We start from the raw sequence: 144,179 nt of genomic DNA, 5'->3' as shown, positions 1-144,179 counted from the left end.
GGGCTGGAGAGGTGGCTCAGAGCTTAACAGCACTGGCTGCTCTTACAGAGGACCTGCATTCAATTCTCAGCATCCACATGGCGGCTCACAGCTATCTGTAACTCCTGTTCCAGGGGACCTGCCACCTTCACCCAGACATACTTGCAGGCAAAGCACCAATGCATATAACTTAAAAATAAATTTAAAAAAAAGAAAGAAAGAAATAGAAGGTAAAGAGTGACCTCTGGCCTTCGCATATGTATATCCTGCAGCCCACAAACACACATGCTATATATGCATAGCACACAAACACAGATATGTAATTTAAATTTTTAATTATTTATTTGCGAAAGGGGGAGGAGCAAAGTACTGTCTTGCCAGCCCATTACTTAAATTCTATCATAATTTCTTCCTCTTCGTCTCATCTCTGTCTCCTTCTCCTTCCTTTTCTTCTTCATCTTCCTTCTTTCTTCTTCTCTCTCTCTCTTTTTTTTTTTTTTGTGTATGTGTGTGTGTTTGTTTCTTTGAGACAGGTCTCTCTACATAGCCCTGGCTGTCCTGGAACTCACTATGTAGACTAGGCTGGCCTAAAACCGAGTCCTGCGATTAAAGGTGTGCGCTACCACACCTGGATAATTTTACCATAATTTCTTAATTCTCCTGAGATATTTTAGAAAGTATGCCTCTGTCTTATGTCATTTCTTACCAAAAAGAAAATATTATCTTTGTTTATTGAAATCTTTCAAGTTAACGCACAATAGTAACTTACTTTTGCTCCTAAACTCTAGTCTATGTTGACATTAAAAACATTTATCTTAAACAAATGCTGTTATATTTAAGGTCACTGTATTGGAACATGTCTTGAGTATTCGTATGTATGCTAAATTCAGATTTGTGCACAGGAAATGCAAAGAGATAATGGCTTATTTTCAAAGGTTTTTGTTTTTCTTTTCAATGCCTAAGTGTTTTAACAACTTGCTATTATATATTTCAGGCGAGTTTTGTAGCATCTGGAAACCGGACAGATATTTCCTTAGATGATCCCAACTTCTGGCAAAAATGGGCTAAAAAAGCAGAAATAGATATAGAAGCTATCAGTGGCAGGGTAAGTATTTAGGAAAGTGCCATCAGACTGGTTACTGTTTGTAGTAGATGTACATATGAAAGTTAATATTTCTGTTGTATAGAAATTCATCAAGATCTTAAAAGATTATGAACAAAATACATCTGAAACATTATTCAAAGACAAATCATTTTTTAAAGAAAGAAAAAGAAAAAACTTGGGAAAAGGAAAATGGACAATTCTTCTTTACAAAAATTCCAATTAATATATGTAGAAGAAATGAGGGAAATGTGAAATCACCCCTAATCCACTATGATACTATTATAGCGGGTAAAACCTTTAATTTTAAAATAGTGGGTTAAGAAAAAATGGGCTAGAGAGATGACTGAGCTGGAAAGATGGCTCAGGTCTTCCAAAGGTCCTGAGTTCATTCCCAGCAACCACATGGTGGCTCACAACCATCTACAATGGGATTAGATTCCTTTTTCTGGCATGCAGGAGCACATGCAGAAAGAGCACTTATGTACATAAAATACATAAATAAATCTTTAAAAACAAACAGCATATATATATAAACTCTTTGAAATATGTTAATTAGGCAAGCAAAACTATTAGCTTTATACCAGAGAAACTTACCAAAGATTGTGTTTGTAACCAGAGATACCAACATCATGCATGTATTCTTTAAATACAGTGTACTGTGTACAAAATAAAATACACCAGGACTTTTATTTTCTAATCCTGGCTTCCTCTGCTACTATGTATCCTTTTCTGCTCCAAGGCTTTCCTAAGTATCTGATGTTATTTTCCACCCCTTATTTCCTTTCTTGTCTACCTTGCAAATTTCCAGTTCTTTAAAAATTCTGTATACCTTAACTCCCAGCCAGCTTTTTTGTACTCTTCTTGTATTTTAAAACACTACATCCTGAGTACTATTTATTTGTAACACATTTATCTGACTGCCAAATTTTTGGATTCCTTTTAAGCAGAAACTACATTAATGATCTTTGTATCAGTAGTACCTATATTAGAGAAGTAGACACATGAGTTGCATTGAATGAGTTAAACTGAATTAGTCATGTGGGATTGAGACACTGTCTTGCCTTTATATAATTATTCTGTACAGAACTAAACATGTTTCTAGTTCTGTAAAGTATTCACAACATTTGACCAGTATTTCAATTCCTGTCATTTGATTTTCCTTTTATCTTTAAGATAAACTAAGGTCAAAAAGAGTTACTTCAGCATTATTTATTCTAAAGTTGAAAGCAATCCAAATTAAATTATTAATCAATTTTAGGTAAACAAATGGTGAAGTTGTAATTGAGCCTAAAATACATTATGGTTATTGTAGAAACACAGTAATTTTTTTACTGATCACAGAAAATACCGATTTTTTTTAGTCTATGAATATAATGCCATAAAATTATATATGTATCATAACAGTTTTAAAAGAAAATATCTTCAGTTGACTTGATAGTGTAGTAGATCTGTTACTTTTTTTCTACTACTATTTGTGTTTCTATAATTTAAAAGGTGAAAATAAGAAGTTTTATTGCATCTAAAATTGTTAAAGTACCTTCCTTAAATTTACCATTAAATTTTACAGAACAGTTTAGTTATCGACACCCCAAGAATTAGGAAGCAAACCAGACCCTTTAGTGCCACAAAAGATGAATTGGCTGAATTATCTGAAGCCGAAAGTGAAGGAGAGGAAAAACCTAAGCTCCGGAGACCCTGTGACCGGTCCAGTGGCTACGGAAGAACTGAATGCTTTAGAGTTGAGAAAAACCTGCTGGTTTATGGGTAAAAAACGTTATGTTTAGCGTTTGTCATAAGCAATTATATATAAACTTAAATACATACTATTTTCAATCTTACTAAAATCAATAACATCTTTTTTATCCTAAATGTCTGTGTTTAGCATGTATTATCTTTCTGTATACACAGTTTTTGAGTGACTCACTAATGTCAAGCTCCTTGTTCTGAAATATGCACATTCAGTAATTTGAAGCAGATATTGTCACTATCTGTCACTGAGTAAGATATACTAGAAGTTACTGTTCTATGTCTCTGCACTATACACAAGAGAAAGCTTTAGTAAAACTTTATAATGACAAAATTTTTCTTTTTCCTGGCTTTTGTTCATGAGTTGTGGTTTTTGCTCAGACTTAAGTCAGTATTACTGTGACTGTCCTTTTTTAACCAGGTGGGGCCGATGGAGAGAGATTCTGTCACATGGGCGTTTCAAACGGCAGCTGAATGAACACGATGTAGAAATCATTTGCCGAGCTCTTTTGGCCTATTGCCTTGTTCATTATCGAGGTGATGAGAAAATTAAAGGCTTTATATGGGATCTCATCACTCCCACTGAAGATGGCCAGACACGTGAGCTACAAAATCATTTAGGTAAGTATATTTCTTTCCTTTAAAAAAATCTTATTGCATGAATAATACTTAATGTGCTTTTGTGTAAAATTTTAAAGTAATACAGATTATATTAAAGAAGTTAACCTTTATACTAAAAAAATCTAGCTTCAAAAAAATGCCAGTATTATGGATTTGGGTTTTTTTCATATTACTGTTAAATTTGTATCACTTTACAAACTGTTGACCTCACAGTATGTCACAATATGCCCATGTGGTTGTGTCTCATTTCCCAGCTTTTTCTTAGTATTCCATGGTATGGGTGTTTGATTATTTGACTTGCTTCTCTTTTAATGATGGGCATTCTAGTTCCAATTTGACACAGTTGATATTCAGTGTCAGTAAGGAGCTCTGTACACTCCTTCTCATGCACATGGGTAAATCTGCCTCTATTGAAGGGTATTTGCATCTTTAGGACCTTAAATATGGTCTTGGGGTAGATCATATCATATCTTGTAAGCACAGAATTGAAAGCCTCAGACTTATGGAATCATAGTCTACTTTTTAACAGATACTCCAGTAGTTAGTATGTCTGTTGAAGTATGTGACACTTCAGTAGTTTGCTGTCCAGAGTGACAGGTTTGCAGTATTATCATTGGTGTGTGCAAGAATTTCTTTCCCCAGCTTTACTAATAAAATGCTCATTTCAGTATAAAATAAATTTTGACCATAAAACAATTGCATTTTCTACAAAAATGAAAAATTACTGTGCTTTTAAAGTTATGTTATAGTTTTGTTCTTCTGAATCACAAAATATTTATAGACTGCTTATACAGTGTACACATGGTATAAAAAAGAAATAGAGAAGATCGCTGAGCTCCACCTTACATTCTAGCTAGGTAGACAGACATAGAATATAGATAAATTAATTAAACAGCTACATGTTGTAATAAACACTGTGAGGTAATGCTGTAACCATTATACACTTCCAAGATAGCACAGCAGCAAGCATTTGTTTTGGATGAGGTGGTCAGTAATGGAGACAAATTAATTAATTTGAAGAACTAGCCTTTTGGTAAAGGTGAAAGATTCACACAAATATGATTATGTTCTTCCCTAAAACCACACATAAAGGAGGAAATGTAAAGCATTAAACTTGCTCAACTCCATAGAACAAAATACTTGACTTTTTCAACAAATTGATTGTAGGCCTGGGAATGATTCTGAGAGAATGGTTCTCAACTGGAGATGATCCTGTGTCCCAACTGCCGCCCCTCTCCCCCCATAACATATCTCAACTTTGAGCACGTTCCTGGTATCTAATGGGTAGATTCTAGATAAGCACAGACAGTCCCTCCCAGTGAAGAACTATCCATCCTCAGATTTTAGTAGAGCTTAGTCGGTGTGTGTGTGTGTGTGTGTGTGTGTGTGTGTGTGTGTGTGTGTGTGTAGGCGTGGTGGTGCATGCCTTTAATCCCAGTACTCTGGGAGGCAGAGGAAGGCTGATTTCTCTGAGTTTGAGGCAAGCTTGGTCTACAAAGCAAGTTCTAGGACATTCAGAGCTGTTACACAGAGAACCCCTGTCTTGAAAAAACAAAAACAAAAATTTAGTAGAGCTGAGAAAAAAACCCACTGTAACTTAAAAGAGATGTGTCTTAACAAACTGTTGCATTTTGGGACCTTAATTTATATCATGACTGAGACAAACAATCTAGGGCAAATTTACTTTCTTTACTAGATGACTGTACATTAGACTACTCAGTATTATGAAACTTCATTATTCCATGTCTTAGACATTTACTAGCACCTTACATTTAGCTAAAGGTAACTAACAAATTCATGAATTAAATGATAGCTATCTTAGATTTATGTCCACACAGTATGAGGAGTTGGAGAAAAGATTGTAGATTAAACAAATTGGTCATGCATTAATGGTTATTGAAATGGATAATAATAGAAGATGGGATCCATCATACTGTTCCGTCTACTTTTGTATATGCTTATAGTCCACACTTAAAAAATAGGCATAAACCCTCAAAAATAGGAAGAATGAGGGGAAAAATAGCAATAAAATTTTGGAACTTGGAAGCAAATAGATTGGTGCTGACAATTTTATTAACCTTGAAGGAGTTAAATCTTGGCTTACCAGTTGAAAACAAATAACTCTGATGCTCTTCATATTTCCTAAAAATTTCAGTAATTTGTGATTGCAGGAACCTCTAAAAGTGGACATGAAAAGATAAGGGCTGTAGTTAAAGCTACTTGAATGAGGTTATATCCCTAATACTCTGAGCCCTTACAGCTGGATTCTAACCGGATTATGCTTTTCTCTGGAGAGAGTAAAAGATCACCAAGTATGAGGTGGGATGGTCATCAGTGTGTGCACTGGCTAGGGCAATCCTCAGGGAAGAAAACTAAAGAGCAAGTGCAAAACTAAACAGAACGAACAGCTGCAAAAACTCCCAGCAAATTAACCTCCTTTGATCACAAGCTCTGGCCATTCTGTCATGATAAAGTGCATAATTTTGAATGCTAAAAAGTAATTTTTAAAAAATGAAAAAGGAAAAACTTTATTCTGATTTACTGGTTCTATTTACCAATGAGGTAAAAATCAGATAATGTAGTCAAAATTGCATCATTAGTAATTGCCAAGAATTAAGAGTAAAACTAGTCAAACATCCTGGAGATTAATAAATATGAGCTCTCTGTTCACTGTCAATTACTACGCCATGGTTAAAGATGCTGAACTAAAGCCTCATAAGTTAGCATGAATACATCCTACAGATTCTATGAGTAATAGGTAAGTTGCAGAACATAAGATCTAGAAACAAATACCAACTATTTCATAAGCATATGTAGTGGTAATAAACAACGACTAAGCATTGATTCATGTGTTGCTGGTTTCTGGGATAGATGAGTAGCTTAGACAGGAGAAGACTGTAGAGAGTTCAGCTGTCGTTGATTTCCTGTCCTGGAAAACTGAGCAGATGTGGCACATGTGATCAACCTGAACAGTGATGCTGTTTTATTCTTTAAAGAAATTAATAGTAAAACTCTCAAGAGCATAAAAATGATGTTAGCTGTCTCAAGGCTAGACCACCCTATATTGTTAATAAAGCAAATTCTGAAGAGCAAAAGGACATACATTTCTGATAACTAGTGAATCAGCAGTAAAAGGGGCGACTGGGTTACAGAGCCAAAGGAAACCACAATGAGCATTGTAATTTGAAGTAAAGTATTGTCTCACTGGTGACATTTGACTTAATTTTTATAAAACCGTCTTGAATTGTGTCTGACTTGTGATTGTGTCAGTTCTACTGCCATTAATGTGCTAAAGACCTCTGTGTAACCTTCAGAGGCCCCACAAAGTCTCCAGTAATTTCTTGCATTGGAAAAAAATCTTTCAAATCATAGCTTTTTATACAAGTTATCTCTGATTTCATGTGTACTTTTCGTCTTAACAGGCCTCTCAGCTCCTGTGCCTAGGGGCCGAAAGGGGAAGAAAGTAAAGACTCAGACAAGCTCCTTTGATATACAGAAAGCAGAGTGGCTTCGGAAATACAATCCTGAGCAGCTCCTTCAAGACGAAGGCTACAAGAAACATGTGAAGCACCATTGCAACAAGTAGGTAGTGGGTGTTCTAGAAACAGCTCTTGTAACATTCACTCTCCTGAATGCATTGATCTTAAAACCTAGTGATAGTATGCTCTAAGATTTTAACTTCAGATACTGTCTTCATTTTACGTATTTTTATCATTAAATAAACTTACTCTCCAGATAAACTCCTCTCTTCCCAGGTACTAAATAGTGACCATTGTGAAGATTTTGCAGTACCCTTTGTGTGTCATCAGTAATGAGGGTCATTTGATCATATATAATCATTACTCTGTTATTGAAAGACTCTATATAAACAAGGGTATACACATGCCTGTACTCTAGTGCTTGGAAGGCAATGCAGGTGACTTCATCTGTAAGTCCAAGGCAAGCATGTTCTACTCAGCGAGTTCCAGACCAGCCAAAGCTACATACAAATTCTCTCAAACAAACAACAATACAAAACAAAAAATTAATAAAGTCTATAGATATCCCCCCATTTTTTCCTTAGTGATTAATATCTTTGTCCCCTTTGGTTTATTTTATTTTTTTAGAGTTTTGCTTCGTGTAAGGATGCTGTACTATCTAAAGCAAGAAGTCATTGGAAATGAGTGTCAAAAAGTATTTGATGGAGTTGATGCAAGGTAACAAAAATATTTGTTGACTTTTCAGTAACAGTAGAGCAAAAACCATCCAGTGACAGAAAATTGCATAGTAGGTGACTCTTTGATTCATGGAGGGAAATCCCCAGCCATAGAGAATTGACCCTGGCCTTCCTTCTGTTACTCTATCCTTGACTGTTACAAAATGCAGCAGCAGGAGTGGGAGTAGTAATTTGAAGAATTGCATGTAGCCAAGGTGCCATTCAGGTAGACATGCATGAAATAAGTGATTAATTCATTTCTTCAGAAATAGGTGTGGGTTATTTTGTTTTGTTTGTGTTGTTGGGATCAACAAACCTAGGGTGCTTGTGCATGCTAGCACCCTAGGTTTGTTGCTTTACCACCCATCTATACCTCTGTGAGTACAGGACCAATTTTGAGTACACTCAGGCAATGTGAAACAGTGAAGATAAAAAGACAAAATTAATATTCATCCTTAAGCGGTTTATGGTATCGGTGAACAGAAGTGAGACTATGCTTTGCTGCATGGATAAGATGCCAGTAGGGATTTTCCATTTCTAGTTTCATCTTGCCTCTTGACTACATGTGTTTCTGTTTCTCCTCTCTTCTCCACAGCATCTGTTTTAAACTTAGACTTCTACATACCTTAACCACCCTTATTCTCAGGAACTAAATGTAAGCAAGCCATCAAGTAGAAGTAACCTCAGCTTTATGCCAACACAGAAAACTTAACTTTCCTAAACTCACTCTTGGCTTGTTTCTTCTTTTTTTTTTTTTTTTTTTTTTTTTTTTTTTTTTGATTTATTTATTATGTATACAGCATGTATGACCAGAAGAGGGCACCAGACCTATCACAGATGGTTGTGAGCCACCATGTGGTTGCTGGGAATTGAACTCAGGACCTCTGGAAGAGCAGTCAGTGCTCTTAACCTCTGAGCCATCTCTCCAGCCCCGGCTTGTTTCTTCTAATACAGCAGCCATATGAGACCCTGACAACACCCGGGCTCCTGGGCTCAGTTATCTTTCTCTCTGTCACATGTCCACTTGCAGCCTTGTGTAGATGTAACCAACGGTCTTATAAAATAAGAAACACAGAGCCAATTCAGAGAAGAAAGCCAAGAGGTCAGAGCTAAGAGCCTCACCCTTCCTGATTCAGGGATCCTCTCCAGCCAAGAGAGCTCTCCGAAAAGGACCTACTTCCTGTGTGTCTGTCTTTAAAGTCTTCCTGTTCTGCCTTCTCATTGGTTGTAAACCCAAACATGTGACTGCCTCGTCACTGCCTGAATGTACCGCCCTCCAGGTCCTTAAAGGCGTGCACCACCGCCGCCACGCACTTGCTATGACTCTAATAGCTCTGACCCCCAGACAACTTTATTTATTAACATACAATTAAAATCACATTTCAGTATAAGTAAAATACCACCACAGCCTTGCTCCTGCTATCCCACTCAGTGTGACTTTGACCATTGCTCCTTCCTTTCCAACTCACTGACACTTGGGTACTTGTCATTATAATACGAACCTCATCACAGCATCTTCTTAACCACTCCTTCACTACATATTACCTTGTCATGCCCCTCCCCTTTCCCCCTCATTATTCAGTTTTATTCTTCAGGACTTTAAATTCCTTAATCCCGTTGCTTGCCTGTCCCTCTGTATCATATACCCATTGTAACTTCAGTTTAACCTACTTCTTGTCTTCTTCTAAGCAACTAAACATGGCTAGAAAAAATAAAAACCATGTAATGGGGGAATGGATTGACTTCACATCCATGAGTATTCAACATCAAATGAAATAAGTATAGACTATTTAACCACTTTGGCTAGTAAATTCCTTTTTTAAGAGGATTGTTTGTCCCTGTTCCCCAAACCACCCTTCCAACTCACCAACAATGTCTAATAATAACCTTGTGACATATTTCATAGAAAAACAATCAGGCAAGAGCCACTTGCATCCATGTCTACCTATTTGCCCCCTCAGGCAGCAGTAGAAATGCCTCTCCTTTGCCAGTTCATTGCCTTGCCTCACATCTCTTCTGTTCATTTAAGAATCTTACTACTATAAAATCTTCCTCTCCTGAGCCATTTCCTTCCTCTTTCCCCATCCTCCCTTCTCCCTCCTCACACACATGCCCGTATTACTTACTCACTGACTTTTGATGAAAAGGGAAATCCTTTCCATACTATGCATCTCACTGCCCCACTTTAATGTTCCCCTCTCAACAGACGCCTGTGTTTTCTCTTTCTACTTCTTTCTTTGCACTTTTTCATCAGCCTACTCTAAGGAATCTTTCCATGATTGCACAAAAATGTTTCTTAACATAGCCAGTGACCACAGCCATCAATTCTTTTTTTTATTTGCTTCTTAAATATTAGCTTCTATAGGTATCCATGCTGCTTCCTATATCCACCAATTGTTTCCTTCCATTCTCATATGTAAAACTATTCCATCATAGTGAATGTACCACATACTGCTCTGGTAGGATTCTTCAGTCTTCTTCCCCTATTTTCATGAAGGAGAACCCATTGGCTCCATGAAAAATGTGCCAAATGTGAGTACCTTCATTCTCCTCTACTAAATTTCTATTCTAGCCTCAGTTCTCTTTTTAAACTTTTGCTGAGACTTAATAATATTCTTGCCTCCATAAAACTCTGTACACTCTGTCCTTCAAAAAGCAGTTAGAGGGTTGTGGATTTAGCTCAGTGGTAGAGGCCCTGGGTTCAGGGGGAGAGAGAGAGAGAGAGAGAGAGAGAGAGAGAGAGAGAGAGAGAGAGAGAGAGAGAGAGAGAGAGAAGCAGTTAGAATGATTTTTCTCAAAGCCGTGGCACATCTTTTCAAAATGTCCTCTTAAAACGGAACCCACGCCAGGTGGTGGCGGCGGCGGCGGCGGCGGCGGCGGCGGCGGCGGCGGCGGCGCACGCCTTTAATCCCAGCACTCGGGAGGCAGAGGCAGGTGGATCTTTCTGAGTTCGAGGCCAGCCTGGTCTACAGAGCGAGATCCAGGAAAAGGCGCAAAGCTACACAGAGAAACCCTGTCTCGAAAAACCAAAAAAAAAAAAAAAAAGGAATCCACATTCTAGATAACCTAAAATAACCCCTACATAATTCTTGGACTTCCTTCGCTCTGTCCCTTACCTACAGTGTTCTAGCCACTCTGTTGTTTCTGTTCATCCAACAAGTCAAGCTCATGCTGTATTGTTCTGCTCCAAATATATTTTCTCCAGATCACCCAAAGAACTGTCTGTTCAAGTGGCTGGAGAGTTTGCTCAGCAGTTAGGTGCACTGTCTGTTCTTCCAGAAGACCTAAGGTTAGATTCTAGCACTTGCAGAGCTGCTCACAAAACTCTGTAACTCCAGTTCCAAAGGATCTGACACCTTTTCCTGGCTACCAAGAATACACAAGTGGTACATAGACATATATGCAGGGAAAGCACCCATACACATAAAATTAAAATTGAAAGAAGAAAACTATCCATTCATATAATTGAGATTTCAGCTCAACTGTTAAACACTCTCAAGTAGGCCTTCCTGTCCGTACCATCTAAAGTAGCCCTCCAGTCATTCACCACTGCTTTAATTCCTCTTGATTCCTTTACTATTCAAAACTTTTTCTTCCATTGCAGTTTACGTTGCTGTCTTATTGATCATTGCATTCTCGTCCATTATCATCTGTGGCTGGTGTTATAGTTTGCTGTAGACCGCTTGCCTAACACATGAGGCCCTAGGTTCAATTCCCAGCACTTCCCTTCCCAAATGGAACTGGGAATCTTAAAACACTGAGTACTCAATAAACATTTATTAACTAATTGCCTGTCTTTCCTTGGCCTGTGACTGAACACTTTCGTTTTCTTAGCCACTGTTCTGTTGATTATTCCTTTACTTTCCCATTTAAAAATAAATCTACTTCTCTTTGGATTTTATCAAGTTTACGTCTCTCTCATCTTAAATATAAATTTGTACACCAAATGCATCACTTTTTTTTTTATTATGTATACAGCATGTATGACTGCAGGCCAGAAGAGGGCACCAGATCTCGTTACAGATGGTTGTGAGTCACCATGTGGTTGCTGGGAATTGAACTCAGGACCTCTGGAAGAGCAGTCACTGCTCTTAACCGCTGAGCCATCTCTCCAGCCCCAAATGCATCACTTTTGAACCCAGTATCTCTTCTACTATATTAGTGCTCTCTTCGATTTCATAGACTTTTATTTTTTTCTAGACAGAATTTCTCTGTATAGCCTTGGCTTTCCTGGAACTCACTCTGTAGACCAGGGTGGCCTCGAACTCACTGAGATCCATCTGCCTCTGCCTTCCAAGTGTGGGGATTAAAGATGTGCACCACCACCACCCAGCTTAGACTAACTTCTTTAAAAAAGTGTATTCATCATGTCAGGGAGGAAAGGGCAGCAGGAACTTGAAGGAGCTGACCATGTTACATTCTCAGCCAGGAAACAAAGTGTTGAACCCCCATGTTCAACTCACCTTCTTTTGTACAATTTGGGGTCCAAGCACAGAGAATGGTGTCACTAACTGTGATTAGGCCTTCCCCAACCAAAATAATCCCCCATAGGGTCCTCTCTGGGTCATTCCAGAGCACATCAGCTTGATATGTGAGATTAACTATCACACATTATTTACCAGTTAGCTTTAATTATTTGGGGGTTTCATCTTAGTGGCTTAAGTCTTTATTTCTATGCTAATGTGTTCAGATCTGTATCTCATGCTTTACTTCAAAACTTACTCTTGCTTAGAACATTCTCTTTCTCTCATTTTTCCATTTGGCCCCTCCTTTTCATTAGTTGAAGTGGACTGTTTGTCTTCCTATCTCTCCAAGTCTTGTTGAGGCACATACTCTACTAGTAACATATGCCATTAATCATAAGCTAATGCAGGTACCTCTTTACAAAGATGTTCTAATTCATTTCAGTTATTGGTACTAAATGTATTTTGAATGAAGGATTTAATCTGAGGAAGTTTAAGAAGGCCTTATGAAGGAAACATCACATGATTTTTAAAGACAGAAATCAATCACTTGGGAGGCTGAAGCAAGTTTCAGGTCAGCCTGATCTACATAGTGAAATCTAGTCAGCCTGGCCTACATAGCAAGGTATTGCCTTTAAAAACAAAACAAAGCAGAAGAACAAAGGGTCACCAAAAACAACAACAATGCGAGCCAGTCTTCTATCCCTTTTGCTATCAGTTTACAAACACTTCATGACCATGTGGCCCTCAAATTTGAACCATGGTTTCACAAGCAGGACCATTTGTCAAGCTGATTCTACCACAATGATCTGGACTTTTGAGCGCCACCTGGTGGGGTACCGGGGAGACTCGGCTGCAGTTTTCCCTTCTGGGATCCAGAGGGTCGTTGAGTCAGAAACACCATCAAAAATAAAGATTTCCATTAGCTATGTTCTTTGTCTCTTTCTCAGTTTTTGACAAATAGCAGTAAAAGCGTTGTCTCTCTTTTTCCTTATTCAGCTAAAACATTTTCAGTTTTGGCTTATTTCATAGCAAAGATATAATAAAGTATTTGCTAAAAGTGCTGACAGATTACAGAGGTCATTCATTTCACCCACGTTATCACCGTGGACTAGACTTGTGAAAACAAGTGAGAACAACAGAAGTGAGCTGCTCATCCTTTATTACTAAGCACTTGGAAAACTTTATTCACTGTCCATGTCTTCTCTTTCAAGACTATGGCTAGTCGTATATGAAGGGTTGTTTGCCTTGTCCAGGAGCACATGGACCATTTATCAGCTTGTTTTTATATGATAGCCAAATTAAAAAAGAACTTTTGTCATAGAATTTAATTGTCAGAAAGCTTAGCATGTTAAACCTAAAGGGTCTTTGTTAGTTAACTTAGGAGATTATAGTGATAAGACAAGAGATGGCATTACTTTGTATTATATTATTTCTCTGAATTCTTAAAAATTGATAGTTTCATGAAATCAAATAGCAGAATTCTCAGTCTATTTTATTTTCTGCAGCATACTCCATTCAGTTTCTCCCCTTTGACTTTTGAATATCAAGGCACACATGCGCATGCACGCATACATACACAGGCACAAGCATGCAGACAACACACACACATACACACACACACACACACACACACACACACACACATATACACATATACATATACACATTCCCACACAGGCATGAACACACGCACAGCACACAGACACACACACACACACACACACACACACACACACACACACACACACTCACACACTGATGCATGCTAATAACCAAACATCAGGAATGCATCTTTCAGCCTACACTGACAAAGAAATGAACATACCTACAGGTGGCATCACTTTGGGGTGTGACCTGTGTTATTTGGAGAAAGTTTCAGGGAGAATAGTCTTACATGGTAGAGGAGGTATCCTTGAGCTCTCACCAGCCCTTTCTTACTCATGAAAACAGCCAACTTGCCAAAGCATTATGGGTTTTTATCAGAGTTTGAAATAATCTGACATTGTCATTTTATATCAGAATACTGCTTATATAAACACAAAAGTAGTGCTTTGTATGGTTTAATTAAATTATGAATCGAAAACCTAACCTTTAAAGTGTAACCTCAGGGGCTGGAAAGATGGCTCAGAGGTTAAAAGCACTGGCTGCTCTTCCCAAGGTCCTGAGTTCAATTCCCAGCAACCACGTGGTGGCTCATGACCATCTGTAATGGGATCTGATGCCCTCTTCTGTCATGCAGGCATACATGCAGAAAGAACACTGTGTACATGATAAATAAAGTGTAATCTCCTCAACAAAACTGATTTTAAAAAAAAGACATAACCTTTTTTTGAAACACAAAGCACTTCCTTTGCCCTTTTAGAACCCAGTTTTCTCATATACAAAATATTTCAACCAGATGTTTTTTTTGGTTTTTCGAGACAGGGTTTCTCTATGTAGCTTTGCGCCTTTCCTGGGACTCACTTGGTAGCCCAGGCTGGCCTTGAACTCACAGAGATCCGCCTGGCTCTGCCTCCCGAGTGCTGGGATTAAAGGCGTGCGCCACCACCGCCCGGCCGTATTTTTTACCCAGCTGTTTAATATTCCAGTGAAGCACTTCGTGTGTGTATGGGTGAGGAGACTGTGCCTAAGACCAGGCAGGAACTGCTGTTAAAGTGTATTTGTTTAGTGGAGCATAATGTTAGCTGCTGTTGCATCATTTATACCCTTTGCCTCCTTTATATATATTTATAAAATTCATAATCTTGTGCTGTTTTTAAGTGACATTGATGTTTGGGTACCAGAACCAGACCACTCAGAGGTTCCTGCTGTGTGGTGGGACTTTGACGCTGACAAGTCACTTCTTATTGGGGTTTTTAAGCACGGTAAGTAAAGAGTGAGCGGGGAGAGAGAGCTCTTATGGACAATGGAATCCCACTGTTGCTCAGTTTATTTGTTTCCACATACAGTTTTACTCTAGTAGCACACGCATACATATAATCATTAAAACCATAGATTGTCAAACCAAGTTTGCATTCACGTCATTTCCTCAGGAGGAGGTACCATGTGACTTGCCCTCTGCGCTATTAGTTACACAATCTCCTCCCTTCGGGAGAGTTACATGAGCTATGTGTATGATCTGCTTATTCTACTTTTTTTTTTATATGTGGTTTTTGTTTGTTAAGATGTTTTTAATTTATACGTATGAGTGTTTTGTCTCCATCTATGTATGTGCTCTGTGTGCATGCCAGGTACCTTCAGATGCCAGAAGATGGCACTGGATCACCTGGAACCAGAGCTAATGATGCTTATGAGCCACCATGTGGATGGGTGCTGGGAACCAAACCTGGGTCTTCAAGAATAACAGTGCTTTTAATTGTTAAACCATCTCTCCAGCTCTGTTTTTACTATTGTCGTTGGTTTGGTTTTTAAGATTTTACGTGTGTGTGTGTGTGTGTGTGTGTGTGTGTGTGTGTGTGTGTGCATGTAATATCCAAGTAGTCCAAAAAAGAATGTTGGATCCCCTGGAGCTGAAGTTAAAGGCTGTTATCAGCCTAATATGGGTGTTGGGAACTGAACTTGGATTCTCTCAAACAGGAACACTTTTAACCATTGGGCCATCCCTCTGTAACAGATACTTTAACATTTTTATAAGTATTATTAAACTATGTAATATTTCAAAACAGCATATTTAACCCTTATTACTTAAATAAAATGTTCCTTTAACCCCCAAATATCATTCACTCTACATATAAGGAATCCTTATATTTACACAACTTCTTTCTGTCCTCTGTACCTTTGTAATTGGTGGTGCTTCCAGGTTATGAAAAATATAACACCATCCGAGCAGACCCAGCATTGTGCTTCTTGGAAAGAGTAGGAAAGCCTGATGACAAAGCTGTTGCTGCTGAACAGAGAGCAAATGATTACATGGATGGGTATGTACATTTTAGACTCAAATTCTCCCTGTATGTTTTGTTTCCATTCTTAGTGATGTTTATCATTTTTCTTTAGATTTATTTATTATTTTATGTGTTTGTTTGCATGTATGTATGCATAACGTTATGATTCATAACCATAGCAAAATTAGTTATGAAGTAGCAGTGAAAATAATTTTATGGTTGGGGATCACCACAACATGAGGAACTGTATTAAAAAATGTTGCAGCATTAGGAAGTTTGAGAACACTGTTTTAGAACAGTCAGTTGACTGCTTATTTCAGAGTAGAAAATTGGTTTCTATGACCACACTGCCCTGAGTGTGCGTGATTTCCTGGTGGGGATGAGGAAGCATCTACTTCCTCAAAAGTCAGAAGAAGACTTTGGATCTCCTGAGACTGAATCAACAGTTGAGAACCACTGTTGTGAATGACAGGAATTGAACCTGGGTCCTCTGCTGGAGCAACAAGTGCTCTAAACCACTGAACTAACTTTCCAACCCAAGGTTTCTCTTTGTGTGTGTGTGTGTGTGCGTGTGTGTGTTGTGTTTGTAAGATCATGACCATGTGTGTAGAGGACATGGGTCAACTTCAGGTGTTATTTTTCAGGATGTGCTTACATTGTTATTTGAGAGAGATCTCTCATTAGGGCCTCACTGGTTAGACTAAGCTGGTAAGCGAGCAGGCCCCATCCCCCGATCTGTGCCTCCCTATCATTGGCTTCACAGGTGTGTACCACCACACCTGGCTTTTTCTAGGATGCTCGGGATCAATTTGACCTTTAAGATAAACCAAGAAATCATCAGTCCATTACAATAATTATAACACTTGTTATTCTAACAGGGATGTGGAAGACCCAGAGTACAAACCTGCCCCAGCCATCTTTAAAGATGATATAGAGGTATGTTTTGGATCACGTTTAAAAAACCTCAATATTATGTGTTCCTTGTAAATAAGTGATCAACTTAAGTTGATATACATCACAAATAATCATTTAAGATTGCCTGACATCCCCTTCTAGCCAAGATGAAGGCTGGCTTGGACATGTATATATAATGCAGTTTGCCGATATTTTACACTTCTCAGAACTAAGAAGTACAGCATCTTGGGAAAAACCCGAAAACTGAGTAAAAGTCGATACTAAGGTAAATAGCAAGAGATAGAAATTATCCCTCCATGAAAAGGACTACAGTACAGGATACAGCCTACTGGGATCCTAGTTAGTGGCAATAATTACTGCTAACAGTGGGATTTCAGTAATGAGAGATTGGCTTCTAAAGAGGGAAATGAAGATGTGAGCAGCAGATCAGAGGAGGATGTAGGGCCAGTAAGATGGCTCAGCATGTGGTACTTACTGCCAGCTTGACTGACTGAGACCTCAATGGTGGTCAGAGAGAACACCTCCCTCAAATTTCCCTGTGGCCTACACATGTACACCATAGTTGGCATGCACCCATGCGTGCACACACTAATAAATAAAATAATACATAAGTAAATGTAAAAAAATTAAGAGAGAGGGAATCTGCCATTCATAGTACTCAGAGCCCCCAAGGAAGATTCCCATCTCAGTGTGGACTAAAATCCAGACTATACATGGCCATTGCTCATTAGATGGCCAATGAGTTACTATATGCTATATGAAAGCATACAGTATAAAGAAAGCATAGACATATGCTTTCTTCAGATGCCAAGGATACTTTTCCCAAGAAAAGTCTTACTATAGACATTCTTCAAGAAAGCCTTTCTAGGAGGAAGTTGATAGGAAATGCAGCTTATATAGCAGAAGCTGGGCTCTGGAAGAGCCTGTGGTGGAGCTGTGCAGTAGAGGATTTCCCCAGTAGGAGGAAGTAAAAGGTCTGCCTTTTTTCCTGCAGTATCTGTCTAGTTCATTCTACTGACAGACATTAACATCATATTGACCATCAGAGGAAAAACAAAAGCTGAGAGACAGGATAGCATGCTAGTACCTTCCATCTGCCTAGCAGACATTCTAAATGGAACAAATGGCTATCATACAGAAGGAGCACTGTGTAAAGCGGATGTCAATTGAAAAGACATGAATCCTTGGGATTAGTAAAGTGAAATCTATATCCTGATGAAGCTGTAGACACTTCAAGGTAAAGTCAAGGTAAAGGCAACCAGAGCAGAAAAGGCTTGCCTGCAGTGAGGAGTTGCCATGCTTCTTACTGCATGCAGCCTGTTCCACACAGTGGAAATGAGTGATTTTTGGAATCAACTGCAGAAGCCCCAATCCAAGACAGAGCTGGGATACTCAGTTGAAATGAAAAGTTGAATCTACATACAAATAGTCCAAGTCCAAGCTAAAGAAGAGATTTGCAGTTTGGCAACTAGGACAGTGAATATGTGTATCTTTGAGATGATGCGCAGAATGTGAAAAGCAGCTCACCAGTAAACCTCAGGCAGCTCAGGACCAAAGGAGGTCAGAGGAGGAGAAACTCATTCTGAAGGATTCATAGAAAAGGAAGTCATTTTAGTAAGTAGTGACTGATTTTAAAGTGTCAGAGGAAACAGAGGAATGTAATTGTGAGAACTAAGCCAAGAAGCCAAGTTGTATTTTGTTTTTGCTAAGTGGATTGTTACCAATTCTTTTGTGGGCTGAGGGTATAGTATTAGCTCAGTAAGTTCTGGGTTAAATCATAGCTCAGGTTGTAAAAACAAAAAACAATGTGTTGAAAGCGAGGTCTCTATTATAAAAAAGTTTGCCTCTTTTTTTTCATCTTGATTCAGTTACTTTGTGACAAAGTCTGTCTTTTTTAAAGGATGACGTTTCCTCACCTGGAGATCTCGTCATAGCAGATGGAGGTAGGTTGCACTTTTTCACTTAGTAGTATAATTTCACATCCTCATGAACTATGAGATCAACAAATCACAGTTTTGAATTTCTAATTTGTGTGAGTAATATTGAATACTGTTGTGCTTGTTATAGAAACTGTTAGTTGACTGGGAATTTAATAGTACTGTTAGTTTTTGCAAATCCTTAGCTCTGAATCCTTAGACGAGACACTTTGACTGTGGCATGGTTATTAAACTTATATGTGAGATTAAATCTTTAAATATTAATACAATAATAATGTATTTAATTTATTAGTTTCATGTGTACATTAGGGAAAAGCCTTATTATTCAGTGTCTACAAAGCTAGCTGAGCAAGGTTTGCTTTCACTGTTATTTTGTTTTGTTTTTGGTGTTTCACTAGGTTTTTGGGTTTGGTTTTTTGGGGGTGGTATTTATTTGAGTTCTTAGAGAGGATCTCATGTAGCCAAGACTGGCCTTGAACTCCTCATCTTCCAGGTAGGATTATAGGTGTGTGACACCAGGCCCAACATTCCTTTTACCAGTTTCTAATACTAAAACCAGAAACACATTGTTGCTGAAGTCCACTCATCCCCATCTGGTACCCAGAGGAACAGTGTGCCTTCCCCTCTGAATAGTACAGCTAGGCTGGGGAAGCTGTCCAGTGTGCATTAGCATAGCTTATGGTACATATAGTTACAGTACTACACCTTAGAAATAGATTGTGCACTTTGTTTTGTTTTTGTTAGTGCTAGGGATCAAATCCCGAGCCTTACACTAGGGATGCTCTAAGTGATCTACCACTGAGCTACATGATCAGCTCTAAGTCTTGAATGAATTAAAATTTAAAAACTGTATCTTGTCATGGTGATTTTTTTTTTAATTGTTTTGTTTGGGACATTGCCGGGGTTGGTTAGGGGATAGACAAGATCGCTTATAGCCCAGACTGACTTTGAGCTTACTATGTAACTAAAGATGATTCTGAGTATCTAATCTTCCCAGGTGCTGGGATTGCATATACATTTCATCATTCCTAGTTTCATACAGTGCTGGGGATAGAACCCAGAGCATTATGCATTTTAGGCTGTAGTAGTACTATTTCACCAGGACCGCCAGCCCACGAATAATGATTCAGAGACTTAATAATTATGAAAGCTTGGCCTTAGCTTAGGCTTGTTCCTAACAGTTCTTAAAACTTAATAACTCATACTTTTTCATCTACGTTCTCCCACGTGGCTCATTACCTCATCTCCGTACTGCCCATCCTGCTTCTGCATCTGACTGGCGACTGGGCCTTTGTTCTTCCCAGGGTTTTCTCTCTGCCTGGAAGTCCCACCTATACTCTCCTGCTTAGCTATTGGCTGTTAGCTTTTTATTACACCAATCAGAGCAATCCATCTTCACATGGTGTACAAATATCCCACAGCACTAGGCAAGCAATCTTCCAGCTGAGCTACATTCTAAGTCTTCATAATGAATTTTTAAAATGTATATTTGAATACAGTGTTTTTCTACCTAATGACTTTAAAACTGCTTTGATTGTAAATTGATATAAATTCAATAAAAAAAAGTTCATATTCACTTGGCTTACAATGTTCAGCATCCCATTGATTTCTGTTTGGCTTTTTTTCTTTTCTTTTTTAAATTTATTTATTTTTATTTTATGTTCATTGGTGTTTTGCCTGCCTGTGTGTCTGTGTGAGGGTGTCGGAACCCCTGGACTGGAGTTACAGACAGTCTTTTGCTGCCATGTGGGTGCTGGAAATTGAACCCAGGTCCTCTGGAAGAACAGCAAGTGTTCTTAACCACTGAGCCATCTTTCCAGCCTCCATTGTTTGTTTATTTGGTTTTGGGAGTTTTTTGAGATAGGGTTTCTCTGTGTTGAGTTTCTCTGGCTTTCCTGGAACTCACTTTATAGACCAGGCTGGCCTCTAACTCACAGAGATCCCCCTGCCTCTGCCTCCCAAATGCTGGGATTAAAGGCATGCGCCACCACTGTCCCACTATTTGGCTTTTAATTTATTTAAGTCATTGAATATTTGCAAGACAGTATGACTTTTAGACCTGGAATTCCGAGAGTTGTATTTTCTGTGCAGAAAAAATTCAAACAGGTAACATCATGGCTCCACTTCTGTCATATTCTTCTTTCTTTGAGCAATTCTTAAAGTTTATTGTAATGCTTTGTTGTTGTTGGTTTTTTTGGTTTGTTTGTTTGTTTTGTTTTGTTTTTCGAGACAGGGTTTCTCTGTATAGTTTTGCTGCCTGTTCTGGATCTCACTCTGTAGACCAGGCTGGCCTTGAACTCACAGAGATCCACCTGCCTCTGCCTCCCAAGTGCTGGGATTAAAGGCGTGCACCACCACCACCCAGCTGTAATGTTTTTTAAAAGTATAAACTTTTTTTTCTTTTGATTCAGGGTCACACTTTGTGACCCTGGATGTCCTGAAACTCACTCTGTAGACCAGGCTGGCCTCAAATTCAGGGATCTGACTGTCTGCCTCCTGAGTGCTGGGATTAAAGGTGCCCAGCAACTCTTTTTTTTTTAATGATGTAAGATTTGGTTGGTTTACTTCACATAATCAGATTAAAGAAAAAATTATAAGTATAAAGTTTTCAACTTTTGTGAGTTTCATCCAATATCTGCGTAGGTTTTATTGTTATTGATACTAGTTTCTTTAACTATAGATGGTCAGTTGATGGAAGGGGATAAAGTGTATTGGCCAACTCCGTCAGCTCTGACTACACGGTTGAGACGGCTCATCACTGCATACCAGCGAACTAATAAAAACAGACACATCCAGCAAATACAGCCAAGTTTCTCAGTGCCTGCCAGTGTAATGCAGCCTGTTTATGAAGAAGCCACTCTTAACCCTAAGATGGCCGCCAAGATAGAAAGACAGCAGAGGTAAGACAAGAACACTAAGTTTTAATATACAGTGTCTGTAAGTTTGTTCATTCTGAAGATTATGAAGTTGTTGGATTATCATTCTAATTTTCCAAAGCAAAAGACTTACATACGTATATGTATATACTCATACATTTGTAGTCTTTTCATTTTTACTAACATTGAAAAATTTAAGAAATGAAGGCATAGATAAAATTTATTCTTAGAATTTTAAATTATCAATAGATCCAAAGATTAAATTATATTAAGTAGAGCTTTGTCTATTTTATTTTACATTAAAACATTTATAAAATTTAAGAGTGGGAGCTGGAGAATTGGCTCAGAGTTTAAGAGCACTGGCTGATCTTCCAGAGATCCTGAGTTCAATTCCTAGCAACTACATGGTGGCTCACAACCATCTGTAATGAGATTTGGTGCCCTCTACATGCCGGAACACTGTATAAATAATAAATAAATAAATCTTTTTTTTTAAATTTAAAAATGGATAGAAAGCAAATCTACCTCTACTTTATAAAAGGGTAAAGTGTTGGAACTATTGTTGTTGAGGAGAAAACATTGTAAGAAATGTTAAGACAGGGAGCTTGCTGTGGTGGCACAGGCCTTTAATTCCAGCACTCTGGAGGCCGAGGCAAGTGGATCTCTGTGAATTGGAGTGAGTTCCAGGATATCTAGGGCTATGTAGAGAGACCCTGTCTCCAAACAAAACAGAACAAGACAGGGAAGAGTCTCAACCACAAGTTCTAACTTCTTTTCTTAAAATATGTTTTCAAGATTTATTATTCATTTATTTTTATCTGTATGAGTAGTTTGCCTACATGTACATATGTGTATGTGCCTGGTGCCTAAGGAGGTCGGTCAGAAGGAAGACTTGGATGCCCTGGATCTAGGATTACAAATGGTTGTGAGCTTTCATATGGATGTAGGGAGCCATTCTCCAAACTGCTGAGCCATCACTCCAGCCCCATGAAATTTGGAAAATAAATAAATAAATATTTGTGTGCGTGTGTGTGCTCATGTGGAGACTGGGGTCAACCTAGGCTCCTGTTCCTCAGGACACTGTCTACCTTGTTTTGAGTCTAGCTCTAGCCAGGAAGCCCCAGACATCCACACATCCCTGTCTTTCTTTCTTTTTTTGTTTTTCTTGTTTTTGTTATTTTAATTATGTATATGTATGTGGGGTTGGGTATATGTACATGAATGCAAGTGCCCACAGAGGACAGAGGTGTCAGATTCCACTGGAGCTGGGGTTACAAGCTGTGTAAGTCACCTGATGTGGGTGCTGGGAATCGAACTCAGGTCCTCAGGAAGTGCAGTAATGTGCTCTTAACCACTGAGCCATCTCCATTCCTGTCTTTCTAATGCCAGTATTACGAGCCTGCACCACTTCACCAGGGTTTTTTTAACATGGGTTCTGGGGATCAAACTCAGGCCCTGTGCTTGTAAGCTAAGCACTTTATTTGCTGATCTATCTCATGAGCCCCAAAAGCTTTAACACCTTAAATACGATAAAAATAAATGGAAAAGAACAGAGTCTATCAGTAACCGGGGCTCTTTGTTAAATCTGGGTCTTGAATTTTCTGTTAAGGTCTGTTATTTTGTTGAATTTGCAGCACATTCATCTGAAAGTTTCGGTGATGTGGAACCCAGTATGTTAGCTATCCATGTTAAAATGACAGAATCCTGCGACTTCTGTCAGCATCTCCTTGTAGCCAGCAGGTGTTGCACAGCAATCAGCTCTACAGTGTCTGTAAACAGGGTCCGGTTTTAGTATTTTTTTACTCTTACAATTCTGATTAGGTAGTTCTTCTCCTTCGTGAGCTGTTGCTTGGACTCTAAAATTGGTGGGGAATCAAAAGTAGCCTTGCTTGTGTGGCTGGCAGCTAGTGTCAGCTTAGAGTTCACATTCTAAGGAGGGCTCTTCCAAGTGGCTAAGGCTGATGTTGCGCATTATTATTATTGTTGTTGTTTTCTTCTTCATCATCATCTTCTGTAATTTTTAAATGATTTAAAAAATAATAGAAGTTCATTATAGATGTTTTTTTTAAAAAAAATACAGAAAATTGGGCTGGAGAGATTGCTCAGTGGTTAAGAGCTTTGTGAGCCATGAGTTGTCTGTCACTCCAGCTCCAAGTGTTCTGATATGCTCTAACCTCCTCCTCCTTCAAGCACACACACACACACATACACACACACACACACACACACACACACACACACACACGTACAAATAAGTAATAGTTTAAAATTTTTTAAATGGTTATAAAATACAGAAAACTAAAGAAACACAAATACATAATTATTGTTTGCATTTGGTCTTGTTACTTCTCTTAGCCTGCTTTCATGAAATCAAATGCACCTCCACTAGGGAACGTATGATCTTTTGTTTCACCGTGAATGTGCAATTACACTTGAGTCAAGCTTTCTTACTCCAAAGAGAATGAAACACTTGTGTTTGAGGAAGGTGAAGTTGTGGTGTAGAAAGAACATGTGTCTTAGAAATGATCAAAGTTGAGTTCTCATTGTATTTCAAATTTTCTGTCTTCTTTACTCAAAACTACTCCCCAGGAAGTCTCCAAGTTATAAAAGCATTTATCAAAATGTTCAATTTTGGCCTGGTGTGGTGACACTCTCCTTTAATCCCTGCACTTGGGAGGCAGAGTAGGTGGATCTCGGTGAGTCTGAGGCCAGCCTGGTCTATACAATGAGTTCCAGGTTAGCCAGGAGAACATAGAGAGACCTCATAAAAAATGTTGGTTTTTGTGCACATGTGTGTGTGTGTGTGTGTGTGTGTGTGTGTGTGTGTGTGTGTGTGTGTGTGTGTGTATGTGTGTGTGTGTGTGTGTGTGTGTGTATAGAGGCCAGAGGTTCCTGTTGGTTGTCTTCCTCAGTCCTTCTGGCCTTATATATTTCTCACTTGAACCCAGAGCTTGCCTTTTGGCTAGTATAGGTAACTAGTTTGCTCCAGGTGTTCTGATCTCCGCTTCCTGAGCATTGTAATTATAGTGGACTATATAGCAAGCACTTTACACACTGAAAGTTTCAGTAGCTGTTTAACTGCCTGTTGCACAGAAATTCTATAATTTACAGAACCACTCCTCTATCAGCAGCTACTAAGTTGATTTCTTTTTTACTGTTGTGTACAGCACCTCAGTGAAAGTCATATACATATTTTTAATTATATCTTAATAGCTAAACAATGATTATAGTTTATAAATAAGACTCATCTTTGAAAAATGTGTAATAAGCTCTGTCTGTTGGCAAGGTATATAATAAACTGTTGATTGACTTAGGTATTGAGGTTGCAGATTTCTTAGTCTATTCTCATCAGTTACAAAATGTCATTCTCCCACTTTCCTGTGCTCAAAACTGTCACAGAATCAGCCTAAACTAGACTTAAGGGAAGAGAAGCAGATTCCATCTTTATGGATAAAGAATTATAGTCACTGTTAATGTACTCTGTCCCCTCCCTGTAGTCTATTAGATGTGTATTAATTTTCCTAAAACAATAGGATTTTTTTTATGACTCTTGATGTCTTTTATTTTGCATAGGTATAAAATGTTATGTCGTGAAGTCTAAGTTCAAAGGTCCCTACAGTTAGGGTTTTCTTGTTTTTAAGGAGTTATTATTATTTTTTAAAGATTTTCTTGTCATTAATTTTGTGGGTGTGTAAATATGAATGCCTTAAGAAGCGAGAGGTGTTGATCCCCTTGGAGCTAGAGTAAAGACATGAGCCAGCTAATGTGGGTTCTGGGAGTCAAACTTGAGTCCTCTGGAAATGTAGTGTGTGCTCTTAACAACTATGCCATCTGTATAGCCCCTGTTACTATTTTTTTTTATGTGTATGGGTGTTTTACCTGCATGTATTTCTGTGCACCATGTGAACGCAGTGCACATTTAGGCCCGAAGAGGGCATCAAATCCTCTGGAATTGGAGTTACAGATGGTTGTGCATCAAGTATATGATGTGAATGGAAGCTGTGTTCTCCGTGAAAGCAGTTGGTGCTTTTAACAGTTGAGCCATCTCTCCAGCCCCTCTTCTTTTATGTTTTACTTTGCATTTCTAACTTTACTACAATTTCCTCAGCTGAGAATACCCTAATTAGTTTTAGTCCCCCAATTTATGTTGTCTCTTACCTGAAATATCCTTTTTCTCGTCCACTAGTCTATAACACAGCTCGTCTCTTGGAGATAAGCACATGGCCCATGTGGTTTGGTTTTCAGGTTAGATCATAGCATTTTCTCCTTTTCCTATGCCCATAGAGCACTTACTGTGCCATTACCAGGATAGTACACAAGATATTGTTGTGACATATATTTTTCTAGATCTTGTTCTATGTTGCAGTGTTTGTGATGATAATCACTGTCATTTTTTATTGCTTATTTATGTCCCGAATAATGTTTTAACACACCCTTCATTTTCCAGTATATTCTTTGTACCCAAGTCTATAATTCATGACTTAATTAGTTTCTCAGGCTGTATTTTGCGTCATAGTTAACATTAAGCTTTTTTTTTTTTAATGTGTATGAGTGCTTTGCTTTCATATATGTATGTTCACCATGTGTGTGTCTGGTGTCTACAGAGGTCAGAAGGGAGCATCAGATCCCTTGGGACTGAAATTACAGATGATTGTACCATGTAGATGCTGGGAACTAAACCCAGGAACTCTGAAAGAGCAACAAGTACTCTTTAACTGTTGAGTCATCTATCCAGCTCCCCACATTAATCTTCTTAATGGAACTTTTTACATGGGTTCTGCAAACTGAACTCAGGTTGATGGACTATGATCATTAATGTATGACTGTGATAAAAATGAGCCATTAACATTTTACAATGAATTAAGCTTTTCCAGTGTTTTTCTTGTACACAATGATTCAGTGAGCAAAGCAAGGAAATTAGTGTGTAAATGGATACTATAGTATGGAGATCTGTGACTGCAATGAAAACATACCCTCTCTCAGTATCAGAAGCACTTTTATAATTAGACCTCATCTCTTTTTTGCTCTATTCTCGATATAAGTTGTATCGTTGTCAATTTGGAATACTTATCAGCCCCCCCCACCCCGCCCCGAAGTGCAGAATGCTCCTTTTGCTTACACTGTGCCTCCCTCCACCCAAACTGTAGCCTTGTCTCATCTTACTCTCCAGTGTGCCACTCGCCCGTGATGCGTTTATGGTTCTTTTTACATTATTTTGTGTGTGTGTGTGTGTGGGGGGGTGGTGGTGGTGATGGTGGTAGTGGTCTGATGTGTATGTTTGTGTGTATGCATAACTCATGTGTAGGCATCAGAGAACAGTTTGCAAGAGTCTCTTCTCACGTTCTACCTTCTGTGTCCTAGGGATCAAACTCAGGTCAGCATACTTAGCAGCAAGCACTGTTTTGTCCACTGAGCCATCTTGCTGGCACATTGATGCTTTTCTTGATCATCACTCAAGTCTCAATGGATACTTCTATCTTCTCTGCCCTTCTGAAATTCTTTCTTTATAACTCATGCAATAATAAATAGTATTTCATATTGCAGATGTGTCTAAAAATACTTTGTCATTTTATTTAAGAACAGGGTCATATAATTTGTCTTCCATGTATGCTTTCTCATTTGGTAAATATGTAAAAGCAATGTCTGAAGGAGCAGAGCAGTATATATCAATTGAGTTATGAATGGATAAGTCAACTAGAATTTTAAAATTATTTTCAAGGCTAAAATCTGGATTTAACCCTGTAAAGTATTAGGTACTACAGATGTTTTAAGTCTGTGTTACAGTCGTTATTTTCACCATTAATAAATATTTTAGTGATGTGTGTATATTTTTTTCCTTAATCTGGTTCAATATAGATGGACAAGGAGAGAAGAAGCTGACTTTTATAGAGTTGTGTCTACATTTGGAGTAGTTTTTGACCCTGACAGAGGCCAATTTGATTGGACAAAATTCAGAGCTATGGCTAGGCTCCACAAGAAAACTGATAACAGTTTGGAGAAGTATTTGTATGCGTTCATGTCCATGTGTCGGAGGGTGTGTCGTCTTCCTTCCAAAGAAGGTATGTATGGGTTTTCCCTGTATAATCAAAGAAACAAAATTATCAATATTTAGAAATTTCTAAGTTTTTAGAACTGTAAATTATGCTGAAAGACCCTTGTTCCCTGAACCTGTTACTATAATGAGATAAAGAGACTAAAGATACACAACAAATTTTAAGAAAAACCTTGTTTAATCCTAGCACTAGATAGGCAGAGGCAGGTGGATCTTTGAGTTCAAGGCCAACATGGCCTACACAGTAAGTTCCAGGCCAGCCAGGGCTATATAGAAAGGTCCTGTCTCAAACAAAAACAAAAATAAATGAATAACTTGTGCTATGTCAGGAAAACACTGTTTCCTTGTAGTCATCCACTACCTCTAGCTCTTACCGTCTTTCCAGTCCCTCTCAGTTGTAATAGCACATATAAGACCTAGGCAATCTCAAGGCCAAACTCCAACATGGAGAGGGGAAATGGGCAGGATGTCCCATCGCTAGCTAAGGAGCTTTGGACAATTTAGAGTTTTCTTTAAGGATGTAGCCCCTGATAGGTCTTCCATGTGCCAGTGACTGGGCACACATCTAAGCATAAGGGCAGTACAAACTGTATTTGATGGGCTTTAGATAAAATAGGACACAAAATTGAATGGGTATGGAAGCAAGTGTAGATTTGGGAGAATTTTGAGTGAATATGATCATGACACATTGTATGATATTCTCAAAATGAATAAAAATGGGAAAATAACCTATGTTTAACAATAGCTTTATGATAAAGAGAAGGGGAAAGTTAAAGGATTTTGTAAACAGAAATAACATATTTTGAGTCCCTCATAAAAACTGTGAAAGGGATTATATACTAAATAATTTGCAGAGAATGAGGTCCCTGTTTTTAAAACACGTTAAAGAATTTTGGTAGGATCGTCAGAAAAGATGACAAGTGAGCTAAGTGACTGCAGATAAGATACTATTCTGGGATGATGTCTTCTGGGAAGCCCAGAGAAAGCACCTGTTGCCATTGTGTGAGCACTTCCTTTCAGCAGGAACTGCTGTATGCAGGCCTCCTGTGCTTTCGTTTGTTTGTTGTGTTCATAGGAGCCCAATATGTGTGGGAGTTGCTTTTCTCCTTCCACCAAGTGTGTTCGTTGGGATTAAGCTTGTGTTATCAGGCTTGTTAACAAGCACTCTTACCACTGAGCTATGTTGACAGCCCCTCACTTACTGTCGTCATCACTCTGTGTGTGTGTGTGTGTGTGTGTGTGTGTGTGTGTTGTTTTATTTTGAGACAGGCTCTCACTGTGTAACCTTGGATGGCCTGGAACTTACTTTATAGAGCTTGAACTCCTGGAGACCCATCTGCCTCTGCCTCCCCGGCGCAGGGATTGAAGGCATGTATCCACCCTACCCCGCTGGCCATTCTTTTTGTTTTTTTAGACAGGGTTTCTCTCTGTAACAGTCTTGACTGTCCTGGAACTTGCTCTGTAGACCAGGCTGGCCTCGAACTCACAGAGATCAGCCTGCCTCTGCCTCCCAAGTGTTGGGATTAAAGGCATGTGTCACCACCGCCTGGCTCAACCCTCCATTCTTTAGTGATTATGATTGCTAACTGCTAAATCCAATAGTCATTTATTTATTTCACAGTAAAAGCATAAGTAGCTTACTAAAACTCCTGAAATTCCACGTGGGTTTCTGTTTTTACTTTTATTTCCTAACAGATTTATTGTCAATTTGGCAAAAAATATAGCAAATCTCTTGATTATCCAGTGTCAGGAAATCCAGGGTAGTTTCGGTCTTCTTTACTTCTATGGCTAACACAGTGTTAGTACTAAATAAATAGTTATTATTCTGTGTTCTTCAGGAAATAATGACAAGGAAAACAAATTGCACATATTGAGCACCGATACAGCTTAGCCTCCTAGATATGCTAGCTGAGTCCTTGGATACAGACTAATTGAATTTTACCAGGTTTTTTTTTTTTTTAAACACATGTACATTTTAGGGGTTTGATGGTCGTTTTCAGACAGGGTCGCACTATGTAACAGCCTGGCTGGCCTTGAACCGACTTGCAGTCCAGACTTTTCTTGACTCAGTCCTCTTACCTCTTCTCCCAGGGCCAGGATTATAGACATCACTACCACACTTGTCCTCTACAGATGTCCGTTTGTTTTCTAGGACACCTATGTGGTACTTGAGTGTTCCGGTTGTTCCTCATCATAATATAGACCTTAATATCTTTGAAAGTATCATCTGTCATTTTGAGTTTTCATATGATTGGATTGAGTGTGTTCATTTTGGCAAGAGTACCACAAAACAATGTTGTGTCACTCTTTTTTTACTTTTTTTGAATCAAAATCTCAGTATATAGACCATGCCAGCCTCCATCTCACAGAGATCCTCCTGCCTCTGCCTCCCCAGTGCTGGGATTGAAGCTGTGTGTCACCACACCCACTTTGTCATGTCTTTTGTATAATGTGTTAATAGTGTTATGAGGTTTGTGCTGCCAGAACAGTACTCATTTGAATCATTTGGTCAAGGTCATTTCTGATGTATTTTTTCTACTTTATCTTTTCCCATGTAAGTAACAAATAACTTATTTCTGCTCAGACTTTCAAAAATCTATTGGGGGGCTGGAGAGATGACTCAGTGGTTGAGAGCACTAGCTGCTCTTGCAGAGGACCTGGGTTTGATGTCCAGCACCCACATGGCATCCAACAATTGTCAGTAACTCCAGTTCCAGGAAGTCTACCTCTTCAATCTCCTATGACAACAAGAACGCACATGGTTACACACATGTGCATGCAGGCAAAAAAATCCACACACATAAAATAAAAATAAATAAATCCATTGGTTTTAGTGCCTGCTATATATTCAGTCTTGTGTGCAATAGTTTTTCTGTGTAGTCCCACTGCAAGGAAGAATGCTTCTTCATCTGGACTCATGTATAGGATATAACCTATAAACTATAAACCCAACACTTTATATTATTATCATCATCATCATCATCATCATCATTATTATTATTGTTATTATAAACCCAACAATTTTGCTCAAATTTATTTACTTTTATTTATTTGTTTGTTTGTTTTTGGTTTCTCAAGACAAGGTCTCTCTGTGTAGCCCTATAGGTTGATTCCTGCATTATTGTAATAAGACATTTTTAAAAGTGATTTCCGCCGGGCGGTGGTGGCGCACGCCTTTAATCCCAGCACTCGGGAGGCAGAGCCAGGCGGATCTCTGTGAGTTCGAGGCCAGCCTGGACTACCAAGTGAGTTCCAGGAAAGGCGCAAAGCTACACAGAGAAACCCTGTCTCGAAAAACCAAAAAAAAAAAAAAAAGTGATTTCCAAGAGCCATTAACCAGATTCACAAAGACAGGACTTCATCAAAACAAATGTACTGTGAGCTAATGCTGAAGCTGAACTCCCTGTCCCTGGTACCTTGTGTGATGTTTGAATGATAGATGATGTTTCCCTCAAACATTAAAAAATCCCATTGTGGTAGCACACACAGGAGGCAGAGGCAGGTGGAGTTTGAGTTTGATTCTAGCCTAGTCTACATAGTGAATTCCAGGACAGCCAGGGATATGTAGAGAGACACTGTCTCAGAAAAACAAACAAACAAAATTTCTTTGTAACCTAAGTTATCTTACACACTATGAGATATGCCAGTTTCCATTTGTTTATTGGATATCACTGAATCGTTGAAGTTGTGTTCATAAGTAAGCTTAGAGAATTTTTTCTTTTCCTTTCTTTCTTTCATTTTTTTTTTTTTGGTAGCTTTTCAAAACAATGTTTCTCTGTGTAGCCCTGGCTGTCCTGGAACTCGCTTTGTAGAACAGGCTGGCCTTGAAGTCACAGAGACCCACCTGCCTCTGCCTCCAGGGGATTAAAGACATATGCCACCATCGCCAGGCAAGAATTTTTTAAAAGTAAATTTTTTTTATGGTACCATACTTCTGAAACAATCATATATTGGTCATTAAAATATATAGATATTTTATGTTTCATGAGTTTAGTAATTTTAGAAACAATTTACATTTTTAAAAACAATTTGCAGTCCTGGAAATTATAATGATACTGTATAGAGGTATATTTTTAAAGTTACCTTATATTAAATCTCCCATAAAGCTTTTTTAATTAATATTTTGGTCCTTGTTTCAATATAGAATTGGTGGATCCAAATATTTTTATCCAACCAATCACAGAAGAGCGTGCTTCTAGGACTTTATATCGCATTGAACTTCTCAGAAAAGTGCGGGAACAGGCACTTCGACACCCACAGTTGTTCGAACGCTTGAAGCTTTGTCGTCCAAACCCAGACTTACCTGTCTGGTGGGAGTGCGGCCCTCATGATAGGGATTTGCTTATTGGTGCTGCCAAACACGGAGTAAGCCGGACAGACTACCACATTCTGCGCGATCCTGAACTCTCCTTTATGGCAGCTCAAAGGAACTACAGTCAGAGTAAGGTGGCTCATTCAAGGACTTCTACCCCACTTTTGCAGCAATACCAAGTAGCACTTTCTGCTTCTCCTCTTACCTCTTTGCCTAGGCTGCTAGATGCTAAAGGCTCTCTTGTAGAGGATGTGAAAGTTAAAAATGAAAACCTTAAGGAAGAGCCCCAGTCTTCTGAAGAAGAGTCTATGTCTTCTGTGGAAACAAGGACACAAGTTCAGTCTGAGCCTGGAAGTCCAAAGAATGGTGTGTTACCACAGGCTACTGGAGACCAGAAGTCTGGTGGGAAAAGCGAAACAGACAGACGCATGGTTGCAGCCAGAACAGAACCCCTAACTCCAAACCCAGCTTCTAAGAAACAGAGAGTCCACAAAAGAGGATCAGAATCCAGTTCTGACTCTGACTCTGATTCTGAGCACTCATCATGTTCTTCCAGGTCCTCCTCCTCCTCCTCTTCCTCCTCTTGCTCACACTCTCGATCAGGCTGTAGTTCTTCTTCATCCTCATCTTGTTCTTCAGCATCTTCTTCCTCTTCCTCTTCCTCCTCCTCCTCTTCATCTTCATCATCATCTGAAGAAAGTGACAGTGAAGAAGAAGTCCAGAAGCGAGGTACATGCATAATTTTGTTATTTTATGACAGCTTTTCAAATGAAAATGTGTAGAGCTTGATTTAAATAACTGAAGCATGCCTAAAGTTGTAAGCTCAAATTTTTATGCTTATAAATTTTCTTAGAAAAGCATGATTAAGGAAACTAGAGTTAGTTACATAAACCCCATTCAATATTCAAGGCATTGCTAAATAGACAGGGAGTTTGACGTTTTATATAATAGCTTGCATTCTTTGTGATTGTCTTAAAATTTACTGTTTTCCCCAGAAGAAGTTTATTAATGAACACATAAAGGAGGTTTATAGCAACTACCAGCAATCTTAGATTAAATGGACAAACAAGAGTAGCATAGGCTGTCCTTGGCACCTACAGTCAGTCAGTGGAAGGATGCACTCTCAGGGGAGTAGTGCCGGCTGGTCCTTTTCTTTGGGTGTCTTTGCAGCAAGCCAACCAATCAGATACAGGGAAATGAGTCAGCATCAAGCTTTTTCAGGAACCTCTCTGGCTTAAAGAGCCTCATCTTCCACTGGAGCCAGAGTACCTTGTCACAGTTCTTTAGGCATAACTGTCAGGGTTGTCACAAGGAGCATGTTCATGTCTAAGAGTTACCTATTCAGAGAATTGTGGAGTATTTAAGAGATCACATAAACTTGTGAAAGTATGCATAAAATTATTTTATGTGGATTTTAAAAGGTGATTGTAATTGTTCTCATTAGAAGGTACCCCTCATGTGAAAGCCTTTGATGAAGAAAGTGTTGCTTCACTGAGCACTACCCAGGATGAGACCCAGGATAGTTTCCAGGCAAACAATGGAACACCAGAGTCTGCCTACCTATTACAAGGTGGATATATGCTGGCAGCCTCATATTGGCCAAAGGTAAAAAAAAAAAAAAAAAAAAATCAGTTATTTTTGACATAGGCAATTTTTAATTCTTCTGACTAGCTTTGATGGTAGGCATTCTTTTGTTTTGTCTTTTCTTTTCTTTTGTTTGTTTTTTTTTTTTCAGTCCAGGTCTGGCTATGTGGCCCTGGCTGACAAACTAGCCTCTTGCTCCCAGACATATGCCTGTGTTTGCCTCTGCTTCCCAAGTCCTGGAATTAAATGTGTGCACCACCTCATCTTGCCTAATGGCAGATACTTTTTTTTTTTTTTTACTTTTTTTTTTTTTTTGGTTTTTCGAGACAGGGTTTCTCTGTGTAGCTTTGCGCCTTTCCTGGAACTCACTTGGTAGTCCAGGCTGGCCTCGAACTCACAGAGATCCGCCTGGCTCTGCCTCCCGAGTGCTGGGATTAAAGGCGTGCGCCACCACCGCCCGGCCTGGCAGATACTTTTATATGAAAAAATTGTAATTTTTTGATGATTTTTTTGCATCAAAAGTATAAATTATTACTTCCTATTAAATGAGTTTTTTTACATGTATATACTTCTCAGTGTAACTTTAGAATGTTTAAAATAATGGGCAGTGAATGCCTTTTGTAGTTGTAACCTACCAAAAGGTTTATTTTAAAATAGGTACACTCAGTAGTAAAAGCAGCTATGACTGGATAAGTATAAATTCCTAAAGACTAGTACAGGATATCTTTAGGAATGAGGTTGGGAAGTGAGAAATGGAGGAGTGTGTTCTCTTTCTATTTTATTTATTTATTCTTTTTGTTTGTTTGTTTGTTTGTTTGTTTCGAGACAGTGTTTCTCTGTTTAGCTTTGGTGCCTGTCCTGGATCTCGCTCTTTAGATCAGGTTGGCCTCGAACCCACAAAGATCCACCTGCCTCTGCCTCCCGAGCACTGGGATTAATGGCATGTGCCACCACTGCCCGGCTCCTCTTTCTATATTTCTAAATTGCTTTTTTTCTCTTTAATAATGAACCACTGTATTACATTTGTTATTACAAAGAAAAAAGAGAGCTGTAGCTGAATAAATCTTTCCCGACTGCTGGTATCGAATAACCAGTTAGAGGCTTAATATTAATTACAGACTGTTTGGTCTATGGCTCAGGCTTCTTGTTAGCTAGCTCTTTCATCTTAAATTAACCTATTTCTATTAATCTATATATTGCTATGTGGCCATGGCATTACCAGTCTGTTGGCATGTTGCTCCTTAGGCGGCGGGCTGGTGTCTCCCCTGACTCTGCCCTCCTTCTCCCTGTCTCTCTGCTTGGATTTCCCACCTGGCTATAACCTCTCTTACCTTAGGCCAGAGCAGCTTCTTTATTAACCAATGGTAGCAACACATATTCACAGCATACAGAAAGACTATCCCACAGCAGAGGGTTACAGATGTAGCTCCACTAATGGGTTGTGTGCCTAACATGCACAGAGCCTCAGGTTTAACTGGGCACTGTGGCATACATCTATATTACATCTCTATAATTCTAGTAATTATGGGGTGGAGATAAGAGGATCAGAAGTTCAGGGTCATCTTTGGGCTATTTAGTGTGTTCAAGGCCAGACTTTGTTGTAGGAATAAAATATTATAATAATAAAAATGTCTTTGTGGAATAATGCTCTTGAGCTTCAACCAAAAGGAATTTGTACTTGAATAATTACAGAATTATAATACATATGAGAATATATATGCATACTACACACAGTGTTATACCTGGTTTAAGTCATCAAAGCTTTTAGATTATTTGATCTCCAAAGATCTGTCCTGATTACTAAAAGAATGCCTTGATGTTACCTGCTTTTCTAGGATCGGGTAATGATCAACCGCTTGGACAGTATTTGTCAAACAGTTCTGAAAGGGAAGTGGCCTTCAGCTCGAAGAAGTTATGATGCTAACACGGTGGCGTCTTTCTATACCACAAAACTGCTGGATAGCCCGGGAGCAGCTACAGAATATAGCGAGCCCAGTGTCCCTACTCCCCCAGCTGTTGCTGTCAAAGAAGAACATGAACAGTCAACACAGATGTCAAAGGTGAAGAAGCATGTACGCGAAAAGGAGTTTACAGTGACAATCAAAGACGTATGTGTATTTTTATTGCCCTAGGGCCTGGTTGCGATTGCGGTGTGCAGCATGCTTTTCCTGCAGATGGCTGCCTGCTCTCACTCTTCCTTCCTTCACATACTTGTTCCTGGTATCTGGATTGTTTCTCTTCTGATATCTAGGTTGTTCAAGCTGAATATCCCATTAAAGGGCTAATCATTAAATATGTTTCTCTCCTGACTATAGTTCTGAGCAAGATATTTCTTAAAAAATGTGGCAATTTCCATTCTGGTCTTTTTCTATAATATTTATGTGGTATATCAGTGTACTTTCTCTCTTAAACATTTAGTATGCCCCATTATTAGTAGTGATTATTTTAATATGATCTTTGAAACAGTTATTTGTTATCTAAAATATGGGTGAGATTTAGTTTGGAGGTTACACATGTAACCCTAGCTCCTTAAAGTCTGAGTTAGGAGCAAGGAGAAATTAAGGGCAACTTGAGGGCACACAATAAGGCCATATTTCATACAGAAAAAAAAATGCATACGTGTATGTGTGGTGATGTCCTCTAATAATGTCTGTGTGAAGCTGGAAATGTTATAGTTATCATGTACTTCTCACCTGAAAAACTTTGGTTTGTATTCATTATAGAAATGAGTAATGTGTTTTTCTTGTATTGATTTATAAACAGGAAAACCTCAGTAGTATATCAGGGATTTTGCCTTCACTCTTTCTAAGTAAAATATTTTTCTTGATATCCTACAGTAAGGTTTTCTTTGACATTTATCTTAATAATGGTTTTGGTTTGTTTGTTTGTTTTAATAGGAAAGTGGTTTGAAGTTGACATTTCAGAAGCAAGGGCTTGCCCAGAAAAGACCATTTGATGGTGAAGATGGTGCCCTGGGCCAGCAGCAGTACCTTACTCGACTTCGAGAGCTCCAGAGTGCTTCAGAGACGAGCCTTGTTAATTTTCCAAAATCTATGCCAGCATCAGGTAAATATGCAAATAGTAACTTTTTATTAATGAGATATTCCTTTCCATTTCCAAATCTTCTTTTATAGACTTTTGAAACAAAAATTCATTTTTCTTTCTTTAGTGTTGGGGACCTCTTTTTAACATTTATAAAGTAGTCAGTATAACATTGAATCTTATTAAGTCCTAGAACGTGCATATATGATGCATGTGTGTGTGTGTGTGTACACACTGGAGTTCAAACTTGGGCCTTCATGTATGCTTAGTCACTTTACCACTGAACTTCACCACCAGCCCAGCTGGAATTGAATATGACATTTTGAATCATAGCAGTTTGGTTTCAGAAGTTTCAGTGTTTTGATGGAGATACCATTTTTTTTTCAAGTAGATTTTAACAGATAAAAGTTAAGAGTAGCAGCTGAGCAATGGTGGCACACACCTTTAATTCCAGCACTCGGGAGGCAGAGGCAGGTGGATCTCTGTGAGTTTGAGGCCATCCTGGGCTACAGAGTGAGTTCCAGGAAAGACACAAACCTACACAGAGAAACCCTGTCTCAAAAACCATTTTGGTAAAACAGTATATTTGTGCTTCAAACAATGATTTAAGTCACATGGTAATGTTGTTGGTAGAAGACCAACATATGTCTGCATGGCAAATCATAGCATTTTGAAAACAATTAGCATCCCTAACCCTAACCCTTCTAACCTTGTGGCAACTTGAATCAGCACATTTACTGAATACATCACTTATGCCATGTGTTGCATGCTCTGTGAACAGTGAAGAATGCATTGGACAGGCTGGAGCGATGGTTCAGTAGTTAAGAGCTCTTGTTCTTGCAGAGGACCTGGCTCACAGCCATCTGTTTCTGCACCCTCTTCTGATATGCAGATAGTTCACACACATACATACAGAAGAAGCAACATACCCTAAAATAAAAATGAATAACTAAAAAGGTATTAAATGCACTCAACACTGTTTTTGTCTTGTTTAGGCTGCTTCTACCTGTGTTCTTCTTAAGTTGTCAACAATTATGAATGATGTTTAAGATCAGTTGAGTTTCAAGATTATCACCTATACTACCCCCAGAAATACTAGTTTTAATTAAAGAAAGTAAATGAGTTGAATTTTCTTTATTTCAGAAGGCCAAGGACTCTACTTTAGTAGGAACTAAGTCTGTTTGCCACATAATACTTGGAAGCCTATCAAAACTGTTAATGTGCATGAGTGTAGTGTGCGGGACTCCTACAGTTGGGGAATTGACTGCTGTTTTCAGTTGATGCTATTTCCACCTTTTAAATTGTAGACTAGTTTAGCTTCATTGGCATCAGTTTGGTCTCCTGTGGATCCGTTAACCATTTGAGATCATCTTCTAGGTGTCACACATGTCAGACTTGCACTTGAAGGGCTGAGGCTATAACTTGGTAGATAAACCGTTTGCCATATAAGCTGAAGATCAGCCTGAGGATCCTTGGCACCTCATAAAAGCTAGGCAGGTGTGGTTGCCCACCTGTAATCCCAGTGCTTGTTCGCCAGCAACAGGGGATCCTGGGAGCAAGGTGACTAGCTAGACTAGCCAAATCAGTGAGCTCTGATCCCAATGAGAGACTCGGAATCATTAAATAAAGTGGGGAGCAATTGAGGAAGACATCCAATGACAATCTCTGGCCTACACACACGCACACGCACACACACACATACACACGCACACCTGCACACATGTGCATCCAGATCTACCACGTACATACTCATGTTCCCCTCACCCCGCAAGAACATTCAAGGTGAATGTTTCTGTTTCATGAAGTGTAAGTTTCCCAAATATGCTTTACAGTGATAGTTTTGTAGTTAAGTAGCTCTTTTTTTTTTCCAATAAAACATGAGGACAAATGGAGATCAGCTGTGAGCTCTCTTGCCTGCAGTAAGTGGGTTTACTATTCCCACTCTTTTTTTTTTTTTTTTTTTTTTTTTTTTTTAGGTTTTTCGAGACAGGGTTTCTCTGTGCAGCTTTGCGCCTTTCCTGGATCTCGCTCTGTAGACCAGGCTGGCCTCGAACTCACAAAGATCCTCCTGCCTCTGCCTCCCAAGTGCTGGGATTAAAGGCGTGCGCCACCACCGCCCGGCCTACTATTCCCACTCTTAACCTGAAAGTTCCTCTATGAGATACAGTCAGTACTTAGATCATGTGAAGGTTTTAGTGGCATTGCTGCTAACAATTGTCCAGCTTTTACCCTATGAGTAATTCTTTGATGAATAATACTATACAGAGTGCATCATCGTTATATATAAAATATTATATATTATATAGCAAATATAGTTTATGTAGTTATTACTATTATGTTTCTTTTTGTATTGTATCAGTACGTTTCATATTTGCAATAAAAATATACAGCCTGAAGCGATGGTTCAGTGGTTAAGAGTGCATACAGCTCTTGCAGAGGATCTGTTTCTAGCACCCACAAATGCCTTAACTCCAGCTCCAGGGGCTTCAATGCCCACTTCTGAACTCCACAGACACCTGGACATCCATACACACAGACACGCACACACATAAAATTAGTAAAATTTTAAAGAATATAATGATAATGATATATATAATATATAATAGTAATGATCACACTAGTTTTAAAGCTATATAAAACCATGTTAAAAAACTCAATTATTATTATTAATACTATGTAGTTATTGCAGTATTTTATATAATACATTTGGATAATTGAAAATGTGAAGTCTGGATCTATCTTCCTTCCTGGACTTTTTGGAAATCAGTTAACATTAATATTTTTTGAGCCTTCTCGTTGTCTGTAAAATGAAGTGGGAGGAGAAAGAGATGTCACATTTTGTGGTAAATTGAGTAAAACAACATACAAGTGTCCAGTAAAGAGTTACTGCAAGTCAGGTAAGGTGATACATGCCCATAATCCCAGAATGTAGGTGGTAGGAGGAATGGGATTGGGAGGCTAATGTGAGCTACTGAGGGAGAGACCTAGATTACAAATCTCCAAGTTTTTAAATTGAGAAATTAACACATTATAAAACTAAGAACTTCTTAGTTTGGGGTATAAAAGAACCAATTTCATATACATTTAGAAAAGTTGCAATGTCCCATTTAAGTTTTGAGTCACAGTTTTGCATTTTTAATTTGATTAGGTACTTCCATTCAGTCAACCCTTGGTGCCAATGGAATGGTATTAGACAACCAGCCTATAGTGAAGAAAAGACGAGGAAGGAGGAAGAATGTAGAAGGTGTTGACTTCCTCTTTTTGAACAGAAATAAGCCACCTAATCATGTAAGTAAAACTATTTTAAAATCATTTATCCTTAAGTCTGAAATTCAGTTCTAATAAGTATACAATTGCTATTTCATATTTTTAATAAGATAAATAATAAGGAAATTAGTCTCCCAAACTTTGAAATTGAATCTTAATAGAATTTTTTTTTTTTTGATTTATTTATTTATTATGTATACAGCATGTATGACTGCAGGCCAGAAGAGGGCACCAGATCTCATTACAGATGGTCGTGAGCCACCATGTGGTTGCTGGGAATTGAACTCAGGACCTCTGGAAGAGCAGTCAGTGCTCTTAACCTCTGAGCCATCTCTCCAGCCCCTTAATAGAATTTAATATTGACAAAGAGCCATAAAAAAATTTAAGTTTAAAAGACTTGGCAGAATTTTAGGCTCTGCTTTCTTCTTCTTCTTCTCCTTCTTCTTCTTCTTCTTCTTCTTCTTCTTCTTCTTCTTCTTCTTCTTCTTCTTCTCCTCCTCCTCCTCCTCCTCCTCCTCCTCCTCCTCCTCCTTCTTCTCCTTCTTTTTCTCCTTCTTTTTCTTCTTCTTCTTCTTCTTCTTCTTCTTCTTCTTCTTCTTCTTCTTCTTCTTCTTCTTCTTCTTCTTCTTCAGAAAAGAATGACTCTGTTGAATCTGGGCATGGTAGAGTACTTGTGTGACCCCAGTATTCAGTGTGCAGAGGTAAGAGGATCTCTGCCAGTTTCAGGCCATCCTGGTGTATACAAGGTGAGGTCCAGGGCAGTCAGGAATGCATAAGAAGGCCTGGGGTGTGTGTGTGTGTGTGTGTGTGTGTGTGTGTGTGTGTGTGTGTGTGTGTGTATGACAATTACTCTGTTGAAAGAAAAGTAGAATAATCAATAAAGCATGGAAATAAAAATGTTACTTGATGTTTTTCTGCAGTTTACTTTAGACTTAACCACCTCACAGATTTCCACAGGGATAAATCCAGCACTCTCCTATACTCAGCCTCAGAGAATTCCTGATATAGAAAGTCCAGTTCCAGTTATTAATCTCAAAGATGGGACAAGGCTTGCAGGAGATGATGCTCCGAAGAGAAAGGACCTGGACAGATGGCTTAAGGAGCACCCAGGTTATGTGGAAGACTTGGGAGCTTTTATCCCAGTAAGTCCATTTTAAAATCCTGGTATACTCTGTCCCTTTGATTCATCAAAGCTATAATGATTAAGTACAAATTCTCATCCATTTGTGCTAAATATGTGTTCTGCCTAATAGTTAGGAAAATTACCAGAAAGAAATAATTACCATCTTTCCCAAAATATAATTCTGTGTTGCTTTCCTTTCTGCATTCAATAAATAGTTAAGTATAAGAATCATTTCAGGCCAGATATGGTGGCACACACCTGTAGTACCAGTGCTCAAAAAGAATTTTAAGTTCAAATCTGCTCTTGTTTAAAAAAAAAAAAATTCTGATGTAAAGTACTTTATCACACCCAATAAAGGCTGAAGTAGTATAAAACTTCTAACCCAATTATCAATTGTTGAAGCAGGGCTTGGTGGCATAAACCTGTAATCTCAGGATGTAGGAGTCAGAGGCAAAAGGGTCACCTGTTCAAGCACACCCTTGGTTCAGAATGAGATCAGGGCCAGCCTGGGCTACATGAGACCCTGCCTCAAAAACAAATAGATAAACAAATGGTCATAGCACAGAGGAAGTCTGAGGAGCTTCTCCTGGAATTTACTAGATGAGAAACTTATCAAATGAAATGTAGGTGATGGAAAATAACAAGCTATTTCAGAGGAAACTGTTCCATTAGCACCAGTGACCCCTCCATGTGTCAGGTGTCACGCTGGAGATTTTCTGTAGCCTTTAAGGAAGAGCTGGCATAGACTCACTGCAAGAGTCATACTTTCATATAGGACCATAATAGTGACCAACACAGTGGCCTTGAGTCATTTTCAAATATAAAATTTGGAAACAAATGTAAAACTTCATTAAAATATTTAAAGTTTAAATTTTTCAGCTGACTAACTAGAGAGTAAGAGCTTTTACCTCATGCAGAGCCCTGGGTCAGCTCACACTCACCATTCTGAATAGTGTTGAAGAGAGCCACAGTTTCAGGGTGTTTCTGCATGTGTTTTAGAGAGTGCAGCTTCATGAAGGAAGACCCAAACAGAAAAGACATCGATGCCGCAACCCAAACAAACTGGATGTCAACAGTCTCACTGGAGAGGAACGTGTGCAGCTGATTAACAGAAGGAATGCAAGAAAGGTATCTATTTCTCTTGTTACCCTTTCACACCGATTCCACATTTAAAGAAACTGATTGCATTATGCATTATTTTCTAACAGACTAGAGAATGGGTTGAACCTAGCACATTTGTGGGAAAAGACATGCATGATAATTTGATGTAGTCTAATATCAAATCCCACATTATTGATGAAGCCAGTAAGTGAAATAAGCAAGCCATTCCACAGATCTGGCCAAGCGGTGTTAATTGCTTATGGTTGTGCAGTGTGCAAGGACACTTCATCTCAGGCAGTGGTTCTTTTCAGGCCGTAATTTTATTCCCTCAGGGGACATTGGTTGCTGTCTAGACAGAGGTTTGGTATCCACACTCAGCGTGGTGGGGAAGGGTGAGAAGGGAAAGAAGGCTGCTTTCCTCTACGAGGAAGGACTGAGGTACCAACCTATAGGTCTTGGGCCAAAAGTTGAGAAACCTTACTCAAAGGTGGCACCCTTTACATTATCATGATAAATTTACTGTATTTTTATCAGTGTAATCTTATTTGTCTGATAGCTCAAGTTAATCTTGTTCTTTCAAGTAGGCGTATTATATAATTTCCTGATACATGGAAATAAACTTTCAAAATTTACTTTATAGGTGAGTGGAACTTCTATGCTTAGTTTGTGCTAACTGTTCACAAATTATTAATAGTTGAGCATTTTCTTTTTTCTTGTTCAGATATTGTTATTAATATTAACTTTGGTAAGACTACCAAATAATTATTTCTAGTGACATTTTCACATGTGTATATCATTTGTACTGTGCTGATTCACCTCTGTATTACCCTTCCTTGTTCAGTGTACCCCCAACCCCATTGGTCTACTTCCTGTCCCTAAATAGTCCCCTTCTGCTACATAAAGTGCTATCTCAAGAAAGTGGGGACGAGCCGGGTGCTGATGGTGTAAGCCTTTTAATCCCAGCGCTCGGGAGGCAGAGGCAGGTGGATTTCTGTGAGTTCAAGGCCAGCTTTGTGTATAGAGCAAGTTCCAATACAGCCAGGGCTACACAGTGAAACCCTGCTGAAAGAGAGAGAGAGAGAGAGAGAGAGAGAGAGAGAGAGAGAGAGAGAGAGAGAGAGAGAGAGAAGAAAAAAGGGGGGGCAGGCAAAACAGGCTAGGAAGATGATTCAGTTGGTTGCTGGTTAAGTATGAGGATATGAGTTCAAACATATCCCACAGCACCCACTTCAAAGTCAAGTATATCAATTTGTCCTTGTAAGCCCAGGAGGACCCCAGGGATCACTATCCAGTGTAGCTGAATTGGTAAATTCCAGGTTCACTGAGAAAACTTGTCTCAAAAAATAAGATGGAAAATAATTGAGAAAGACATTTGAGGCTGACCTCTGATCTCCACAGGCATGCATACACAAACAGAAATGTTTTTAGAATCAACTAAAGCTAACTACTATAGCAAATAACCATAGAAAAGCAAATGTCAGAATTACATAGAAGAACTTATGAAGTTAAAAATTATAACAATGCAAATAGAATGAATTGAATAGACTAGAGGAAGTAGTCAGAGAAAAGCGGAAGGAAAGAAGAATCTATTAAATAAAAGGCAAAAGAAGCAGAAAATAAGAGAAGAATGATTAGGAAGGAGAAAAAACAGTAAGATATCAAAAAAAAAGGACTACATAGTAAAGATAAGGTATTATCAACAAAACCAGAGGGAAGCTTTAACAAGAGGAATCAAAATCAATAAGCCTGCTTTTAAAAATAAAATGAGGGGCTAGAGAGATGGTTCACAACAAGGTGCATTGGCTTCTCTTGCAGAACTTGACTTCATTCCCAGCACCGACATAGTAGCTCACAACCATCTGAAACTCCAGTGCCAAGGAATCTGACCCCTGGCCTTTATGCAGGGACCAGTCACACATGCTATGCACAGATACACACAGGCAAAGCACTCATCCACATAAAATAATTATTAAAAATAAAACATCCCTAAATTGAAAATAATAGTAAAGGTGTAGGACGGGGCATGGGTGGGTGGCAGCAACCTCAGAACAGTGATTGGAGCAGCCTCTGTCCATCCTCTGGCGTCCAGGCTGGGTGGGAGCTGTGGTGAAGTTAGAGACTTTTGTTTTCCTGGGCCTTCTATGATCTTAGCTTCTCAGCGTGTCTTCGTCTAGCCCTAGTCTGTCACAAACTTCCTCATGTGCTGTGGCTGACTGTCTACAGGCTCCCCAAATCCTAATCTTGCCTAATTTTCAAGCCCCCTGAGTAGCTCAGTCCCACAATGGCATAGGGGTGTAGCCCTCTGTGATTTACAGACTCCAAAGTTAGCTTCTCTCCCATGCTTATTTGTCATGCAGGAGTCCTGCCAAATTCCCCAGCAGGGTTTAAAGATGTGGAAACTCATTCTGTGGTTAGCACTGACTGCCAGTCTTTTTTAAACTAGGACAGACTAGATTACCTTCTGGAAGAGTCTTTGGAGTCGTGTGGAATTGTTCCTCTTTTACCCTGCTTAGCTTTGCGGTTGTTCTAGGTTTCCCAGCTGTTATGTGCTCTCTTGTGTACCTTCTGATGCTCTCCTCCTTTTCTCTTGGGTATAGTCCAACCTCTGCTTCCCTGACTTTCCTCAACCTTGGCATCATACAGTGGCTGCTTATAATCCTATGAAGTTTTGGGTTTTTTTGTTTTTGTTTTTTTTTTTTTTTTTTGGTTTTTCGAGACAGGGTTTCTCTGTGTAGCTTTGCGCCTTTCCTGGAACTCGCTTTGGAGACCAGGCTGGCCTCGAACTCACAGAGATCCGCCTGGCTCTGCCTCCCGAGTGCTGGGATTAAAGGCGTGCGCCACCACCGCCCGGCCAAGTTTTGGGTTTTTTAAATATTTACTTTATTTTTATTTATATGTGCATGGTGGGATGTGACTGTACCTGCAGAGGACAAACATAGGTGTTGGATCTTCTGGAGCTGGAGTTAGAGGCAGTTGTGAGCCTCCTGATAAGGGCGCTGAGAACCAAACTCAGGTTCTTCAGCAGAGAAACAAACATGCTTAACCACTGACCCAGCCCCCAAGTTAAGGTTTTTCTAAAGCTTATTTCCGAACCAGATAAGACTTAGTAAAATTCATTTTCTAATTGGGCGGTAGTGGCACACACCTTTAATCCCAGCACTGGGGAGGCAGAAGCAGGTGGATCTCTATGAGTTTGAGGCCATCCTGGTCTACAGAAAGAGTTCCAGGACAGCCACAGTGCTCACACAGAGAAACCCTGTCTCAAGAAACTAAAAAAATAAAATCTTTTTCTACATTGATTTATCTCTTTTTCCTTATAATGTAAATGATAGGTGAGTTGTGATATCCTTTGTACATATAGCTGTAATATGCTGGGGTTTGTTATGATAACCAAGCAGTAGCATAGAGGAGAAAACATGATGTCAGAATAAGACTTTGCTCATAATCAGTTACTTCACCTTGGACATTTTGTGTTTCGGTTTCTGTTAAATGGCCTCACTGTTAAGATAACAATACATAAAAACATTTTCTCATACGAAATTTCACATTAAAACAGAGCATTTAAAAAGTAACAGTTGCTGTGATGTTATTATTTATACAAGCACTACTGATGTCCCCAGTCTGCTAGGTGCACTTCATTCACCTGTGGTGGTGCATCGGTTTACTGTATGGTGATAAAACACTGACCAAAAGCAACCTGGGAAGAAAAGGATTGATTTCCTCTTAGATTTCCAAGTAACAGTTCATTACTGAAGGAATTTGGGCAGGAACCAAAGCAGAGACCATGGAGGAACACTGCTCACTGGCTTGCTCCTCATGGTCTGCTCAGCCTGCTTTCTTATACAACCTAGGACCACCTGCCCAGGGTTGGCACTGTCCACAGTGGTCTGGGTCCTCCCACATCAATCATTAATCATGAAAATGCCCTACAGACATGCCCACTAGGCCAAGCTGATGGAGGCATTTTCTCAGTTGAGGTCACTTTTCCAGATGACCTTGGCTTGTATCTGGTTGGTATTAACCAGCATAAGCAGTATTGTAGAGTGAAAACATAGATGTCTTAGAGAAAGAATAAGGAAATGTTGCAGTACAATTTCATGTATTTTCTGCTTGCAAAAGACAAAAAGATGTGTTTTGTTACATTTATGCCAAAAATTCATATTACTGAATAAGGCATGATAGTATAAGCCTGTAATCTAGCATTTAGAAAGCTTTGGGCAGGAGAATCATGAGTTTAGGCCAACCTGAGTTACACAGAAAGTTTGAGGTTTGCGTGGTGTGATGGCTATTCTTGATTGTCAACTTGACCATATCTGGAATTAACTAAAACCCGAGCAGCTGGGTACATGTGTGAGAGATTTTTTTCTTAATTAAATCATTTGAAGTGGGAAGGCCCACTTTTTTTTTTTCATATCAATACTTTTTTTTTTTTTTAATTTTGCAATACAGTTCAGTTCTACATATCAGCCACGGATTCCCTTGTTCTCCACCCTCCCGCCCCCCTCATCTTCCCCCCAGCCCACCCCCTATTCCCACCTCCTCCAGGGCAAAGCCTCCCCCGCGGACTAAGATCAACCTGGTAGACTCAGTCCAGGCAGGTCCAGTCCCCTCCTCCCAGGCCGAGCCAAGCGACCCTGCGTAGGCCCCAGGTTTCAAACAGCCAACTCATGCAATGAGCACAGGACCCGGTCCCACTGCCTGGATGCCTCCCAAACAGATCAAGCCAATCAACTGTCTCACCCATTCAGAGGGCCTGATCCAGTTGGTGACCCCTCAGCCATTGGTTCATAGTTCATGTGTTTCCATTCGTTTGGCTATTGGTCCCTGTGCTTTATCCAACCTTGGTCTCAACAATTCTCGCTCATATAAACCCTCTTTCTCACTAATTGGACTCCCAGAGCTCCACCCGGGGCCTAGCCATGGATCTCTGCATCCAGTTAGGAAGGCCCACTTTTAATCTGGATCTTTTGAGGTGGGAAGGTTCACCTTTAATATGGACCACACCTTCTGCTGGTAGCATATATATATAAGACATGGAAGAAGGAAGCTCGCTCTCTTTGCCTGCTTGCCCTCAACTTTCACTGGTAAGTCCATTCTTTCACTGGCATTAGAGTCTACCTACTTCTGCAGGATTCCAGTGTAAATTGAAGACTAAGACATCTAGCCTCATAGACTGAGCAACTACTGGATTCTTGGACTTTCTATTGGTAGACAGCCATTGTTGGACTAGCTGGACCACAGCCACATTCTAATAAGAGTGTGTGTGTGTGTGTGTGTGTGTGTGTGTGTGTGTGTGTGTGTGTGTGTGTTTAGATTCATTCTGTCAGTTCTGTTCTTCTCCTCACCAATACACCTGGGCTACACTCTAATGAGACTCTCAATGAACAAAATTTCACATTACTGAATATTTTAATTTGCCTCAGCCAGTTTGAAGGTTTTGCTTATTTGTTTGATTTTCTTTGAGGGGGGCGTTGTTGATGATGATTTTGTCTTTTGAGACAGGGTCTCATGCTCCCTAGGTTGGCCTCAAAACTCACTATGTAATTGAAAATACCCTTGATATTATGATCATTTGCCTCCGCTTCCCAAGTCTTGAGGTGACAGGTGTGTGCCACCATACCTGGAAGCTTCTTAGCCAGTTTTAAGGAGAAGGAATGCTTTTGTTTTTTTTTTTTGTTTGTTTTTAATTTGTTAAGTTTAATACCAAATACTTGTGTGTACAAAGGTCAAAGGACAACATGCACATGTCAGTTCTTTCCTTCCTGTGTAAGTCCTTGGGATTGAACTCAGATCAGACTGGGCAGCAAGTGCCTTTTTCTGCTGGGCCATGTCACTGGCAATAAATATTCTAAATGTTCATGTTGTAAATTTTCTGGAATCCTGTTCATTCCCTTGATTTTAGGGTTCTCTCTTGTCTCTAAGATGAGGGTTAGGTTGATGAATTACTAAGAAAAAGAATCTTCCTAATAGATCCACTTAGTATTAGGGGAGGAGGTTATGTTATGCTGTGCTATTTTTGTTTTGTTTAAAACAGGGTCTCACACTGTAGCTCACTGTGTAGGCTGGACTGGCCTCAAACTCAGTGAATTCTTTCTGCATTAGCCTTCTGGAGATTGAATTACAGGTTGTAAATCCACTTTAACCTAAAACTTAATAGAGAGCAGAGTGCAACAGAAATCAGAGAGACTAAAGAATATAAGGAATTTTAGATGAGAATGCTTATAGGTATGGGTGATACACTGACAATAATAAATGAATGTACATCCTGCCAAGATATAATATATATTTATCAGTTGGGGATATAGCCAGTGATAGAATGCTTATATAGCTTTCACAGGCCCTAATTCAGTTCCCAACATGACTCAAGATAGAAAGATATAATGCATATGTTTTCAGTGGGGTGTGGAAGAAGGAACTGCTCAAACGGCTTTTAGATGGCAAAGAGACATTAAATTGGAAGGTCAGAATCATTGATCTAAATATTACTAATTTGAATCTTGAATTTATCATATACAAAAGATATTTATAATTTAATAGCATATATTTAGTTAATATACATAATGAATAAATAAAAGCATGGAATTCTGAGACCTAGGTTTGACTCCTAACTCTTCCCCCCCCACCTCCCCCCTTACCCTCCCACCTCCCCCCGAGAGCTAAGGACCGAACCCAGGACCTTGTGCTTACTAGGCAAGCACTCTACCGCTGAGCTAAATCCCCAACCGACTCCTAACCCTTGACATTATTAGATGGCTTTATAAAGTTAACTATAGCTGCTCTGATGCTCAGGTCCTTCGTTTTGAAAGTAGAAATACTATCTCAAATACTATCTCAAAAAGATGTCTGAGAACTCAAGTAAATGCAATGATCTTAGCCCAGTACTTGGCATATTATTAAGCCAGATATTGTAAAATACTTGAATCGTCTCTTTTTTTTTTTTTGGTTTTTCGAGACAGGGTTTCTCTGTGTAGCTTTGCGCCTTTCCTGGGACTCGCTTGGTAGCCCAGGCTGGCCTCGAACTCACAGAGATCCACCTGGCTCTGCCTCCCGAGTGCTGGGATTAAAGGCGTGTGCCACCACCGCCCAGCGAATGGTCTCATTTTATCTTCATCAGACACTTGGAAGGAAATATTATTGTCACCCCATTTTATAGATCACAAAAGAGTTTTACTGATTTACCTGAGTTTCCATAGCTGGGAAATCTAACTCCAAAGGGTATACTTGAAAGTAGGCTAGACTGCCTGTCTTGCCTTTTAAGTGCACCATGAATAGTAGTTCTTCATTTTCTACTCTAGTTATTCCACTTAAAACATTTAAGATTTCCATTATTTCTATTTCAGTTCATTCCTGTCGCTGTGACAGATGCTGTGACCAAAGGCAACTGAGGGAAGGAAGCATTTGATTTCCAGTTATAGGTTTATCATCAAGCGAAGTTGTGGCAGAAACTCAAGCAAGAACACAAAGGCAGGGCTGCTTGCTAGTCCACAGAGTCATCCCTGACCAAGGCACTCACCCGAGCAGCTCCGGCAGGAACCTGGAAGAATGCTTCCTGACACTTCAGTCCCTGCTTGCTAACTTACTTGAAGGCTTATGCTCAGCTAGCTTTTTATAGTTCTGGACCACCTGCCCAGGGAATGGTGCCACGGATAGTGGGCTGGATCCTCTACATTAATTAGCAATCAAGACAATCCTCCATGGACATGCTCATAAGCCAGTCTGATCTAGGCAGTTCTTCAGTAGAGATTTTCTTTGTCAGTAGTTCTAGGTTGTGTCTGCCAAGCTGACAGTTAAAGATAACCAGAGGACAAAAGCTAATGTGTTTATATAGTATTTCAGTAGTCTGTGTAGATTGGAGTTATCCTTTCTTATGTAATTATACAGATTGTTGAAGGGTGTTCAAAAATACATATTTTAAAGAAATTCTGTATCAGAAATCAAATAAATAACTTCATATTTAATAGTGTTAACCGTCTAAACTGTTAATCTCTGTCTGTTTGTTTACAGGTTGGAGGTGCATTTGCTCCCCCTTTGAAAGATTTATGTAGATTCTTGAAAGAAAATTCAGAATATGGAGTAGCTCCTGAATGGGGAGATGTTGTTAAGCAGTCTGTGAGTATCTTACAAATACACCATTTTAGAGATTAGAGCCACTTGATTATGTCTCGGGTTAAACATCCTTTTCAGGATAAGAATTTCATGAACATGTGGTAATAGCTTTCAGTTCACAGTTTTCATTTTTCAAAATGTGTAATTGATGATAGGGTAGAATGCCAAACCAGAGATCCTCCCATACACACTTTTTTTTTAATTGCAAACATTATTTGGATGATGCCACAAAGAATAATCAAGTAGGTATGCAAAGAAATGTATATAATAATATTCATCATGGACAGGATCTCTGTAGATAATCCAGACTGGCTTTGAACTACAGTTCTGCCTCAGCTTTCTGAGCACTGGGATTACAGATATGTGCAACATCCTGGGTTCATTATGGTATAACGGTAAAACAATGGATAAGCCTGGGCGATGGTGGTACATGCCTTTAATCCCAGCACTCAGGAAGCAGGGACAGATGGATCTCTGTGAATTCGAGGCCAGCCTGGTCTACAGAGTGAGTTCCAGGACAGGCTCCAAAGCTACACAGAGAAACCCTGTCTCGAAAACAAACAAACAAAATGGATAATAAACCAATGGACTATCTATATATTGGAATTCTATACAACTACTTAAAAATTGTGATTTAGAAGAATGTCTGAGCTGGGAGGTGGTGGCGCAGGCCTTTAATCCCAGTGCTCTGGAGGCAGGGGCAGATGCAGGTGGATCTCTGTGAGTTCAGGCCAGCCTGGGCTACAGAGTGAGTTCCAGGATAGCCAGGGCTATACAGAAAAAACCTGGCTCAAAAATAACTTAAAGAAAAAATGTCTTGTGCCAAGAGAGAAATATTGAAATATTAACAATATACTAAGTGTCTTAATAGTTAAGATCTTGGACTATTAAAGCCTAACTGTGTTATTTCTATAGATGTTCAAGTAGAAAAGTAAGCTATGAAACTAAATTCAGTGTAACTATGTTTTTGGTTTGGAAAGGGGTAGGGAGAGTCCTAAGTCTGAAAGCAAATGATGCATTGTACACTCTCAATGTTAGCAGCACTGTGGCTGTGTGGTGGGAGAAATATGGTTTTGTTCTCTTTGTATTTATTATTGTATGTTCTGCAGTGAGCCATAATTCTTTTAAAGATCAAACGAGGTTGACCAATTAAAACCAAACAAAAAGTAGTCCCATCAGATTTCTCCTTAAAACTGCTGCCTACATCTGCACCCCCACAGATTGGCCACTAAGCACATGGCTCAAAGTGTGCTTGGTTTAAAATACACACTTTGGGGCAACTTAGTAGCTTAGTTTAGAAATAATATAACATATCTCAATTTTTCTACATTACATAATGAAGTAAAAATATTTATGTCATGTTTTATTTCATTAGCCTACATTATGAAAATTTATTTGGCCACTAGAAAATTTAACTACCTATGTGACTTGCATTGCATTTCTGCTGGTCAGTGCTGTTGTGGAGGTTATAAAATAAAACTTGGAGAAGTTTTGTATCCTAGAAAACCGTAGGATAATTACATGAAAGCAACCCAGATGGCCACTTGTCCTGTGCTTGGTCACTGTCTTCCAGCAGGTGCCACTACTGGTCCTAGCCAGGTGTTAACCCTCATCTTTCTTCCTTCTTTTTTTTTTAAACTGCTCGTCACCAATATGTGGTTATACATCAAATATAGAACAAGCTCTTTTGAATATAATATAAATTGATGATGCCTCCTGCCTATCAAACATTTACAAGTGATAGATGTATACACAGGCATCGAAGCCCCCATAGTATCCAGACAATAATGAATAATAATGCCTTTTCCCTTGTAATCTACCTTTTGTGTCTTAGCTGTGTTTACGTTAATCCCAAAGTGACAGTCAAGATTGGTTTGAAGCTTCTTAATTTAACCTCAACCCTTTGCTTATTTCCCCTGGCCTTCCTGTATTGCTTTCCCGGATCTGAAGGAACTGAACAGGTGCTGATGTGTACCAAGAAAGGGTTATGAAAATATGCTTGATAGCATTTCTTTGATTCTTAAGTTTTCTGTCCTACAAACTTAAGCTTTACTGTATAAAGAAAAGTAAATGCCTCTTTCTAATGATTTTAAAAATGGGGCCAGGGGGTAGCTGGTTGAAGCCGCAACTTAAAGTTATGTCTTTCGCTGGGTGGTGGTGACGCACACCTTTAATCCCAGCACTCAGGAGGCCGAGCCAGGCTGATCTCTGTGAGTTTGAGGCCAGCCTGGGCTACAGAGTGAGTTCCAGGAAAGGCACAAAGCTATACAGAGAAACCCTGTCTTGAAAAACCAAAAAAAAAAAAAAAAAAAAAGTTATGTCTTTCATAATTATTTCATATCAATACAGAATAAGTTTATGAATACTACCTCTTAATAGGCTATTTGATAAGCTGGTTTTATCTTCATGTAGCTGTTATTAATGAGTATGTATTTTCTCTAGGGGTTTCTTCCAGAAAGTATGTATGACCGTATCCTCACTGGTCCTGTTGTGAGAGAGGAAGTCAGCAGGCGGGGGAGAAGGCCTAAAAGTGGAATTGCCAAGGCTCCAGCAGCAGCCCCTGCCCCGGCCAGCAGTGTGCCAGGCCATCCTTTGTCGGCCAACGGATTACCCCCGGGTGTGGACCTCACAGCTCTCCAGGCCTTACAACAAAATCTGCAGAGCCTGCAGTCGCTGCAAGTGACGGCAGGCTTAATGGGCATGCCTGCCACTCTGTCTTCTGGAGGAGAAACTAAAAACATGGCTGCTATGTTCCCCATGCTGCTGTCAGGAATGGCTGGATTACCAAATCTGCTGGGCATGGGAGGACTCCTGTCAAAGACTGCAGAATCTGGGGCCGAAGAACAAAAAGGAAATGACTCTAAGGAGCTAGAAGGAAAAAAAGAAAGGACAGAGAGCCAAAGTTCAGAGAATGGAGGAGAAAGCTGTGTGTCAGGTTCTCCTTCAACTTCCTCCACAGCTGCATTGAGTCCAGCTGCAGCTGCCAAGCCCATAGCTCTTAACCCACTATTGCTGTCTAACATACTTTACCCAGGGATGCTGCTCACTCCAGGCCTTAATCTTCATATTCCAACCTTGTCTCAGTCCAATACTTTTGATATACAGAAAAGCAAAAATAGTGACTTAGGTTCATCTAAGTCGGTAGAAATAAAGGAAGAAGACTCCAGAGTTAGAGATCAGGAAGAGAAAGGGGAAACTGAGCCCAGTCCTCTCAATGAAAACAGCACAGATGAGGGTTCAGAGAAAGCTTCTTCCGGATCTGATAGCACATCATCATCATCTGAGGATTCAGACTCAAGCAATGAAGATTGATTGGGGACTCTGCACTTCATCCTAAACTGATTTTACCTTTTCTTTAATTACTAACTGTAAATATCCCGTGTTGAGTGCATCAATAACTTACTGACAGAACATTTCAGTTGTTTGTTTAGAAGTGCAAACTGCTTTCAGAGACGTTTTGCATGTCCTGTTTCTTAAGATCCATAAGTTTCTGAACTCGGATGTACTATCAGATACATACACATATAAAGTTACAACAAAAGGCATTATAATTTTGTTGGGGCTTAATTTTATGAAAATGATGCTCAATAAGAGTTGTATATTTAATATATTTGCAGTGAACACAGAATACTTTATGCATATTACTGATTTAATTTGAATATAGTTTTACAGCCTCCTTGACACCTATAATTTACAGATGAAAACTCAGCAATAATTTGGGCAGCTAATGAATGTCTTGAAAGCTGTAGACTCTCCATCACCATCCATTGCTTTAATTACATGAAAATGCTCTAGTGTCGTGATGCACTGCTGATGTTTCCAATTCAGGTACAAGTATGTTTTAAAGAAGAAATAAGTTTCCCAGTCAGCCAATTTATCTGGCTACCTGTTACCTCAGCTGAGTTAGTTTAGGAAGTTTACATTCGTTTCTAATTCTGTACTTGTTTTCAGGGGTTTTTAAACACATCCTATATATCATGTCAATCTGGCAAGGAATATGACTTTCATTTTACTGTGCTTAACTCAGAATTCAGTAAAAATGAAGTCATAAAATAATCTTGTGTCATATGGCTTTGGCACCTTGTACACATACATTAAAACTTTTCGAAGTTTGGCCTCCTATTACAAATAATTATGTCTCAGATGAATAATGTCTTGTTTCCAGGGTTCAGAAAGGCAAACTCATGAAACACCACTGAGAACTTTCAATAGAGCGCCCTTCATGTACAAGAAAGTGTTTGTTTGCTTTATTCGTATAGGTTTCTGTTTGTGTCTTATGTCCTGGAAATATTCCAAAATAACAGGTAATAGTAGTCAAGTAATATGCAGATAGTTTGAATTAATTGAGTTTCTAGGAGTAAGAAGACAGCATGTTACCCAGAATCAGTGTTGGGCTATCAGTGTATAATAAATGCTGAACTGCCCACTTTGAAAATGCACTTTGACTAATCTCAAAAAGATGTACAGACTATCCCTATGAAGTCCAAGGCTTCTGTTCTGTTTCTTACAGTCCTTTATCGTGTTCAATTTGTCTGGTATTTGATTTGTGATACCATTTCTCCTGCTAAAGCTGCTATCATTCTGACACGGTAGAGGTCCAAGGTTCACCTTTATACAAATCAGAAACCATTAGAATGGACTTAGACATTCTAAGGAGAGATAAATATTAGCATTTTCCTGGTGTCTAAGTAAATCATGGTAAGTTTTCAAGGTGGTAAATTTCAGAGGAGTACCCCAGTTCTCTCCTATAGGAAAACTAACTTCCAGTATGTTTTAATAGAGCTGTTGTTTGTCATGGACTAAGTGATTGTACTGGGTTTCCCAAGACCTTTACCAGTAAATTATGTTTCTGTATGTAAAAATGTAACCCATTATTAGACAATGTTATATGTATTTACCAAATTATATTAAGTTCCATTGGGATTGTATTATTAATTTTGTATTTTCTCAAAATAGTCCTTTGAATTGATAGTTCTTTATGCAATGTTTTAGCAATAGTCACTGTAATGCCCATCCAGGAGCAGTGGGTAGTAATTCTTCATCATGAAAACGATATAGTGCATATTTAGTGTGTTCCCTTTGCAGTATTGCACTTTTGTTTAACTAGAACACACCCGTGAGATAGCCAAAGTTTTTCAGACAGTTACCTTGGTTTGCCAGTGGAGTGTTTCAGCACCGCCCATCTCCCCTCCTTCCGCTAGGTCTACCTGTATGATCTTTATCCCTGTCTTTCCCAATTCAAAGAAAAAAGGGGGTTAAAAAACTTAGATCTTTCATTAAAAGCTAATTTATAGCAAAATCTATGAGATAAAGTATTTTCCTAATTATGGTCTAATAAGTTTGGGTAACATCCTAGTGATTCTCTTTCTGTATGTAATAAGGCAGTTACAGTTTTCAAAGCATTAAGGCTAGTGTTAACTTTAAACATTCTCTTGGGTTTCAAGACGTTTCTTTGTAGATTAATTGGGGGAAAGTTGTCCAGGTGCCAGCTAAGACAAACATGCAGATATGGAAATGGAAAGTTAAGGGTTATAAGAAAAGAGTCGATGGAATTACATTAATACTAACGCTGCAGTTGAAAGGATATCCCAGTATGTGTTGGTAGTTACTGAAAGAATTATAGCTGGTGTTGCCTTGTATTTTAGCCCTTGTTTCAGGTTTCATGATTCAAGTCTTAGTCCAATTTTTCTTTTGGACATTTGCAATATTTACCAGTTGTGTTTTGTGTAGTCTAAATTTGCTTTCTGTAGTTGAGCAAACGTCTTAAAAAGTCATTTGTAATTTATTAAATTACTTTCTATGATGTTCTATAGAGCAAATGGAAGTTTAATTATTTTTTATTAAACATATTCTTTGACTACCCATGATGTCAGCCTCCATACATGACAGTAATTTTTCACTTGAGTTGTATATATAATTTATCTCACTCTAGTTATAAAAGAAACCATGTTATAAATCTTCAAAAATACTTTAGAAGAAATATGTACTTCAGAAGAAATGCTTTTGATTTGTATGTTTTTATTAGACCTTTGTCACCCAGGCTGGCCTCAAACTTAGGGATCAGTGATGTACACAGATTTGGAATTTTCTATATTTGTATTTATAATAGCATCTTAAATGTCATATTTTCGTTTTCAGTTCATTGTTTGTTCATTGATATTGGTGTCTGCATAAAAAGGAAATAGCTCTTTAGGAGCCTTAAGTGTTAAAGCCCTTGTCTAGAAAGCAACATCCACCCTAGGCCAAACTTGTGTTTTCTTTTCTCCCCTTGTACCCCTAAAACTTCCAAAAGAACTAGAAAGACAAACCTCACCTCTTTCTCCACCCACCCCCAGGGTTTCTCTGTGTAGCTGTCTTGGAACTCACTCTGTAAACCAGGCTGGCCTCGAACTCACAGAGATCCGCCTGCCTCTGTCTCCCGAGTGCTGGGATTAAAGGCGTGCGCCACCACCGCCCTACTAACCTCACCTCTTAAAGGAGTTCACTTTGGAAATCAGTAATTAGCCCTTGGACATAAGAATTTTTTCTGACTCCATGGCATTTTTGGCAGTGTGTTTTGGAAACATTTAACAAAGAGCTTCTCTCATTGTGGAGGGTCTTGTGCCTTCATTACCCTGAACACCTGGAGCTGTACTAACTTTGTATTGCATAGCACAGAACACATAAGCCAGCTACTTCATTTCGTTTTCACCCAGAGGAGCCGTCACTACTCCAAGGCTGCAGGCAGAGTTGTGGCTGAGATGGGTGTTTTTAAGAAAACACATATTGTGTGTCTATGTATGTGAAGTGCCGTGTTTCCGGTTTTGTGAAGAAAAGGTAATTGTGATTAGATAGTAGTCACACTGGTTTAGGATGGCCTTTTAAGGAGAGGACATAGCAGAGGCAGCCCGGGGAAGGTGGCCCCTCTAAGAGGCAGTGGTCGGGTGGTTTAGCGACTGCCAGCCAAAGAACGCCCACTGGGACCACAGCTAGGAACCAGAAGAGGTGAGGAGCAGTTAGGACACATTCCAGCACCTTGAGGCAATTTGCTTCCAGCCTCAACCTTGAAGAGTGAATTTCTCTTAAGACTTCCACTTTGTTACTAGTTAGCCTCCATGGAGCTGTGGGTTGCAGTCTGGTTATCCTTTGCTTTACATCTAGTATCCACTTACGAGTGAGTACATACCATGTTTGTCCTTCTGAGTCTGGGTTACCTCAGGATGATTTTTTCTAGTTCCCTCCATTTGCCTGCAAACCTCATGATGTCATTGTTTTTCTCTGCTGAGTAGTACTCTATTATGTATATGTACCACATTTTCTTTATCCATTCTTCAGTTGAGGGGCATCTAGGTTGTTTCCAGGTTCTGGCTATTACAAATAATGCTGCTGTGAACATAGTTGAGCATGTGTCCTTGTGGTACAATTGAGCATTCCTTGGGTATATGCCCAAGAGTGGTATAGCTGGGTCTTGAGGAAGAATGATTCCCAATTTTCTGAGAAACTGCCATACTGATTTCCAAAGTGGCTGTACAAATTTCCATTCCCACCAACAGTGTAGGAGTGTTCCCCTTGCTCCACAGGAAGGATGCATGGATTGCCCAGCGATGGAGAAATGGATGAGATCTACGTGAGCAAACTGGGGGTGAGGAGGGGGTAATGGAAGGTAAGGGAGGGGGGACGAGAGCTTAGGGGAACGGGAGGTTTGAGCTGGAACAGGAATAGAGTGGGAGGGCAAGGAAAGAGATACCATGATAAATGAAGACTCCACGGGAATAGGGAGACGCAGAGTGCTAGGGAGGTTCCCAGGAATCCACAAGGATGACTCCACCATAGACTACTGGCAATAGTGGAGAGGGTGTCTGAGCTGGCTTACTCTGGTGATCGGATGGCTGAATACCCTGCCATCATAGAACCCTCATCCAGTGACTGATGGAAGCAGATGCAGAGATCCATGGCCGGGTCATCCCAGGCGGAGCTCCAGGAGTCCAATCAATGAAAGAGAGGAGGGATTCTATGAGCAAGAGATATCAAGACCATGCTTGGAAAAAGTACACAGACAACTAGCGAGACAGTTGCTGAGCCTGAACTGTGTAGGGGGCCCCCAGGCAGTGGGATCAGGACCTGTCCCTAGTGCATGAGCCGGCATTTTGGAGCCTAGTGCCTATGGTGAGACACTTTGCACAGCCTTGGTACAGGGAGGAGGGGCTTGGACCTGCCTCAACTGAGTGTACCAGGCTCTGCTGACTCCCCATGGGAGACCTTGCCTTGGAGGAGGTGGGAATGGGGGGTGGGTTAGGGGGAAGGCCTGAGAGCAGGAAGAGGGAGGACAGGGGAATCTGTGGTATGCAAAATGAATAGAAAATCTCTTAATAAAAAAATATGAAAAAAAAAGACTTCCACTTTGTGGCATTAGAGAAAAAGCATACACTCTCATACTAAATTATAAGTACAGATCTCTGTCAGGAACCTTGCAGTGTAGAAATGAAGCCTGTGCACTCGAAATGAGCATTAGCTTTCTGTGCTTGTGTATACTCATCCCCAATACTTTGCTTAGTTTCTAGCCCTGAATGTGCTTCCTTTTTCTGTTACTTGAGGGGCTGAGGGTTGAACCCAGGGCCTTGCACATTCTAGGCAAGCACTCTGCCACTGAGCTACACTGAGCATACTTTCTGCTTCCTATATATTTAAGAAGCTTAGTTTATGTTGCCAAGTCCATAGAGAAAGTATCACTCATAATTTTTACTGTCATTAGAAATATCCATTTACCCTAGTTCCTTAACAAAATTGTAGTGTTTTTATTAACAAACTGCCTAACTCATAGGTAAAAATCAGTATTTTTATTTTCTTTAAATTGTTCTTTTCCTTGATGAAAAATACGACTGCATATTAGAAAACCTGGGGGGAGAGGCAGAGCACAAAGTAATCACCCAGAGTGCTCCCACTCGCAAAGATGCCTGGTCCTGAATGACCTTCAAATTCAGGGTGACTGCTAGCCTTCACTTTCTGTGTGGTGATTACATTTATATGGTAATTAGAGTGGGGTTGATTGATAGCTGGGTGTGGTAGCTCGTGCCTATAATCCCAGGGCCAAAATGAGGTCCTGCCTTATTGTGGAGGGATCTGGGAAGCCTACTCCTATTTTTTCCCCAGGGTACTCTTGAGGAGGGAGGAGTGAGAAATATTTAGATACAAAGATAGAAGGGAGAGAAACAGAAACACAGGATAACCGGGCCCTTCTGTCTCTTCAAAGGGGCTTTTTATAAGAATGCCAAGGGGAAGCCTCCCTCTAGTACAGTGCAGACTCTTCCAATCACCTGGTAACCATGCACATGGTCAAGCCATCCTCTAATGCAGCCCTGCTGGGTAAAGCAAGCTCAGATCTCACTAGGAAGCCTCTGTGGAGAAGAGAAGGCAGGTAAACTGTACAAACTGTTTTGCAACCTGCTTATTTCTGCCCTTTAAAGACAAGGTCTCATGTAGCTTTCTACGTGGGTGCTAGACATTCGAACTCAAGTCCTCACGCTTTCATGACAAGCACGTAACTGACTGAGCCATCACAGTGTTTTGGGCCTTTTTTTGAATAGGGCATCTGGTACATACTGGTCTGGAACTCAGCTGCCTCAGCTTCCACAGAGTTTTTGGTTTACTTGATGCAGGGCCTCGTGCCTTTGCTCACTCTTGAATTGATCACAATTAGTTCACACATTATGAATCATTTAAGACATATATGTATTATAACTCACTACTAACAACAACACTGCAAAACTAAAAAAGTACCTGAACCCGAATGAATCCAGCACAATAAAAGGAGAAGAAACGGACAACGCTTTAAGAAAAGGTGGAGGGCTTTTTTGTTTTGTTTTGATTTTTTGTTTTTGTTTTCGAGACAGAATTTCTCTGTGCAGTCCTGGCTGTCCTGGAACTCACTCTGTAGACCAGGCTGGCCTCAGACTCACAGAGATCCACCCACCTCTACCTCCCAAGTGCTAGGATTAAAGGTGTGCATCACCACTGCCTGACCAAGGTGGAGTTTCTAATATCCCAGTGTCAATCATGAATAGAACAGGGAGGCAGAGGGTCAACAAGAAAGTACAAAGCTTGGACATTGGTCAGCGCCCTGAACACCTGAACTGGGGTAGATCCTGGGCCATCAAACAGTCTCTCAAAATTTAAGATTAAAACAGAAAAGGTGCTTTCTAACCACAATAGAAATTAGAAATCGGTTACAATGCTTTGAAATAGGCAAGTGTGTGAAAATGTTTTCCTAAATAACCAATGGGTCAAAGATGTGATCTCCAAGAAAGTTAGGAATAAATGAATGAAAATACAGCATAGCCCAAGTAAGTGGAAAAGTATAGCTTTCAACATCCATGAAGAAAAATGGGGAAGGGGAAGGGACTCCAGCCAGCCTAAGCACAGTAAACACGGCTCTGACATGGCCTTGCCCTTCTCCCCAATTCCCTCTACTTTGCTAAACCATTAAATTATATTTCTAAAGCTAGTCCCCAAGACCATTCCCTATGGCCGCTTCCTCCTCCTGAGGCTGACTACCAAGGTCCAGCTATCAATGTATTGAAATCCAGCAATCAAAAGCTCACCTAATTAACATGCCCATTAAAATTAAAAACCTCATCCTGACATGGGGTTTCCCCCTTTACCTTTATAAACCGCCATTTGCCAATCGATCACGTCTGTTTCCTCTTCATCCAGAGGCAGTCCTTTGTCCCCTCCAGGACAAATACCCCTGCCCCCTCCCTTGCCCCTTTTCTTCCCTCTCCCTTGTTCCCTTCTCCTTCTCCCTCATCCTCCATCTCCTGTGTTTGTCCCTAATCCCTGCCCTCTGTCCCTCTGGGGCAGATAAATCTCCTTTGTGCAGAGAATTGGTCTTGGAGTGTCTTGCCTGACTCCTAGATTCCCCACAGAAGATTCCCCCCTAGATTCACAAAGCCTGACAGCATGAGTCTAATCCCAGGACCCATTTGGAGAAAGAAACAAGTTATCCTCTGACCTCTCTGACTCATGCATCCATGTACATGTAAATAAATGTAATAAAATAAAAATTAAAAATAGCTGGGCAGTGGTGGCGCACGCCTTTAATCCCAGCACTCGGGAGGCAGAGGCAGGTGGATCTCTGTGAGTTCAAGGCCAGCCTGGTCTACAGAGCGAGATCCAGGAAAGGCGCAAAGCTACACAGAGAGACCCTGTCTTGAAAAACCAAAAAAAAAATTAAAAATAAAATAATGAGGCTCTCAATATACTGACCTGCTCTTGGTAGTATTTACAAAACTGACTTTAAGAAACAAACAAAAATATATATTTTTTGGCATAATTTGAGAAAAAGTTTGTCAGGCTTTTAACTGGAGAAAACAGTCTTGAAATCAAGTCATTAGAAAGTCTGTTTTTGACTAAGCAATGTCTAAATGTTATACAAAAGCTAAAAATAAAATCCAAAACTTCTTTAAGACTGGTAAAGCTTCCCTTCTTGGGTGTTCAACAACCAAAGCTTGGAGCGGTAAACCAATGAAGAGTAAGGGGCTGAATTGTCAGTGGCTAGTCTGACCTTTGCCTTCCAAGGCAGCCAGGAACTAGGAGAGATAGGACTCTCTTAGAAGAGAGTCACCAAAGAAAAATGTCCCCTGTCTCCAAGTGTCTTAGTTAGGGCTTTATTGGGGTGAAGAGACCCCATGACCACAGCAACTCTTGTAAGGAAAACATTTAATTGAAGGTGGCTCACCTTCAGTTCAGAGGTTCAATCCATTATCGTCATGATGGGGAGCATGGCAGCATGCAGGCAGATGTGGTGCTGGAGCTGAGAGTGCTACATCTTGCAGGCAACAGGAAGTCACCTGAGACACTGGGGCAGTATCCTGAGCATAGGAAACCTCAAAGCCTGCCCCCACAGTGACACACTTCCTCCAATAAGGCCATACCCACTCCAACAAAGCCACATCTCCTAATAATGTCATTCTCTTTTAGGTTATGGGAACCAGTTACATTCAAACAACCACACCAAGGGAAGCCACATGGTCAGCAAGACTCTGACTCACCTGGGTAGATGGTAGAGTAATAATGAAAAGAAAGAAGGAGCTTTAAAAAGTTCCTACCACTAACCCCATGGAATTCAAATGACTGGAGAGCAGGGGAAGGTTAACTTTTGGTCACCTACATGGTCTTAAACACCCAGTAGAAAAATACTAAAAATGAAATAACTAGGGGTTGGGGATTTAGCTCAGTGGTAGAGTGCTTGCCTAGCAAGCGCAAGGCCCTGGGTTCAGTCCTCAGCTGGGGGGGTGGGACTAGTGATACCACAAAAAGCCACCTGTGCTGGCTCCATAAGGGCATCCTTTCCCATGACCAGCTTCAGACAGTATAAAAGGGACTTGACCATGTCTTATTAAAAGTGCTTCAACAACTGTGAGACTCTGGGAAATTACTTAAGTGGGTTCACCTGTCAAAGATAAAGCAGTGTTCCAGGAAGCACCCAAGGTAAGACAAAGAGAGAGCCTTGTTGGAACAGTAACACAACCAAGCTCAGGTCGGTGAATCTATGGACCCACACGTTAACTTACGTTCACCCTTACCTGTGTCCCATCATGGAAATCCTTTCTTGAAAGCCATGAATAAGAAATCTTCAAGATGCTCTAGGGCCACATAGATGTCTCAGCAGTTAAGTGCACTTGCTGCTCTTGCGGAGGATCCAAGTTTGGTTCCCAGCACCCACATGGTGGCTTACAACTGCTTTGAATTCTGATTCTAGAGGATCCAGCACCCTCTTCTGACTTCCTTGGATACTGAATACATCATACAGTGCACATACATATGCTTAGACACATATACACATAAAATATTTTTAAATGCTCTATTCTATCATCAAAACTGATCTATCTAGCTGCCAGTAAGTAAAGATACAATTCTGTGTTTAATGTCTCCTCTATTGTGCTGGGAAAATAGTTCATGGTAAGTGTGTGTGTCATAGTCATCCTCGAGCTCAGTCTACAGTGCCTGTGCCCCACCACAATTTTAAAGAACATAATTTTCATTGTTCTACAATTCTTGAGCTCTGGAGGACCACCCCCAAGACATCACAAGGCAACTGAGACGTACTAATTGATCATACCTAAACCCATCAGCTGTTGATTCTCCCCTGCCTCGTGGGGGCTCTCAGAAAAGCTAAAACTCCCGATCTTCTGTCCTCCACTCAACATGTTCTTGCCTTTCTGCTTTCTTCTCTAATGAGAACTTTTCACTCTGGTGGGATTTCTTATTCTGCTCCACATTTTCAGTCCCTGCCTTCTTCACTTTTTTTTTTTCTTCCAAAAATCAAGTGATGAAGGTTCACGTGGTTCTAGAATAAAGGTATTGGCCACTCACTCCTGGACCAGATCCTAAGACATCATACCCTACACGGAATTAACTTGACACAAGTTAGGGTCATCTGGGAAGACATAACCTCAATTGAAAAGATACCTCCGTCACATTAGCTTGTAGGCAAGTCCGTGAAAGCATTTTCTTGATTAGTGATTAATACAGAAAGGCCCAGCCCACTGTGGGCCCCCTGGATAGGTGGTTCTGGGTTGTGTAAGAAAGCAAATAGAACAAGCCATGAAGAGCAAGCCAATAAGCAACATTCCTCCACGTCCTCTGTTTCAGTTCCTGCCTTGGTTTCTCTTGATGATGTTCTGTGATTGGAATATACAAGCCAAATAAACTCTGTCCTTCCCAAGTTGCTTTTGGTCATGGGATCTTTGTTACAGCAATAGACAGCCAACTAGGGGGTTCAGTGGTCAAGAGCACTGGCTACTCTCCCAGAGGACCTGGGTTCAATTTTCAGACTCACAACCATCTGAGACTCCAGTTCCAGGGAATCCAATGAGCTCTTCTGGTTTCCACCAGCACCAGACATGCACACAGTGCATAGACATGCATGCAGGCAAAACACCTAAACACATAAAACAAAATTTTTTAAAAAGTAAATTAGGACTGGGCAGTGGTGGCTCATGCCTTTATTCCCAGCACTTGGGAGGCAGAGCCGGGTGGATCTCCGTGAGTTCGAGGCCAGGCTAGTCTACAGAGCGAGATCCAGGACAGGGATCAAAACTATATGGAGAAATCCTGTCTTGGAGGAAAAAAAGTAAATTAGGACAGCCTTCATACCTGCTTTTGGACTAAAGGTTGGTCACCCAATCACACATTAGGCCATGATTGTACCCCTACACTCAGTCCTCTTGCATCATAATTCAAAGAGCTCAGAGATTCCTTCATGGCCATCACAAGTTGCATGTGCCTCATTTGACTCTAGTCCCCTGCCTCATTCCCCTAAACTCAGCTTCAGAGAGCACCCTTGACTACCCATCCTTTGTGCTCACAGAGCAGAGCCTTCCTCCCACCTGTAGAGTGCTTTCCAGATCTCCCCCAACCTTGACCTGTTGGAGAAGATTATTTCAAGGTGTGTTACTTTTGTTTACGGTTGCATTTGTTTAACTCTGTGAAGCTGTGTTACTGTGCCTGTCTAAAACACCTGATGGTCTGATAAAGAGCTGGCCAATAGCTAGGCAGGAGAAAGGATAGGCGGGGCTGGCAGGCAGAGAGAGGGAGAAATCTGTAAGAAAGAGAAGGGCTCTAGGGGTCAGTCACTCAGCTATACAGCCAGCAATGGAGTAAGAGTAAGATTTACAGAGTCAGAGAATGGGAAAAGCCCAGAGGCAAAAGGTATATGGGGCTAATTTAAAGTTAAGGAAATAAGCCAAGCTAAGGCTGGGCATTCATAAGAAAGAATAACCTTCCATGTGTGATTTATTTGGGAGCTGGGTGGTGGGCCCCCAAAAAAGAGTAAACAACAACTTTGACCACAGACATCCTCTCCTTTACAGATTTACTTGAGAGTTTTGTGTAGAGAAAGCAAGAAATTTTTAAAAGTGGTGTCCTCCCAATGCATAGGTTAGCTTCTACAACTTTGAGATTTAAATTTTCTACCTTGTTTCTAAGGAAATAGAGTATTGATGAAGGAAATAGAGAGTTATCTGCTGACCTTGCCCATTTCCCAACCCCCCCCAACCCTCCCCAAACCCCCCCTTGCTAATAGTATACAGGATGCTGTACTTCTTAATAAACTTGCTTGGCATAAATTCTGAGTAAATGTAACCATGTTTGTTAGAGTGCTTTGTGACTCTTTTCATGGAGTTTTGTGTTTCATTTTGCCTGCTGTCCAGCAACCAGTCTGTGACTTGATGTATTTTGTTACATATCAGTCAGTGCTGGCTGGTTTTTGTCAACTTGACACAAATCTCAATATATCTGGGAAAAAGGGATCTCATTTGAGGAATTGCCTCCATCAGCTTGTACTGGAGGCAAGTCTTTGCGGTATTTTCTTGATTATGGACTGATGTGGGAGGACCCAGTCTACTGTGGGTGGTACCACTGCTGTGGAATATTTAAGATGTGTTATATTCATTTATGCTGTGGAACATTTGTTTAATAATGCAAAAACATGTTACATTTGTTTGATTAAATAAAATTAACCAGGGGTCAGGAGGCTGAGTCAGCAACTAGTTGACAGGAAGTGGTAGGGAGGAAGCATGTGTAGTTAGGGTTCTTAAGTAGGAGTGGAGCAGAAGGACGCCCTGTTTGGGGGGGAGATGCGAGTTTAGGAGAGATTAGCTGCTTGCTACTCAGCCTCTCTGCATGAGCAGAATTTCACCTCAACCTTTGAATCCTGAGTTCTGTAGAGGGAGAGAGATCTAAGTAAAGTTTCCTTTAGAGCCAGTGCCGGACGGAACAGAATTCCCACCTGGAGATGACCAGTGTGCCCGAACTGCTACTGGTGGCTGTGGAGTTGCACTTTCCAATTAGGACAGCAGTTGCTTAAGGGGCAGCTATTGAATTTAATGAAAAACAACATGCCACCCCTAGAAAGATGGCCCTGTGTTGTGTAAGAAAACAGAGAAAGCTGGTAAATAGCATTCCTCTGTGCTCTGTGACTTCCGCTTCAGTTCCTGCCTCCGGGTTCCTGTCCTGTGTGGGGAGCCAGACCGGCCCAAGACTTTCTCAGAAGCACTGATGAAATGGTAAAGGGAACTTTAGTTTTCTATCTTTGCTCAGGAGTGGACTTGGCAAGGCCAGTGTGAGGCTGGAGCCAGTGTCTCAAAGGAGTCAAGGCTGTGGTTTCGGGGGACCCGACTCTTCCCCCTGGGCTGTGGTTGTCAGTCCTATGGCAGCTGTGTCTGAGGTATCCTGTGTTCTTTGTCAACACTGTCTGACTTAGCTCTCTGCTGACCTTTGTAGGTGGAGTTTTCCTGTCCTGCAGCTGCTCTCAAATAATCACACTGAGGCTTGACTTAAGTATAAATGCTCAGCCAATAGCTCAGGCTTATTACTAACTAGCTCTTACATTTTATGTTAACCCGTTTCTATTCATCTACATTCGGCCGTGTGGCTCGTGGCTTTACCTGTCCTCCAGCATGTCCTGCTCCCTCCGTGGCTCACTGGCAACTGTCTTGACTCTGCCTTCCTTCTTCCCATCATTCTCAGTTTGGCTTTGCCACCTAACTTCCTGCCCAGATACCAGCCTTTTATTATTTTATTAACCAATGAGAGTAAAACATATTCACAGTGTAGCAAAGGATTATTCCACAACAGACCTTGGCCATTTTCCCCCCTGCTAATAGTATATAGAATGCTGTAGTTCTTAATAAACTTGCTTGGTGTAAGTCATCAGCTTATGCAAGACCTCCTGGTCCCAGTTAGAGCTTTTGTCTCTTTATTCCCCAGTGCTCGGTCCTCCCGCTCAACACCTCCCCATTGAGGACCCTTGTTCCTGTGGGTTCGGGTCAGTCTTGAATTCTTGCCTTGGCTTCCCTCAATGAACTGTGACTAGGGATATGTAAGTCAAATAAACTCTGTCCTGCCAAGTTGCTTTTGGTCATAGTGTTTATCACTATGAATAGAATACCACCTTTAGACAAATGTTTAGACATGTTTTTATGATAATGTTCCCCAAAATGGTTTTATTCAAAGTGGCTTGTAAGTAAACAAGAATACACACAATCTAAGTCCCAATTCATTCTAATTCATAAGATGTAAACAAGTGTAAGAAATTAGTTATTTTAAATTTATGTGTGGGAGGGTGAAGTTGGCATTATATGAAAAATTGAAAGTGCATGTTAGAAATAACAATTTAAACTTTAGTGTTCTTCAGCTATTTATTACTTTATAAAACAAAAAAAAAGATCAGGTGTGGCCTATGTCTAAGTTGTTTTTTTTTTTTTTTTTTTTTTTTTTTTTCCCGAGACAGGGTTTCTCTGTGTAGCTTTGTGCCTTTCCTGAAACTCACTCAGTAGCCCAGGCTGGCCTTGAAATCACAGAGATATGCCTGCCTCTGCCTCTTGAGTGCTGGGATTAAAGGCGTGCGCCACCACTGCCCGGCATATGTCTAAGTTTTTATGGCTTTAAAATAAAAGCCTAATATTATATCAGGAATTTTATTTTAAAAGACTAGGCAGAATTAAATTCTTTAAACATGAATTTAAGATATCTGAATAATAAAGTGAGATTATTAGAGATATGTTTAAAATAATCATAATTTTGAAATTTGAAAACTCCAAAGAATGCTGATTCATTGTCCCTGGATCTCACAGAGTAATATGCCAAGAATTTAAAAACACTGAGAAACTTGTTTGCTTTCACTATATATAAGAGTATCATTTTTGCTGAATAAGATATTGAAATTAAGAAAGACAGAAAGGAACAATTAAATGTGTGAAGGAGACATAAAAGTTTATAACTATAGAGACATCTTTTTAATTTATGTGTTTTATTGAAGAGGATCTGAGTTCAGTTCCTAGCACCCACATCCCACAACTGACAACCACCCATAACCAGCTCCAGGGGATGTGCTGCCCCCCTCTGGCCTCTGTAGGCTTACACACTCACCAGCACATACCTACAGACAGACACACACACACACACACACACAACACACACACACACACACACACACACACACACACACTTCAATTAAAATTTAATCTTTAAAAAGAAGGGAGAAGGGGTAGCTTCTGTGACTCCAGTTCCAGGGGTTCTGACGCCTCCCTCTGACCTCCCTGGGTACGTGGCACACATATGGATTACAAACATACATGTAGGCAAAACACCTATACACGTAAACTAAATTAATTGATAAGATTTTTTTTTTCCCAAAGAAGGCAGCTCACTGTCTTGATGCAATAAGTTTTCTATACCCACTCATCGTCCCTGAGACTGGCCACCGGGGGTGTAGCACCAAGTGTCCTCAGGAGGTAGACTCTAATTGTTTCTGGAGGCCTCACAAGTCACTGGGTCAGACTCTGAGTTGTTATAATCCAACTAGTAGAGAGTGGGGAATTTTGACTTTTATTTTTGTTCCTGTTATTTCTGGGCCCTTTTGTCTCCACTCCCCCGCCCTCCCTACCCCCTTACCCCCGACCCCCCCCCCCCACACACACACAACAGAGCATCCAGGTCAAATCTTTGGCAAAGGGGTTAAAACCTCCTTCCTTCTGAAAGTGCTTCAGAGCAGAGATGGGGAGGAGCTGGTTGGCATTGAGGAAGTGTCCCCAGAGCTGTGGGTTGTATTTGGAGATGTACCTGGGGAAGGCAGGGGTGATCACAGGAGGTTGACTGTTGGACTGTGACATTGCTTGCAGATTAAGAGGTCCTCGGTATGGAAGAAAGATGTCAGCATAGATAGATTGTAATGGTCATTAGCTCTGAAAATACTACCACCTGGAGCTTAATGACCTGTAATCTAGAATACATCAACAGTAGGTTAGAGTTGAGCAGGGACCAAAGAGAGAAGGCAAGAGAGAGCAAGAGGAGGGCCGTGGAGCGAAGCCAGCCCAAGCACTCCCAGAAAGTCTACCTAGGAGCTGTCCTAGTCAGAGGTCTGCGGACACAGGGAAGGGCCGTCAGAGGCAGCATGTGGGAGAGTCCTGGTCATTTAGTTAGTGGTGGCTGGAATGAGGGGTTCACAAGACTCCACCCTTTTTCTCCCTTTCGTTTTCTTCTGTGGTGTGGCCACTAGTAAGCTCCTCATGCTCCTGTAAATAGCACACACACACACACACACACACACACACACACACCCGTGAGAAGCTGTAATTAAACTCACTGGGTCGTGAAATTAACAAATAAAGGCATGGAGGTAAAAGGGGGCTAGATGGGAAATGGAAAGGGATCAACAGAAGTGCTAGACAAAGGAGTAAACGGGAGAGTGAACAAGATCAAAATATATACGTGTATGGAAGTGGCACACTCATTAAGTGTAATTAATGTATGTCAATACAAAACTGTAAGACCTAGGAATTATTTGAAAGGCTTGAGGCAGGATAGCTAATTATGACAGAGAGGGGACATGGGAAGGGGTAAGAGCCTCTTTACTGTCCTGGTCTGACTTCAGTTTATTTCAGGCTGACACTCAGATATTTAGACAAAACAAACCAGGCCACCTGAGAACGAACCGTGCTCCCCTTACAGAGAAACATCACAAATGAGAACTGATTTTGAGATTTCATTTATTCATTTATTTTTTTTAAATTGTGTGTGTGTGTGTGTGTGTGTGTGTGTGTGCGTGCGCGCGCGCGCGCGCGCGCGCGCGCGCGCGGTATGTGTACATGAGTGCAGGTGCCATAGCAGCCAGAAAAGAGTGTCAGCTCCCCTGGACCTGGAGTTCCAGGTGGTTGTGAGCCTGGCATGGATTTGAACTCAGATCCTTTGGAAGAGCAGCCAGTGCTCTTAACCACTGAGCCATCCACAAGTCTGTTGAAATGCCTAATGGATGATGTCTTAAATCCAATGTCCTTGTGACCTATGTAGAAGTAAGTATCCTTTTGGTCAGTATTGTGTGTGCATGTGTGCATGTGTTTGAGTGCATTTGTGTGCATGTTCAAGTTTGTGCACGTGTGTGTGTGTGGGTACATGTGAGAGTGGATGCACATGGTTCTGGAGGCTACAGAACAGCCCCGTGTGTTACTCCTCAGGCCTCTGTCTATTTCAGGTCATGTCTGTCTCTCATGGGCCAGCAAGCCCCACGACTCCACCTGCTTATGTCTCCCCACTGCTGAGATTAGAAGCCAACCCACCGCTCCTGGATTTTTAGTGCCCCCCCCCCCCAAAAAAAAAGTGAGTTGTAAGGGTTGAACTCAGGTGAGTGTTTTTGCCCACTGAGAACCTTCCCACCCCTTGTCAATGTGTTTTTTTCTATTAGATTCTCTTCTCCACCTGCAAGCCCATGCAGTGTGCCTTCCAAGTTTCTTTTCTAAGAGCAAAGTCTTTGGATAAGAAAAATACATATATCAGCACATCCTTCCCCTCATGTCTAAGCTCAGGGAACCGGTTGCTTTAACACCCCTAAGCACAGGGATCGCTGCTGAGCCACTCGGGTGCATTCCTCTCCTAAAGTCTTGACTTTAATCGATGACCTGGATAATTGTGTTTCCTTGTCACCTGTCCCCACATACCTTTCCTTTGTAGATGTCAAAGGATCAGTTTCCCCAGGCCCAGGTTCTGGGCGTACTCAGTCTGCACTACCACCGTGTTTAGTGTATTTCCCGTTGCCTGGCCTGACCCACACAACATTAAATGGGAAAAGCCTGGAAATTAGAGGTGTCATCAAGATGTCAATTCTGCAAGTGTGATGTCTAATATAATCTTTATTTTTGAAAACACATTCATGATTATTTGATTGAGAGTTTTTTGGTTTTTGTTTGGTTAGTGAGATCAATACCTTTGCCATAGTTAGCGTTGACACGGGAGCCTCACTTGAGGCATCCTCTCTGTTGGATTGGCCTGTGGGCCATCTCTAGGCAGGTGGGGGGTAGGGGGGTCGCGGGGCGGGGGAAGGCTGTATTAGAAAAGTAGCTGAGCAAGCAAGGGGGAGCTAGCCAGTAAGCAGCGTCCTGTGTTAGCCTCCCTCAATGATGGAATGTAAAGTCTAAGATGAAAGAAGCCCTTCCCTTCCCAAGTTGGTTTCAGTCAGTGTTCATCTCAGTAACAGAGCAACTAGAACGAGCAGCTGAACTATTATCGGAGGACCACTAGGTGAGGAGGAAGTGTTTGTGTGAAAAGCTTGGATACTAAAGCTTCTCCTGTCGATATTTTTTGGTCCTTTTCTCTTCAAAAGAGCCTTCTGAATGGTCTCACTGTTGAGAGATACTTAAAAACGGGAGGGCGCGTTCATTCGCTCCTAGATGAAGCACAGCTTGTTTTGCTTTCTTCCTCCACGCCTTTTGGTCCCCCTGAGATCCCGGCCGAGACTACATTTCCCAGAAGGCTGTGCTCAGACTTACGGGTGCCCGCATGGGGCCGAGGGGCTCTAGGGGCGGCACAGTCGTGTTGCAAGCTGCTGACGGGCGGGCGGGCGCTTCGCGGTTTGAATGGCTGCCGGCCCCGGCCTTCAGCGCGTCTGAAGAGCCGCGGCCTCGGGGTGCACCATGCCATCTGGAGGCGACCAGTCGCCACCGCCTCCTCCTCCGGCGGCAGCCAGCTCGGAGGAGGAGGAGGAGGATGGCGACGCCGCTGACGGCTCACAGCCCGCGGGGTCCCCGGGCTCTCAGATCCAGCAGCGGTTCGAGGAGCTGTGCAGTCGCCTCAACATGGACGAGGCGGCGCGCGCCGAGGCCTGGGGCAGCTACCGCAGCATGAGCGAGAGCTACACGCTGGAGGTGCGCACGCAGACCATCCGGGGCGGTCGGGGGACTCGGTGTGGCTCTGGGGTCGCTTGGTCGTGTGCACCGCACCACTGCCCCTGCCCGGGCTTTGCAGGCGTCAGAGGAGACGAGTTAAGTTTCGGGCTTGCTTACGTGTGAGAACGGCTTACGATTTGTCACCCCCTCCACCCCCACTCCCACCCCCGGCAGTTGAAAACCGGTGTAGACACACAACGCTTGTTGCAGAGCTCGGGCACTCTTTTTGGCCGTCACCCAGCTATAGGTTTGTTGTGTCCCGTTCTTGGGACGGGGCTTGAGGTTGACAAAAATGGCCATTCGGGCCAGTGCCTGTCAACTCTGCAGGCACCTCCCCTGCATGGGCCAATAGGAAGTGACACGGAAGTCCGGATTGTTTATCAGCTGCCTGTGCGTATGGCCCTTTTATTTTATATATAGCTTATGGAAGGAGCAGGGTAAAGAGGCCCACGACTTGATGGTTAAGCAAGGTGTTATTTAACCATAATACTGTGGTTGTGCCTGTGTCGTTCTGCTGAGTCGGTGTATTTTGATACATATATATTTTTTAATCAGTTCACACATCGAATTCCCCCCCCTCTCCGTTGATAACAATGAAATGCGGCGGCTTCAGACCTTAAAGATCTGAGTGACTCTGGACAAGTTTTTAAGCACTCTTTTCTTTTTCAGGGAAACGATCTTCATTGGTTAGCATGTGCCTTATATGTGGCTTGCAGAAAATCTGTTCCAACTGTAAGCAAAGGGACTGTTGAAGGAAACTATGTGTCTTTAACTAGAATCCTTCGGTGTTCGGAGCAGAGGTAACTATATTAGAGCTTGAAAAGTAGAATGTAGCTAAAATAAAAAAAACTTACAAATCAGACTGATAATGAAAATTCTCTTTGTTTACTATTTTCTGAGCATCTAATATGTAGAAAGCTGAATTCAGAAACTGAGTCAAGGTTTTCCTTTACCATTTCAGAGTCAGGATCATGTTTTACTAACTTAAATATATTTGCATTTTAATGCATTAAAGGTTATGACTCATTGTATGATGTTAATATAAATTTAAATAAAGATATTGAGGAGCTTTTGAAGATACTATGGATCAAAAAGGTAAATGAAATATCAATTATGTGGCATTATACTTAGATACATATGTATGAAACTTGTGTTTTAATGTACATTTTGTGTAGAATTGAAGCTGCACGTTCTCTGACCCTAATGAAATTCCTACATACATACTAATATATTTATTGCACCATTTAAAAACTCATGATTTTTATATGTGTATGAGTGTTTGTCTGCATGTATGTATGTGTACCACATGTGTTCCTGGTGTCTGTGGAGGCCAGAAGAAAGCACGGGATTCCCTGGAATTGGAGTTACAGGTGGTTGTGGGTAGCTGTATGGATGCTGGAACAGACCTGGGTCCTTTGCAAGAGCAACAAGTGCTCTTAACCACACACACCTCTCCAGCCCTACACTGTTTTTTGTTTTTTTAAAGAAAATTATTAGTAACCTGAATTTCTCTTGCTTGAGTGAATGCAGAAAATTATTGTATGTTCATAGGAAGGATGGTTTTAGTGATTAAATGAGTTAGTAATTAAATTAATGAATCTCAGAAACATAAATGAAAATTAAGTTGCAGAATGCTACCTGTAATATGATACATTTTACATAAAACATAAAAGCAAACAAAAGATACTACTTATTTTTTAAGAATATATGTATGGAAAATTAACTTCACCATGGGGACTATAAAAGGGGGAGTGAAGAATGAGATTAGGAAGACTTATAAATTGAAATTTTGACTGTTTCTATGATAACTTTAATGTCTTGTTTTTAAAAAAATTTTAAGGTTCCTTTTATTTTATGTGTATAAGGATTTTGCCTGCATGCATGTACGTGCACAATGTGCATGTTTAGCACCCAAGGAGGTCAGAAGAGGACATCAGGTCTCCTGGGACTATAGTGAAAGATGGTCATAAACCACTTGTGGGTGCTGGGGATTGAAGCCAGGTCCTCTACAGGAAGAACAAATGCTCTAACTGCTGAGCCATCTCTCCAGCACCATAGTTTTAGTATTTAAAAGATCTGAGCCAGGGCCGGTGAGATGACGCCATGGGTCAAGACTCCTGCCACTCCCAGCAGAAGAGTGTAAGTGGGAAGGTGGACAGTGGTTGAGGAAGGCTGCAGCATCAGTTCCTGGCTTCCGGGGCGTGTCCACACACCGCCTACATGAACATGTGTACACACACACACACACACACACACACACAGAGAAACCAAACCCATCATAGTCTGAACAAAGTAGGTTAGGAGGGGTAGAGTACTAAGACAAATGGTGGGAGATGGAGCTAGTCAAAGGCACACGTTTGAGTTACATCATTGTCAAAATATCATTTGATGAAATGATTTTGGTTTACTGTTGTATTGGCATAACATCACCTTTGTGTTATTAAAGCACCTCTTTTTATTTTTAATATCAGCTTAATTGAATTTTTTAACAAGATGAAGAAGTGGGAAGACATGGCAAATCTACCCCCACAATTCAGAGAACGTACTGAAAGATTAGAAAGAAACTTCACTGTTTCTGCTGTGATTTTTAAGAAATATGAACCCATTTTTCAAGACATTTTTAAATATCCCCAAGAAGAGCAACCTCGCCAGCAAAGAGGACGAAAGCAGAGGTATGCTTCTGTGTGTGTTTGGGAACAGCCTTTCTCTGGAGTACAGGTCAACACTCATTAAAAAGAAACATGATTTCAGAAATTACTTTTTCCTAAGAAGTTGGTTTTTTGTTTGTTTGTTTTGAGACAGGGTCTCACTATGTAGCCTTGGGGAAAATGGAATTCACTCTGTAGACCAGGCTGGCCTCCAGCTCATAGAGATCTGCCTGCCTCTGCCTCTCAGTCCTGGGATTAAAGATGTATGCTACCACGCCTGGTTTAAAACATTTTTTTTGTTTGTTTTGTTAAATGATAATTTGTTGTTGTTCTTTGCTGTATGTTAGAAGTTGTCTGGCTTTTTTTTTATAATGCAAAATGTTTGGGTTTTATGTTGATATAAATTTTCCCTTTTTATTTAAGCAACCAAGAATGCAGATTGACAAATCAGACCTTAAGTACTTTCTCCAGGTGTCTTTCTGGGTATAGGTCAGATCCTGTTATTTTCTATTTCTATTATTTGACCTTTCTGTCAAACTGAAGAATAGTCCCTGGAAATAGCCAATCAACATCAGAGAAATTAGGTTGGGTGAGACTAGGGAAGTTCAACTTCTGTGAACTTGTTTTCTGGTCAAGGTCTACAAAACCAGCTTTCTCTGGTTTAGTGTTTTCTGTCTTTACAACTATGGATAATTACAAGATAAAAACTGTCCTTTAACATCCGAGTTCATTTAAAACAGGGAAATTTTGCTTTTAAAGTATGTCAAGAAATTTCCTCTTAAAATAGTATTCATAAGAAACGTACAAGAGGGCCAGGTGTGGTGGTGCATGCCTTTAGTTCCAACACTTGGGAAGCGGAGGCAGGCTCAGACAGATCTCTGAGTTTGAGGCCAGACTGGTCTACAAAGTGAGTTCAAGGACAGCCAGGGCTACACGGAGAAACCCTGTGTCGAAAAACCAAAAAAAAAAAAAAAAAAAAAAACCACCAAGAAAAAAAATGTAAAAGAGGCTAGGTATAATTACACACATCTATAATTCCAGCCTTAAGGAGGCTGAGGCAGGAGGATCACCTGGACTATATAAGAGAGATCCTGTCTCAGAAAGCCAAAAAGGGAAACAAAACAAAATCAAAAGCCCCTAAAACAGGGAAGGAATATCATTGTGTAGACAGGCTAGCTTTCAACTCACTAGGTAGCCCAGGCTGACCTCAAGCTTGTTCTGTCCTATCTCAGTCTCCTGAGTGGAGCTCTCCTTGACACCACAGTCCCCAGCCTTGTGGCGATGTGTTCTGAACTCTGGATGCAAGCTTTCTTTGAGTCTTAGTAAGGCTACCATGATCATTTATAGAAAAATACAAAATAGCTGTTTTTTTCTTCAGAGTGTCTAAAAATAACTTCAAATCATACTTGTTTGGTGTGTGTGTGTGTGCATCACCTGGTTCTAATTAAGAGGCTTGTAATATTTCTTTAAGAATTTTACATTTATGGGGGCTGGAGAGATGGCTCTGAGGTTAAGAGTGCTGACTGCTCTTCCAGAGGACCCAGGTTCAATTCCCAGCACCCACATGGCAGCTCACAACTGTGTGTAGCTCCAGTTCTAGGGATCTGACATCCTCACACAGACACACATGCAGGCAGAACAGCAGTGCACAAAATAAATAAATTATTAAAAAAAGAATTTTACATTTATACTATTCTGTACTTGCGGTGAGTGCTGGAAACTGAATCCAAGGTTTCATGCATGCTACACACACACACACACACACACACACACACACACACACATACTATTTTATATTTATTTTTTGGGTTGTTTTGCTTCTCTGAGAGAGGGTCTTCTATGTGTCCAACTAGCTATTCTCCTGTATCAGCCTTCCAAGTGCCCAGATTACAGGAATGTTCTGCCACGCCCAGCCCACTCTTGGCATTTTCAAGCACTTTCTGCTAACAGTCACACTAGTGATGTATGGCACTTACCTATGTGTGTGTTATGAGGCAAGCACTCTTCTCAGATGTGAACATGTAACAGGACAACCTTATGGATCTTCGACTTGTTAGGTGCAGGAACATAAACTGTTCAAGGGCCATCGGAGCACCTCCTGAGTGGGTAGGCTCACTGCAGAATCCATTGGCTTTCCCACGTTTGTACTGCCTCTCGAGTATGACCGTGATGTACAGCTGTGACACGAAAGCTTGCCACTGTGTGTTAAACACAGCAACAAGAAATAATTGTTTAGATACCATGCAGGCGATGGGAGCCAAACAGAACCCATGGTCTCTCCTCTGAGGGCTGCCAGTCAAGTGAAGGAGAGGGAGGAACGTACAGACCGTGTGGGTGCAGTAGACACAGGAAAGTGGGATTTCTGAGCAAAAGTAAATCTAATGAGCCAGTCTGATGGCATTCCATGGAGTAAGCAGAAATGAGTAGGATTTGGGCAGATGACTTGAGATCGAGGTGGGGCCTTCAGTACAGAGGAAATAGCAATGGGCACAGAAGGAGGGAAGCAAGAAGGAATTGGGAAGCAGAGGTTAGTCAAGGTATTCCCAGAGTCCTAATGTTACAGAGCTGAAGTTTAGATTAGCTTATGTATTACAAGCAAAAAAGCCTAAATTTTATATTTGAGGTCAATCAAAGTCGTAAGTAGTTTATCGTGTACTATGGCAGAAAGGCCGTATCCTTCCCCCCCCCCCCCCCCCCCCCCCCCCCCCCGACACAGGATGTCATGTAGCCCAGGTATCCTTGAACATGTAAAACATCCAGGCACGACTGTGAACTACAGATTCTTCTGCTTGCACCGCCTGAGTGCTGCAAGAAGCTGCCTTTAGGAGCACATCTCTGACTGCTCACTGTGACCGTGGCCTAGTAGACTAAGTCCGGTATTACTCCCAAATACAGGGACTTTGACCTGCTCATGTTAGTACCAGAACTAAACCGAGTCTCCTGCTCTTCTCTGGGGCATCCTGCTTTCCTTGATCCTTATTAAATAGGTTCTGCAAAGCTGGGCATGATGACTCTAGTACTTGGGAGAGTCAGGTGTTCAAGGTCAGCCTGGGTTATGGAGAGCCTGTCTCAGAATACAAAGACAAAAGTTCAAGTTCTTGGGATGTGACACCATAGAAGTCTGGTATAAGCACTGGCAGAGATGTTGGCAGGAAAGCCAAGCCAACGCAGGTCCCAAACTCCCATTAGCAGACAGCTTGGTCAAATAGAACAGGTCTCTTAATAGATGGAGTAAGGCATAATAAGTGTGGGGATAGAATGCCTCCAAAGTGACCTTTTGTGATTTTACATAGATAGTGTGGAGTAACTTATGGAGAGGCTACAGTTGTAACTCGGCCTGCCACCTGGAAGCAGGATTAGTTGTACTGTCATCACAAGAATGGCTGGTTTTCTTTTTGTTATGTATCTTGACCCCAAAACCTTAGAAAGTTTTCCCCCCCCTCTGAGCTGCCTTTTCTGCCTCCCAGCTGTTTGCTCTCAGGGTTTGGTTGAGGCGGAGCTTCTTGTCTGGTTTCACTCCGCCTGCAGGCTTCTTTCACACCTGATTTGAGTCATTTGGGATGTCTCTTTGTAATTCTTGTATTTACCTTGTGACTTTGTTTTTCCCCCTCCAGGCGACAGCCCTGTACCACGTCTGAAATTTTCCACTTCTGTTGGGTGCTTTTTATATATGCAAAAGGTAAGAGAAGAGTAATTTTTGGATAGGAATTAGCTAACCTACATTTTTAGGTGCTGATTTTATCAGCTGTACTATGTATCAGGAAGAAAGCCTCACTTTTCATAAGAGACTCTTTAGACTATCTCTACAGTATCCACATTTCCTGAAATTAAATGACATGCCCTCTAATTTTCTTCTTGTTCCACATCTCTTTGATGCAAAGCTGTTCTTTTGAATTGTGAGTGGAACCACCCCACTCTGTATCAGCTTGTGTCTAGGGCTCTGCTCTTCCTAAGACCTGTCTGATTCACTGAGTGAGACTGAAGTCCTCAGAGTAGTTCTGATGACTTTCCACAGGTAACATGTGTCTAAACTTAACCAGATACTTAGAATCTTTTTCTCTCCTTACTTTAGGGTCATTGTTAAGTAAAATGCAGATGACTTGAATAAAATCACTGCTGTATGGAGACAGTGGAGCAAATAACCATGAAAGCAAAAGGCTAATGGGTGCACAGCATATTCAGCCTGGATATGCAGAACACAGGGGCGATTCATGTCCCAGGTGGCACAGAGCTGGGCAGAGCAGAAAAACATGCAATTTTAAACTTAGGTTTTATTTGTCTAAGGCTTGCTGTGCAGGCCAGGCTGACCTGGAACCTGTGACCCTCCTGCCTTGATCTTCCTTGTCTGAGATTACAGATGTCCCTGCCTATCTGAGAATGATTTCTTAAATTTTCCATTTGATATTTTTGGTCTCTTGATCAAAGGTAACTGAAATTATAAAAATAAAACCATGGGTAAAGGGAAATTACTGTGTAAGAGATTCCCTCTGTCAGATCAGCTGTGTCAACTCAATAATGCTAGGATTTGAATCCAGATCTCTCGTCTCTGGGTTTGATGCTAAATGTGAAGGTGTGGTCTCCAGGTGTGATGTGATTGCAGCTGGTCCTCTCTAGCTCAGGAGTCCTCCATCCTCATCTGAGCTGTGTGCCCTAGCTGAAGGGGGAGTCTTTGTGAGCTTCTTAGTCATGCTTTCCATAACAACAATGCTGGCAGCATTCTTTAGTGCAGTCAGAAGTGATAGATGTGGCCTGGGGGTGGGGTGCCTGCTTAGTGTGCACAAGACCCTGGATTTGATCCTAAGCACCACAAATATAAAACAAAATGAAATAAATGTGGCATAAATCAATGATCTAAAATAAATGCTTAGGTATACATAAACTTTCGGCAAAGGCTCCCACATTAGCTTGTGTGGAGGATAGGATAGTAATCTTGTGATTGTATTGGATAGCTGTGTGACTACTAGGATTTTGATCTATTTTGTGTGCCTAGGAGCGAATGTATTTGCTAGTGTCTAGACTATCAAAATGACGGCAGAGTCTCACTTAGGCAGGAGATGCCACACTTAGCTTTGTTTTTTGAGATGGGAGTCTGTCTCTGTTGCCCAGGCTGGGTTAAAACTTCCAAGTATTGAGTTCAGGTGCACAGCACAGCTCAGTGTGGCTTCTGTGGTGTGCTTGGGTCGGTTCTCCTGGGTAGCTTAGTTGCTTTCATTCAGTGCTTGGTTTATTTGTGGGGAAGATAGACTGTGCCTGCAGCATGTGGACATTTTAGATCGTCTCATTCCCAATAATAAGCTAATTATTTGTATGTTTGTTGATTTGGTATGGCAACTGTCACATGAAGGGCTTTCTGAGCAGAAGACCACTTCCTGTTTTCATAAAATCACATTCTTGAACAAGTAAGCCAAATCTAGAGGTCAAGTCCTTCCATTTTTCTGTTATCTCTTAATTAACAATAAAATAGCCTGTGAAGGGAGGTCCATTTGTGAGGTCAGGGTTTGGGACTGTCCTGGACTTTCAATTAGAATGCACTCTTTGGGAGCATTTCAGCCTTTGGTTAGGAGTCACAGTGCTGCTGCTTTCTCCCTCTGCTGCAAGTACACACGGGGACAAGTTCAGACTTGCGGCTGGTGGTGGCTTTGTAGCTTATAACCAGTGGGTGTGGCTTCCTGTTTTATGTACAAGAATAGGAGCAGGTTTTTAATATTTGACCTTTTATAGTAGAGGCAAGCAAGTTAGCTGGCTGCTATCGATGCAGAATTTAGTCTCTTAGTAACCATCTGCCTTTCTGGCAGCAGCAGGCTTTTACTTATTTATTTTTTTGCTTAGACTTATCCCTCAAAGAAAAAGCATCATATTTCCTGAGACCTAAGGTAGGTGGTAACTTTCTTTGGAAGGAAGCAAAGGGGGAAAGTCTAAGACAGACCCAAATGAGATAAAACCAAGTGTGTGTGATGCATGCATTCAGGTGGGCACTGTGTGCAAAAGTGTGGTGTGTGCCTTTGGGTCTGCACTGTGTGCAAAAGTGTGGGGCGTGCCTTTGGGTGGGCACTCTGTAAAAGTGTGGGGTGTGCCTTTGGGTCTGCACTGTGTGTGAAAATGAAGTGTAACCACAGCTCTTCAGACGTACTCGCCAGCACTGTCACTGGAGCTGTTCAGTGCTCTCTTAAACCAGCCCTGCACATTGGTAGGCCTGGGCTTATGTTTGTTTTTTTGCTACAAGCATTGGCAGTTATCCTTGGGATAGTAGCTTTTGAAGTCAAATGTCTGTATTTGTGTTCTGTTGAATTAATGTGTATGAACTTTGATTACTATATAGAAAAGTATTTTAAATTGTTACCATGAGGGCTCTGAAGAAAGGCTCTCTTCTCTTTAGAGTATATATATGAGAAAAAATCATATATGAATCATTTTCCGGTGGTTTACCTCTAAATATTTCTAGTAATTTTCACTTGCAGAAAAACTTTTTTATGTGAAATAATTTATTACAGTTTAAGAGAGTTGCTAAATTTTTTGTGTTCAGAATTCCAAAGACTAGACCAGTAATAAAGTTTTAGTTACTAGCTACTTAATAGATGCCTATTAAATGTATATTGAACTTAAGTAAAGTTTTAGTTTTCATTAAATTTTTAGACATACATTAAAATATCAGTCCTCAAAACATAAATTTGCCAAAACACTTTATCACTCTTGAACCAACGTGGTACGATAGTATATGGTGTCATTAGAATGAGAGGAAGCCGTTCTTTAAAATCTTGTAAAGTGGATGCTGAGTTAACGCTGTGACTTTATGTGACCCCATAGGCAACTTCCCCATGATTAGTGATGACCTGGTGAACTCCTACCATCTCCTGCTGTGTGCATTAGATCTAGTGTATGGAAATGCCCTGCAGTGTTCTAATCGTAAAGAACTTGTGAACCCTAATTTCAAAGGTAAGTGTCAATGTGAAACATTTTTGACAGCCCAAGCTTCTATAAGATTTTTAGTCTTGGGAATTGCATCCCCAAATCCAGGTTTGCTAGCCTCAGAGAATGTGAGTATGGGAATGTTTCCACCATCAGAGTCATACAGAGTACTTACACTGAAGAGTCAGCATATCTACATTTTCTTAAAGTTTTATTTTATGTGCATGAGTGTTTGTGTACCACGTGCATGCCTGGTGTTCTCAGAGGCCAGAAGGAGAGTGCCAAATCCTGTGGAACTGGACTTAGAGATGGCTGTAAACCGTGGGCGCTGGGAGTTGAACCCGGGTCCTCTGGAAGAGTAGCCAGTGCTCTTAACTGCTGAACCATCTCTCCAGTCCCTAAGTTACCCCCCTTTTTAAAACAAAAGAAAGTATCACCAGTAAAATATAATTTAGTCTTAAATGAGAACTTTAGAAGTTTTTGAAAAATATATTGAAAAAGTGAAGAACTTAGAAACTCAGAGTATGAAAGATAACTCTAAAGTCATGGTAGTATTTTTCACTGTTAGCAAGTTTTGTGCACTCCAGGTAGCAAAAAGAAATTACTGAGAAAATATCATTTCAACTCTTTTGCTACAGGAAAATAAAATGCTAAAATAACAAGATCTTTACTCTCCAGTGACAAGCATGAGAATCACAGTCATTTTGGCAATGCATATTCTAGGCTTTAAATGATGTAATTTCTATGAGCCGTACATGTCAATACTCAGAGTGTGCAGTCTAACTGTACTGCCGATTCTGTTGGAAGAACACCATGAAAAAATTCGGATTGTCATTTTGGGCATGGTTTCAATTAGAATTTCAACTTCCCTATCAGGGTTGATTTCAAAATTAGTGGAGTTAGTTACTACAATTACCTGCCGCTCAAAAGGTTTGAGACATAGGGCTGCAGCTAGAGTTCCCTGACAGATTGCTTGCCTGGCCCTGAGTTTGATCTTCGGTACTATAGAACAGACAAAAAAGTAGAAAAACAAAACAAAAATCAAATTCTAGATTCCATTTGAGATTCTTTTGATTATGTATGTCCATCTAATAAATGATGCAGACGTTCCAAAATTCAAAAGGCTGCACTCCAAACCTTCTGGTCAAGCGTTTTGGACAAGGGACACTTGACCTTTACCCTTTCTGTTCTCCTTTCCCTCTTCATGTCATTTTACTCTTTCCCTTTATTTTTACTGGGAACTGAACCAGGGCGCCCTAGTCCCATGATGCATCTGTGCTTCCATGTGGTAGTTTTTATGGTGTTCTTCTGGTTTTACCTCCTTTAATTTTCTTTGAAAATGTTGTGTTCTTATGAAAGTACTTTATAAATTAGTATAAGGACATCTGATATGATCAAGTCAAAGTGGGTGATCTTTGAGCTGTGTGATTAAAAAATTGTTACATTTTTAGTTGGGGGTGGGGAGGAGGCATGTACATGCCACAGTACACATGTACATGTGAGTACACATGTACACATGCCACAGTACACATGTACAGGTGAGAGGCCAACTTGAGGGAATCATTTGTCATAGAGACCAAACTCAGGGTGTCAGGCTTAGAAGTGGGGCTTTACCTGATGTGTGTGCCATCTCACCAGCCTGAATTGGGCAATTTAAAATAATAATAATAACAGTAGTGCATTCTTAATGTTAATTAATAATATATTAATAATATTATATTATAATGATGTTATTATTAATTTGTTTGCTTGTTTTGAGACAAGGTCTCTGAAGCTCTGGCTGTTGTGGAACTCTCTGTGTAGACCAAGCTGGCCTTGAACTCACAGAGATCCACCTGCTTCTGCTTCCTTAGTGCTGGGATCAAAGGCGTGCACCACCACACCTGGCAGAACTGTGTAATTTTTTAAGTGGTGTTTTTTTTTTTGTTTTGTTTTTTTCATTTGAATGTAAGGCTTATTTGCAGAATATAATTCTTATATTTTCGGGTATTCCTGCAATAGCTTTTTTTTTTTAAGTTTTCTAGCAATCTTTAGTCACATAACAAATCTTTTGAGTAGTGATATACTTTATCTTCATCTCCATTTTAAAAAGTACTTAGCCGAGCGATGATGGCGCACACTTTTAATCCCAGCACTCGGGAGGCAGAGGCAGGAGGATCTGAGTTCGAGGCCAGTCTGGTCTACAGAATGAGGTCCAGGATGCTCAGGACTGTTACATAGAAAAACTGTGTCTCAAAAAACAAACAAAAAAGTACTTAATTTATAATGTATATTGTAATGTATAATGTAATTTATGTGAGACAGAATGTTATAGCTCAGGCTGTCCTTCTAATTCATGATAGTCCAGAGCACTAGATTATAGGTGTGAGGCAATGTGTCTGGGCTAAAGTGTCCTTTTTTGCTTGTACTGAGGATGCCACATATTCAGATTTTTCTTCAGTTTTGAGGTATATATAAATTAGTTACACATGTCAATCATATCATGACCAACTCACAAATAGTTATGTCTCAGCTGATTGGTGCTGACCAGTATCTCTGTTTTGTGATTTTATACATCATAGGCCTATCTGAGGACTGTCACCCTAAGGATTCTAAACCTTCCTCTGACCCACCTTGTGTCATTGAGAAGCTCTGTTCCTTACATGATGGTCTAGTGTTGGAGGCAAAGGGAATAAAGGAGCATTTCTGGAAACCCTATATTAGGAAACTTTTTGAAAAAAAGGTTGGTAAGCAATGATATAAGAATGCTTTCTGGAAAAAGACTTGGTTGCATGTAATATAAGGACCCCTCTTTTCATCATAGCTCCTCAAGGGGAAGGAAGAAAATCTTACTGGCTTCCTGGAACCTGGCAACTTTGGGGAGAGTTTGTGAGTACCGTGCTGCCGACTACTGTGATACTAAGTTATCTGTGAGGAGACCTCAGTGCTCAGCCTTTGGACTGTTCACACAATGCTTTATGGTAGAACTCAGAAAACACAACACTTCTGGAAACCTCTACCATAAGTTCATGTCTTTAAGCCCAGTGAAACTTGTTTTTGTTCTGTTTAAAGTTTTATTAGTCAAGATTTTAGATTATAAATTTTGAAATTGGATGTTTTTGTGCTGGGTGTGATGGCACTCGCCTTTAGTCCCAGCACTCAGGAGGCAGAGGCAGGTGGACCAAAATTCAAGGCTAGCTTGGTCCACACAGCTAGTTCTAGGACAGCCAAAACCACACATAGAAACCCTGTCTCAAAAAAAAAAGAGAGAAAAGAAATGCTTTTGTACCTAGCCATGAGGTACACGGCTGACATCCCAGGACTTGGGACCTGAGGTAGAAGACTGTAAGTTTGAGGCTACTTTGTTTAAAAGAAAAAAAAAAAGCTAAGAAAAGGGAACAGAAGACAGGTTTTTGGAACCATAGCGGTGACAAAATGTCACCAGGTCTTCAGAGGTACTAAGAGTAGCTGAGGAAGGTTCGTACATGGTCATATACTAGTTATATACTAATAGTTCAGGCTTACTGCTTTTATACTCAGTTTAGTGTAATTAAGTGTGTTATTGTTATTATTAGCTGATTGAATGCAGATTGGTTCAGAGTCCCTACCTTGACACACTATTGAAAAACTATGCTCAGGGTATGCTGGATACACAGAGTAAAGCAAGCTCCATCTTCTCTTCAGTTTTGTAATGAGCAATTATTCTATTGAAATACGACTTTGAGAAACTTACCAGATTTTATAGTAAAAAAATGAAGTAAGTGGTGTGGAACACGAGCTGAAATGGTGGCCCTGTTTCCCCATAGTAAGGCTGTTAATAAGGCTTATGAAGAATACGTGTTAGCCGCTGGGAATCTGGATGAACGGATATTTCTTGGCGAGGATGCTGAGGAGGAAGTTGGGACTCTCTCACGGTGTCTGAATGCTGCCTCGGGTACAGAGAGTGCTGACCGAACGCAGGTGAAAGACATCTTACAGCAGCATCTTGACAAGGTGAGCCAAGCCAAGTAGAAAAGAGGTGAGCCCTGTGTGATGTCAGAGCATATCTCAAGGTCTTGGGAGACGGGGGGGCTGGGGCCTGGGACAAGGGGAAGACAGACCCCTGTCCTCTTTTCATAAGCCTGTGTGTGTGTGTGTGTGTTTGAAATCTGTGGTAAGGAAAAGAAAATTCAAGCTATGTTACTGATTTATTTATTTATTTATTTTGTTTAGTACCAGCTTTCAAATGTTTTAGTTAGGTTTGAGAGGGGAATTGACTGTTAATCTGACAGGTATGTCCTGCTGGCAGTCTTTGCTTCTGGAAGGATGGACTGTAGTATACACTCTGCACAGTGGACACAGGAGGCATTTAGGAAATACTAATTAACCCTGACGGGGGCCTGTGGATCTGTGGTCAGTCTTTAAGAAAATTCTGTTTAACTGAAACCAAAGTTTAGGATGATGAAAACTGGTGACTCTAATTTTTCTTCCCTTTAACTGAGAAGCTTCCGACTTGACACTGGTCTGCTTGTGTTCTCTCTCTCTCTCTCTCCTTTTCTTTTGTTGTTGTTGAGACAGATCTCACAACGCATCCCAGGTTAACCTCAAATTCATAGTGATCATGCCTCAGCTGCCTAGGCACTGAGATTATAGATATGATCCACCATTTGATAATACTCAAATGGTTTTATATGCTAGGTTATGTTCCAGACTCTGGGAAATACAGCAGTGGACAAAACAGCAACAAACAGCCTGTCCTAAAGAAACTTCCATTTTAGTTGGGGAAGACAGGCAATAGCTAACTGAATAGTTGAATGTATAATATGTTGGATGATGGTACCTGAAGACAAAGTTGATAAAACAGTATTGTGAGTGGGGCAGAATGGATGGACCTTGGGGCCCACTGTAGATGTGCTGGCTGGAAATGTCTCTGAGAGGCTAGCATTAATAGATTCCTGAGATAACTAAGGAAGCAAGCCTTGGGTATAGCAGAGAAACTGATTTGAAGCCAGGAGACTAGCAACTAACTGCAAAGGTGTGAGGTAGAAACATGTCTGATGTGGGAGGCACGGTGAGAAGGTCTGTGTAGTAAGAACATAGTTCCTAAGGGAAGAGTCTCAAGATGAGGTCAAGGAGGAGGAGACAAGAAGGTCATTTAGTCTTTGGAAGCCACTGTAAGGACTTTGGCTGTAATTGAGATGAAAGCTTTCAAGAGAGTATTTGAAAAGATGACCCCTGTGTGATGTAATGAACATTTTTAAAGATCCTGGGAGAGGTGGGGTCCATGGCAAGAGGATGTTAAGAGGCTATTTGAGCAACTCTTCATGGTGGCTTGGTTTATAGAAACATTTGTATTTGGACTACAGGACTGACTGATATTTGGATTATGGTATCAGAGAAATAAGCCAATGACAATCATTGGGTGAATGATGTAAGTGTAAGTAAGTCCTCATACATGCCTGTGAGGTCCTAAGTGATCTGGCCCTGCCACTCTGTTTTTGTCCTTCAGATATGCCAAGCATGCCAGCTCAGTGCTTTTGCCCTTACTGTTGTCTCTGCCTAAACATGTTTCTTCAAGGTACTCATGTGGCTTCCTCATTTTGTTTCTATTCTCTGCTAAGTTGATTACTGTAAAATAATAGCCCAACACACCCCACCTTCGAGACTTCTCATACTCTGCTGTTGGTGCTCTTGGTATTATGGCACCTGACAGCACATAAGTAGGTAATTGAACTGTCTGTTCTGTCTTTCTGCGTTAGACTACAAGCTTCAGGAGGGCTGCAACTGGTGCCATATACAGTGCTTGCCATGTAGTAGTTATCCTTACAATTCACTCTAGATATTATCAAGAGGGAAGAGCGAGTCTGGGCTGGATTTAAAGTGAGGATTATTAGCACATTGCATTTGAGATGTCTTTTGGGGATCCTAGTTGACTCACTGAGTGGGCAGTTTAGAAATGTATTACTGGAGCTTCCCAGAGAGGTTGGATTTGTGGTTGTATGTTCTGGAGTCAGTTGGGTGTGAATTGTTGAAAATCACAAAATGAACATTCCCATCAGTGAGTTGTTGGAGAATAAAGATCTAAAGGAGGCAGAGTTCTGGAGCACACCAAACCCTGCCCCCACTGGAAGAAGATGTATCTTAGTTGTTGTTGTTGTAGTTTGGATTTATCAAGACAGGGTTTCTCTATGTACCCCTGTCTGTCCTGGAACTCTCTATGTAGACCAGGCTGGGCACGAATTCACAGAGATCTGCCTGCCTCTGCCTCCTGAGTGCTGGGATTAAAGGTGTACACCAACATACCTGGCCTAGTATTTTTTGTATCATCTCTGTATTCAGACCTGAGTTAAAGGAAAGTACCCCCTAAGTGAGAATGCACAGGAAACTGTAAAGCTAAGCCCCTTAGCAGTGCTACAACACGGGGAAGCCCCATGTTGACCTTGAGGGCTTTGGGCAGGAGGCTGGGGTTGATCACACCTAGTTTCTATGAAACCAATGCTGCTTGTGAGTGAGATTGTTTTGTGTTGCTGGCTGCTGTGACTTCTTCATATGCATCCAGGACATTTTTATCTCACAGTACAGGCAGGTAGTGGTTCATGTGCAGGGATGTGGGCAGTGCAAGAAAACCAAGATAACAGCAGCCCCCGATGCACCTAATCCACCCAGACCATCTTATTGCCTTTAAACAATAATATGAATTTCCTTGAAACAAAACGCAAGTCTCAGCTCTGCGGTTAAGACATATAGAACACATATTTAATTCTAGTCAGTGAATCTTTTGAGTTTTTCTGTGTCCTGAGGATTGAACAGTTCGTTCTGTTTCTAAGTAAAAGCTTTGCTAGGCATTTTTGAAAGTCTAGGATGAATATATTCAATACTTGGGGAAATGCTGAATTTTGAATATTAAAAACGCTTTAAGCTAGCAAACTTTCAGAGTTTCTTTGGGAAGTTAGAAAAGCTGATTTGCTAACATATGTACTCATGCTTAAATTCTTGGTCACATATTTTTCATGTGTATGTTCAAGAATGTTGGCTAACTGGCTCCTCTGAAGGTCTGTCTGCTCGAGAAAAACTGTCATTCTAGGAATTAAAGTCAGGGGATGACTGATGAGGACTTAGATTTTTATTTTTTATTTGTTTTTTGAAATGTTTACCTTCTGAAGTAAATTTGATACATTGATTTTTATTTAGGTTAGATTCAAGTCATTGATTTCATGTGTCCGTCTCTGAGTGTTAGTCACAGCAGTGGGTTAAAGCTGTGAAATCAGGTTTCTCAGCGATGGGCATGATGCTCTTGATGTTTTCCAGTATGATTCCCCTTTGCCCTGAGCATGAGCTCTGAAGGAGAGCTACTGGAGAGCTAGAAGGTATATGTGTAAGTGTACACTGCTGTTGCGCTCAGCCCTACACTGGCATAGACCTCATCTTTAAGATTTACTTAACGAGAACTGTTAGTTGCCTGGAGTGTGTATTATTCTTCTTTGGAAGAACATCTTTAGTTAATGGAAGCTCTGAGTGGAATTATGTCTAAATTCCCAAAATGGCGATGTTTGAGATACTAAAATAAGCGACAGAAAGTCTCATTGTTTTGAATTCCTATTTGTGGTGTAATTTAAAGAAACGTAATTTTTCTCCTCTAGTCTAAAGCACTTAGAATCTGCGCACCACTGACTGGCGTGAGGTACGTTCAGGAGAACAGCCCTTGTGTGACCCCCATCTCCACAGCTGCATATAGCTTAAGTCGCCTCCACGCAATGCTGAGTGGCCTCAGGAATGCACCCAGTGAGAAGCTGGAGCAGATGCTCAGGTTGGTTTTAGTGTTGTCTGCCTTTCAAGAGTTAGTTGTTGACCATTTTTTAATTTCTTACCTTAAGTTTTCAGTATCAGTGCTTAAGTTGCCCTTTCACAATTTTATGTTAATTATATAGTTTAGTCTTATTAGGCAGTAAATGATATAGCAATAGAAAATGTATAAGTAGGCATACATATTGGTCCTTGCTTGTAATTCCATGACTCAGGAGGCTGAGACAGGCAGATCACAAGTGTGAGGCTAGCCTGGGCTACAGAGTGAGACCTTGCCTCATAAATAAATAAGCAATTTTTTAAAAAGTTATTTATTTATTGTGCATTGTTGTTTTGCCTGTTTAAGGGTGTTGGGTCTCCTGAAACTGGAGTTACAGACAGTTGTGAGGTGCCTTGTGGGTGTTGGGAATTGAACCTGGGTTCTCTGGAAGAACAGTCAGTGCTCTAAACCACTGGGCCATCTCTCCAGCCCCTAAATAAGCAATTTTAAAGAAAATATGTAAGTAGACAATCTCCTTTGCTCGGATTTATTTAATGTAGTATAGGAGACAGTAACTACAGTAGACCCTGTATACCAGCCTTAAAAAAATAGTTTCATGTTTGTTAGCAACAGATGTAAAGGAATAGCACAGAAGACTGACAATGTTAAAAATGTGCTTGAGCCAGCACATGCCTCCATCCTAGGACTGGGAGTGAAAGCAGGAAGATCAGGAACTCAAGGTTGACCTCCACCACGAGAGTTTGAGGCCAGCCTAGACTATATGAAACCCCGTCTTAAAAAGAACCACCTTCAAACAAAACAAAACCAAACAACTAAGCAAAAAACCACATGCTTACATGTAGGATAACTCAGAAAAATATAGTTTATGGATGGAATATACTGTATTATAAAAACACAAAAACTCTATGTAGTTACTGCCAGTAAGGAAGTTTACATACTTAAAAAAATTAAAATTCTGGCATTATCCAGAAAAAATGCAGGTTTATGATTCTAATTGTTATAAATCTGTTTTTTAAATTTTGTTTTGCAAACTTTGAGGATGTTTGTTTGTTTAATGTTTGTTTGTTTTGTTTGTTTGGGACAGGTCCTTTCTATGCAGTCCTGGCTGGTCTGGAATTCACTATATAGACTAGACTGGGCTTAAACTTATGGTCCTGCCTTTGCTTCTTGAGAACTGTGATTATGAACATATATGACACCAAACCAGGCTAAATATTTTCCCTAACTAGAAGTACTTTTTGTAATTGTTATGAGGTTGAGCTGCTGGAACTTGATCAAGATAACATTTTGACTTGCATCAATACTTTACATCCATCTCTACATTATATTAAAAATTCACATATACATGAAAGTGAAAGAAACAGCCAATACTTTGTTTCTGCCCCATTTTACTGCTCACAACCATATGCTTATGTACTTTGACCCCATTTGGAACTATTGATGAAGAAAGAGTAGGAAAAAATGTCTGTATGTCAGGGTCTCATGTAGCTCAAACCGACCTCAACCTTCTAAGTAGTCACGGATGATGTTGAACTCGTGATGTTCCTGCCTCCACTCCCACGTGTTAGGAGTATAGGCATAAACTTTTGTCTCATGGTGGATTCAAAAGCACATGGCCCACATCTGCACTGTGCTAGCTGGGTATTTTGGGGCATAATTGTTGTATATTAGACATGGACAGCACACACAGGTTGTTACCTTCAAATAGATCAACCAGATGAGTTCACTTTGCCTCTTGCAAAACACTAATAGCTCTGCTCTGGAAGCACAAATTTATTTTGAAGTCTCGACCAATTTCTCATACTTGGAGAGAGGGGAGTTTGTGAGTCAGAGGTTCAGTGAACTTCTGATAGCTCACCAAGAGCCAGAGTACCAACAGTAAGATCTCTTTAGTCTTCCAGTAGAGGCCACAGTTTGTGAGTGGTTCTTGTAACCAGTTGTTGCCTGTGATTTCCCACTAGTGGATCTGTGGACAGTTTACTTTGTATGAACCACAATATAGAGACTTCTCATTTACTCCTCCTGCTGGAACTTTGCAAGCCAGAAGTGGCATTGCTGTAAGAGAGGTGGTGGTGGTACAATGGTGGTTATAAATACCTCACACTGTCCCATTCCCAACTGTTTAAAAAGTTTAAGGAGGGGGTGGAGTTGTCAGTGATGATGGGGGGACTGACTGGTCTTGACAAAATTCTGAAGGGTGGCTCAGATTTGATGACTGATGACATTCAATGTGTCAGTCACCTAATTTCTGTGAGCTCTGTAAAATACTCCTAACCTGGAAAAGACCTGCTTTAGTTCTTTGCTCTGCTCAAGGCTGATAGGAATATCAATGGCTTTTCAAGAAAAACACGGTAGGCTGGATGTAATTTTTGTTTGTTTTGAGACAAGGGCTCCTGTAACTTGGGCTAATCTCCAATGCAGATGTAGTGGAGGGTGACCTGAAGCCTCTCCATCTCCTGCTCTCACCTCCCTAGTGCTGGAGTTACTGGCCTGCACCACCAGTTCCATGCAGTGCTGGTGGAACTCAGGGATTCCTGCATGTGCACCAGCTGAGAGACATCTCCAGCTCAGAATGTACTTCTGTGTATATCTTTGGCAAGTTGATTTGAGAAAGCAGATTCCAGAGTTCCTAAGACTTTATGGTTTGATTTTATAGATCTTCTGTGATACCAGCTTATTCTGGCAATATAGAATAAAGAAGACAGTATCTATACACCTCAACAATTTCCACCCATAGCTAGCTAGGTTCACTGAAGTTCAAGGATGATTACTTTTCCTTTATATTTCACAGTCCTCTTTATTCTTAAATTTGATTATGATTAACCCTGAACAGTCCACATTTCTGTGGCTTCTTCCAGAGTCATACTTTTCAGATGGCCTTTATATGCCTTGAATTTAGAAGCATTTTATTTTTGTTTTTCCAATTTATTTGGTAGTGAACAATTTACAAAGCGTTCTGGGAATTTGGGTGTGCACACAGTCCTGTGAACCCATGCATAGTCCGAGTGCATTTTCTTTCTCATCTGCTTCCTCATATGAAAAACAATAAGAAAATTGGTCTGTAGAATCTAATACTTAGAGAGGACTTTATGAATTATATATGGTATGGTAGCTAATTTTATGTATTAGTTTGGCTAGGTTATAGTATCTAGTTTTGCTAAACACCAGTCTGGATATAATTATTTATTTACATTTTTTTTTTTTTTTTTTTTTTTTTGGTTTTTCGAGACAGGGTTTCTCTGTGTAGCTTTGCGCCTTTTTCCTGGATCTCGCTCTGTAGACCAGGCTGGCCTCGAACTTACAGAGATCCTCCTGCCTCTGCCTCCCGAGTGCTGGGATTAAAGGCGTGCGCCACCACCGCCCGGCTTATTTACATTTTTGAAACAGGGTCTTGGCCAGACACATGGCCATGATCCTAGCACTTAGAGCTGAGGCAGGAGGATCACAAATTTAAGACTAGCCTGAGTCACAGAGTGAGGCTATGTTAGAAATGGAGTCTGTGTTGCTGAGGCTGGACTTGGACTTGAACTTACCATGTAGCCCAGGTTGGCCTTAAACTCATTATTGTCCTGCCTCAGCTTCTGGAGTAGCTAAGAGAAGCCTTTTATATGTATGTTATAAAAGCTATATTGTAGCTATATCTTTCAAATCTTTTTATAATCTCTAGTCATGACAGCTTTCATTATAGATATTACTGATGGAATTATATATTACCAGTAGATGCTAGGTAAAGCTAACCTTTTTGGGGGGCAAACTTTAAGGTATATGTATATGTTCATAAATAAAATACTCTATTATACTCTAGTATATTATATAGTTATCTCCAATTATGTCTCACAAATATGGAACTTTTCTTTGTAATTTTATAAACTGGCTAAAGTTTTGCTATGTGTGTATTTGATCATATATATTTAATTATATACATGTATATGATTAAGTTAAAACATAGCTGTTTAAATATATAGTCGTGTAGCTGGAAGTTTTCCTGTGTCGCACCTGGTCCTGCAGCCACTCAGACCCAAATAAACTCACAGAGGCTTATATCAATTATGAATTGCATGGCCATAGCCTATGGCTCAATTTTCTTGCTAGCTAGCTCCTATTACTAAACTCAGCCCATTTCTATTAATCTATATGTCACCATGTGTTCCATGGCTTTACCTGTGTGCCGTTACATGCTGCTCCCTGCACAGCGGGATGGCATGTCCTCTGCCTCTACTTTCTTCTTCCTGTCTCTCCCCTGGATTTCCTGCCTGGATATATCCTGACTCGCCATAGGCCAGAGCAGCTTCTTTACTAACCAATCATAACAACACATATTCACAGCATACAGAAAGATAACCCACAGCATAGTTGTTATAATTTGATCATTTATGTGTGTGATCAAATTAAATAGTTGTGATCAGATTAAAGCAATTGTTATAAAGCCCCAAAGGTAATGATTTGTATGACACTTCTGCATTGAATATATATTGCTAATAAAAAAGAAATCAATGAACAAGAGGGTGAGGGAGATGGTTCAACTGGTAAAGAGCTTGCTTTGTATGAGAACCTGATTTTTATTCCTAGCTCCTGTGACAGTGTGGTGTCACAGGCTTGTTACCTCAGTACTAAGCTGGTGACAGGTGGATGCTGTCACCTGAGGCTGCTGGCCAGCCATCCTAGCTTAATTGTGATCTCCAGGTTCCAGTGAGAGACCCTGTTTTAACAACAGGTATATATCTGCTGAGGGACAACTTCTGAGGTTGATCCCTGGCTTCCACACACATAAGCACACACTTACACAGGTCCCCACACACGTGTGCCTGTAAATAATTTGAACATACACACATACAAACACTCCACACACAAATAAAAGATTTAAAAGTCAATGAAATAAACCTCACTTGGAGGAATAAAAAAAGTTAACATTGACTTATATGTGTTTCTAGTATAGCTTCTGTACCCCTTTATTCTAATTTTTTCCCCAGGAGTTCTTCCTGGAAGTTTTACTGCCCATTAGACAGTCACTTGAGGGCAGCTTGGTTGCTATTAATGGTGGGAAATATAAGGTTATGGGGTCAGTCACAGCACCAAATGAGCCCCAGATCAAGTCCACTGAACTTAGTGCAATCAAGTGTACAGCTCCACACAGCAAATACTTTTGCCACTTGAATAGTAATACTGCCATCTTTGAAAAGAAAGTATGGGTTTCCTTCATTCACCTGCAAAGTATAGAGTGTCTGTTCAAAGCATTTTCTATCTATATGTTAATGAAATTTATGTTTTAGACATTGTATCTCTTTGTGACGAAAACATGTTAAATTATATAATCTTATATTACTTTTTAGGACATGTTCCCGAGATCCAACTCAGGCTATTGCTAATAGACTGAAAGAAATGTATGAAATATATTCTCAGCATTCCCAGCCAGATGAGGATTTTAGTAATTGTGCTAAAGGTAAGATTTACTATTTTCCAGACTACTCCTAACTTAGACATCTGACAATGTGGAGTCAGAAAGACAATTTAGAAGCTGAAGGTTATGGTGCAACTGTCCATCTTGTCTGTCAGTAAAGTGATTTCTGGGCCCTTTTCAGAAACAGAAAGTTTAGTGTAACATCTTTATTATGCTGGACTTTTAGTACTTTGTGATTTGTAAGTTTTCATTTGTAAGCTGGAAATAAAATATAAATATCTGGATTCTTCAACATAGGAAAAACAAACCCGGAAGCCGCACAGCTTGAGTCCCCCTTCTCGGAAGTGAATGGGGCCACAAGTATTTCTGTGTTTTTCAGCTTTAGATTGTTGCATATACAAGAAAAAATATTTTGGACATGGAACTCAAATCTAAAGACAAAAGTAGTTTATGTTTCATGTATACTGTATATAGTCTAATCCTTTTACATCACCTTTTTAGTGCACTTATATCTGACTGGCACATCTTGTGGCATGAGGCTGATTTTCAAAGTTTCAGATTTTGGATTTTTGCTTTGGCAGTTCTCAGTCTATAGCTGGAACAGGCCTAAAGCTGGCCTGGGAATTTCTTCATGTCATGAATCAGAACCAAGTATACTAGAATAATAAACCAGTTATATACCAGTTAATATAGAATGAGTTAGTTAGCTCATGTTCCTGTAAATACCTAAGATAATTAACTTCTAAAACAAAAAGTTTATTCAGCTCCTGGTTTGCAAATTTCGGCTTATGACTGAGTAGTCCAGTTGTTTTGACCTCTGTGAGGTCAATTGTCATGGCAGGGAGAACGAGGTGGTACCCACTCATCAAGCGTCCGGAAGCAAGAACAATACACGGAACCCACAATCCCTTTAGAGGTCATGCCTCTGGTGACTTAAGAACCTCTCTTGACGCCGGGCGGTGGTGGCGCACGCCTTTAATCCCAGCACTCGGGAGGCAGAGCCAGGCGGATCTCTGTGAGTTCAAGGCCAGCCTGGGCTACAGAGTGAGTTCCAGGAAAGGTGCAAAGCTACACAGAGAAACCCTGTCTTGAAAAACAAACAAACAAACGAACAAAACAAAAAAGAAAAAGAAAGAAAGTAAGAAGAAAAGAAAAAAGAAAAAAAGAACCTCTCTTGAGGTCCCACCTCTTAAAGGTCCCACTACCTCCCAACAGTGTCACTGTGGGTACCAAATCTTAAACACGTAGGTCTTTGAAGAACTTCCAACCCTAAGCCATAGCAGCATAGCACTGTTGTGTTCAAAATGACAAAGTGTGTGCGTCTGATGTACAGATGGTGATAAAGTGTGTGCGTCTGATGTAGAGACTGATAAAGTGTGTGCGTCTGATATAGAGATACTAAGTTCTTTATATGCTGCTTTCATGTTAGTTTTAGAAAATATGAAAATGTTAACATGAAAGATATTAAAGATGCCAGCTGGGGAATTCACATTTATTTTTTATTTTTTAATTTTATTTTTTTCTAAAGATTTTTTTTATGTATATGGTGTTCTGCCTGCATGCCAGAAGAGGGCGCCAGATCTCATTATAGATGGTTGTGAGCCACCATATGGTTGCTGGGAATTGAACTCAGGACCTCTGGAAGAATAGCTAGTGCTCTTAACTGCTGAGCCATCTTTCCAGCCCTGAGTTCATATTTATAATCCCAGTACTTGGGAGGCTGTGGCAGGACTAGTGTTTAGAGTTAAGGCCATCCTGGGCTACAGAGTGAGCCCCGACTCAGGGAAAAAGGAATACTGAGATATTTTTAGGGATAATTGAAACATCAACTATAGAAAATATAGATTTGGGCAAGAGAGATTCTCAACCTGTGGGTTGAGACCCCTTTGGAATTCAGGTGACCTTTTTATAGGGGTTACATATCAGATATTTACATTATGATTCGTAACAGTAGTGAAATTACAGTTAAGAAGTAGCAACAAAAATAATTTTCCTCATGACAACATGAACTGTATTAAAGGGTCACAGCATTCGGAAGGTTGAAAACCACTGGCTTAGCAGTTAAGAGTACTGGCTGTTCTTCCAGAAGACCTAGATTTAATCCCTAGCACCCACAGTGGCTCACAAACATCTGTAACTCCAGTCCCAGGGGATCTGGTGCCCTTTTCTTGCCTCTTGGACAACCAGGCACACACATGGCACACAGACACACATGCAAGCAAAACACCCATATACATTAAATAAGTAAAATTAATTAAAATGAAAGAAAGTATGGATTTGGTTCTTAGATTTTATTTTGTGGCTAGAGAAGGGAAGGATGAGTCTTTTCCATGATATTTACTTAATTTGTATGTAATTTTTGTGATTTTTTTATTTCGACAGAAATTGCCAACAAATATTTTCGTTTTGCAGAAATGCTTTACTATAAAGTATTAGAGTCTGTTATTGAGCAGGAACAAAAAAGATTGGGAGACATGGATTTATCTGTGAGTACAATAGTGATGTATTGATCACCACAGTAAGACATAGCTTTGTCCCCACCCCACTACCCCCCAACAAAAGGCCATTATAAAGAAATGATGTGTTCTTTAGGGAATAAGATTAGCACCTAAGGAAACTTGTATGTGGAGCCCTCTGACCCGATCCTAACAATGAAGGTATGTGGAGTGGAATAAAGGAGTGGATTCTCATTGCAGCAGGTCATGCATTATAACACTGATCTTAGACTAGGAGGACTCTATAGATGTAGTAATTGCTTCTTTATTGTTGAGATAAAATACAACAACCAAAGCAACTTAGAGAAGAAAGAGTTTTTTTGGGCTAACAGTTCCAGAGGGCTAGTTCCATGATGGCTGAGTGAAGGCATACTGACAGGAACAGGAAGCTGAAGGCTCACATCTTCAACAGCAAGCACAAGGCAAAGAGAGCAAACTGGGATCAGCGTGAAGCTTTGAAACTGTAAGGCCCGCCTCCAGTGACATACTTGGGTCAACAAGGCCCCACTTCCTGAATCTTTCCCAAACAGTACCACCAAATAGAGACCAAGTATTCCAACCACAGAGTGTATGAGTGACATTCTCATTCACACCTACCACAGTAGTCAAGTATTAAAATACTCAGATTTGACCTTAGCAGGATTGTTTAATAACATGGAGTTTTTATACAAGCCTGATAGAAGGAAAACATTGATTGTTGACTAGATGGGTATTCAACCATTCTTCTTTGGCTAAAATGGTGATTTTTCTTATATTTTCTAAGCAAGAAATGTAAGTAGCTAGGCATCATGGCCTACTCCTTTAATCCTACCTGCTTTGGAGGCTGAAGCAGGAGAATCACAATTTCTGGGCTTGCCTGGGCTTCATAACAAGTTTGAGGCCATCCTGTGCAACTTTGTGAGGCCTTGCCTAAAATTAAAATAAGACAACAAAACCCCAAAGAAGGGTTGAGGATGAATTTCATTTTATTGTGACTGCTTAGCATTGCAAGGTCTTGGGGACTATCATTTAAAAAAAAAGATTTTTTTCCAAAATGATCTTTAATAAACCAATAAAATGCCTTGTAAACACAAGTGTCGTACAATTGTACATAATTTTATGTGGCAATTAAAAATAATCTCTTACAAAGATAAAGCTAGGGAAAACTAGAACTGTTCAATTTGAAAAATTAAGGCTAGGAACATGAAATGTGAGAAATATGTGAAAATACTATAGTACTTTCATGGTTGTCTACATTTAATTCACATTAATTTAAAAGAGAAATCTTTACAATTAAGAGTGCTAATTTTGTGATGGGCGGTGCTGGCATACACCTGTAATTCTAGCACTTGGGAGGCAGAAGCAGGCAGAACTCTGAGTTTGAGGCCAGTCTGGTCTACAGATTAAGTTTGAGGAAAGCCGGGGCTACACAGAGGAACCCTGTCTCCAACAACAACAACAAAAAAGAGAAAGAAAAAAGAGTGAGCCAGGCGGTGGTGGCACACGCCTTTAATCCCAGCACTCGGGAGACAGAGGCGGGTAGATCTTTGTGAGTTCGAGGCCAGCATGGGCTACAGAGTGAGTTCCAGGAAAGGCGCAAAGCTACACGGAGAAACACTATCACAAAACCCACAAACAAAAAAAAAAAAAAGAAAATAGAGATGACTCAGCAGCTAAAAGTATTGGCTGCTTTTGCAGAGGATGTGGGTTCAATTCCTAGCACCACATGCCGACCACTGTTTAACTCTAGTCCCAGGATATCGCATGCCCTCTTCTGGCCTCCACAGGCACTAGAGTACCAGAGAGTGGGGCACAGAAAACATGTAGGTGAAACACTCAGACATATAAAATGCAATTTTTAAAAAGAGCTAATTTTTAAAATGACATTTTTCAAGTTATAAAATTGGCCAGTAATTAGTTTGAATTCCTTGTAACTGTTTACATTTAGCCCTTTTTTCTTTTGTTAAAATTTGAGACAAGGTCTTACTATGTAGTACATGTAGACCTAGAACTTAGTGTAACCCACACTGGCCTTAAATTTCTAATCTTCCTGCTCCAGTTTCCCAATTGCTGTGATTACAGGGGCATATTACTATGCTTGACTTACATTTCTTTTTTGGTTTGTTTTTAACTTTTTTTTTGGCTTTTATTTTATGTGTATGAGTGTTTTGCCTGCATGCTTATGTATATGCACCATGTGTATGCCTGGTACCCTCAAAGGTCAGAAAAGGGTGTTGGATCCTCTGAAAGTGGAGTTACAGATGGTTGTGAGCCACCATATGGGTGCTGGCCACTGAACCCAGGTCTCTGCAACACTAACAAGTGCTCTTATGTATATTACATGGCTGTATGCACTAAGGGGCCGCTTTATAACTTAACTTTCTATGTGAAACACACACTGAATAGCATATAAACCATAGCTACAATTTGGGGGACTAATATTAAGTAGGTACCTGTATGTTCATCTAAATAATTTTTTTAAATATTTTTATTATGGTGAGAGATACTTAAAGCATTTTTAATCATCTTGAAGGTTACATTCGATCTACATTAACAGTGGTTTGTAGCCATTATCCCCACCATCTTCCACCCATTAAACACGAATTTTCCATTCAGCCTTCTCTCTGGCCCTCTGTGTACTGTCTTCCAACTTTTTGGGTTCCTCACATAGTTGGAATCATATTTGTCCTTTTGTGTTTGACTTAAGTTTGCTCTCACTGTTTAGCTATGTTCTAGCAAGTTTTACAATGTCTTTCCTTGTGTTTAAACCTTTTGTTTGTGACTTATTTGGGGATAGACACTGGGATCATTCTGCCTTTGGCTGTTGTGAACAATGCTGCTGTGAATGCTGGTTTGCAGGCATCTGTTTAGAATGCTTGCCTTTGGTCCTTTAGGGTTCTTTATTACTAGAGTTAGAATTGGTGTAACATACCGTAGTTCTGGAGACTGGACCCAGAATCTCACTTAGATGAGGCAAGTGTTCTACCACAGAGCTACATCCCTAACCTCATACAGTAATTTTATGTTTAACTTTCTAGAGCCATCATATTGTTCTCCATAGCAGCATTTTATGTTTTATGTTCCTACCAGCAATACATAGGGTTGCAGTTTTCTCATATTCAAAAGACTTGCTTATCATTTTTAAATACCTTTTAAAAAGTATTTCATACCATAAGTTTTTGGAAATTCTTATATATTCCTCTAATCTATACTTTAATAAAAAGATAAGTGCATTTAAACTAATTGGATATGAAATGTGTTTTCAGTGTTGGCTACTGTTTCTAAATGTTACTTTGTTTTATAGGGTGTTCTGGAACAAGATGCATTCCATAGGTCACTCTTGGCCTGCTGCCTTGAGGTTGTCACTTTTTCCTATAAGCCTCCTGGGAATTTTCCATTTATTGCTGAAATATTTGATGTACCACATTATCATTTTTATAAGGTATTTGAAAATTATACTGATGATTATGAATGAGACCAACCTCTTGCTAACACCTTGTTCACATTAAACATATAAATCCATCCTATTAAATATTTAATAATGTCTATGTAGGGAACAAAGGAGAAACAGTCTTAAGACCTATATAAATTCTTGTAATATACAATAGTGTGGCAGATCCCTTTTGGCTGAAACATTCATCTGATTTCTCCCATCTGCCAAAGGACTGCAGAATACTGTGACTGAAGAGCTAAGAAGGGGCTAGATACAGTGGATCACACCTCTAAGCCAGGACTCGGAAAGCTTAGGTAGGAGGATTGCAAGCTTGACCTGGACTGCACAGCAAGGGCTGTCTCAGAAAGGAAGGGAAGAAGAGAGGCAAGGGGGAGGGGTGAGGAGAGGGGATGCTGGGACTGGAGAGACAGCTCAGCAGTGAAGAGCACTTCCTGCTCTTGCAGAGGACCTGAGTTCAGTTTCCAGTACCCATGTCAACTCTAGGTTCAGAGGACCTGAGACCCTCTTCTGGCTTCCTTCCCATCCATACACAGGGCATAAAGACACACATGTGACTTAAAAATCAATCTTTCTAAAACAGCAGCATTCATGTCACTAATTTGTATATCTTGTACATCAGTCTTTCTTATTTGTGAAAGCTTAGTATTGAAGATAGCTTTCAGAAAAAATTTAATTCTGTATAATCCTACTTATTTACTTTTGAAACAGGGTATCATCTAGCCCAGGCTGGCATCAAATCCTGAGTACTAGGATTACAGGCAAGAGCCCCACACTCGGCTTGTGTTCAGAGATTTTTAATACTATTTTTGTATTATTGATACTGGAAAGTGAGCCCATGGCCTTCAGCCTACAAGCACATACTCTACCTCTGAATTATACATCCAACCCCTTAATATAAAAATTTAAGAGTACTGTTTTCAGGCTTAATGTATAAAGTGTATTTTTGGTCTATAAATTTTGAAATATACAATTGTACAAAATATTTTATATTATTCATATGTGTAGATTATTTACAGAGATTTTAAAAGGAAGAGCAGCTTGCTACATGTGGTATTGCATTATTAAACTTGTCATTTCTGATAAATTTTGTGAATATTTTAAAAAGCATTTAGACATTTCATTTTAATTTTATACTCGTAAGATCATAGCAATTAATACTCAGTTAAACAGGGAATTTTCTTTATTTCAGGTAATAGAAATATTTATTAGAGCAGAAGATGGTCTTTGCAGAGAAGTGGTCAAACACCTCAATCAGATTGAAGAACAAATTTTAGATCATTTGGCATGGAAAACAGAGTCCCCACTGTGGGACAGAATTAGAGATAATGAAAACAGAGTCCCTACGTGTGAAGAGGTTTGTGACAGTATCTTAACATCTGTTTGTAAGAGAAGCACATCAATATTGTTTACAGTCCCCATGCTACAGAGAGCAGTTTGAGCTGGGGTCTGCCCTTTGGGGGTCAGGGGTTTGCAGTGTGGCTAATGGTTTCTTCCTGTATCAAAGAGGAAACAGAATCCAGTTCCTCGAGGAACCTGTAACTGCACTCAAGATTTCCATGACAGTAAAAATTGAGGCTGCTATTCTGACCTTTCAAATCAGTAAGGAACACTGGTTCAGATATAGTATTTAGTATCTGGTTTGAATCTTTTAAGACTGGATTTTAGTTTTAGTAATTTTATTAAGAAATAACTAATCAGACAAAAAGCTATTAGACTATTACTGTATTTCTAGTGAAATGTTTTTTGACTATTAAGATTTTGTGCAAACAATTCTTTATAGGTCATGCCACCTCAAAACCTAGAAAGAACAGATGAAATTTGTATTGCTGGCTCTCCCTTAACCCCAAGAAGGGTGAGTGAAGTACGCGCTGATGCTGGAGGGCTTGGAAGAAGTAAGTTTAAAATACTAAGAGGAATGTTTTTGAGTCTTGAATCTAGATACTTAAAATTCATCTAAGCCTGTAAGTAAAGTTAATAGGCCATGCAGAGCAAAGAACAGTCTGTCTTTTAGGGACATACTGATCACTTAACAATGCTTCTTTCTGGGCAAGAGGGTTGGGACAGGGTCTGGTGTAGTCCAGGCTGGCCTTGAACTTGCTATGTGACCAGTGATGACCCTAAACTCCTGACTGTCCACTTTCCAAATGCTGGATTCCAGGTGTGTACCAGCACACCTACCTTAAATATGCTTTTAAGGACTATTAAGAACATAAAAAATTTTTTGAGAGAGGGTTTGGTTATATAGACCAGGCTGACCTTAAATTCTAGATCCTCTTGCCTCCACATCCCCGATACAAGGATTACAGGAGTGTATCACCATGCCATGCTTACAGGTATCTTTTTAGAACACTTTACATTTAATTTGGTCTTCATTTGTAAGTGAATTTTCATCTGTAAACACACAAAAGGGCAGAAATGGGAAAAACTTACATTGCTAACTATAGAATTCTCAGTGAATTCTCTCATTCAAATATCTCTTCCTTTTTATGGTTTTGTTTTGTGTATTAGAGATAGGAGTCTCACTATGTTGGCCAGGCTGATTTCCAATCCTTGGTCCTTCAGGCTCAACCCCTGGCATAGCTGGGAATACAGGTGTGTACCAGCACACCTGACTCTTAAACATGGAGCTATGAGATCCAGTTAGATACAGATAAGCCATTGAGACAGGGTGACTCCATGGCTGGACCATGTTCAGCTTTGTCACTGGAGCTGTGCTACTTAGGTAAATGTGACATCCCTGCTGGCCCAAGAAGTACGGAAAATACAGCCTATGGTTTAGCTGGCACCTTAGATGACTGCCTAGGTGCAAGGTTTATATTTATGGGGGTCTGTTTTCTTTGAGTTTCTTTTCTATTTTTCACTTTGGTGCTGGAGATTGAAGCCAGGGCCTCCCAAATGCAAAGTACACATCCTACTATTGAATACATCTCCAGCCCTACAACTGTTTTCAAAGAACAATTATATAGCAATTCCAGAGTGCTCTGAATCCATTGGAACATTGCTGTTACTGGGTCAGTTTTATAATGTACTTGATAAGTATTAGCTATAAAAGGATCAGTTTTAAAGTCGTTTACTCTAAGTGCCTACTCAGTAAACATAGATGATACAGGGTGTGGTGTACACTCCTGTACTCTCAGCACTTGGAAGGCTAAGGTAGGAGGATCCTAACTTTAAGGCCAGTCTGCTTTAGCTACATAATGAGGCCCTGACTCAGAACAATAACAGAAAACCAACTAACTCACTAATTAAATGCTTTATGAAATTTTCTCATTTAAAATTTGTTTTTAGATTGATGAGTGTTTCAACTGCATGAATGTCGATGCACCATGTATGTTCCTGGTGCCTGCAGAGGTCAGACAGTGTTGGAGCCTCTGTAACTGGAGTTATGGATGGTTGTGAGCCACCAGGTGGGTGCTGAGAACCAAATCCAGGCCCTCAGCAAGCGCGAGTGCTCTAAAGAACTGAGCCCTCTCTAGCCCTTTCTCATTTCTCAAAGAACTACTTTCAGTCACACACAGCTGGTTTCAGATCTGATAAGCTGATCTTTTTCAGACCCTTTTTGTAGTTTTCCCTTCCCAAGTCTGTGAATTAAAATTTGACATTAAACTTCTGTTTCTTGCACTTGCTACTTCTCTCTTTATGAATCTACATGGTTGGGTCTATACTCTGTCCTAGTCTTTATGTCCTGTAACACAGGGAATGTTAACACACAGCTTTCAGGATTCACTCTCGTTGGTGTCTGTTATGATCTCCCTACTTTTATTTTTAAATTTGAAAGAGCTATTATTATTGCAGGTCTTATATAGGTGGACCTGGGAGAAAAGAATACTTACATTTCAAAAATGCACACATTAGTAAGAATACTTAAAAATAAACTAAGCCATAACAGTTAGTTCTTCTTTAGAGTGACTAAGAAAAGAAAAAAAAGTTGTTCTGAGTATGGCAGTGCATTTCTTTAATCCTAGAACTTGGGAGGCAGGGGCAGGTGAGTATCTGTGAGTTCGAGGCCAGCCTGTACTAAATAGTGAGTTCTAGGACACCTAAAGCTACATAGACCTTGTCTCAAAAAAATGAACATTTAAGAAAGTGTTAATGGTTAAACAATACTGTATATATGTATTTAAAATGGCCAATGCTGATAATATTACATTTTGCAACAATTTAAAAATTATTTAATATATAAGCCATTGAATTATATAACTTAAGTGGATGAAATGTATGACACATGAATCATATCTCAATAAAGCTGTTTAAAACTAAGTTTATTAGGCTGGGCGGTGGTGGCGCACGCCTTTAATCCCAGCACTCGGGAGGCAGAGCCAGGCGGATCTCTGTGAGTTCGAGGCCAGCCTGGGCTACCAAGTGAGTCCCAGGAAAGGCGCAAAGCTGCACAGAGAAACCCTGTCTCGAAAAACCAAAAAAAAAAAAAAAAAAAAACAAAACTAAGTTTATTAAATCTAAGCCATACATGTCTACCTTACTGAAGAATATGAAATGGTGGTAATCTTCCCTATGTGGAAAAGACAGGAATATTCATAGGAGCTGAGGGAGAATACTGCTGGATGACATGTCATCATGTCTCCTGGTCAGGTAATATCTTTGTTAAAATTTGAGTATGGGGGGAAATTAAATAATTCCTTAAATTACCTCTACATCAAAGTATGGTAGAGGAGCCGGGCAGTGGTGGCGCACACTTTTAATCCCAGCACCCAGGAGGCAGAGGCAGGCGGATCTCTGTGAGTTCGAGGCCAGCCTGGGCTACAAAGCGAGTTCCAGGAAAGGCGCAAAGCTACACAAAGAAACCCTGTCTTGAAAAAACCAAAAAAAAAAAAAAAAAAGTATTGTAGAGGATGAAGTGGTGGGGGACGAGGTGATGGGGGATGAGGTGATAGAGGACAAGGTGGTAGAGGATAAAGTGGGGGGGGGACGAGGTGATGGGGATGATGTGGTCGAGGACAAGGTGGTGGAGAACCAAGTCCACTTTGATTTGTGGGAAGGAAGACCAAGAGAATACTGCCAGACAGAGGACACGTCCTTTGTGAAATGCTTTCTCTGGAATTTTCACTAGAATAAATTATGGGTACTATGACTTCTGTACATTTTATTTGCTTTAAAAATTATGAAGTATTTAAAACACTATATTTTCTTTTGAACAAGAGCTTAAATGGAAGTCAGGTCTGTTTCTGTGTTAAATAGTCTGTTTCTTTTGATTGTAGGTATAACATCTCCAACCACATTATTTGAGAGGTACAGTTCCCCAACAGTCAGTACTACTAGAAGGAGACTATTTGAGAATGATAGCCCCTCTGAAGGAGGCACATCCGGGCGCATCCCCTCCCAACCCCTAGTCAATGCTGTCCCTGTGCAGAATGTATCTGGGGAGGCTGTTTCTGTCACACCAGTTCCTGGACAGACCTTGGTCACCATGGCAACAGCTACTGTCACAGCCAATAATGGACAAACAGTGACCATTCCTGTACAAGGTAAGGAAGGCAGAGTTAGGTATTGAGTTCTCTGGCATTTGTCAGAAAGTCACTTAAGATTTTGAAAGAATGTCAGTAAACAATTGCAAGGATGGAGGACGGAGAGGAAAGAAAGGGCGGCCTCATGTGAACAGTCCTTCCCCTCTTCTGTAATACACTAGGTATTGCCAATGAGAACGGAGGGATAACGTTCTTCCCGGTCCAAGTCAATGTTGGGGGCCAGGCCCAAGCGGTGACTGGTTCTCTCCAGCCCCTCAGTGCTCAAGCCCTGGCTGGAAGCCTGAGTTCCCAACAGGTGACAGGAACAACTTTGCAAGTCCCTGGTCAGGTGGCGGTTCAACAGATTGCCCCAGGTGGACAACAGCAGAAACAAGGCCAGCCTTTAACCAGCAGCATTAGAACCCGGAAGACGAGCTCGTTATCACTTTTCTTTAGAAAGGTAATTTTTCACATACTCTTTCTGGACTACAAGCTTGGGGAGTGTAACTGTGAAATAAGGTTTGAAATATTCTTGTTTCTCTGTTAGGTTTATCACTTAGCAGGTGTCCGCCTTCGGGATCTTTGTGCAAAACTAGATATTTCAGATGAACTGAGGAAAAAAATTTGGACCTGCTTTGAATTCTCTCTAATCCAGTGTCCTGAACTGATGATGGACAGACATCTGGACCAGCTGTTAATGTGTGCCATTTACGTAATGGCAAAGGTGAGTTCAGACACAGCTGGAGAGGCAGAGGCGCTGTCTGCTCCTCACAGTATTTCCCCACAAGATGTGAGGCTTTACTGTGATGAATGGCCTGTAGGCTCACAGGCCAAAGGATAACTTCTAGCCCCAAAGTTCTGCTTTTGGCTCCAGAACATTTTTGAAATTATTTATTTATTTTACATCCTGGCCACAGTTTCCCCCTCCCTCCTCTTTTCTTAGTCTCTTCCCCCACCTTTCCTTTGCCCCCCCCTCCCCACCAATTCAATCCTCCTCCATTTCTGTTCAGAAAAGGGCAGGCCTCCCATGGATAGCAACAGAACATGGTGTATCAAGTTACAGTAAGACTAAGCACCTTGCCATGTAGTATTAAGGCTGGGCTTAATACATGGGCAACCCAGTGTGGGGAATAGGGTCCCAAAAGCCAGTAACAGAGTCAGAGACAGCCCTGCCCACTGTTAGGAGTCCATAAGAGGAACAAGCTACACAACACTAACATATATCAGAGGACCTACGTCAGTCCCATTCAGGCTCCCTGCTTGTCCCTATGAACCCAGGTTAGTTGATTCTGAGAGTTTTCTTGTGGTGTCCTTGACCCCTCTGGCTTCTACAATCCTTTCTCCCGCCTTTCTGCAGGATTCCCCGAACTCTGCCTAATGTTTGACTGTGTGTCTCTGCATCTGTTTCCATCAGTTAGTTGCTGGATGAGGCCTCTCTGATGACAATTGGGCTAGGCATCAATCTGGTCACAGGAGATGGCCAAGTTGAGGCCACATATCTGCTATTGCTAGGAGTCTTAGCTGGGGTCATCCTTGTAGATTCCTGGGAGAGTCTCTTCTGCTAGGTTTTTACCTGACCCTGAAATGCGCCCCCCCCCACACACACACTTCTAGTAGTCTCTTTCAGTACTCTCACTCTCTGCCCACCCCGCAACCTGATTGCTCATGTTCCTTCCCATCCCCACCTGCCCTTAGTCCACTCATGAAATCTCTTCTATTTGCCTTTCTCAGGGAGATCTGGGCATCCCCCCATGAGCCCTCCTTATTACCTAGCCTCTCTGGGTCTGTGGATTGTAGCATATCAGAGGATAATTGTAGAATAAATTAGCCATTAACCAGGGACTATATAAAGATTTCTGCTTTTAACATTGCACTGGATGTCCTAGCCATGGTAATTAGGAAGGAAAAGTAATTTGGACAAGCAGTAGTACAATTATTAAAACTGCATAATCTGCACATAAAAAAGTCAACACAGAGCCGGGCGGTGGTGGTGCACGCCTTTAATCCCAGCACTCGGGAGGCAGAGCCAGGCGGATCTCTGTGAGTTCGAGGCCAGCCTGGACTACCAAGTGAGTTCCAGGAAAGGCGCAAAGCTACACAGAGAAACCCTGTCTCGAAAAACCAAAAAAAAAAAAAAAAGTCAACACAGAACAGGATTAAAATCCACTCAACTAATAGGTTCAAGACTGGGGATTCAGCTGAGTGTAGAGTGCTTATCTAGCATTCCCTGGTCTTAGGGAGAAAATTACTAGTCTTTCACTATTGGAATATGGTATTAATATATCCCCCCACCTCACCTGTATCCTCAGGTGAACTGCTTTCATCCTGTGAAGAAGTTACTTTATCTTCCTAGCTTATTGAATATTATTTCATTAAAAGGTGTTGGATGCTATTAAAGGCTTTTTTCAATGTTCATTGCGGGTTTTGATACTCCAATGATATTGTATATTACATTGGTTGGGTTTCATGGTAGATCATTTGCATTCTCTTTACAAATACTTTTTAATTATGGCGCTAATTTTGGCTTTCATGTATAGTTTGTTAGTTTGTTGAAGAATTGTGTTTTCACAGGCTGTTATCTGGAATTTTATTGCATGGCTTTGTCTGGTTTTGTTCCTGGAGCAAATCTGGCCTTTTAGAAAAAGAAATGTTTCATCTTATTCTCTTTGAAGCTCAGATTAGCAAAGAAGCCACTAGAGCCTGGTCTTTCCTTTGTGGGTAATTTATTGATGAATTCAGCCTCATTTTTCTCATAGGTCCATTCAGGTCACTTGTCTTTTCTAGAGTCAGTTTTGGCAGTGTGCATCTTTCAAAGACATTGTCTGTCTCTCCTGAGTTAATGACGTGTAATCCTTTTTGTCCTTTAAGGTCTAGAGTAAGGACCTCTTTCATTTCTGATTGTAGTCATTTATTTTTCTTGGTCTATCTAACTAACAGTTGTAAATTTTGATAATTTCTAAGACTATTTGGTTTCATCTATTTTCTCTATTAACACTTACCCTAGCATATTTTCTTCCTTCAATTAACTTTGGCCTTTTTAAAAATTGCTCTTACTTGTTGTTGTATATGTGAGTGTGTGCCATGTGCACAGGCTCAAAGAACAATTTCCAGGAGGTGGTTCTCTCTTCCTTTAGGTCATTAGGCCTGCATCTAGCATCTTTACCCGTTGGGTCATCCCAGAGGATCTTGGATTTTGTTTTTTTCCTAATGCATTAGATGGTTAGGTAACTGATTAATGCTATATTTTTTTTCAGTGTCTTTGAAAAAACAGTATCTCAGTATCCTTTATAAATATAGATACTAACTGCAAAAATGGGCATTTTATTAGCTGCATCTCCTAACTTGGCATGTATGTTTATCTCAAATTACATTTGATTTTCATATGACTTCTATTTAATTTGTATTTTAATTCTATTTAATCTGCAGGGCTATGTGACTTCCAGTTTTGTGAGTTTCCCAGACTTCTGTTGCTGATTTCTAGTTTCATTTCACTGTGTCTGAAAAACATTTTATATATTTCAGTCCTTTTAAATGTATCCAGAGTTTCTGTTTGCTTGATGACAGGGTCTCATATAGCCCAAAGGGGGCTTGAACTTCCTCCATTCCTAAGTGCTAGAGTTACAAGTGTGCACAGCCATGCCATTTTACCCAGTGCTGGGGATTGAACCCAGGCTTGTGTGTGACAGGCAAGCACTGTACCAACTGAACAGTGTCTCTAGCCTTCCACATTTAACAAAAGCAGTTCTTTTCCTGCCATCAGGAAAATAGTGTTTTCTAAATGTCTGTTGGGTCAAGTTGTTTAATAGACTTGTTAAAGTGTTCTCTTTGATGTTCTACCTAGATCTTTTATTGTCGAAATTTCTGTATTGAAATCTTTATATTGTTAGGTTGTCTGTTTTACCTTTTTTCTGTCATGGGGTTCATGTATTTGGTGCTGTATTAATAGATACACTTATGTTTATTACTTAGTTTCTTGATGGATTGATCCTTTAATTATGAAGTGAACTAACTCTTCAGTAATAGTTGTGTTTCTAAAACCTGTTTTACAGTTTAATAGCTTATAGCTACCCAGCTCTCTTTTGACTACTGTAGTGAACATGTTATTTACTGTCAAACATATTTTCATTTTTAAAGTAAAGTGTCTCCCAAAACAGTAGTTTGATATTTATTCCTAGTCTTATAACTTGTGTTTAATCCATTTGCTTTTATTATTACTGACTCTACTGCATTTGTCTATTTTACTGTCCTTTTTTCTTTTCACCCCTTTTCTGGTGTTTTCTGGCCTTTTCTTTTTCTTTTCTGGTGTTTCAGAACAGGGTTCTTTGTGTAACAGCTCTCCCTGGCTGTCCTGAAACTTGCTCTGTAGACCTGACTGACCTCAAACTCACAGAGATCCACCTGCCTCTACCTCCTGAGTACTGGGATTAAAGGCGTGCCCCACACCTGGCTACTTGTTTTCTAGGTATTTTATATTCATGCATTCTGGTTTTTGTATGTCTCTGTTCCTTTATTTCTCCTTTTGCTTTCTTTTGAATTAGGTATTATCTTTTTGCTATATATTCTCTCTCTCTCTCTCTCTCTCTCTCTCTCTCTCTCTCTCTCTCTCACACACACACACACACACACACTCACACACACACACACTCTTTAACTTCTTAGAACTTAGCTTCAAATTCATGTCAGCAAGATATATATGCATTAGTATTCTCTTTTCCCATTTAACTTTTGTGAAGGTCTTGTTTATGTATTTATCTTTTGTGAAGGTCTTGTTAATGTATTTATATATATTCCATTGGAAGTGCTGCAAATCCACTATTACTTTGATTCAATGGTATGACTTTTCAAGGAGCCAGGAAAAGGCATGTGTGTATTTAGAGCTACTGCCATATTAACCTTATTTACGTTTCTGTTTATTGGTTCCTGTGGGTTTAAGTGGCATCTGCAGTCCCTTGTGTAATACCCCACCCACCTCCTTTGTACATTTTTGGTAAATGTATATTTCTGTTACAGCTACAACAACACATGATACACATTTTATTTTATGTAATTGCTGTTTTTAATTAAGGAGACTATGCATTTACCCTGTCTTTGCAATATGGTAATGCTTTACAAGTGCCCTTTTCATGTGTATTTGTATCACTTGTTTCTATGGCCTTTCTATGAGGGTTTACTCTAAGTGTTTACTCACTTCTGAAAGAATGCTCTGCACTACACAGGAGGCTTTTCTTTCTGACCTTTCTGAATCTGTTGTTACACTTATATAGTTTCTGATGAGGAGTCAGCTCCTACCTTATTTGACTTTCCCTGTAAAGGAAAACTGGTTTTCTCGATGCTTTCTATAGCTTTACACATTTTTACTCTGATAAACCTGGTGTGGATCTCTTATTCAGTCTGCTGTTTGATGAGCTTCCTGAATGTATACATTAATGTTTTAACGTAAACTTGGGTGCTATCAGTCTTTCTTTACCCCAGTGTCTTGCCATGTAGCCCAGGCTAGCCTGAAACTCTGGATCCTCCTGCCCCTGCCTATCATGATGCTCAGCTTAGTCTTTGTTTCTTTGAACATCTTTTCTTGCTTCTCTGCCTCCATCTTCTTCTGACACTCTTGTTCCATGAAAGCTGATGTGCTTCCTCATGTCCAACAGTTTTCTGGGGCTGTGTATCTTTTTTTCTCTTCTTCAGACAATATACTCCTTAGGCAAGTTTGTTGATTTTTTTTTTTTTTCTTTTCCAGTTCAGATCTACCAACTTCCACTTCTAGTCAACTTCTCATTTTAGTGACTGTATTTTTCTATACCAGGCTGTGGTTCCTTACCAGGCTCCACTCTAAACTTCAGGTTTTCATGAATGGATGGCTGTTCATTTGCTCTACAGAGTCTCTGAATATACTGGCAACAGGATCACTGAGCTGCTCACTGTCATGCCTGATGTGGATCTTTCTAAGTATTCTCACTGTTTGTAGGTCACAAAAGAAGACAAATCCTTCCAGAATATCATGCGTTGTTACAGGACTCAGCCACAGGCCCGGAGCCAGGTAACCATGTTTTCTCTCAGGGCTGAAAGTAAAGCTTAAGTCTGTGATGAATTAAAAAAAAAAAAAATTAGCTATAGTTAGTTTTGTGCCTTTCTCCCCCGCCAGGATGTATAACTAAGAATCTAAAAGGTTTGGCTATTTTCATTTTTTACATCACTGGCATACAATTTCATGCAAGTTATTTAAAGTCCTCTTCCTCCAAAGGCAATGATGGGAAATATTTACTCTTATGTATATGGGTGTTTTGCCTGCATGTGTATCTCACATGGATGCTTGGTCCCCTTAGAGGCCAGAAGAGGACATTGCATCCCTGGAACTGGAGTTAGACTCTTGTCAGCCATCATGTGGGTTTTTTGAGAATTGAACCTGGGTCCCCTAGAAGAGCAGCCAGTTCATTTAACCAATGAGCTATCTCTCTAGCCTGTGACATATTTCTTAATTCAGAGAATCATAAACTAGATACAAATTTAGAAGTTAATAGATTTTTATGTCACCTTTCGTCTGGTTTAGTAAAAGTACAGTAATAAAACTAAGACAATGACAACTGAAAATAAAAAACCCACTTTATCTTGAACATGGCTCATTTGTCACTTACCCAAGAATCTTTGGGTTAGATCTTTGTTTCTTAAAATGACTTGAATTTATAGTCGGTATTAGTACTGCTCTGTAGTGTTTTAGGCAGTACTTGGAATTGAAGTGAGACAGGCTCCAATGTAAGTGCCAACTGTTAGTGAACAGCTTCTGTGACCCAGATCACAAAGTTTTGTTACTGTTATTGAGAAAGGCTATGTAGCCCTGGCTGGCCTGAACTCATTGTGTAGATCAGGCTGGCCTTGAATCCACAGGGCTTTGCCTGCCTCATCCTCCCAAGTGTTGATATTAAAGGATGTACAAACACCAAATCCTAGAGAATCAGAGTATTTATTGCTTTTAGCAAGTAGTGTGTGTGTGCACATATTACCCACGTCTGGCTAGATCAAAGGTTTTGTTATTTTATCCTTTTTGAGATAGTAGCCCAAATTGGCCTTGAACTTGCAACACTTCTCCCTTAGCCTTTTGAGTGCTGGCATGACAGACATGCACAATGCCTAAGTTGGCTGCAGTTCTAACATTCCCCGAAGACAGCCATCACTAAGTATATTTTCGTGAGAAGCAAGTATCATATGTTAAGGTCCTAGCATCTAGTATAGAGTCAATAAGTGCTAGCTTCTGTCCTCTTCTCACTGTCTCTTGAAAGGTATACAGAAGTGTTCTGATAAAAGGAAAAAGGAAAAGAAGAAATTCTGGCAGCAGTGACAGCAGAAGCCACCAGAATTCTCCAACAGAACTAAATAAAGACAGAGGTAAATAAGACAGATCTTTATGAACATTTAATTTTTAGGCCAAGAAGACTAAGAATTATAAAATAAAAAATATGTATAGAGGTAGTTTATTCTCAAATAATTTGTTGGAATAAACTTAGTCATCAGTTGTCCTTTAGTCCAGTGCTTTGAGGCACTTAGAGAATAACATGTTTCAGATAGGAATTTCTAGCCTGAATTCCAGAAGAGCTTGCCTGTTGGTTAGACCTGTGATATAGAAGTACTGTTCCTAGTTGTTGACCTAAACTTGTTAGTAGAGGGCTCAGGTTCCAGAAACCTCTGTGTAACTTACTAATATAAACTACTCAGTCAACCTGTGGTGCAGTTATGATAAGGGAATAAAGTTATTAGTATTTTGAGCTTTGCTTCTTGATATGAAGAACACAGCTCAAGGTCCAGGAGTGGTGGCCCACGCCTGTAATCTCATCTCTACTAAGTCTAAGGCAGGAGGACTGTAAGCTCCAGACCTACCTGGACTGTAAAGTGAGACCTTCTCTCATTGGACGATGATGAAGATACAGCCAAGGGCTGAGGAGACAGCCCAGTCAGTAAATTGTGTGCTGCACAAGGATGTGGACCCATTTGATCCCTAGCCCCCACATAAGAAGCCAGCATGATAGCAGGCATTGTAATCCTAGTTCTTGAGAGGCAGACACAAGTGGATCACTGGGGTTTGCTGGTTAGCCAGCTAGTGCAGTTGGTGAGCCCCAGGTCCCACTGAGAGACCTTGGCTCAAAAACAGAAGGTAGACAGCTCCCAAGGAATGGTACCCAAGGCTGGCCTGTGGCCTCCACACATATATGCACCTGCATACATATGAATGACACACACCAAAGCCCTAAACCCAGAGTGCCTGCTAGTTGCCATTGATGACTAGTGCACACATAGAGCTGTTTTCCCCTTTTCCTAGTGAAGTGTCTTTTCAAACAATCCAGACCAACATCCTTTGTTTTCTTGGCTGCAGCCAGTCGAGACTCCAGTCCAGTTATGAGGTCAAATAGCACCTTACCAGTTCCACAGCCCAGCAGTGCCCCTCCTACACCAACTCGACTCACAGGTGCCAACAGTGACATTGAGGAGGAGGAAAGAGGAGACCTCATTCAGTTCTACAACAACATCTACATAAAACAAATCCAAACATTTGCCATGAAGTACTCGCAGGCAAACGTAAGTGCATCAGGGACCACTGGATGCTGCTTTACTCTTGAGGGGGAGGAATCATTCATTTGACCTTTTCCATCACAAACTATAAACAAATAATTCTTTCATTAAATAAAACTAAGGAAGTCTCCAACCCAAGTACCTTGCCTAATCAACATAATTTCTGCTGATGCTCAGCAGTATGAGTAAGACTGTAGAATTCTCTACATCCAGTGGAACAGGAGACAGAAACCACATGGGCTTAGATTGTGCAGTATTTAACAGCGATGGCTTTGCAAATTACTAAACTCTGTGCTTTCTGTCACCTCATATATTAAGAGAATAGTAGTTAATAGTTTATCTGGTTGTTGTAAGGCTTAAATGAAGTATAAAAATGCTCAACAGAGGAACTGGCAGAAACCAAGCCCCTACAGGTGTTAGCTATTAGTATAAGTTTCTTTGGTTGTTGCTGATCCTTGCTGGACAGCATTGAAAAGCTTCTGCTTTATTATGCCTTTCCACTCAATAAAATAGATGACTTTTAATACAACTTGGCTAGAGAAGTGTTTTCTCAGAATTTCTATTTTATTTTCCACAGATGGACACTCCTCCCCTCTCTCCCTACCCATTTGTAAGAACAGGCTCCCCTCGCCGAATACAGTTATCTCAAAATCATCCTATCTACATTTCCCCACACAAAAACGAAGCAATGCTTTCTCCTGGAGAGAAGATTTTTTACTACTTCAGCGACAGCCCATCAAAGGTAAGACTCAAGAACAGCTTTCACTAACTCTCAAATGCACTAGGAGGCTGGGAATAGAGATTTTGCTAAGTGTGAGTACTTCCTAGAGCAATAGCAACTGCCAGGCACCAGAAGGCAGTAAGTCACAAGGGACAAACCCCAGGGTGAACTGGCCTTTTGATTTTTGAGGACATCAGGGTTAGAAATAAAGTAGGCGAACTAACTCCATTTTTCTGGATCCCTTTCCTATTCCTATTTTGGAGTTTTGTTTTATTTGTAAGATTTTATTTTTCTATTTCTGTTCAGAATAGAAACATTGGACCCCTAAACTGGTTACCAAGTTCTGTTTCTGCAACAGAGTGTCTGTCTTTTGGACTCTGTCTGAGGAAAAAATGGAGAGCTCATTGTTAGACATATGTGGTAGCATGTGCTTCAGTCTGAGAGCTGGGAAGCTTGAGGCTTGACGGTGAAGAATTACACATTTCCTGAGATATAGAAGTGCAATCCAACAAGCAGAGAGAGGAAGAAAGTGATATCCTTAAGGCAAAGGCTGTCTCATTGGTAGTAATGTAGACAGGCTCAGCTGGGGACTGAAGAGCTATGACAAGCCAAATGCAGATGTGCCCTCTTGACTGGGATGTGCTGGGGAACCATGCTACTACACAGGGCAGGGTGTGGTGCCTGCATTGATGACACTGGAGGTCACACACTGTATTTGGCTTGTTACAGTTCTGCTGACTGAGCCGTCTCCCCAGCCCTTTTACCTATTTTATTCATTTCCCCCCATAATCCACTTGGGAATGTATTTGGTTAAAATGCAAGTCCAGTTTTATAGGAAGTACTGTCCCAATAGCGAAAGCTCGTCCCACTGCAGTTGCTTTGGGGATCAACTGCTGTCAATCTGTTTGTAGGTTTCACAAATAACCCCACTAAGACAACCTGAAGTTAGATGTAAAAACTTAATGCAATTGCTTCAAATGTAAAGACACAAACAGTTTAAAGGATGGCAATCCTGCCTGGCGGTGGTGGCGCACACCTTTAATCCCAGCACTCAGGAGGCAGAGCCTGGCAGATCTCTGAGTTTGGGGCCGCTTAGTCTACAGAGCAAGTTCAAAGATGGCAATCTAAATGTCTAGTAGTTGATGAATAAAATATGTGCCCCCCCCAAAGAGGAAGTACTAGTACATGATTCAGTGTGGGTGAGCCTTGAAAACATGAGTGAGTGAGATTAGTTATAAAAGACTACATATGAGTCTACTTAGGTACACATTTGCAGAGGCTGAAAGTAGATTAGTGATTTCCCAGGAGAAAAGGAAGCATTTCTCCTAGTGGGAAAGGTTTCTCTGGGAGCAACAAGGTTGACTGTGGAGATGGTTGTACCGTGCAGACATCACTGGAATCACACACTTCAAATGGGTGAACTAGATGGTATGTAAATTATAACTCAGTAAGGCTGCTTTAAAGAGAATGTTTAAAACACCATACTAACACCAAGGAAAAAGACAACTGGAGAGCTATGTAACAGGACAACTGGACTTCAGAGCAATGAGTATATATGCCCAAGAGATTCATTTCATGGGTTGGGAATATTGCTCAGTGCTAAAGCACTGGCCTAGCATGTACGAAGCCTTATGTTCAATTATGAGAGATGTGAGATGAGAGGGGAGATGTGAGAGGAGAGAAAAATACATTCATAGTTGAGAATTCAACATAATTGATAGGATAAATAGAGAAAATTAATAAATATAAAAAAGATGGGAACATAATCCAACAGCATCAGTTGCATGTGGAACATTTTTACCAACGTAGACCACACTCTAGACTATAAAGACAGGTCTTAATACAGTGCTGAGGACCAATCTAGTGACTTGGCCATGCTAGGCAGGAGCTCTACCACTGAATTACATCCCCACATTCTTAGTAAATTAAAGCTTTCAAATAATACATTTTTTTTTCTGGCCATGATGGCAGTGAATCAGAAATTATTAACAAGAATGCTATCTGGAAACCTCCAAAGTTTTGGAAGCTAAACATCAGATTTCTGTGGGTCAAAGAAGAGATCACAAGAAAAATTGAAAGCATTTTATATTGAGAATCTACAATATTAAAATTATATGTGTCACTGTTCTATTGCTGTGATGAGACACATGACCAAGGCAGTTCTTATAAAGGAAAGCATTTAATTTGGGGTTCACAGGTTAGTCCATTCTCATCATGGAGACAGCATGGCAGTACACAGGCAGACATGGTGCTGGAGAAGTAAGCAGCTAAAACTTCTACATCATGAGCCATAGGTTGGGGGGAGGAGGGGCGTGGTATGACTTGACATAGGCTTTTGAAACTCAAAGCTCACCTCCAGTGATACAATTCCTCCAACAAGGTCACACCTCCTAATCCTTTCAAATAAAGCCATTCACTGGTGACCAAGCTTTCAAATCTATGAGCCTATGGGGGCCATTCTCATTCAAACCACCACAGTAGGTTATAGCTGAAATAGTGCTAACAGGTAAATGTTATATCACTCAACATTTCTAAATGACACACTGCCAATACACTAAAAGTAGCTTGAGGGTTAAGGAGTAACTTTCATGCCTATAATGTGGAGGCACAGAAGAAATGGACAGACTCTGTGATGTACCTACACTAAGAAGAAGAAGCCTTAGGAGCCCGGTATTGATTAGATTTGTTTGCTTTTAGATTTTAGATTTTAAATTTGTTTGCTTTTAGATGTGTATGAGTATTTTGCCTATATTTGTATATGTATACCATTTGTGTGCCTGGTGCCTGGGGAAGTCTGAAGTGGGCATCAGATCCCCTAGAACTGGAGTTAAAGATGGTTATGAGTCACCATGTGGGTGCTGGGAATCAAACCGAGGTCTTCTGCAAGATAAACTCTGAGCCATCCCTCCAGACCATTGTTTTTGAAACAGGATCTCACCCACTAGTCCAAGCTGACTTCAAACTCCTGCCAATCTTCCTGCCTCAGCCTCCTAAGTGGAGGGATAACAAGCAGAGCTACCATACCAGTCTTAAATTTCTAGTTTAAAAACATTAAAAAAAAAAAAAAAACAAACTGTAGCTGCAGGCGGCTGTACTGGTGAATTCTACAAGATATTAAAGGAAGAAATAATGCCAGTTCTATATAAACTCTTCAAAAAATGTAAAGATAAATCATTTTGTAGTTCAATAAAAACATCTTGGGACTGGAGGGATGGTTCAGCAGTTAAGAACACTAGCTGCTCTTCTAGAGGACCAGAGTTCAATTCCCAGAATCCACATGGATTTGTTGCTGGGCGGTGGTGGCGCACGCCTTTAATTCCAGCACTCGGGAGGCAGAGGCAGGCGGATCTCTGTGAGTTCGAGGCCAACCTGGGCTACAGCGTGAGTTTCAGGAAAAGTGTGAAGCTACACAGAGAAACCCTGTCTCGAAAAAACCAAAAAAAAAAAAAAGCCGGGCGGTGGTGGCGCACGCCTTTAATCCCAGCACTCGGGAGGCAGAGCCAGGTGGATCTCTGTGAGTTCGAGGCCAGCCTGGGCTACAAAGTGAGTTCCAGGAAAGGCGCAAAGCTACACAGAGAAACCCTGTCTCGAAAAACCAAAAAAAAAAAAATAAATAAATAAAAAAAATAAAATAAAAAAAATCTTTGGAAGAAGTGATTTGGTGCAAATATGGCAACACAACACACCATTAGGGAATGGTGAGAGCCGGACTGCCTCCCTTCCACCAGTGTCCATTCTCACTGCTATTCATCTCTGGCTATCGATTTTGTCATTGTAATAAGGCAAGATAAAGAAGCCATTATGCATCATTTATAGAAAAACCACCAAGAAGTATGTAAGTTTCCCTCTGATCCCACATGTACAACTTGGTACACCTTCCCCACCAAAAAATGTTAAAATTTGAATGTCTGAACTGTGAAAAAATATCATGTAATGAATTATGTACCCAAGACCACGTACTGTATGTACATAATAGAATTACTTCAAAACTATACTTTATAAATGTGCTATGTATTAAGGTATCTAACTGTACAATGAAGAGTAACTTTACATCAGTTGATTAAATGGTACATAAATTATAGTCAGTGAGCAATGTAAGGAATATTGAGGTAAATTGGAGACCCACAGAGACAGCAAATGCAGACTAGACTTCTTTTGGAAGGCAAAGGGTAGAAGAGAAAGGGTCAAAGGAAGCTTTGCTTATGATAAATTTTTGGAAATACATATGCTGACAAAAACACTGATTTAATTTAAAATTTCAGTTTATTTCAGAGTAAAGAATTAAAATGATGGGCTAGAGTATAGTTCAGTGGTAGAATGTTTATCTGGAATGCATTAGGCCCTGAGTTTAATCCCCAGAACCACAAACATGGGGGGTGGGGGGGTGGGGAGGTGGAGAAGGTAAGTGAATTATGTCTAGGATATACTATTCTTGTGACTTTAGGTCTCATGTAGCCCAGGCTGGCCTCAACTTTGCTGTGTAGTTGAGAATGGCCTTGAACTTCTGATCCTTCTGCCTCTATCTCGGGAGTGCTGGTATTGCCAAGCCATTTCTGCAGTGTTGGGAATTGAACACAGGTCTTTTTTCCATGCTAGGAAAAAAGGATAAAGCATGCTATCAACTGAGCTACAGGGTTGGCCCTAGGATATGCATTTTACAGTCTGAGGGATGAGACGTAACCAGAATTGTCCAAGCAGGGTGGGGTGAGGATTCACTATTCATTCACTACTCTGAAATTCCTCAAACTATGTGTATACAAACATTCTCCATATCCCTTTTAAATTAGAAACATGAACAAAATTCTAGCCACCAGTTACCAGAAGAAAATAGTTTCTGAGCAGACTTTGAGGCCCTGAGAAACAATGCTGATGACATATTCTGGCAATGCCTTTCTTCACTGGACTGCTCTCTGAAGCCACTGAACATGAGAAATCATTTTAGTAACTCCACAGTTCATAGAAGAACCTATGCCCCCAGAGGCCCCCAGAGGCCGCTGATGCCTTACCTGTACGGAATGCCTTCAGGAACTAAGGGTATTTCTCTAGTGACACTGTGGTTGAGAGGGACTGCTAGAAAACAAGTGACTCAGGCGGTGTTACCCAGCTGCTGGGGACACGGAGGCAGGAAATCACAAGGTCAAGTCCTGACAGTTCACAGCTAGTCTCCAAATAAAAAGAAACTTGGCATAGTGGCTCACACTTTTAATTCTAGCATGCATGAGGCTAATGCAGGAGAGATGCTGTGAGTTTGAGGCCAGCTTAGGCTACAAAGTGTGTAACAAAATGGCCTGGCCTATAGTGGTACCTGTCTCAAAACAAGAAAAGAGGTGGGTGGTGCTTGAGACAAGGTCTTCCTGTATAACTCCAGCTGACCTTGTCCTCAATATGTAGGCTAGGTTGACTCTGAACCTACAGCAATCCTCTTGCTTCTGCCTCCCACGTGGTGAGATCATAGGAGTGAGCCACTGTGAACTTTCAAGTCATGCTGTTATTTTAGAGTGTATGTGAGGCTGTCGAGATGCCTGTGGTTAGAGCCCCACATAAAGGTAGAAGGAAAAAACTCTACAGTTGTCCTCTGACCTCCATGTATCCATGCACATGCACACACACAAATCTCAAAAGTGGATGTGTGACTAAACATGGCATAACTATGATACTCTAGAACTATCAATCACAAGTTGTTGAGCATGTGTATTATAGCTATCACAATCACCAAGGAAGTTTGTTAAAAACAGAAATGCTCTGATGGACCTGGAGTCATCAATGTCCTGGCCGGATCTGCTTAGGTTTTCTTTCTGCAAAGGTGTTCAAATGCTTAAACTGCTGAATTCACTTGAGACTCTTTAACTTAATACTGAGCAATGTGCTTTTAGCATTTTAAAGTTTTTGTATCTATTTCTTCCTCCCCACAGAGACTGAGAGAAATCAACAGTATGATACGGACAGGAGAGACTCCAACTAAAAAGAGAGGGATTCTCCTAGATGATGGCAGTGAGTCACCGGCAAAGAGAATCTGCCCAGAAAATCATTCTGCTCTGTTACGTCGTCTCCAAGATGTAGCTAATGACCGAGGGGCACACTGAGGTTAGTCTCCAGTATGGAAACTGTCTTCACAGGAACTGCTTAGCAGTTAATGCATGCAGGATTATGGAACCTTGCTCCTTAATCCAGCACTTATTAGAGCCTGGTAGAAAAGGGAAGCTCTCTGACTGGGTGTATCGGTATATACCTGTTATTCCAGCACCCAAGAGGACCAGGAGTTTGAGGCCAACTTGGGCTATATGTAACCCTGACTCAAAAGCAAAAAAAGGAAGGACATTTTGGTGAGAAATTAGACTACTTTGGGATAGTTTTATTCATCCCAGTTGCTTCTCCCCTAGTATTTAATGCCTATCTTCAACACTGCCCAGAATCCAAATCTGGATTTTTAACTCTGGTAAGCTTTTACAAGTACCACAGAAAACAACTCTTTAGTAAAAGGCCTGTGTAGGTATGCCCCAGCAGAGGAACTTTATTTAAATTCATTCCTAGCCGGGTGGTGGTGCACGCCTTTAACCCCAGCACTCGGGAGGCAGAGACAGGCAGATAGATCTCTGTGAGTTCAAGGCCAGCCTGGGCTACAGAGTGAGTTCCAGGACAACCAGGGCTGTTACACAATGAAACCCTGTCTCTTTCATTCCCACTTGCATATGGTTAGGTCCAACCATATGTTTTAGGATGAAAACACCTGAGACATTTACATTCATGAAACAGAACAGAGGGGATGGCCCAGACCTGGAAGTCTCCAGGCACTTGCCTAAGGCTCCTGTTCCCTTTGCGCACTATCCCTTCCCCAGCAGATATGGTACAGTGCGAAAGTTGTGCAATGTCTGAATGAACCTGTGTAACTGGTGGCACTTTAGGGCTGTAAAATGCATGGCGCTGTAACCCAGAGTTTGCTGTATATTTATGATGGCACTTTCTATAGTGTGGATTTTAGTAGATACAAGACTTCTAGGATAAAAAGCCAGTGTTTTCTTAAAGGACTTGATGTAGCTACATGTTCTGGCCATGTATAAAATGCTCCAATTTGTGGTAGTGGCATAAACATAGGGATCATCTGACTAAGTAAAGATTTTTGAATCAAGTTGAATTGAGAATTTGAAAAATTATGACCACTTCCTTTTGGAGGTAGTCATCCAAAGGAAAGTTATCTTTAAGGATATTCCTGGAAGTTAAAAAAAAGGTTGGAGAATTTAGGTTTTTATTAGTACATAGTACCATTTATACAAATTAGAAAACTGTTTAACAGCTTTTGATTACCTACATATATTTGTTTATTATTCTTTATTGTTCCAGTCGTTTTAAGTTGGATTAATAATCCTAAGGAGAACATTCAATTGTAAATTGGATCGTTATAAGCAAAGTTACTAGGTAACTTCATACTGCTCTAAATAGAACTTGCACTGTCCACTAGAGTAGTGCTGTGCAAAGTACTTACAAAACCTCTTGGGATCGCTACTGTAATTTTATATGAAAATATGTGTATTTTTCAATAAAGCACTTATAAGTTAGTCTCTGTCTAGTTATATTGAAAAAGAGCATGTGTTTCCTGCATAAATGACAATCAATCATTTATTGGTTTATTTCATCTCTACTAACACATCGGTCATTCACCATTTAAATACCTGACTTCATTAGAAACCGTTTGAACACTTTTCTCTTCCTCCTGCCATAAAAATACAGTAATTTGCTTTTAAAAAACAAAAACAAAATGAACAAGCATCCTGGTTCTGCCTACTTTCCTAATGCTTCTGAGATAGACGTTTACAGCAAGTCAGCAGGTGAGGCTGGGAAGCCAGTCTTCTACTTGAAAGTGCTGCCCTCTGGAAATCTCTTCTCTACACCTCCTTCATGGCCTAACATATGTACAGTACAGCTGAAACCACCAACTTCCAACCACTACGCAGTGCTCATCTCTCTCTGGGAAAGTACACACAATTTACCCTAACATATTCAGAAAAATCCTTAAGCCTCAAGGTCCCCAGTCATTTGGAGTACTGAACTAGACCCACCCTGACACCTGTGACAGGAGTAAGGCATGACTTAACGAGAGGTCTCCACAAGCTGCTGTTAGAGCCTACGCACACACAACACTGAGGCGGTCACTGTTCACGCTGTTTACTCTTCAGGCAGTCCTTTGCCGTTAGTCAGCTTTAACTAGGCCAGAGTCCAGCAGGAAAGTGCATGGTGCACCAGGTCCACCATCTCTTAGGTTGCTACTGTTTTCTCTTCTTTACTGAAAGGTTGTACTGAGCCAGGCTTTACCCATGACAGGCCAGCAACATGAACACTTTTAGTGTGCTGTTCGTCAGGCTTCTAGGCACAATCAAAAACAGACATTAAAAAGAAAAAGGACTGATGAGCAAGTTCAGAATCATACTGACTAGTTTCCCCAAGATAGCTGTATTTGTGGCCTCAAATGCAGACCGTTGAGAAACTGGGATAGCCATTTCAAAAACGGTTATGTACTTACTTTCTGAGTCAACATCTTCTCTCTGGCCTCATCATGGACAGAAGGGTTCCATGGAGAAAAACTTGAAGGGCAGAAAATATTAAAAAGAGTTCATAGCTTTAAAACATGTATAGCATCCATTTTTCAACAATTAAGACAATTATAATAAAACAAGAGCGAAGAATTTTTTTTAAGGTTTCTCTATGTAGCCCCTGCTGTCCTGGAACTCACTCTGTAGACCAGGCTGGCCTCAAACTCAGATCCACCTGCCTCTGCCTCCTGACTGCTGGGATTTAAGATGTGCACCACCCCACCACCCATCCCCCCCACCCTGGCTAAAGAACAATCTTTAAAGTTTTTCCTATCATAATTACCTCTTATAAACACTTAGCCCTGCAAACCTCATAGCACCCTGAAATGTTAAAGATGAAGAAAGCAAAGCAGAGTCATCCAAGCAGTTCATCAGCTGAGCCCATAAAGGCACCGCAGTGTGCTTCCCAGAACACCCATGTCCATACGGCTCTACTCTATTCTAACATGTTCTCTCCACCAAATATAAATGCTGAGGAGTCAGGCTGGATCTAGTTCAGTATTCCAAACTACTATGCACCTTGAGATGTCTTTTTCTGAATATGTTAGAGGTAAGTTGTGTTTCCTTAAACTAACAAAGCAGAGAGAAATGAGCACTATGGAATAGTCTGAAGTTGGTGGTTTTGGGTGTATGCATGTTAGGCCATGAAGAAGGGTATAGAGAGCAGCTGACATTGCCTTCTGAAAAGTCCTCATATGGAAAAATGAATGAGCACCTGACAGAGATTCTCAGGAAACCAGAGTCACTAAATACTCCGTTCTGACACACAAAGCCTTTGGTGTAAGGCCAAGAGCCCAAGTGGCATTAGAAGTGGAGGTGACAGAAGGTGAAAAGCTCCAGACTAACATTATGTATGTTCCTCTAAAGCAGATGTGTAAAGGACCAGGTGACATACCACTTACCTGATTGCATAGGGGTCTTCTATTTTCGGCTGGTCAAATAAACGAGCAGTACATATGTTAACACTGTCGACCACTTTACTTTTAAAAAGCTGAATGTCTTTTTCATACCTGTGAAACGTTTAAAAAATTTACCAATTTACCTTAAATACCAGTAAACAATAAGCTTAAGTAACAAAGTACAAACCACATACAGTACTGCAGCCTCTGGGTTTAGAGGGCTTGTCGTGTCGATCTTGTAGAAGACTCTCCTTGCGTACATTAAGACCTGCCATATATGATTATGGTTCCGCCTGCAAGGAGACCAGGCGGGTTACTTCCCTTGTTCCTGATGGCTATGCTACTACACGAGACTTGGATACACTGACCTCCACTTTGCAAATGCCCTCTTCACATCCAGTTCACCTGAGGTGGGGTCAACCAGCGGGTGAAAGACGGGAATATCAAACAGCAGGCGCTGGATGGAGAGAGAAACACTTCAGTGCGAGTGATGCCGTGCTGCTAGTCAGATCAGGCCCAGCAAGGGCCCTAACTACAACCACTTCCTGTGAACAGTCTGGCAACGGGGGAGATACTGCTCTCCTCCTGCAGCATGGCATCACCAGGCATGCAGTGAATGGTGCAGCACAGCCCCCAACCTCACACACGCCCCCCCCAGCGGAGAAAGGATGGAGCTGAAGGCAGGGTAGCATGACCCCAGGTAACAAAGCACCACCCCGTTGGCTGTGGGAGACAGACACCTGAGCAAACTGATTCATCCTAACATGTAAGGTCAGGAGAAGAATCAAGAAATCTGTGAGCCTTGATTTCCCCAAAGTGACTGAAGCTCTGCACGGCCTCAACCGCAGCTCCACTTACTGGACAGTCGCCATCTGGATAGTTATCAGGAATATACACCGTAAACTTGAATACGCCATCCTGATACAGCCCGTGTCGTATGAATATTACTCCAAACCACACTGCAGGAGAACATACACACGCTAAAGTCCCATCTGTGTCAGAAGACCCCACACCCAAACTGAAGGTCGAATGCACATCTTACCCAATGCGGAGCGATACGATGGCTGGACATAGACGCCTGGTAGCTTCTGCTTCACTACCAATGTACTAAAACGAGAGCCAGGTACTAATTAGACTGTACAGATGCCAATGACACACAGAAGTCAATGCATCCCACATTGTCTGAGACAAGTAGCAGCTGGCACTCAAACTATATAAACAGAGTCATTCCAGTCTTACGCCCGAGTTTCCTAGATCACCACCCACCCGCTTACTTCCAAACCAGCCCAGAGAAACTTGAGCCAACACAGGGTCTCAGACTCAGAAAGCCAAACAGGGACAAAGAATCGAGTTTTACTCTCAGAAACAGATAATTTTGAACATTAAATTGAGGTAAATGAGCTGATATGGTAGCCCCCACATTGAGTCCCAGCACTTGCGGGCAGAAAGTGGTGGATCTTTATGAGTCAAGTTTCTACATAGTGAGACCTTGTCTCAAACAAACAAACAAACAAACAAACAAAACCCCACAAGAAAATTGAGGTAAATGTAGGTATTTGTAAAATTATTGCTTTTATCATTATAAATTAGAGTTCACACATTGAAAAATTATTTTTCACTATTAAAAATGTGGTATTTTCCTTTTGGGCTTCAGCATCCTACATTTGTACTCCTAAGTGAAGAGCAAACTGTTTTCAGTTGCAATCACAGGTACTAAATGGAGTCCAGAGTTGCCATCACTTGGCAGTCGGTCCTTTTGAGTCTGCCTCACTGGGTCAGCGGAAGGGCAAGCTTTTGGGTGTATAGTGTTGCTTGTGGAAGCAGACATCATTCTGAGCTCTCAAACACCCTCAACTCAGACTCTTTGGGCCTTGCTAGGGAAGGTGCATGCTGACACAAAGCAAGACACAGGATCGTGGCAGAAAGATGCTACTGTTTTTTGTTTTTTTTTTTCTGGGACCCAGTTACACACTTGCAGCCATTTTGCTTGATTCCCTGACGCTGCAGCTATGAGCTGTGATCTGACACGGAAAAGAACAGTGTTGACCAAAGTACTCTAAACAGTCACCTGCAAACCCTGAAATGGACAGAGAAATAGTTTATGGGGCTTTTTTTAAGATTGATTTTTACATGTGTGACCATTTTGCCTGCCATGTATGTAAATGCACCATGTGAGTCCCTGGTCCCCACAAAGGCCAGAAAGGGGCATCAGATCTTCTGGAACTGTAGAAACAAATGGTTGTGAGCTACCATGTGGGTGCTGGGAACTGAAGTGTTATCTGCAAAAGTGTCAAATGCTCTTAGGTGCTAAGCCATCTCTCTAGCCCCTGGGGCCTTCTTTGCTCCCTAACTACCTCACACTTACTTAACAAACATTTTCTAAATTACTTATGTACTCCAGGATGACCTTGAATGCAGGACAGATCTTACTGCAACCGTACCAGGTAGGTCCATTACCTTTTCAAGTCCCTGAGACTTAGCAGGTCTACAGAAACATGGCTAGCAGATAGTGCTACCCACAGAGCCGTTTGTCAGAGAAGGCAGTTTTGTGTTAACACACAGCCAACTTTCAGTCACCACAGTAGGAGCCTGTCCACCTCACTGCTCAGCCACAAAACACAAAGTATCCATTATAGAGCTGAAGAGACAGACCATTGCTTTACCACACTGGGCCTCATTCCCTCTGACCATTACAGCATCAGTACCCTGGGAGGAGTGATCAAGATGCTTTGAAAAGAACTGAACTATAGAGAAACTTCAAGATTATGGAGGTGAAGAATTCTCCAGCCTTTGTGTCCCTGTAACACATGATCCACACTCCATGGTACTTGAACTCCTCCTCTATGTGCCGAGCAGTGTGGTCACTAGTGGCGTGCGTGGCACAGTGCTCAGCCCCGCTCTCCTCAGACAGGCACACGTTCAGTGCGAGGGTGGGCTTGTGACGACCTGTACAGCCTAACCTTTCTCTCCTCATGTGGATCTTTGAGGGTTGGACCACGTAATCTTCTAATAACAGACCTTCTAACATACAAAACAACATTCTAAGTACTTTCCTGAGGGCTGGCAAGATGGCTCAGTCGGTAAAGGCACCTGCCACCAAGCATGATGATCTGAGTTCAATCCCTGGGACCCACGTGGTATAAGAAGAGAACTGACTACAAGATGTCCTCTGATCTCTGACCCCCAACACATACATAATAAATAAAATGTAACTTAAAGTTGTAAGCACTCTTTTGTCTTCCAAGTCAATGTCTGTAGTCCCTCCATCTACTGACTGTGGCTTCCTGACCCTTTCCTACTGCATTTAGTCCTGTCAGAATGCTTCCTAAAACATGAGGGCCAAAATGGAGCCTAAACTTCCCAATGTGTGTGAGTGACTCAAGAGAATGCCACCCAGCTTCTGCCCACTTGATACACTCTTCCAGTGAAATGCCTCACAGAAAGGAAGACTGAAATTAATCTACCAAGTTCCTAATCTACTGTATGTTCTCAAAAATCCTGCCTTCCTTCCTATTCTCCAAAGTGGAGCAAGCTAGAGACAACTCTGATTAATTCACAAGTCTATCAGGAGACATGATTTCATTCTTTTTTTTTTTTTTTTTTTTTTTTTTGGTTTTTCAAGACAGGGTTTCTCTGTGTAGCTTTGCGCCTTTCCTGGAACTCACTTGGTAGCCCAGGCTGGCCTCGAACTCACAACGATCCACCTGGCTCTGCCTCCCGAGTGCTGGGATTAAAGGCGTGCGCCACCACCGCCCGGCATGATTTCATTCTTAATTTTCAGGGACCATTCATAACTGACCAATCATCCATGAAGGACTCACAATTCTGCAAGAAGCGAATATTCCAGGTAGAAGGGTCCATAAGAAGCATGGGTGCCATTTGTTGACTGTGCTGCTGGGGCCGGAGATGTAGGCTTCGTTATGGGCAGAGCATTTTTGGGAATAGATGGCAGCTGCTTTTTGGGTGCAGTTCGTGGAGGGCTGGTTTTCACATCCCCTGTGAATGTCTTCTCTTCGCCTTCAGCTCGCTGTTCGGAATGAAATCGTGAGAGCATTTATGGCAACTCTGAAAGCAGCACACTGAGAACTCCCTCCTAGCTGGTTACTCTGTACACAGGAATTCTCACACCATGATCAAGATGCCTTCAAATCCCTTGAGAAGGCAGGTCAGAGAAGGAGCAGCTAAGACTGAAGCATGACTAAAGCAGGAAGAATCCCATTAGAACAATGTAGTCAAGCCTTTCCCAAGCAACTGAAGCAGGAAAGCCATTAACAAGACTAGAGAGGCCTCATGTACATGCAGACACGTAGAAATGGAGTTCAAAGTAAGTAGTGCAGGTGACTGAAATGAGTTGCTCCCTGATGCGAGCACAGGGCTAGGAGCAAGGAAACGAAGCTGTTCTCTCACTTGCTTAGGTCTCATACGATCCTACTGTTCCCACACTTGCTTCACTAGCATACACTGCTATCCTCAGTCAGTGAACTCAGAATGACCAGAAAACTAGCATCTCACTGGTCCTTCCTAACCTCCAATACAACAGAGGCTATTTAATTTGTTGTACAAAAACCCTTATGTGCATAGGAAAAAAAGCAATAATGATGTTGATCTACAGGTGGAACTGAGCTTTTAAATTACTGCTTATATATTTTAATCTTTCATAAGAGGAAAAAATATTTTTTTAAGATTTTTTTTTTTTTTTTGGTTTTTCGAGACAGGGTTTCTCTGTGTAGCTTTGCGCCTTTCCTGGAACAAGATTTTTTTTATTACATTATTTATTTGGGATGCATGTGTACCATGGCACACATATATAGGTCAGAGGACAAACTCAGATTTGGCAACAAGCGCCTTTATCCACTGAGCCGTTTTGCCAGCCTATCTATCTATCTATCTATCTATCTACCTAATAATTTATATAATTTATAGAATTATGATATATATATAATATATAATAAAACTGTGCATGATAGCTCACACTTATAATCCCAACACTCAGTAAGCTAAGGCAAGAAGACTGCTGTTTTGAGGCAACCTAGGCTACAGAATACCAGGCTATTCTGGGCTGTAAGACTTCTCCAAAAAATAAAGACATTTTATTTAGGTCACTTATTTAATGCCCAACTCTTAGGTGACTTGACTGAAGCTTCTCTAAAAACCAAATCCTGAAACTTCAACAGAAAAACATTAGAATATGTCATAAATTTCATCAAGTATACATACAAGTTAAATGAACTAATTTTAGCATAGTGCTTCATCAGAACTCCTGCTGATGTGAACTCAGCCTGAGAAACTGATTTGAATGGACAAAGTGATTTCTCAGAAATAAAACCTGGTAACTTTTGCTAAAGGTTACAGGCGACCTTGATAGAGACTGTGGGCCTTCCTTTCTATCAGATTGCTATTTATTGACTGTACCTACTTTGCGCACAGAGCCTGCAGACATGCTCCACAAAGGGTTCATAACGTGTACTCCAAACAAAGAACTTCAGCGCTGGGGCATCCAACTCTTCTGTCCTTAGCATTCACGCTGCCTTGAACAAATGGAAAGAATACAACACACCAACACCAACAGTTAAGACAGAGCCTAGCACCCTGGACACACATCATGCCAACGGTCCACAGATGGAGAGGCCTAGGAATGGCATCTGAGAACTCAATGAATAACAATCCCTCTCCACACCTTTCCACTGCAGGCTCCAGTTCCTCTCACACCATCAGATAGCTATATGAAAGTGCGTACCATAGCCAAGCATGCCGAGCCCAGTACTTGGGAGGCTGAGGCAGGAGGATCCAGAGTTTGAGGCCAGGTTGGATTACACAGTGGTACCCGCTGACGCCAACGAAAACATCCCCTGTGTACCAGGTTCCTGACCAGCATTTAGAATAGTCAAGAACAAGATTCAGCTTTGCTTTAGCACACAGCCATCACTGCTAGCACTGTATCCAGGCACCTGACCGATGGGAAGGCTGTATTCAGGAGCTAGCACTGTATCCAGGCACCTGACCGATGGGAAGGCTGTATTCAGGATGCACTGACCGCCTACACGAAAGCTGTGTCACTGTCCCCAGGGTCAAGGTGGTGACTAGAACGTCCTGAATGAGTTGTGTCCAGTACAAAACTAATAGCCAACAAGGTAAAAAAAACATGGGAGACCAAGTATACCTACATCAGGAAAGGGGGTTGACTCCTGTCCCTATTACCCCAAGAAATTGCCCTTAAACAACAACAACAACAACAAAAAAAAAAAAAAAGAAAAGAAAAAGAAAAGAAACAGGCTCATTATGTGGTCCAGGTTGGTCAGGAATTCACTACACAGCTCAGACTGGCCTCAAACTCCCAATCTCCCTGCCTCTGCCTTAAAGTACTAGGAGTACAGGTTACAGGCAAAGGTTCATAGCAAAAGGAGGTTTGTTTAAAGTACTAAAAATATGGAAGTCTGTAGGATTAGGCACTTGAGGACTTGTGAACATATAAATTCAGGGAGGGTTCAAGTGAGACATTTCCCGAACCTGATGCTTGAAGCATCAGGTAGTGGATAAGAAGGCAGGTTTCAAAGATCACAGGGTCAGTGGGTCACGTACTAAACATACAAAGACTCACAGGAAGACGTAAGCCAGCCCAGGTGTAAACTGTCTCCCAGAGGCTCTGCTGTGTTTTAAAGTATGGCTCCTTATCTGAATTATGTTTATCAGTGAAAAGGGTTAAAACTTAGCAACATTTCCTCAAATTCCTAAGAGGCAATGCTGTACCCAATATCTCTAATCAGCAGTGATTTATTTTCTCTGGTGTGCCTACAGCATCCATGGGTGGGTACTAGCTCTACATCCCAGCCAGTGCCTGTAACTGCTGTTGTGCTTTCCAGGAGACAATGTCACCCAATAATTAAAATCAGAGGACAGGGATCCCATTTCCCCCACTAACCTGCTGACTTGCAGCCAGTTAATAGACTTTGCAAACCTGCTTTTAAAGGTGGCTGACACAACAGTATATCAAAATTGGGGGAGGGGGAGGGGGTACGTTCCTGTTTGGCTCAAATGAAAACCACATTGGATTTTCAGGACCAGCCCTCCACTGTTTAGGTACACTTGTTTTGTCGGGGTCCTTTACGACTTGGCGTTTCCTATTTGTAAATATACAGGCAGCAGGTACCTTTCAAGTCTGTATCTTTTGCCTTTAAAAATTCGGTACATTGTCCTCGGTTCCTCCAAGAGGTACCATGTGCCATCCATCGCGGCGATATTTTTAACTAAATGGTTCCAGTAGCAACATAAGCACAGGGAACTGTAGCCAACTTTTCAGAAACTACATAGTTTGCTAGATGACCAATCTACCATAGTCATAGCATGACATCGGCCAATAGTAACGACATGTAAGGAAAACAGGCTCCATCCTTGTTCTCAGAAAACACCATCAGACTTTCTGCTCTTTTGGCTCTAAGAATAAAAAATGATTTGCGTGGCTTTACAGCGTACAGCTGAGCGAAGTTGGCATCTTCACCTGTGCGACGAAGGTATGCCGCAGAGGGCAAATGAGACCAGGCTACCGTCGTTCCTCCTCTGTGACACAGAGCTAATATGGGCACTAACTAATGTATCGCCGCAAAACGGGGTTAACGAAATCTAACGTTAAGAGACCACCAGGCAGAACCAAGGAAAAGTAAACAGCCCCGGCCTCGGACAGTCCGGCCGGGCAGCCAGCTGGGCCGGGCACCTTCGCCCGGGGCACAAACCCGTCTCGGAGCACGTAGAGAATCTGGACAAACCTGTCCCGAGGTGATGCAAGGCTGGTGCCCGGCCCTAGCCTCTAAGCTGGCTGGAGGCCGGCCGGGCCCTCGAGTCTGCAGCCGAGGCCAAGGGCCTGGGGCTTCGCGGCAGCCCCTCGGCGGGGCGACGGGACACAGAGCGGGCCGGGAGGCCCGACGGGAGAGCCACCGAGCCTGCCTCCCTTTTCTTCCACGGTCGTCCGCCGAGGCCGCGCAGCAGGTGCCTGGAGCGCACAGGTGCGGCCCCGCCCCCGTGTCCCCGCGCGGCCGCCGTCGCCCGAGTCCCTAGCGCTCCGCAGGGAACCGAACGCCGGGCCGCGGACATCGCCCCTCAGCCTGGACGGCTCAGCAGCCACCGGCCAGGAGGCAGGACTCTCACCTGGACGCCCTCGTTGCGGAGCTCCGGCGGCCGAGCGCCACCGCGACCCGACAGCATCTCCGGCCGCAGCGCAGGCCGGCCCCTGCCGCTCCTCTCCCGCAGCGCCCCGCCCCGCCCTGCCCTCGGCGGGACACGCCCTGGACACGCCCCCAGCCTGGGACCTTCCGCTCGGACACCCATGCCGAGTGGCTCGCTCGCTGTCCATCAAGGACGTGCTTCCGGGAGGCACTGGGGGTCGGTGCTCCGTCCTGCCAATCAAATCAGCGCCGCTCGGGTGGGGCCGCGCTCGTCCCACCCCTTACGTAACAGCGCTCAAGGCAAGCTGTCAATCAAAGAAGCTTCCATCCCTGGGGAGGTTGGGGGGAGGAACAAACAGGCACCCCTGGCCACCATTGAACACGGCGTGTGCCAGTCACCATGGAGACCCGCCCAGAGGTTTATGCGGCAGCCACTGGCGCCATTCTCTGGCAGTGATTGCAGCTAGCTCCTGGCTCTGCGGGGCGCTGCCTGGTACCCTGAAAGGGGCTGGACCTCCACGTCGGGGACTCTGAGCCAGTGGCTGGAGTGGGAGGGCTGGTAGCTCCCTGGTGGGAGTGATGTAGGAGAAACTGGAAGTAGTAAAATTGATGTTATACTGGATTTATTAATAAATAACTCCAAGAGCAGTTCTATACTAACCAGGCTTGTTAGAAATAATTCTATCAATGTTTGTTCCCGGGGATTGCCCATAACCCAAAGAGACAACTCTGATTTACAACCAGCCATTAAGCCCATTGCCATATCAGGGAACACGCCTCTTAACAGGCAGTTCAAGGGAGGTAGGGCAGAGGGACAAACGTCCTTAAGGACTGGCCTGAAATAAAGCCGGGTTTCTCTTCTGGAGAAGCATAACTCTGCCAGGTGGACAAGATGACCCTGGGTAACAGCTATGGGTGGTGGTGGTGCACGCCTTGAATCCCAGCACTCGGGAGTCAGAAAAAAAAGAAGGAAAGGGAAGGAAAAGGAAGGGAAGGGAAGGGGGAAGAAGGGGAAGGGGGAAGGGAAGGGAAGAAAAGAGGAAAGGGAAAAAAAGGAAAGGAAAAAGGAAAGGAAGGAAGGAAAAAAAAAGAATAACTCTGGCAATATTTCGCTGTGTAAATCTCCCATCTGGCCAAGTGGCCAGACTTGTAGCCTACAGTCAATGTTTAAATTGTTTAAAATGTAACCTGGGGCCAGGACCTGAAAGAGATTTAAGGATGACAGCATAAACAAAATGTATAAGCCTAAGGCCTACAGAAGTTAGTAAGATTTTCTGTTGGAGGCAAGTTTCTCTTTGAGCATTAGCCAGGGCCAGAAGCACACACTATTATGAAACCGCTTTTCTGTGTTTTTCCTGAGTGTATAGAGTCAATTCTCACTGGAGGGCATATTCTTCTGCTTCCAGAGGCACACCCATTTCTGGCGGGTGAGGCAGGGGAGCTGGTGGTTCTAGCCCCCAGTAGGAGCCCCTCCACTGACCTGTTAGGGCACCTTGAGAACCAGGCAACAACAGTGTCAGAGGTCTCCCATGGCACTGTGTAGCCCACTCCTGCGTAGCTCCTGCATGTGGCTCTCACTTTGACCTGAAACACTTGTGACTTTCCCTGCTCAAATGCCTCCTACTGGGCACATTTCAAGCTCAGTAAAACCACAAACTCCCCTGGCTTTCAAGCCACCCTCTTCGGGCCTCTCTCTGGTCTCTCCAATTCTGTGAAGGCTGCCATTGGCTTTAATGCCTCCAAGCCCTCTAATCCATCACCACACAGTACTGAACAATCCTGGCCACTCTCTCCCTCACCCCCCGCCCCTTTTTCTTAGACACAACACTTGGGTCTTTTCTGTGGCCTCATTGGGTGCCTTCCACTCAGGAGAAGTCTTGTCTGAGTAGTTTGCTTCTTCCATTTCGGTTGCCACTGAGATTCTGGTAAATGACTTACTAAGTGGCAGGAAGCCAAACTCTGATGGCAATCCCAAAGATCGGTTCAGATATCCAACTTCCTCCCCCAGCTGAGAACAGCCCTGAGCGGCTTCCTCTCATCAGTTTGGATACATTTAAGAATGTTCTGGTCCTGTTAGTACTGGTCTTAAAAGGAAGGAAAGCTACATTCCCTGGCCACAGAAAATCTCCTTTGGAATCTCTTTAGCCCAGTTTTTCCCAGGGCGCCGTCCTCCTCTGAGACTGTCTCTGGTTTCCAGCTTTCCCAATTCACTGTTCACTGAGAGTCGACTCACAAACATTCCTCAGTGCAGATCTCTCCACTGAGGTTTTTTCTTGCATGCATCCACCTGCCCATCTCACATTGGATGCCCAGACACATAATTCCAATGCCAGAGTGCTTATTCCTGAATATGCCAAACAGCCACCAACTCCAGCTACTTTACATAGCAAGAGAGCTCCTTCTGTTGTGAGATGGGCGGGCTCTAAAAAAGGCACTACACTTCTGGTGGGGCTCTTAGTAAAATGGCTGCAGCCAGGAGGGATCCAAGGTCTAGCAAAATACAAGGTAAATATGTCTTCCAGGGGTCTCTTTTGATGGGCATGAATACCTTTCATCAGAAGAAATGCCGGAATGTCTCAGTGACCAGATGGGAGTCACTGGGTTTCTGAATACAGCCCAAAGGAGTCAAAAGCCAGGGACTAAGCTGCCACAATTAGGGGCAGAGTCATTTTACCTTGGATCCCTGGACTTCAGGGAAAAGAGACACACAATGCCACCGGAGTTCAGAACATGTCACTTTCTGTGGAGAGCAGATGTAGGGGCAACCTGAGGCCAGCAGGAGACAATCACGTGAGTTTAGTGACGGAGCTGGAGAGCTGAATCCGTTCCCGAGTATTTAAGAGCTAGAGTGGAGAAAAGAAAGCCATGGATTAGATAATGAGCTATGAAACGGGGCTTCAAGGGATGATGATCTAGATCAGTGGTTCTCTCCTGTGGGTCAAGACCCCCTTGGAGGGTTGAATGACCTTTTCACAGGGGTCACCTAAGACCACCGGGAAACACAGATACATATATTACAACTCACAACAGTAGCAAAATTACAATTATGAAGTAGAAACAAAAATAATTTTATGGTTGGGGGTCACCACAACATGAGGCACTGTATTAAAGGGTTGCAGCGTTAGGAAGGTTGAGAACCACTAATGTGGATGTTTGGATAAGTTACTGGCTGGTCAGACCACTCTTTGAAATGAGAAGTGGATCAGGGTTGGTGGGGGGAGTGTGGGGTTTGGTTGGGGGTTGAGGGGTTTGGTAGGGGTGGGAAAGAAATGAGTGGTTATCATTGCTATGGATTATGCCCACTGTTAATAAAAACACTGATTGACTGATAGTAGGGCAGGAAGAGATTGAGCGAGACAGCCTGATACAGAGAGGATGATGAGAGGAAGAAGGGCAGAGTCGGGAGTGGGGGGAGGGAGACGCCAGCCAGCCGCCAAGCAAGCAGGACATGTAAAAAATGCCAGATGGTGGTGGCACACGCCTTTAATCCCAGCACTTGGGAGGCAGAGCCAAGCAGATCTCTGTGAGTGCAAGGCCAGTCTGGTCTACAGAGCAAGATCCAGGACAGGTACCAAAACTACACAGAGAAAGCCTGTCTTGAAAAACCGAAGGGAAAAAAAAAAGAGTTAACAAGCCACGAGCCGTGTGGCAAAGCAAAAATAGAAATACAGGTTAATTTAAGTGTAAGAGTTAGCTAGTAACAAGCCTGAGCTATCAGCCGAGCATTTATAAGTAATATTAAGCCTCAGTGTATTTATTTGGGACAAGGTGGACGGGGCAGGAAACATCTGTTTACATATCATTCCCTCGTCCTTTGTTGCTAACACAGCTTTGCTTTTGTTGAGTTCAAGCCCTTCTGAGATTTTCCATTGGTCTCCTAATAGGAAAAGACTAGACTTCTCATGCTGGCTGTGTCTGGCGCAGCTCTCCCCTCCTCCATGCCTGGAGATGTGCTGCTCTCCACAGGAGGGGCAGTTGTGCTATGGTCTTCCTACTCTCTCAGCACAAACAGTTTGTGGCAGGGCAATGCAATACTGTTTCTTTGGGAGCTGCCATGACAAGTGTCCATCTCTCACTCTAATCAGTAAGCTCTGTGAGGGAGGACCATGACTGTTGGGCTCTCCATTGCTTTCCCGCATCCAGCCTCATGCCAGGATGGAGTAGGGACACAAAACCCGCAAAGGAACAGCCGACTGAAGTATGTTTGTGCACTCTTCGCTGAGCCAAAAATGGGTGGAAATGGTGTGTTCTTCTGAAATTCTGCAGGAAATTGATTTCCGAAGGGACTGTGTCCAGAGGGGAGGCACCATTCAGAGGGGTACAGTTCCTGTGGGACTCCATTAGCCACTCAATGATGGACTGTTGTCAGCTTGGCTACATCTGCAGTCCACTAAAACCACAAGCTGGGGGCGCGCTTCCCTCTGTCAGATCATTTGAAACAGGAAGACCCACCCTAAATCTGGGCCACATTTTCTTGTGGCAGCTCAGATAAAAGGACGGGAAGGAGGAAACTGTTCTCTTGCCTGCTCTTCCTCACTCTTGATGGCAAGCCAGCCTTGCTTTCCTCCAGTACCACAGATCCAGATCTGGTCTGCTGAGACACACAGCCTGTGGGCTGAACAACCGCCTGGTTCTTAGCCTCTCCAGTGCGAGACAGCCATTGACGGAACACCCAAACTGCAACGTAAATATATACATTATGGTGTATTGTTACAAAGTGTGGCCGCATGTCTTTTTTCTATACTTTCCTGATTGCCTTTGTGCTTTCTGCCATGAAACGAAGCAGCACCAGCTCTCACCAGATGCCAACACCACACTCTCGGATTTCAGCCTAAGGAACCACAAGGAAAATAATCGTCTACGCTTTACAAATCACCCAGTCTCAGGTATTGTATTACAGTAACAGAAAGCAAACTAAGACAGAGGTCACTAAGAAAGGACAGTGGGTACAGATGTGCATGACTGTCATCTGGACAAATGGATCAAGAGTTTGGGGTCAGCCTGTGTTATGTATTGTCTCGAAAACAAAACAAAACAAAACAAAAACCAGGATGGCTTATTTAACGAGCGTCGAATGAGGAGGTAGTCTCAAAGAACATTAAATCGTCATAAAATGTTGAGCTCAGAAAACAATCCATTCTAGACTTTGCCTGTTGTGCCAGTTAGAGCTAATCATTACCTTGACCAGGCTAGAATCACCTGGGAGACAGCCCTCTGGGTATGCCTGTGTGGGATTATCTTGATTATATTAACTGAGGTGAGCTTGCCTGGCCACTGTGGCTGGCACCATTCCCTGACTGGAATCCTAGACTATAGAAATGGGGAAAGGAGGCTGAGCAGAAGCAAGCATTCATTGTTCATAGAGCAGGACCAACTGCTTCAAGCTTCCGCTGGCTTCACTCCCCTGCCATGGTGGATCGAGACAGAACAAACTCTCCCTGAAGTTGCTATTGCTCAGTATTTTATCACAGCAAAGGACAAGCAACCAAGGCACCTATTTAAAAAGAAATTCTCTTAGGAAACCCATTTTACATTCATTTATGTGGGAATGAGTGAAGTAGGTTCTCTCCTTTCACTGTGGGTTCTGGGGATGGAACTCGGGTCACCAGAAGTTAATTGTACACATAATTTTAATCTCTCATTTCCTATCAAAGATCTTAACAGAAAGAAGGGAAATGATGAGGCGGTTTTCTCCCTGGGGTCATTTGCCCCTAGCTCTCCATGAAGTGTGGAGCCTGATGTCTGTACTGCTGATTACACATTTGTTTAGTACATGCCAGACAATTAGTTAACAGCTTGCAAAAAATAAAATTAAGACATCAAAGACTTTATGGATAGTGAGATCAAAGTAGGCATTTAGCTTTTCTTTTTTTAACTGAATGGATTTATAGGAGGATATTAAATAAGCAATGAATCTCTTGTTAATAATTATGATGACCAATTTTGACTGACAAGTTAGTTGGATTAAGAAATACCTAGAGCTGGGCTGTTGAGATGGTTCAGTGGCTAAGGGTGCTTGCTGCCAAGCCTGATGACCTTGAGTTAGAGCTCCAGAACCCACATAGTAGCAGGAGAGAACTGGCTCCTATGAGTTGTCTTCTGACCTCCACATGTGTGCCATGGTATGGGTGCATACACGGATGTGCACACACACACACACACACACACACACACACACAGAGAGAGAGAGAGAGAGAGAGAGAGAGAGAGAGAGTAAATAAATAGAAATGTAAAAATCTCAACATGGACTAAAATAGGAGGTGTGGTCTGGCTGGAAGAAGTACCTTGCTGGAGGTGTGTTGAGGTTTACAGTTTGCCCTGACCCTTCCCTGCCAGAGCTCAATCCTGACTTCTAGCAAACATGGGTTAAACAGCTGTGTTCCATTAGACCCTCTTTGTCATGTGTCTTAGTTACTGTTCTATCTCTCAGATAAAACACCATGACCAAAGCAACTTATAAAACAAAGCATTTAATTGGAGACTTATTTACAGTTTCTGAGGATTAGTCCATGACCATCATGGCAGGAAGCATGGTAGCAGGAAGTCAGACGTGGCACTGGAACAGTAGCTGAAGGCTTACATCTGATTCATAAGTTGTAGGCAGAAAGAGTGAGGTTGAACCTAGCACAGGCTTTGGAAATATCAAAGCCTATCCCCAATGACACATCTCCTTCAACAAGGTCACACCTCCTTATCCTTCCTAAACAGTTCCACTAAATGGGGATCAAGCATTCAAACATATGAACCTATGGGTGTAGCTGGAGAATTTCTCTCCAGCTCCCGCCAAGCCCCGCCAGTCCCAGAGCCCACTTATAAAATAAACACACCGATTCTTATATTATTTAAACTGCTCGGCCATTAGCTCAGGCCTACCATTGTCTAGCTCTTACTCTTATACTCAGCCCATTTCTGTTAATCTATATGTTGCCACGTGTTCCATGGCTTTATCTGTTGCCTCTACATGATGTTCCCTGAAGGGCAGCTGGTGTCTCCTCCCCCTGCCTTCCTCTCCTTTTCTTCTCTCCTCTCTGTTAGTCCTGCCTATACTTCCTGTCTGGCTATTGGCCAATCAGTGTTTTATTAATACAGAGTGATATCCACAGCACATGGGGGCCATTCTCATTCAAACCTTCACACCACGATAAACCGAATCCATAAGCAAAACAAATTCTTCCTTCTCCTGGTGGTTTGAATAGGTATGGCCCTTATAGACTCATGCGTTTGATGCTTGGCCCATAGGGTGTGGCACTATTAGGTGTGGCTTTGTTAGAGTAGGTGTGGCCTTGTTGGAGGAAGTGTGTCACTATGGAGATGGGCTTTGAGGTCTCATATGCTCAAGTCATGTCCAGTGTGACAGTTCACTTCCTGTTGCCTGTGGATCAAGATGTAGAACTCTCAGTTCCTTCTCCAGCACTGTGTCTGCCTGCATGCTGTCTTGCCTCTTACCGTGATGATAATTGACTAAACCTCTGAAACTGTAAGCAAGCCCCAATTCAATGTTTTCCTTTATAAGAGTTGTCATGGTCATGGTGTCTCTTCAGAGCAATAGAAACCCTAAGACCCTTAGGTCACTTTATGTCAGGTATTTTTCTAGAGCAATTCAGAAGCCAACAGTAATGGTCTTCAGATGCATCAGAGACCACAGACCTGAGAAGCACTGCTATGGGGAGATGGTGCCATGATTGTTCTTTCTATGTCACTACAATAGTCCCCACAACCCCCAGGTTTGAGTGAGTAGGTGGATTGCTGAATGGAGAGTTGAAAAAACAAATTTACAGACAACAGCATTTTTTTTAAATTAGAATAACTTATGGATGATTGAATATTTGTGGCTTAAAGAAAAACAACCCACATACAATATTGATGCTCAACTAGGCTGGAAGAGAATCAGTTTCCTTTTGTAATCAAACAGCATCTTGAACATGACATAATGCTTGCAAATAACCACCCTCTCTTTCAATGCTGACAACTGTATCACTAACTACAGCAATTTGCTGGTTGACTTTATTTTGTGGAAACCACCTCCATCAGTGATTTAGAGCTTTCAAAATGTTAAATGCTTAGTGTCCATATAACCAGACATGCAGAGTAAGAAATAGAAAACTGGGCATGGTGGTTCATGCCTGTAATCCCTGCACTTGGGAGGCTCAAGTAGGAGAATCATTGCTGTTCAAGGCCAGCCTGGGCCAGAGTAAGACCCTATCTCAAAACAAACAAATAAATGAATGGGGATAAGAGGGGAAGAAGAGAGAGAACTGTTGTGGACTCTTAGTTTAAGATGTGTTACATTTGTTTATGCTGTGGAACATTTGTTTAATGATGCAAAGATGTGTTGCATTGTTTTATGTTGCCTTTGTTTAACTCTGTAAAGCTGTGTTACTTTGCCTGTCTAAAACACCCTATTGGTCTAATAAAGAGCTGGATGGCCAATTGCTGGCAGGAGAGGGATAGACTAGGCTGCCAGACAGAAAAAGTAAATAGGAGGAGAAATCTAGGCTTGAGAGAAGAGGAGAGAGGAGGGAGAAAAGGAGAAGGAGAGGAGGATGCTAGGGGTCAGCCACACAACTACACAGCCATCCACGGAGTAAGAAGGAAAGAAAGAGATATAGAATAAAGAAAAGTAAAAAGTCCAGAGGCAGAATGTAGTTAAAGAGAAACAGGATAATTTAAGCTGGACAAGCTGGCTAGAAACAAGCCAAGTTAAGGCCAGCCATTCATAAGAAAGAATAAGTCTCATGTATTTATTTGGGAGCTGGGTGGTGGGCCCCCAAAGAGTAAAAAAACAATAACAAAAAAACCCAACTACAGAAAACATTCACTCATGGATAAAAAGCCTACGTGGGAAGGACTGTTCCCAGCATAGTCCAGAAAATTCTATTTCTTGCATTAGGGTCATTACCTGATTTTGAAAGTCACCAACTAATGGGGATGACACAACAGCAATATTTTAGTGGGGAAATTTTGAGTCCTATCAAAAATAGGACTAATTTCTCATCTGATATTTTCCTCTTGGTTTATTTAAAAATGCACTATGGTCATCATGAGCCTCAGCTCTAAACACTCTTCCAGTATGGATCACCCAAACACAAGGGCATTCCCCACAGCCACACCTGACAACATTTGCTCAACACATCTGGACAGTTGAAGAGCAGACAAATTTCATTGTCACATGCCAAGGAATAAGTGCTTATAGTTATTGGTATGGGGTGAATATTTATATCCCTCATTAAAATTTATACATTGAAATTTTAATCATCGATATAATGGCTAGAGGGATGGGGACTTAGGGAGGTGAGCTGGTCATGAGGTTAGTGCCTCGATTTTTTGCTCTTCTCATTACTCAAAAGAAAGAGCTCGAGGAAAGAGGGCTTTAACTTGGCTCACAGTTTGAGGGGGATGTAATCCATCACGGTATGGAAAGTATGGCAGCAGAGCCCTCCTCTGTCCACAGAGGCAGAGGCGTGAGGTTGCTCGCTCACATCTTGGTGGGTCAGGAAGCAGCTTGGACCAAAGTTGAACCAGGCCTTAGCCCTTAATGCCATCTCCCAGTGGCCCACTTCCTAGACCCCATCTTCTAGAGATCTTACCAGCCGAGGGCCCAGTGTTCAAACCCATGAGCCACTCAGGGACATTCTATATCCAAACATACTCTGGTCCTCTTTGGGTCATGGGCATTTCATAATGCGAAATGCTTTTAAATCAACTTCAAATAGTGTTCAAAACTCCAGTGTCTTCTGACACTCACAGTTGCTTTTTAACTGTGAGCCCTGTTTTAAAAAAATTATAAAAACAATTGAAATTAAACTAAAAAATTTAAAAAATTAAAATTAAAAAAACCCCAAGTCACATATTCCAATATATAATAGTGCAGGGTAAACACGGCTGTTCCAAATAGGAAGTGTAGGAGGAGAGCAGAACCAGAACTCAACAAAAACAAAAGCTGAACAGGGCAGACGTTCTACCCTACAACTCCACACCTGGCATCTGAGTCTCGTGGTGGAACCATCTAGCTTGAATGTCCTTGGTTGCCCTGTCCTTCCCAACGCTGCTTCCTGCAGCACAGGTTGACTCTTTCTTGAGTTGTCCAGTAAATGCCTGAATCGCCTTTGGCAAGTGTCCCACATCCCTGTATCTCTGGTATCCCGGGGGTCTCCATGGCAATCTAGACGTCACAGTTTCAGGCATGGCCCACTCAAGAGCTCCATGCATTCACACTGACCCCGATACACATTGCTTCACCTCAGAAGCAGGCTTTCAGGACCCTGTAATTCTTTATCCTGCATACCTGCCAAAGAGCACCATGTGGCCACTACCTCAAATCTCCTGCCAGCTCAAGGTGTTACAAAGCTCACTTGGGACTAGCTTACAGCAGCCTCTGAGCACCTATGTGGCTGAACAGGGCAAACATTTCTCTAGGCCAGAAGTTTTCAACCTGTGGGTCACAACCCCTTAGGGGGTCAAATGACCCTTCCACAGGGGTCGCATATCAGATATCCTGCAAATCAGATATTTACATTACCATTTATACCAGTAACAAAATTACAGTTATGAAGTAGCAACAAAATAATCTTATGGTTGGGGTCACCACAACACGAGGAATTGTATTAAAGGGTCGCAGTGTTAGGGAGGTTGAGAACTCTAGGCAGCCTTGTTAAAGTCCCCACTTTCTCTCTCCCCACCTCCCTCTTTCTCTCTGTAAATTGGGCTAAGAAGAGCGAACAACTGTGCTACAGTTTGAATGCTTTTGCTAGCTTGAAATGTTCTCTACCCAATCAATTTAAAGACGCAAGGAGAAGGCAGCTGGCTATGAATGAACGAGTAGGCACACCACACACGCACGGGACCTTAAACTTCTCAGTCTCCAAACTGTAAGGAAGTTCTGTTCTTGAGTATGTGTGTGGACATTCATGTACACACGTGGGCATCAACCTCAGGTATCATTCCTCAGGAGTTGTCTACTTTGTTTGTGAGACAGGGCCTTTCACCGGGACCTGGAGCTTGCCGATTGGGCTGCGGCTGGTCATTCGCAAGCCACAGGCATCCTCCTGCTTCCACTTCCCCAGAGCTGGAACTCTAGGCATACACCACTGTGCCCCGCAGTTTTGTGGTGGCTGGGAATTGAACTCTGGTCCTCAGGCTTGCTCAGCCAGCACTA

General features: G+C 41.2%; 3 protein-coding genes across 17 annotated transcripts in view; 2 read left to right on the top strand and 1 right to left on the bottom strand.

Annotated features, from left to right (window-relative positions):
• The window catches only part of Chd9 (chromodomain helicase DNA binding protein 9), a 236,684-nt gene extending 180,516 nt beyond the window's left edge, over positions 1-56,168 (top strand). For 8 of the 13 annotated variants that reach the window (XM_052729717.1, XM_052729720.1, XM_052729716.1 and 5 more), the window contains 20 exons: positions 974-1,084; positions 2,652-2,848; positions 3,252-3,451; positions 6,874-7,033; positions 7,558-7,647; positions 14,873-14,976; positions 15,912-16,029; positions 16,872-16,929; positions 18,809-18,851; positions 21,526-21,745; positions 27,578-27,780; positions 31,918-32,814; positions 33,530-33,690; positions 35,505-35,777; positions 36,567-36,735; positions 39,860-39,999; positions 40,899-41,120; positions 42,101-42,229; positions 50,207-50,311; positions 52,751-56,168. In XM_052729717.1, coding sequence (XP_052585677.1) covers positions 974-1,084; positions 2,652-2,848; positions 3,252-3,451; positions 6,874-7,033; positions 7,558-7,647; positions 14,873-14,976; positions 15,912-16,029; positions 16,872-16,929; positions 18,809-18,851; positions 21,526-21,745; positions 27,578-27,780; positions 31,918-32,814; positions 33,530-33,690; positions 35,505-35,777; positions 36,567-36,735; positions 39,860-39,999; positions 40,899-41,120; positions 42,101-42,229; positions 50,207-50,311; positions 52,751-53,620 — 4,470 coding nt within the window. In that variant the 3' untranslated portion in view covers positions 53,621-56,168. The remainder of the gene's footprint in view (positions 1-973; positions 1,085-2,651; positions 2,849-3,251; positions 3,452-6,873; positions 7,034-7,557; positions 7,648-14,872; positions 14,977-15,911; positions 16,030-16,871; positions 16,930-18,808; positions 18,852-21,525; positions 21,746-27,577; positions 27,781-31,917; positions 32,815-33,529; positions 33,691-35,504; positions 35,778-36,566; positions 36,736-39,859; positions 40,000-40,898; positions 41,121-42,100; positions 42,230-50,206; positions 50,312-52,750) is intronic. The other 5 variants (XM_052729724.1, XM_052729729.1, XM_052729722.1 and 2 more) reach the window with 4 other exon arrangements.
• A 15,461-nt stretch (positions 56,169-71,629) lies between these two features.
• Positions 71,630-122,937, top strand: Rbl2 (RB transcriptional corepressor like 2). The gene is made up of 22 exons (XM_052729583.1): positions 71,630-71,982; positions 72,673-72,803; positions 74,475-74,675; positions 78,266-78,330; positions 81,456-81,584; positions 84,119-84,279; positions 84,361-84,425; positions 85,343-85,529; positions 89,156-89,322; positions 94,650-94,759; positions 97,100-97,203; positions 100,496-100,633; positions 101,835-101,999; positions 102,426-102,537; positions 105,862-106,128; positions 106,290-106,567; positions 106,655-106,831; positions 112,070-112,141; positions 113,379-113,484; positions 114,467-114,669; positions 115,241-115,405; positions 121,297-122,937. The coding sequence occupies exons 1-22, from the start codon at positions 71,752-71,754 to the stop codon at positions 121,465-121,467; spliced, it is 3,405 nt and encodes a 1,134-aa protein (XP_052585543.1). The 5' UTR covers positions 71,630-71,751; the 3' UTR covers positions 121,468-122,937.
• Positions 122,938-122,980: 43 nt separating this feature from the next.
• On the bottom strand, positions 122,981-133,122 carry Aktip (AKT interacting protein). Of its 3 annotated transcripts, none has more exons than XM_052729585.1 (10): positions 133,008-133,122; positions 130,285-130,392; positions 128,690-128,895; positions 125,911-125,975; positions 125,727-125,827; positions 125,237-125,325; positions 125,063-125,161; positions 124,872-124,979; positions 123,900-123,960; positions 122,981-123,742 (listed from the first exon to the last, which is right to left on the bottom strand). In XM_052729585.1, exons 2-10 carry the CDS (start codon positions 130,324-130,326, stop codon positions 123,635-123,637), a joined length of 879 nt encoding a protein of 292 aa, XP_052585545.1. In that variant the 5' UTR covers positions 130,327-130,392; positions 133,008-133,122; the 3' UTR covers positions 122,981-123,634. The 3 variants fall into 3 exon arrangements, with proteins under 3 accessions (XP_052585545.1, XP_052585544.1, XP_052585546.1); XM_052729584.1 differs by having other exon boundaries at positions 130,285-130,396; positions 133,008-133,121; XM_052729586.1 differs by lacking the exon at positions 133,008-133,122 and adding an exon at positions 132,629-132,649.
• Positions 133,123-144,179: the final 11,057 nt, after the last annotated feature.

This window comes from Peromyscus californicus, unplaced genomic scaffold, assembly GCF_007827085.1.
Source record: "Peromyscus californicus insignis strain IS unplaced genomic scaffold, ASM782708v3 Scaffold_8__1_contigs__length_139910024, whole genome shotgun sequence".
In the NCBI taxonomy this organism is placed as follows: domain Eukaryota; kingdom Metazoa; phylum Chordata; class Mammalia; order Rodentia; family Cricetidae; genus Peromyscus; species Peromyscus californicus.
The sequence above is the reverse complement of the archived record's forward strand: the minus strand, read 5'-3'. Positions and strand labels throughout refer to the sequence as shown.

Excerpts from the sequence above, each read along its gene's own strand:
- Rbl2 (XM_052729583.1), top strand. The coding sequence starts at position 71,752 with ATGCCATCTGGAGGCGACCAGTCGCCACCGCCTCCTCCTCCGGCGGCA. Across the intron at positions 100,634-101,834 it reads CACATTATCATTTTTATAAG|GTAATAGAAATATTTATTAG; the intron begins GTATTTGAAAAT and ends TCTTTATTTCAG. Across the intron at positions 114,670-115,240 it reads TGAAGTACTCGCAGGCAAAC|ATGGACACTCCTCCCCTCTC; the intron begins GTAAGTGCATCA and ends TATTTTCCACAG.
- Aktip (XM_052729585.1), bottom strand. The coding sequence starts at position 130,326 with ATGAACCCTTTGTGGAGCATGTCTGCAGGCTCTGTGCGCAAA. Across the intron at positions 125,828-125,910 it reads ATCGTATCGCTCCGCATTGG|TGTGGTTTGGAGTAATATTC; the intron begins GTAAGATGTGCA and ends GTTCTCCTGCAG. Across the intron at positions 123,743-123,899 it reads AGAAGATGTTGACTCAGAAA|AAGCCTGACGAACAGCACAC; the intron begins GTAAGTACATAA and ends GATTGTGCCTAG.